Source organism: Python bivittatus, unplaced genomic scaffold, assembly GCF_059951505.1.
Source record: "Python bivittatus isolate LINGU-HERP-01145 unplaced genomic scaffold, Pbiv_v1 ctg000220_np1212, whole genome shotgun sequence".
Taxonomy (NCBI): Eukaryota; Metazoa; Chordata; class Lepidosauria; order Squamata; family Pythonidae; genus Python; species Python bivittatus.
In genome coordinates this window covers 11,155,453-11,269,858 of record NW_028277048.1, presented here as the reverse complement: position 1 = coordinate 11,269,858, position 114,406 = coordinate 11,155,453, and the positions used below count along the sequence as shown (strand labels likewise).

The 114,406-nt window shown below is 43.0% G+C and overlaps 3 protein-coding genes and 3 pseudogenes across 3 annotated transcripts in view; 2 read left to right on the top strand and 4 right to left on the bottom strand.

Annotated features, from left to right (window-relative positions):
* Window positions 1–2,036: 2,036 nt before the first annotated feature.
* On the bottom strand, window positions 2,037–65,859 carry LOC103053283 (lysozyme C, milk isozyme-like). Its single transcript, XM_088137897.1, has 6 exons — window positions 65,697–65,859; window positions 53,005–53,016; window positions 7,605–7,766; window positions 6,655–6,816; window positions 2,852–2,930; window positions 2,037–2,103 (listed from the first exon to the last, which is right to left on the bottom strand). The coding sequence occupies exons 3-6, from the start codon at window positions 7,738–7,740 to the stop codon at window positions 2,037–2,039; spliced, it is 444 nt and encodes a 147-aa protein (XP_087994023.1). The 5' UTR covers window positions 7,741–7,766; window positions 53,005–53,016; window positions 65,697–65,859.
* On the bottom strand, window positions 13,928–16,431 carry LOC148216269 (olfactory receptor 13H1-like; annotated as a pseudogene).
* Window positions 23,935–24,882, bottom strand: LOC148216268 (olfactory receptor 13H1-like; annotated as a pseudogene).
* LOC148216267 (olfactory receptor 13H1-like) lies at window positions 46,016–51,391 on the top strand (annotated as a pseudogene).
* Window positions 65,860–88,344: 22,485 nt separating the features above from the next.
* LOC148216266 (olfactory receptor 13H1-like) lies at window positions 88,345–90,950 on the top strand. The gene is made up of 2 exons (XM_088137894.1): window positions 88,345–88,356; window positions 89,997–90,950. The coding sequence occupies exon 2, from the start codon at window positions 90,003–90,005 to the stop codon at window positions 90,948–90,950; it is 948 nt and encodes a 315-aa protein (XP_087994020.1). The 5' UTR covers window positions 88,345–88,356; window positions 89,997–90,002.
* Window positions 90,951–113,355: 22,405 nt separating this feature from the next.
* The window catches only part of LOC148216265 (olfactory receptor 13H1-like), a 2,580-nt gene continuing 1,529 nt past the window's right edge, over window positions 113,356–114,406 (bottom strand). The window contains exon 2 of the mRNA XM_088137892.1: window positions 113,356–114,309. Within this exon, the coding sequence (XP_087994018.1) occupies window positions 113,356–114,303 (948 nt within the window). The 5' untranslated portion in view covers window positions 114,304–114,309. The remainder of the gene's footprint in view (window positions 114,310–114,406) is intronic.

Sequence of the window (114,406 nt, the reverse complement as noted above, 5' to 3'; positions counted from 1 at the left end):
TAGAAATCAGGGGAATGACTTTTAAATTGTCCATCTGCACAAAGGGGACAACTTGAGGCTAATTCAAAAAGAAAAGAAGGGATAGAAAAAGAAAGTCAAGACTGTAAATTTTAATGAAAGGGAAGGCAAAAAAATGGAATGAGAATGGAACTGCAGCTGTAATGAACTATATTGTCTTCTGGGTCTTCCAATGCCTATCTTTCTGGAAAGGCTGGACTCGTTGCTCTCTTCTCTCTTTATCTTCCATTCCAGGGATGTTTTCATGAGATTTAGTCTCAAATAAACCTTCACTCTCAATCTCCATCTTTTGTGGGAAATGACAGCCCAGGGAGGAGCCCAAGAATGTGCTTTGTAACCTCCCTTTTAGAAATCCAGCATTGCACACACAAATGTTCTGGACAGTTCGAGAACAGACTCGCCCTATTTTCGATTCTGAATACTGTGGAAACATAATTTCCTTCAATCTCTTCCACCCTCTCAAAGAATTAGCTGATACCATGAAATGAAATGATAATCATCATTTAACTAACAATAATCCCCAAGTATTATGATAAGAAAAAAAATCAGTGCATTCTTTGTAACATAACAAAGCCCAGCAAATGAAAGCTAAGGCTGATGCCTTAAGAGAGGGGCCTCAGGTTCAGTAACAACACTGTGCCCTGCAACAAATTGGACTTGCTTATGATTTATCTGGCGTGCCACTCCTTTTCTTAGCTCTTTCAGACCCAAAGAAGAGAGCATGGCATACTGGAGACCAGCATCAGTCCCACTTTGCATTGTGCATTATCTGAGTGTTACTGTGTTGCTTCTCATGAGTTGACTCAGGATGTTTTGGTTCTGTTTCAGTAACTGGCAGAGGAAGGTTTCTCCTGGCCCAGTAGGGGCGGGAATGGACCTGCGGCCTCCAGATTGCTGCTTTCATTATGTTTGGAAAGAGATTTCTCCAGCTTCAATCTGGGATTGAATTTGGACATCTTGCTAAAACAGAATGTAGCTTATTTAGTTTTGGCTTAGCATTTTATGCAATCACTGCAGTTTGCAAACAAATGTATTCCTCAATGCAGTGTGTGAATCCACCAATGTGGGAATCCAGCCAATGTATTCAAGAAGTCATGGTTACAACAAATTCTGTCTTAGCATGATGTGCAAAGCAGTCTTCAGAGGGATGTGACCGTCCTTTTTCTGTGTAACTTTGGCAATATAAACATTTACGGTGAAAGCATTGCATCTCTCCCTAATGTAGTCAGTATTCATACTATCCATTCTTGCCTGCAGGAGGGAATGGGAGAGAACATGATAGGAACTTCAAATGAGTCACTGGTGACCGAGTTCATCTTAATTGGATTCTCAGAATATCCCAGAGCTCAGATTATTCTGTTTTGCTTCCTCTTGGTTGGGTATCTCATTAGCTTTCTTGGCAATGGACTCATCATCATACTGAGCATTGCGGACCCACAGCTTCATACCCCCATGTATTTCTTCATTTGTGTCCTTTCCGCCATAGACTTCATTCTTACCAACAATGCACTTCCTGAGATCTTGATCAACTGCTTCATCTACATAACATCCCTTATCCTGAAAGGGATAACCATGTATTTTTAAGAAACCAAATAAATTATAGCTAAGCCAGTGGTTGTAAAAAGACAATAAAGAGGCAAAAGAGGCCTAATTGTATTGCAGTTCTGCTCTTGCCCCAAACAGGCAACAAACTGGATATCAGTCACAAAGCTGTTCAATTATGTGGGAATAATGAAGGATGAAATGAAATAAATAAAGCATGAAACAGAGAAGGACAACATGCACAAGAATCATTTTATTGAAATATTTCAAGCACTTTTTGAAGACGTTTCAAACCAAAACTCTTTCCTTCTTTTCTATCCAGAACTCTTTATAAAAGCATCATTTGTATGCAGAGAAACCCATTCTTCCCAACACATGACGTACAAGTATAGAATCGAGTTATTAAATGTTGATTATACAAGGAACAGTATCATTTTCATCACAGGAAGATGAAGAGAAATGCAGGATCATGAATCTCAGAGCTTGCAACCATGAGTCCATTTTGACAGATCTTTTCCTTTGCAGTTCTTTCTCCAGGCAACCCTAAAGGTAAGAATAAGAATATTGCATGTCTTCAGATGTTTCTTGTCGGTCTACTTCAAGAGATTCAGGAAGTTCTCAGGTGAGCTAGTGACAACGATAATTCATCTTTCCTGTTCGTTCATTGACTGATAAAGTTCCTGTGCTACTTTTCCAATGAATTCCAGGTTAAAATCAAAGGAAAAATAATTGTTTTAGCTAAAATAGCCCTGACTTTCTATTTCTCACAATGAAGCCTACATGCAACTGAAGCCCAATAGATACTTTGGACTCCCAAATAACCTTGCCAGAGTCCATGCTGGCCGGAGCTAAAGGGTAACTCTTTTAGTGCGAAGTATTTGGTGAGCACCAGAGGGAGCACAAAATCCTACTCAAAATCTTAGAATGCATCAGAAGGGCACACAGCAGAGTAACTTGTTGACCACATAAGGTCTGTATTGTTTGCTTTTAGATTCTCATTGCCAATTTAAGGGTTTCCCATCTAATGATCTGCTAGTGCAGCACCCCCCTCTCCCCCCCCCACCAATAAGCTGTGTGTCAATCTACTGGGTTTAAAAGACCATTAAAGCAGCCAGAATGCAAGTGTAGCAATAAAAAGACTACTTGCCATATTCAGAAAGTGCATTTTACCATCAACGCTAGAAGTTGTAAAATAGTCTGAAGAAAATTGATTAACTTGCATGACCACATAATAAGTTTACTTGCTACTGAATGTTACAAGTGGAAAGATGTTAATGGGAGATTGACTCACCAGGCACCCATCCCATTGGGATCCTGCACAATTCTCTTAGCACAAGCAATATCATCTGTGATGTCGTCATTGGTGAAAGCTGCCAAAAGAGGCAAATTAGAATATGTCCAACCCCAGATGTTTCAAATGTATTTCCAAAGAATTGAATAATATTATTGTTTCAGATTCTGACCCAATAGGAATTAGAGTCATAGGACTTCATTAGTTTTGTATGCAATACATTCACATCTTTGACAGCATAACCTACTTCTTGTATAGCTGGTGCACACCATGAAATGCCTTTTCTCTTGCTCTAACCATGGAGAGTGACAGGTCTGAAAAATGTAGAGCTCTAGGAATTGGTTTCCCATTTGGAGCTGAGTACGCTGGATATGCACGACTTCCCTACAGACCTATCGCAATCTTGGGAAGGAGAGAGAGGCAGAATTGTCTCACCTGAGTCCAAGAACCAGATTTCTCTGACAAAGGGCAGAAAGTACTGGATCAAGTAAGTAAGTATGTAAATAAGCATACTGTTGTAACCACAGGTCATAAAATAGGAATACAATAAAATACAATAAAACAACAGTAAAACAATACAATAGTAAAATTATAAAATAGAGTAATCGTATTTTATATATAGTACTGTTATATAAGTATTAGAAGTAAAAAGCTTACAACAGAATAAAGCAAAACTACAACTAGGAACTTAAATATTTCTTTCTAAGTTTAAATGACAGCAGAGCAAAAGCAGCAACTTAGTTGCTAACAGTTAGAAACATATCTACAAGAAGATCATTCAATTTTGCAAGGCCAGAGCCCTTGAATTTGGCCCTGATCTCATTTTAAATGGGGCACTGGAAAATATATGACAAACATCCTCCATTTGACCACCACTGCAAGGACAGGGGCGTTGTTCAATAGCAAGCTTACAAAATGTCCCTTCGAGATATGGGGAGGGCATGGTCTGTAGGCGAAGGGATGTTGGGGCCCTTCTCACTGAAGCACTGTTTATATTAACCAGGTACAGGGAGAGGCTTCTATGTTTTTTATAATGGTGATACCAAGATGAAAATTTAGAAGACTGTACCACAGTGGCGTCTTTAATAGCATGCCTTTCGAAAAGTCAATCTCTAATATTTTCCAAGATTTACGTTCTCTCTAAGGTGGTAGGGAATACATTTGTAGAATGGGTGACATTTTAGTCCATTAATTCCCAGCTGTGTTAATGGAGAAAACAGAGTTTGGCAAGATGGGATTCTTGAAGGCTTTCTCGTTTCTTATAGTGCCCCAACAATGCAAGATGTATTCTAACAGCCCTAGAAGGATACCCTACCTCATCCTTATGAACCCAAATCCTTCCTTATGAAGTTGTTTTGGACTACTTCCAATTAGGCAAAGACCTTCTTATGCCACCCCCACATCTCAGCCCCATACAGTATCTGGGCTATCACCTTGTCTTGGAATAGTTGAAGTGCAGGGGCTACCAATTGCCCTCTTTTAGAATAAAAGAAATTCAGAATAGCACCTACTGTATGCTGGGCAGTTGCCAAGGCAATAGATAGGTGTGCTTTCCATAAAAGGGACTTATAAAAGGTGATTTCCAGGTATTTAAAAGAGAGATGTTGCTCTATTTGTTGGGCATTAATTGTCCATCTGTATTTAATTTTTTTTTTTTTTAATCTGCGCTCAGTCGTTACCGATTCTGCAGTGACTGCTTGGACGAGTCCTTTTGCAGTTTTCAAGGCAAGGTGTTTCGGAAGTGGTTTGCCAGAGCCTCCTTCCTAAAGCAGAGCCCAACTGGCGAGCACAGGAGGCGGGGTTTCCATTGCTTTGCGCCCTTTTTGGGTGCGCACGGTTTTTCGCGCGTACTGGCAACTGCTCCCAACTCCTTTTTTGCAAGGTGCCGCCAGCATTTTTCCTCCCACCGGAGTGAGAGTACCCATTTATCTACTCACGTGAGTTTTCGAACTGTTGGGTTTACAGGAACTGGGGAGGAAACAGGAGCTCACCCTGCTAACGCGAAGGCTGGACTCGAACCGCTGAAGCGTCGACCATTTCTGGCCGGCAACTTTCAGCGTCATTAAGCCGCTGCGCCACCGCATCCCCCATATTTAATATTACTTTTGCCAAAAACTAGTACCTTTGTTTTATTATAATTTACCTTCAGTTTTCCCCTTTCACAATAAGCAGTTACTCTGGCCAGTAATCTTCTAAGGCCAGTCTCAGTACAGGAAATAAGAACCATGTCATCAACGTACATTCCCTTTGAAATTTTCTGTCCATTAAGTGAGGGGGAGAAAAAATGTTGTGACTTCCTGGCTACTGCAATATCATTAATATAGAATGTAAATGAGAAGGGAGCAGGTAAACAGCCCTGTTTAACTCTTTCTCCAATAAGATAGGGTCTGAGAAGGACCCTTGTGGGCCCATTCTTACTCTAGCTACCATGTCTGTATGTAGTCCAATAATTAGTTTAAGAAGGTGCTTACTGATATCTGTGCTAGCTAGTTTCTCCCATAGTCGAGACCTGTCAATGGAATCAAAAGCAGAGGTAAGGTCAGTAAAAGCGACACAGAGTTGTTTTGTATGCTCATTAGTATATTTCTGAATAAGGGCCTTCAAAGTAGCACAGTGACGAAGTGTGCTATGTCCTTTTTGAAACCCTGCCTGTTCTGGATGAAAGAGTTTTGTTTCTTCCTCCCAACCTTCTAATCTATTCAGAAGATGTCTGGCATAGAGCTTAGAAGAAATATCTAGCAGACTCATTGGGCGATAATTGGCAGGTTCCTGCCAGTTGCCCTTTTTAAAGATTGGGTATATTATACTTTGTTTCCAGTGGGGAGGTACAACACATGTTTTATCTATTTCTGAGAAGAGTCAAGTCCGGATGGGGACCCACCAGGAATCACTCGTCTTATATACCTCTGGAGGAATCATATCTTCTCCAGGAGCTTTTCCAAGAGCCAAGGTTGAAATAAGCTGCTTGCATTCAGATTTTGAGACAGCTGGCACTCTATGCTTAGTTCAGTAGAGACTGTTGTTGGCTCAGTATATGGGCAGTTATAAATGAAGGAAAAATATCAGATCCAACTTTGTGCTGAAATACATGCATGGGGCATAGTGCTGTGTGTGTAAGTATCATTCGTCACCAATTCCCAAAATTTGGGAATGCGGGAGCAATCTATGACACTGGCTCCAAATGAGCTTCAAAAACTATAATGCCCCTTAGAACTGACAAAACTGAAGCCATGGAGACTATGCAGCCTGTACTTAAAGGCCAGATTCAATAAGGAAACTCCTTGCTTGCTTAGTAATTTGTCCTTGGAAGACCAGAGCAAAGAGTTGGGACAAGTTGGGAAATTCTGACAGACAGTGCTAGTGAATTGATGTCCATCAAGTCATGAAGAGTTGGATGCAAGTGAGCAATCACAGAGAGCAATAAAGGAGAAGGACTAGAACCTCCTTTCAGAAGTATCATCTGACTTATTTGGGGCATTTCACTTTTTTCTTTTCTTTTCTAATGAAATAGATGTCAGCCCTTGGAAGTAGGACAGGTCAGGAAACAGACACTCCAAGGATTACCAGAATGCTACTTCACTGTCGTAGAACATAATAATAACAGAAGAACTTGGAAAGCTTGTCAAAGCTTCTCTCTCCCACCTTTTATACCAAACAGGATCAAGGTGGGCTTACAGTATTTTCAGTCTCTTTCTGATGCCTCCTTCTTTCCCAGGATTGAGTTGTCATGACTTTCTCATCAATTTTATCTTAGCAGTTCTCCCAACAACTCTTGATTCCTTTATCTACACTACGTGGCTTACCGCTGCAAAGCTTCTTGCAGCCATTAGCTGTACGGCCCTGTTTATTGTTGCACCACCAGCGGCTGTTTATCTGGAAAATCCCGTAGTCACGACTGCCATCCGGGTTTGGCCGCCCCACAGCTTTGGTGTTGTACCTGCTCTCATGATAAGCCATACAGACCCCTGGAAGAAAGCAAACAAGGAAAGGACTGGAAAAGGCCTCTGCTGTAAATGAAAGTGCTACCCTGAGTTTTTTAATACCAACATTTGGAACAGAACATTTAACCATCTTCTCATTCTCTCCCCAACCAAGGACGGACCAAGAAGTCCCATACAGTTTGGAAATTTCAGGAGAATTTGGAATAAGTCTGATTCTTGTCTCAAAGATATTCCTGGGGTTCTTAGTGGCAGATGACGCCACCTCTCCTTTCTTCTCCTTCTGTAATCCTGGCGTTCCAGGGAGGAGGTACTTTTCCATGGTGGGTCTTTTGCACTGCTGCACATGTGGAAAATCTTCTGGGATGGTCCCTTCAACCCTGTTCCAAACTGACACGATTTGGGGGAATTCGAAGGAACTTTCCTCTCAGAAGATGCTTATCCTGGCAGGGATAACCCCCTTTTCTTAAAAAAACCCAAATAAACTATTAGCTAAGCCAGTGGTTGTAAAAAGACAATAAAGAGGCAAAAGAGGCCTAATTGTACTGCAGTTCTCCTCTTGCCCCAAACAGGCAACAAAGTGGATATTGATCACCCTCATTAAAATAAGAGTGCTAGTGCAAGGGGAATCATGAGGTCTCCTCAGTCCTTTGGGATGGGAAGAAAGCACATCTTCTCATTCTAAGAAAACTGAAAAGAGCTTTTTATTCATTGGCCAGGTGGGCTGAACTCTTCCTTGAAAAGAAGGGCCCCATTTTGCATCCCCCTTGCAAACCTGGACATTGCTCAGGTGGAGAGAAAGAGAGTGAACTCACAGTTGCCCAATTTGTAGCCATGAAATCCATCCAGTCCATGCCGTTTCAGAAATGAAGCCAGTCCACATCTGGTAAATTCTATGGCCTCGCTGGCTGCAAGGAAGAGGAAGAGGAGGGTGAGCACTAATGCCTTCATCGCTGCAGCTCCTTGGAGGATGATGGCTTCTCTGCGATGGCTGGTGGATTTTATAGTCACAGCTTGTGAAACTGGCTCCTCTGGTGAGATGGTAAACAAAGTATGTAGCAATAATTCCCCAACTTGAGGTAATTATGGATTGAGCAAGGAGGAAGTACTGATGGGAGTTGGGAGAACAAAAGTACCATGTTAGGCCAGTCATAGTTTTCCTATGAATAATATTGATTGATTGAATATGTGCCATCAAGTCTTTGTTAACTCTTAGCAACCACATAGATTTTATTCATGACGATCTGTCCCTAACCTGGTCTTTCAAGTTTTCCAATGCTGCACTTATTGCTGTTGGAACTGAGTCTATCCACCTGGCTGCTGGTCATAGTCTTCCTCTCTTTCCTTCCACCTTTCCCAGCATTAGAGCCTTCTCCAGAGACCTTCCCATCTTGTACCTGAAGTAGGATAATCTGTTCCTTCGTACTTTGAGGGAGACCACTGGGTTGGTTTGTTTGAGGATCCATGTGCCTGTTTCCTTGGCTTTCTGGTTTCAAACTGGAACAGCTAAGCCTAACCTGAAATGAGCTGAAGATGGGGGATGTGAGCAAGGGCCTTCTAATAGCAAAGGAAAAGCAAGAATTCATCCTGAGACGCTGGAGAGCTATTGCCAAAGGAGACAATACTAGCCTGGACTTTGCAGCGAAAGAACAGAGAAAGAGTATGCTGTAAGACGGTTTTTTTTAAAAGGTGGTTCCACAAAGCGCCTGTGTAGGAATTGCACAGCACAGCAGCAAGGAAGGTCAGAGAAGCATAAAGCACAGATAACAAGACCTGGAAGACCAGACGTTTCTGTGGTGAAAACAGTTCCTGGACTAGGAGGAATTGGGAAACGTGGCTTCTTGACAGTGGAGCATGCAGGCATCTTGCAAACAGAGAGGAATGTTTTGTTCCCTTCGCCCAGCAGCTCGGAAGCATGTCAGTCTTGCTGATGGAAAGAAATCACCAGTACAAGGGGAAGGGCAAGTATTTGTGCCCAGTTTAAACAGGACAATTGAAGGGGTGTTGTTTGTACCATCTCTTGAATATAATTTGTCAAGTGTAGCTTGTTTAGCACAAGAGGGAAAACAACTCTGTGTTGTTTTCATAAAATAGATGTACTATTAGAAAGAATGGGGCCGTATGTGCACAAGGAATATTGAAGGATAGCACATATTCTGTTACCCTATGATAAATATCAGGTTAACGTACAGACCACTGTATGCAACAAGCCAACACATGATAATTGCATACATTTGTTGCATAGAAGATCAGGGCATGCAAGTTTTAAAGTCATAGCAAAAATGCGTGAAATAAGCAAAGGGATAAAATTACAGCAGTGCTATAAGTATTTAGACCGCGCTGTGTGTTGGATGTCTAAGTCTAAGACATACCCAGTACAAAAATACAGCACAAGAATTACAAACAGGAGAAACAGCACCTAAATTAATTGAAAAGATAGAAGAATATGGAAAAGTAGCAGGATTAAAAATAAAGATAAAGATATTAACAAAGAATATGCTAGCAAGGCAAAAGAAAGAATTGGAAGAAGTCTTGGAAATACAGGTCACAAACAGGGTTAAATACCTAGGGATATATATTACACCAAGATGTAGTACATTGAAGGAGGTACTTATAAGTGTAGTACATTGAAGGAGGTACTTTAAGTTTAATTATGTTAAACTTAAACGACAGATTGCAATAGATCTGACAAAATGGGAGAATCTACAATTATCAATGATTGGGAGAATATCCACTATTAAGATGAATATATTGCCTAGGATGTTATATCTATTCCAGACAATTCCAATTCGTTTAGGGAAAGAGTTTTTTGATGATTTAAATAAAATTGTATTGAAATACATCTGGCAGGGTAAAAAGGCAAGAATAAAGTTTAAATTACTACAAGATGCAAGAGTAAGAGGTGGGTTTGCCTTGCCTAACTGGGAATTATACTACCAGGCGACAAATCTGATGTGGGTAAAGGATGGATAATTTTAAGAAATAATAGACTATTGACCTTAGAGGGACATGACCTGTTGTTGGGCTGGCATGCTTTCTTATGGTATAAGGGAACGAAAACACAGGGCTACTTTAGAAGGCACTATATTCGAGAGGCATTGTTTTTAAACTGGGAGAAGACAAGAAGACAATATTATTTAAAAGTTCCACGATGGATATCCACTATTAAAGCCTTTTCTTATTCAATAACATATAAAAAGGAACAAACAGTTAGATATACTGAGATATTGAATGAAAAGGGTGAACTTAAAACTATGCAAGCGTTGGAAGAACAAGGTATAAAAATGAACTGGTTCTCATATTTGCAAATACAATCTAGATTCGATAAAGATTTTAAAGCAGAAGGTATTTATGATGAGCTGACTGTTTTAGACAAAATTTTGATGGGTACTGATGAAAAGGTGATTAAAAAACTTTATGGACATTTACTAGAATTTAAGATGGAGGAAGAACAGGTTAAAGATACAATGATCGCATGGGGGAAAAATTTTGGATACGGAATTGATTTAGAGAAGTGGCAGAAATTATGGTCTCAAAACTATAAAATGACAATGTCAACTGCATATAAAGAAAACTTGTATAAGATGTTTTACAGGTGGCATTTACCTCCAGCAAGGATTGCGAGAATGTACAAGAACAAGTCTGATAAATGTTGGAAGTGTCATCAGAAGCCCGGTACATACTACCATATGTGGTGGACATGCCCAGAAGCTAAAAGATATTGGATTAAAATCCACACATGGTTGGAAAAAATGATAAAACAACATATAGACTTTAAACCAGAGACATTCCTATTAGGAATTATACCTGAAACATATAGTAAAGAACTGAAATATTTGATTGTAAATGTTCTGACAGCGGCTAGAATTGTATTTGCTAAAAATTGGAAAAATGAAAAAGTACCTATGCAGGAGGAAGTCATTAAGAAAATTATGGAATGTGCAGAGATGAGTAAATTAACATTTGAAATTAGAGAGCAAGAAGATAAACAATTCTATATAATATGGGATTTGTTTTATCAATGGTTGGATGAAAAGATATAGTAATGTAATAGATCAGCAAATTATATAATAGAAACTTGACAAACTGATATAAATTATTATATATATATATATATATATAATCAATGGATAAAAATGATATAAATCCTATTATGAAAGCTGGTGTTATAGACTAGTAACAAATGAATAATAATTGATAATTGATAAATATATAAATATGTGTTGGATAGATGACATGAGATTCTATATAAATGATGAGTGAAGATTATGAAAGGATGGCACAAATGATTGGTAACTGGCTGACACACGGTTTAAAATGGAAGATGGTTTTTTTTTATGCCTTTTATGTTATTGTTTGTTTGTGTTTGTTGTAAAAAATAAAAATTAAAAAAAAAAAAGAATTACAAACAGGAGATTTGAACTTGTGCATGCTGATCTTATAGGGCCTCTGCAACAAACCCTAGGAGGGGCGAAGTCTGTGCTTGTAATAGTTGATGACTACACTAGATTCGGCTTCTGTCATTTACTGAAAGCCAAGAGCGAAACGTTTAAAACATTTGCTAACTGGGTAGCTTATGTAGAAAGAAGATTTGACTGTAACGTAGGGCAATTACAGTCAGATGGGGGGGTGAATTTGTGCAGGTTACTTCCAAAGCTGGTTAAAGAAAAGGGGTATTAAACACTGTAAATCATCCCCATATTCACCACATGAGAACGGTGTAGCTGAAAGGAGAAATGGAGTTCTGCAAACTATGAAAGATTCCTTGTTGCAGGATTCTGGGATGCCAAATTGTTACTGGGGTGAAGCAAACTGCAAATTATCTCCTGAACAGGCTGTGGAGTACAGTAATAGGTACCACACCCTACAATCTGATGTATAACAAACCACCTTAAATGTGTTATCGCATTTAAGAACATTTGGTTGTTTTGCCTGGGTGCATATTCCCAGAAATCAAAGAAAGAAGGGACAGCCCAAGACAATGAAACTTAGAGTCTTAGCCAGGGTCTAAGGCATATAGGTTTGTTACGTTGTTGTGCCTCAGACGTGCACAGCTCTTTGCTCCTATATTTAACTGTGTCCCCATGGGTGTGTATAAATGGGAGACATGAACTCATTCTTATTAAATTGATTTCTCATTAAGTGAGAAAGAATGTAAACAATTTACAGGAGAAAGACTGCATGTCAGAAGTTTTGTTTTTCTCTATCCCTCTTGCCAACACAATGACATCAGCAGCAGCATGAGAACATGACAAGGATGCTGAAAGCAGCAGCAGGCTTTGGGACAGGTCTCTACCAGCTACATGGGGGCTGAGGGCTGCTCGTTGCCCATATGGACTCCTCACTGCCTTTCAAACATTCAGTTGCTTCCTAAAAAGCATGCTTCCAAGAAATTGCTAATTTTACTGATTGATTGATTGATTGATTGATTGATTGATTGATTGATTATGTGCCATCAAGCTCCTTTTGACTCCTAAGGACCACATAGGTAGATTTTCTCCATGACGCTCTATCCTTACCCTGGCCTTTCAGGTCTTCCAATGGTGCACTCATCGCCACGGCAACCGAGTCCATCCACCTTGTCCTCTTTGTCTTTTCCCTTCCACCTTTCCCCGTATTAGAGCCTTCTCCAGAGGGCTAGGTCTTCAGATAATGTGTTCAGAGTAGGACAATCTGAGCCTGGTCATTTGTGTCTCGAGTGAAAACTCTGAGTTGATTTGTTTGAGGATCTCTTGTTTGTTTTCTTGGCTAATATTATTAGTAATATTAAAACTATGAGTCACCTTACCGGGAATCATAGTAGTTGCACTCACCTCCTTACAAGAAAAAAATTGTTTTCATGTTGCATCCTGTGCAGTTTTTAATGTTTAAATCTTTGCCCATCCCATACAGCTTTTGTTATTTCACATCTTGTTAACATCTGCCATGCACACTGATGCCATGGGGTCTTTCTCTCTCTCTTTTCTTTCCTTTCCTGAGAAGTATTCTGCTTTCCTTAAAGGTTGTTCACATAATTTTTTTATAATAGGTCATCCACAAGAGACTCAGGGGGAAAAAAAAAATCATAATCCAAATCCCAGCGATCTTGGTCACGATCAAAGTAAACCACCTTTTGAGTGTTTGGGAGGCAAATTGAGTATGTGTGAGGAGACGGTGAGAAGTATGCAGATGGGTGGGTTAGAGTGCGGTGACCCCCTCCAGCTTCGTAGGGGGCCCTCTTGTTTTAAGGGTGCTCTGACTATTTCCATGTGCTTTCCAACTCATACTTTCTCTTTTGACCAATGGTCCAGTAGTTACCAGGAACCTATTTTCTCCCCCTTTCCACAAGAGGGCTGTAACCCAGAGGAGTGCAAAAGGACCCTCACACCCCTACAGGAGAAGTAATAACTGCCCTCTTTTTCCATGGAAGTTGCATGTGAGATTTCCTTTGACTTTCTAATAACGTCTGCAAATGCAATGCGATGTGCAAATATTGTTAGAAGATGCTATCAAATAATGCATATAATACATATTAGGAAGAGGCACCCCACAGGATCCTCCTGCAGGGAGGTAAATGAGTCCTGATGGATTAACTCCCTTTGGGAAATAATTTTGGATTCAAGTTAGGAAGATTCTGTCTTGGTTTAGAGACCACAACAAGTAACATTGCGAAGGAATGACCTGATCTAATCAAATAAATGTATCATCTAATTATACCTTTATTTCTCCTCCTAGCTTTAACATTGTTGCCTCCCTGAAAGTTACAGGTCAGCATCTGGTGCCCTTAAGGGCTAGTATTGTGGTTATAAAAATCCAGGAAGTATCTTGGAGGTAATTTGATATAGGGAGACCATATCAAAATAATACCACCAGTTAATGCCACCTAAAACCTGTAAAACAACTTTAATGGGTACATGTGTGTAAAGAAGCATCAACAAAACCTCTTGACAAAATGAGTCTGAGCTATTCCTTGACATCTATGAGAATTTCCAGGTCAAGATTGTTTATTCCCTGACTGAGCTCATACTCTGCATCTATTGTAAGAATTAACATAATGTTAATATAACTAATAATAATAACAACAACAATAAAAATGTTAACATACCTTTTGCAGAAGCTACAATGGACCTACATGGCACATGGTGAGTACATCTGTACATTACATTGACATTTTTCTTTGAAACAGCTTCCAAAAAGCCCCCTTGACATCCTTGTTCCTCAGGCTGTAGATCAGAGGATTGAGCATGGGGGTCAGAACTCCATATGTTAAGGAGATGACCTTGTCCTGTTCAGAAACGGATTTCCCTTCTGGTCTCAAGTACATGATCATGATTGTTCCATAAAAGACACTGACCACAGCAAGGTGAGAACTACAGGTAGAGAAGGCTTTTCTGCGCCCAAGAGTAGAGCTTATACGCAGTATAGCCAGGCCTATGCGACCATATGTCACAACTATGAAGCCAAAGGGAGGGATTAGCAGAAAGAGGCTGGAAACATGCATAAAGAGCTCACTGATGACTGTGTTGGAGCAAGCCAGTTTGAGTAAAGATTGCAGCTCACATGTAAAATGGTTGATGACGCAATGGCCACAGAAGTCAGTGGGTTGCAAGAGCACATTGATCAGGGTCATCATCAAGGCAAGGGCCGCTGATGTGGCTACCAGATAAATGCATAATCTCCAACTCATGATCTACATGTAGTATAAAGGCTGGCATATAGCTGCCAAGCGATCATATGCCATGATAGCCAAGACAACGCACTCTGTTACGAGAAATACACCAAGGTACATTTGGGTCAAACATCTGGAGAAAGAAATTGTGGGCCTGTAGATGAAGCAGTTGACCAAAAACTCAGGAAGTAGATTGTTGGTAAGAATAAAGTCTAAGGCGGAAAAGACAAATGAAGAAATACATGGGGGTATGAAGCTGTGGGTCCGCAATGCTCAACACGATGAGTCCATTCCCAAGAAAGCTAATGAGATACACCACCAAGAGGAAGCAAAAGAGAATAATCCAAGCTCTGGGATATTCTGAGAATCCAATTAAGATGAACTCGATCACCAGTGATTCATTGGAAGTTCGTATCATGTTCTCTCCCATTCCCTCCTGCAGGAAAGAAAGAATAGTATGATTACTGATTACTTTAGTGAGAGATGCAACGTTTTCACCTTAAATGTTTATATTGCCAAAGTTACACAGAAAAAGGAAAATCACATCTGTATGAGGACTGCTTTGCACATTATGCTAAGAGAGAATTTGTTTTACCCATGACTTATTGAATTCCCCGATTGAAGCTGGAGAAGTCTCTTTCCAAAAATAATGAAAGCAGCAAGCTGGAGGGTGTAGGTCCATTCCCACCCCCACTAGGTCAGGAGAACCCCTCATCTGCCAGTTACTAAAATGGAACCAAAACGTCCTGAGTTAATTCATGAGAAACAATGCAGTAACATTCAGTTAATGCACAATGCAAAGTGGGACCGATCCTGGTCTCCAGGACACCATCCTTTCCTCTTTGGGTCTGAAAGAGCAAAGAAAAGGGGTGGCACGCAGAATAAATCATAAGCAAGTCCAATTTGTTGCAGGGCACAGTGTTATTACTGAACTTGAGGCCCCTCTCTTAAGGCATCAGCCTTAGCCTTCATTTACTGTGCTTTGTCATGTTACAAACAGTGCATTGATTTTTTTATTTTCTTATAATACTACTTTGAGAAAATTGTTAGTTAAACGATGATCATCATTTCACTTCATGCTACCGGTTAATTCTTTGGGAGGGTAGAACAGATTGCAGGAAATTATGTTTCCACAGTATTCAGAATAGAAAACAGGGCAATGCTTTTACTGGAAAAGCCACACATACTAGGCAGTCTGTTCTTGAACTGTCCAGAACATTTGTGCAATACTAGATTTCCAAAAGGTAGGTTATAAAGCACATTCTTGGTCTCCTTCCTGGGTTGTCCTTTCCCTCATCTCCAAGATGGAGATGGAGAGTGGAGGTTTATTCAGGACTAAATGTCATGAAAAGAAAACCATCCTTGGAACAGAAGATAAAGAGAGAAGTGATTCTAGCAAGGAGTCCAGCTTTTTCAGAAAGACAGGCATTGGAAGACGCAGGAGACAATACAGTTCATTACAGCTGCAGTTCCATTCTCATTCCATTTTTTGCCTTCCCTTTAATTAAAATTTGCATCTCAACATCCTTTTTCTATCCCTTTTCTTTTCTTTTCTTTTCTTTTCTTTTCTTTTCTTTTCTTTCCTTTTTTTAATTAGCCTCCAAGTAGTCTCCTTAGTTCAGATGGATAATTTAAAACTCATTCCCCCTATTTCTGTCTCAGGTTCTTTATTCTCATTTAGTGGCAGAAAAGAAGCAAATTCCCATAATTTCAAATGATACAGTCCTCCTGTGCTGGTAGATATGCACACACACACACAGAGCATATATGATAGAGTTTGCCATCTACAAGTTGAGCTCACTTCACAGCAACTGCATATGATTGTCACCAGGCACAGCTGCATCTAAAAACATGGCTTCAAAATCTTGTCTCTAGATCCAGGTCTCAGTCAACTATCGTTTTTTATAGATACAAACAGAGAATTGCCTACCCACTTGAATTACCCTCTATGTATCTCTTTTTATCTGTAACGTTTTGCGTACCCAGTACTCTTCAAGTGATGAATTGTCGGCAGATTTTAAAAAAAAAATGTATTCCAAATTAATTGTGAAGACCAAAAGCAAAGTGGGGAAAGATGGTGCTAGGACATATTTGCCCTCAAAGAAACTGGAAATTTGATGAAATTCAGTCCTAGCATCCTAAAAACCTCATCCACTCTTTCGGGAATCTCCGTATCATGTACTTTTGCTAGGGTCGGTGTTTCTCACTGCGGCTATTGTCACCTCTGAGTAACAGCTTGAGAAGAAAAACCATCAGTCAAAGGGAAAAAAGCAGGAGAAGGATAGTATGTTAGATCTGTTCTTTGCACTGGCATAGAAAATAGCACTGCAGGTTCCTTGAGGTTTTTTCATTCTCTTCTGTTCCCCAGTGGTTGATCAATTGCATTACCACTGAAGGAAGGCCACGGTAAAATTCTGGGGAGAGGCCTGTAAGTGAATTTCAAGAGAATTTCCTACCCATGAACAGTTGAAACTCCAAAAGATAAATTATATCATTATTTAACTTGAAGGGTGCCATCTTTTTCCAGAAAGGCAGCTGTACAGCAGAACCAGCTAAGTGTTTCAGCTGCTCAGAGACTAACAACATTGATAGCATAAAATGGCTGTGGAAGCCAATATTCTGATGTCCTTCACAACTAAAAGAGAATCCAAGGGTAGGGGAATAGTTTAGGGAAACTGGGAGTCACAAATTTGCTGACATAGAACCCTTCATTTCAGACCCTCTCCCCTATGCACATCAATGTACCCTACGTTGCCTGTATGCAGAGTCTGGAGGTGGGACAAGACAGAAAACATCATTTCCAGAAGAGAACACTTAAAGAGAGCTTCCAGTGAGAATTATGGTGAACTAGACATCCCCGAACGAGCAGGGATGACAATGCAGTGGAGATTGGTGGCCAGATCAGCAGAGATTGGCCAGCGCAAGTCTTTCTGGACAAAGGAGAAATTGTGAGATCCCCCATTTGCAATGTGGACAGCTGCTCCTCATGAGTAGACTATAGGAACTGAGGGGTTTGCCATCAGGTCATTAGTTGAGCAGCTGGGAGTCAAACGATCTCCATCTAAGCTCACACTCTATTATATGAACACAAAGTTCAGCCACCTCATTTCTTATTCACTTTTGGATGTAAGTAATTTATAGTTACAGAGAGATTTTCTAAGGGGCAGGATAAGATTCCACTTGGTGAGCTATAAATCTTTTGAGTGGGGGGGATTACAAAGGAATAAAGAAAGAAAAGGGTTTTAGGGACTTAAATAGTCTTGGCAAAAAGCTTAACAAGGAGCTGATCTAAGAAAGTTTAAAATGGATAATGGAGACAGTTATTTTGAAAGATTATTTTTTGGTGAAAGTGCTTTTGAATAAATTGGAATTAAGTTAGAGAAATGAACCAGACCTTCATGGGAATGTTTTCTGTTTACCATTAAAGAGTGCAGAAAATTGGCAGATTTTGCAAAAGAAAAGGTAAAGGTAATATGACCCAGACTGTGATGCTGACTATAGCTATGGAGATGTGGCTATGGAGATGTGGATTGTGATGTTGATTGGAAGTATGAAGTGTCATTAGAGACAAAAGCATTAAAGTCAAGGAAGACAAACCAACACACACACACACACACAAACACGCATAAAAGGTGGGGGGAAGTTTGTCTTTTCTTGTTTGAGACACTTTCCTTTTTGGATTACAAAATTATAATGATGACAAGAAAAGTGGCAAAAATAGAGGGGAGGAGAAGATCGTTAGACCAACCTGCAGAGAAAGGAATTACACTGGATTTGCTTCAGAAAATGTTTCAGGAATCGGGTAATAAATTGGCAGAATCACTTGATTCTAAACCAAGTCACTTGATGTCAGACTGACAGCTTTTGAAAAAGGAATGGATGCAAGACTTGTAAAGCTGAAATAGGAGATGAAAGAAGAAGGTAAGGAGATGGAAAGCTCTGTAAAACAAGCGTCTGGATGAAAATCAAATTAATGACAAAGTGGAAATTTTAAAGAATAAGACAAAAGTTATAGATAGAACGTTGGAAAGCGAATAGATAATCTAGCTCTGTTGGAATTGAGAGTGATGGAATTTTGTTTTGGATTTAGAGCAATCCCATAGGACTCTGATGAAGATATTAGAGAAAAGATTATTAAATCCCTGGCAAACTTTTTGGATTGGAAAGAAGAGGACTGAGGCAGAAACTGATAAAGTATAGAATATACTTCAGATTTGCAAGAACAATATATGGAAGTTACAGCTCAGCATCTGGTGCACTTAAGGGCTAGTATTGTAGTTATAAAAATCCAGGAAGTATCTTGGAGGTAGTTTGATATAGGGAGACTATTGTGAGACTAGGCTGAAGCTGCCATAACCTAAAGATGAAGCAGGCACATAAGCAGAGAGGACAAAAGCCAGGAATCTTATCTATGAGATCCCTTCAGGGAGGTAGATAAGAAGGAAGCAAGTCGTTAAGGAAAAAACAAAGGACCTGAACCAGAAAGAGGAAGTTGGGCCTGAGCACATGGAAGCCCTCACCCCAATCCCATCAACTTGCTCTTTTGGGGATAAAAGGGGTCCCAAAGCCCGCCCACTCTGAGTCATCTGGGTCGTCTGAGTCGTCTTGGTCATCTGAGTCATCCAGACTTGGCGGCTTCCATCCCTCTAGCTAGTGCCTGGCAGCCTAGTTGGGAAGGATGTGGGTAAGTGTGGATGAGCGCGCGTGTGTGTGATGAGAAAGAGCAAATGTACCTTGCAACCAGTAAAGTTTTGCTGTTACTTTGAATTCACTGGGTCTCCATGTATTACAAAGAACCTCTTGTGCCTCAGTGTTCGGTTGGAAGTGATTTGTGTGTATCCCCACTTATTTCCCCGCTGTTGACCAGGGCTGTGTGTCTGTCTGCTCCAGCCGCACCTCTCTGGAAAACCCAGGTAGAAAGCAAGGGGGGCTGACAAGATCCGCGTGCCTCAACAGGCTGTGAGTGTGTGAGTTAGTGACCATAAGCCGAACCTGGGAGCAGCATGTGTAACATTCTTATTGGTGTCAGAAATGGGATACACGGTTTGGACCCTTTGAATTTATTATTTGAGTGATTAGTTATGCCTTTGTGGAAATTTGGAGATGCTCAACAAAAGGGTGCTTTGTCACTGCCTGCCTCCCAGGCGACAGCTCCACTGGAGAATCCTGAGGAGGGGGAAATGGGTTTGGTATATTGTGAAGTGATGTAGAAACTTGTTAAGAAGTTGGGATTGCCTCTTGGTGACTTGTGGGAGGAAATGAAGTCAGTGTATTCAGGGAGGGATGTTAGGATAGAATTTGGAAAGCTGTACAAATTAAGAGGAGGGAAGAAACAGAAAGATTTACCTGGAGTGTTGGTAGTAATATTGGGAGTTGGGTTGTCCCAGATGGATCAGCTCCTCACACAATTGCGGTCAGAAAACTGCTCTTTAAAAGGAGACTTGGAACAACTCAAAAATACCCACCATGTTTTGCAGGCTGATTACCAGCTGCAAAAGAGCCAAATGGTGGAACTAAGAGAGACCTTGGCTCAACTGAAGGATAGTATAGAAAGGGAAGAGGAATGGCAACAAAAGCATGCTGCGCAAGAACTAAAAATTGAAGCTTTAAAGGACCTTGTACAGACCTCTGCTAAGAATAAGGGCACAGCATGTGGAGAATGTAGTAAGGTAGAGGAACTACGCAGACAAATAAGGCAGCAATCTTACCAAATTGCCTGCTTAACAGGTTCAGACCTAGATGAAACCCCAGACTTTCCCTTTGATGGGAAGGAGCCTTTTGAGGAATTAAGCCACAACCTCCCTGAGGCTTCAATAGCAGTAGTGGAAACCCGAGCACAAACAAGGTGCAGAAATCCCCAAAACCAGCAATGGGAAGAGTGGGAACAAGTAGTCACTCATACCCCTTTATCGGGAGGAGAGCTGAAACAGATTGTTATAGATCTGGGGGCCTTGAGCCCTGACCCCCTCAAATGGACCTGGAGGCTGCATCAACTCAGCCTCCAGTACAATTTCTCTGACCAAGAGATTGAGCGGGTCATATTAACATACCCTGAGGTTCGCACGAAGTGGCACACATACCGGCGACATCCTAATCCCCCCAATCCCGGTGACCGCCTTAGTGTCTTACAGGGGCTCCAAAACATGGTGCAGGACTTAATGACTGGTACCCAATTACGGCTTAAAGCCATTGGGGATCGGCAGGGGAAAGAGGACCCTTTAGAATTTTGCCATCGCTATTTATGGTATCAATTCATAGCCAGAACAGAGCCACCTAATAACAGGGATGAAGGGCGGACAATGGGTGACATCATGCAGTGCCCTTGGAGCAATCAGTCTTTAAAAGGAGTGCTGGGTGGGCTGCAGTGCCCTGAGCGAGCTTGGATCGGGCAAGTGGATGCAGCTTACCCATTAGACTTAGCCACGTTGGAAACAGATCTGTGAGAAGCAAGGAAAGCTGTTGGAAATGTTGGAGAGGAAAGTAAAGTAAAGACTGTGGGGGAGGTGCGAATAATAAAAGATAGGTGGGAAAGAAGTGGGGGAGACAGCAGGAATAGGAATTTGTGGAGTAATAGGGACAGAGAGTAGGGAATGGAGAGGAGCGTGTGCAAGTGTGGCGAAAGCTGAAAGACTTAGGAGAAAACATGGAGAGATGGGATGGGGCTCCTACTAGAAGCTTGAAGGAGAGGGTGGAACAGTTACAGAGAAATCAGGGAGGAAAGCATGGAGCAGAAGGGGAAAATGAAGGGAAAGTGAAGGAGTAAGAGCAGCCTTTTTTGCTGCTCCAGCAGGAACTGAAACAATTAACAGAAGCTTTAAGAAAAGTTTCAGTCCTAGCTGGAAGGGGAAGATATGTGAATTGGAATCCCGAATGGCTTAAAAACCTAGCAGAACTAAGAACAGACATGGCTAAAGCCTTGGAACAAGCTGATGCTGCTTCCAGAGAATCCAAAATTACATTAAACCAGGGGATCAAGTTATGGTGAAAAAAAGAAAAACCAGGAGGAGCCCTGGGACCACGATGGAAGGGACCACATATAGTCCTTGATGTAATTTCACCCCATCTAGTGTACCTGGACACAAACAGATGGTGGCACCGCTCCCAAGTAAAGCCTGTGTAACCTGTGTAAATAGGCTAGGTTACTTTTGTCTTCCACTCCCTCTTTTGTCCTCCCCCCCCCTTCTTTGTTTTCCTTTTTTTTTTTTTTTTGTCCCCCCATTCTTTTGATTTTATCCACAGGATCCGAGCATGAAGATCTACATCCAAATTCTCCTGCTGGGACAATGCCTAGAAGCTCTGCAGCACAGTTCTAACAACAATTTTTTTGTAGAACTGGCACAAACTGCTATGAACAGCTCAGCTTTTTGCGTAGAGCGACTTTTGACAGTAAAAGGGGTCACATCCACCTGTTTCTTTGGAATACCCTCCAGCCTAGAGACATTAAGAGATGTTACTGCTTTAAAGAATTTCACTAATGACTTGTGGGAGGGAGTGTTCTTTCACTTTGGATCTTCTCCAGAACCTGAACCATGGACGAACCAGAGGAGAATGACCCTGAATCTTTTAGATGTAACCAATGCAACTCAATGTGTATATTTCACTAACCTTGGGAATCATAAACACCCACTGCCCTCCAATTCTCCTGTTTTTACTTGTGAAAAGGTCTACAATATCTCCTATGCCTCCACCCCTTTATTTTTACCTAAAGGTTTCTTTTTGTTATGTGGGCATGAGGCCTATACTCATGTCCCAGCCTACAGTTCAGGGGGGCCTTGTGCCATTGGGTGCTTGATCTCTCTATATGCCCTGCCTCCCATGCAAGTAAACCCATCAGCCCGACTTAAAAGGGAACTATCATCTGATTGTGAGAGTGATGTGACACTCTTATCCAAAACAGAAGTCATGGCTCTGGCCCTCTCCTTAGTGGGGGTCCCTGCATTAAGCAAAAGAACCTATATGGACCTAAGAAAAGTGGCCTGTATCCTAGCTAAAAGTGTCAACCTCACATCCTCCCTTATTGCAGCTCTAACTGAAGAAGTGACTGATATCAGGGCTGCAGTCCTCCAAAACCATGTAGCTATTGACTATCTACTATTAAGGGCAGGACAGGGGTGCGAATCCTTTCAAGGTCTTTGTTGTTTTAACCAAACCAACAATGAGAACTACATTGAGGCAAAACTAGCCAAGCTTAAAATTCTAGCCTCTCACATCTCCCAAGATCCAGAGGGATGGAACTGGTCATGGCTCACATCTTGGTTACCAGACTTTGGATCCTGGGGAAGGAAAATTGTTCAAATCTTGCTGTTTGTATTATTTGCCTTTATATTAATTTCCTTAATCTTTCAATGTGTTAAATCTGTTTTCCAGAAATGTTGTATCTTCATGTCAACTGGACAGCAAACCTATTGGCAAGAATACCTAAAAAACCTGTAATGCTCTGAGTGGGTGATGAGTGAGCCCCATTTTGTGGCATCTCCTGTTTAACTCAATGCCAAGGGGAGGAATATGTGAGACTAGGCTGAAGCTGCCATAACCTAAAGATGAAGCAGGCACGTAAGCAGAGAGGACAAAAGCCAGGAATCTTATCTATGAGATCCCTTCAGGGAGGTAGATAAGAAGGAAGCAAGTCGTTAAGGAAAAAACAAAGGACCTGAACCAGAAAGAGGAAGTTGGGCCTGAGCACATGGAAGCCCTCACCCCAATCCCATCAACTTGCTCTTTTGGGGATAAAAGGGGTCCCAAAGCCCGCCCACTCTGAGTCATCTGGGTCGTCTGAGTCGTCTTGGTCATCTGAGTCATCCAGACCTGGCGGCTTCCATCCCTCTAGCTAGTGCCTGGCAGCCTAGTTGGGAAGGATGTGGGTAAGTGTGGATAAGCACACGTGTGTGTGATGAGAAAGAGCAAATGTACCTTGCAACCAGTAAAGTTTTGCTGTTACTTTAAATTCACTGGGTCTCCGTGTATTACAAAGAACCTCTTGTGCCTCAGTGTTCGGTTGGAAGTGATTTGTGTGTATCCCCAATTATTTCCCCGCTGTTGACCAGGGCTGTGTGTCTGTCTGCTCCAGCCACACCTCTCTGGAAAACCCAGGTAGAAAGCAAGGGGGGCTGACAAGATCCGCGTGCCTCAACAGGCTGTGAGTGTGTGTGTGAGTGAGTGACCATAAGCCGAACCTGGGAGCAGCGTGTGTAACACTATATCAAAATAATACCACTAGTTAATGCCACCTAAAACGTGTAAAACAACTTTAATGAGTGCATCTGTGTAATGGAAGCATCAAAATAACCTCTTGACAAAATTAGTCTGAGCTCTTCCTTGACGTCTATAAGAATTTGGAGGTCAAGATTGTTTATTCCCTGATTGAGCTCATAATCTGCATCTACCGTAAGAATCAACATGTTAATATATAATACAAATAATAATAATAACAACAATAATGTTAACATTTACAGTAGCTACAATGGACCTACATGATATATGGTGAGCACATCTGTGTATTACATTAACATTTTTCTTTGGAACAACTTCCAAAAAGCCCCCTTGACATCCTTGTTTCTCAGGCTGTAGATCAGAGGATTGAGCATAGGGGTCAGAGCCCCATATGTTCAGGAGATGACCTTGTCCTTTTCAGAAACGGATTTCCCTTCCGGTCTCAAGTACATGATCATGATTGTTCCATAAAAGACACTGACCACAGCAAGGTGAGAACTACAGGTGGAGAAGGCTTTTCTGCGCCCATGAGTAGAGCTAATATGCAGTATAGCCAGGCCTATGCGACCATATGTCACAACTATGAAGCCAAAGGGAGGGATTAGCAGAAGGAGGCTGACAACATGCATAAAGAGCTCACTGATGACTGTGTTGGAGCAAGCCAGTTTGAGTACAGATTTCAGCTCACATGCAAAATGGTTGATGACGCGATGGCCACAGAAGTCAGTGGGTTGCAAGAGCACGTTGATCAGGGTCGTCATCAAGGCAAAGGCCACTAATGTGGCTACCAGATAAATGCATAATCTCCAACTCATGATCTGCGTGTAGTATAAAGGCTGGCATATAGCTGCCAAGCGATCATATGCCATGATAGCCAAGACAAGGCACTCTGCTATAATCAGAAATATACCAAGGTACATTTGGGTCAAACATCTGGAGAAAGAAATTGTGGGCCTGTAGATGAAGCAGTTGACCAAGATCTCAGGAAGTGCATTGTTGGTAAGAATAAAGTCTATGGTGGAAAGGACACAAATGAAGAAATACATGGGGGTATGAAGCTGTGGGTCCACAACGCTCATCAGGATGATGAGTCCATTCCCAAGAAAGCTAATGAGATACACCACCAAGAGGAAGCAAAAGAGAATAATCCGAGCTCTGGGATATTCTGAGAATCCAATTAAGATGAACTCGATCACCAGTGATTCATTGGAAGTTCCTATCATTTTCTCTCCCATTCCCTCCTGCAGGAAAGAATGAATAGTATGATTACCGACTACATTAGGGAGAGATGCAATGCTTTCAATGTAAATGTTTATATTGCTAAAGTTACACCAAAAAAGGAAAATCACATCTGTATGAAGACTGCTTTGCACATCATGCTAGGACAGAATTTGTTTACCCATGACTTGTTGAATATATTGGCAGGATTCCCACATGGGTGGATCTGCACGCTACATTGAGGAATAAATGTGTTTGCAAACTGCAGTGATTGCATAAATGCTAAGCCAAAACTGAATAAGTTACCTTCTGACTTAGCTAGGTGTCCAAATTGAATCCCGGATTGAAGATGGAAACATCCCTTTCCAAAAATAATGAAAGCAGGAAGCTGGAGGCCGTAGGTCCGTTCCCGCCTGTACTTGGTCAGGAGAAACCTTCGTCTGCCAGTTACTGAAATGGAACCAAAACGTCCTGAGTTAACTCATGAGAAGAAATGCAGTAACACTCAGATAATAGGTCGTAGTCTTCCTCTCTTTCCTTCCACCTTTCCCAGCATTAGAGCCTTCTCCAGAAACCTTCCCATCTTGTACTTGAAGTAGGATAATCTGAGTCTGTTCATTTGTGCCTTGAGGGAGACCACTGGGTTGGTTGGTTTGAGGATCCATGTGCTTATTTCCTTGGCTTTCCACTTTCAAACTGGAATAGCTAAGCCTGACCTGAAATGAGCTGATGGGGGGGGGGCATGAGCAAGGGCCTTCTAATAGCAAAGGAAAAGCAAGAATTCATCCTGAGACGCTGGAGAGCTATTGCCAAAGGAGACAATACTGGCCTAGATGAATGAAGAGTCTAACACTGTCCTAAGTGGTCTTGTAGGAATCCTTTCTTTACATATCCCTGGGGATAAAACAGAAGGCCAGGGAAATTGTAATATCCTTAAATTGCTCCCATTTCTCACTGTAAGATGTTGGCAGACAAAAAAAAACATGGATGAATGTTGACATGCAAGTTCATGCATGCTTCCTCTAATGGAAACATTTTGCAAGTCTTTCTACTCATCTTCCCCTGCTGATTTCCCCCTGAGGGGGGGGGGGGAGGTTGTCTTTGCAGCCTCGCTAGAAAGAGACCATTAGCTCAAAGCAGGAGGGACACGTAAACAGGATACCTTGAGGGTATTCAGGGAAGGATCTACAGTTAAACTCGTTCAACCTGCCTTGTGTACCTTGAGGGTCTCCAGGAAAAGGCCTACAGCTAAACCGGTTCAAACTGCTGTTCAAACTGCTTTGTCCCTGTAAACTATAAAAACTCAGCTTGCATTTCCGGTGGTGTGGCAAAACCCTGGCATAGTTGCTGCCTATGCGTTGGGCTATTGACCACCCAGCTTCCTTTACTCGGCTGAATAAAAAGCTGTTTCTTTTTCAGAGCCTCCTCCTGAATTCTTGGCATTGGATTTCTCTGGGATTCAGGGTTGCAGACCTTACATTTTCTGGTGCCCAACATGGGGCACGAAGGCGCTGTTTCCTTTGCTGTGGCTCACTCCGGGCTCCCCACAAGCGAGCCCCATTGTGGCTCGGCGACCTTCAGCGCCGCTTCCAGAAGAAACCGACGCGGACCGGCGATGAGGTCAAAGAGCACTCCTGGATACAGTGGTACCTCGGGTTACGAACTTAATCCGTTCCGTGACTCTGGTCGCAACTCGAGTTGGTCACAACCCAAGGCAAATTTCCCCATAAGGTTCAATGTAAATACAGTTAATCCGTTCTGAAACATATGCATTTTATAGCACAGTATGAAGAGGGAGAATGGGGTGGGGAGGCAGTTATTGTTGGAGGGAGAGTCCCCCTCCAAAAGGACATCGGGGAGATCTCCTTCAGGGGTTTCCTCTCTTCTTTGCCTCTTAGCTGCAGGCTCAGTTCTGGGGAAAAACCTGTCTAAACTCAGTTGTTTTTTCCTGCGCTGCATAACCTTCCGGAAATGAAATTCCCATGCTGACAAGCACACCAAAAACCTTCCAAAACGCCACGAAACACACCACAAGCCTCACCGAACGTCTCCTTGCTACTGCGATCTCGCCCACAGGAAGCCGCGACTGCGTGGCAGCAGGGAAAATGACCGCGGATCCGGTTCGTAACCTGAGGCGAGTTCGCAACCCGAGGTAAATTTTTGTGGCTGGAGCTGGTCGTAACCCAAAAAGTTCGTTAACAGAGGCGTTCGTAACCCGAGGTACCACTGTATTTTTTTCCAGTGACCTCGCACTGATCTGCGCCTGGCAGACCCTGCTGTAAGCCGGACCCGAACATCCATTTCGGAGGCTCTCTTCTAATACCAGGGACTAATCAAGTCGGGAAAAACGTAAGTAGGAAAATCGGGGTTCCAGAAAAGGCAGTTTGGGGCGTGCCGTGTGCGAGTTTGTGTGTGTGTGAGACGCGGAAAGTTCTCATTAAGAATTTGTCCGCAAAGCGAGTGAGACGACCGAAGCAAAAGAGAATGAGTGGTAGGAGGCACGGGAAACCGGTAGGTTCTTCCAAGAAAAGGAGAGGGTGCCGGCCAGACCCCAAACCGAAGGAGAGGTCCGAGAAATCTCCTAGGAAGACAGACCTGTGGATTCCGGTGTCCTGCCCCCCCCCGAACGATCCCTTAAACGGCCAGCGTTGGCTGGTGGGAGGCGAGGGTTAATCCCACTACCTTTAAATTCTCTGAGGCCAGAGATTGCTGGGAGGTGGCACAGGGAGGGACAGAGGGGCCATTGAGACTGGAAATCCAGGGTCAATAAGGAAAAGGTACCACAAGGAAAGGTTTAAGGAAAAGGTACCACAAGGAAAGGTTTAAGGAAAAGGTACCACAAGGAAAGATATAAAAAGGAAAAAAAGGGGGGGAACCGAAAAAGTAGTTTGCCCCTGGCAAATGAAAAACCAGATGGGAAGGCAGCTGATCTAAAAAAAAAAAAGGGGGGGGGGAAGAAAAAAAAAAAAAGCAACTACACCAGAAAAGCTACCAAGAATTGGCCCACCAAGAAATGAAGGAGTGCATGTTCTTCTGTTTTCTTTTTTTTTTTTCCTGGTGCAGGAAAAACATTTGGCCAGAAGTAAAGGTAGGAGTAAAAGTCTGAAGGCTCAAATGCTACTGTAATGGCTAACATCTTTGCAACATGCTCCAGTATTTTGTAGTCAGAGAAGGGGGAGGGAGGTACATTTTTTTTTGCCCTATTGCTTAATTGCTGTGCTGCACCTGAGAGTACTTTGCATTTCAACTTTTACCAGCAATCTCATTCTCTGCTTTGCAACAAGAATCCAGCATTGGCCCTAACAGGGGTCTTCCTGTGTTTTACTTTTAAACAAAATGGGTTATGAGGAGAGGTTTACTAGGTTTCATCTTTGTCCCTCAATATGGATATTATGAACAAAAGGAAAACAATGTTTAGGACAATATTTGGTAGAGCTTCCACGAACTGGTATGGTCTATCTGAAAAAAAATATTTTTTTTTAACAACTTTTGGCTCTGGAAGCAATCAAGGCACTCTATAAATTCCTTGTCAGTGTAGATTCCTTCTTTCCATCTTTCCAAGTTCTCCTAGGAAATTGTTAAGAATGAAGAGGTGTTACAGTCCTCAGCAGTTGAAGTATATAATGATGTCTTCATTTAAGTAGAAATGTGATAAACAGTCCAAGTTTTGTCTCAGGGTTGCTTGCATTCACCCATACCCTTTCACAGTATGAAGGCCTACTATCTGAGTATGCATTTCTACAATTATGCTAACCTCTCATGATTTGTCTTCCCTATGGTAGTAAGAATCAGCCTAGCAGCTTCATCCTACACTGCATGATCAGGTAATTAATCCTACAAGGCTCAAGGATCCCTATAGAGGTGATCAGCTGGATCTGGAACTCAGCCACTCTCTGCACTGTGAGGCAAAGCCAGTCTTTTGGAGATCTCTTGGGATATTGGCACTAGGTTTTCACAGGTAAGGCCTCCCAAAGCAGCAATTCCACGTCCTGTCTGGCCACAAATCATTGAAAGGGTGGAGACCACTATTGGATAAAGCCATCCTGCAGCTCGATCAATGATTTGTTGACCTCCACCTAGTCTATGCCTACCCCAGGAGAGAAGGTTTGCACGCTCCATGTGTGGAAGTTAAAATCTGATGGTTTCCTGCTGGTGGCTGCAACTGAGGAAGCTGCAGGAGCAGACTCGAGAGTGCCCAGTGACATCAATGTAAATAAAAAAAATAACTGACTTGGCACTACTGGGCATAGATGCATGGGGGAGGATGTAATAGACCTTGGCTGCCAAGGAATGCTTCTCCACCTAGACCTAGACCTAGACCTAGACCTAGACCTAGACCTGAAAGGAGCCTCACAGCAAGAGAGAGAGTGGTGCAACTGATCCTGCACAAAATCACCTTCCCTCTGTGACAAAAGGGAAACCCCTGTACAGAGTATATCACCAGAGACAGGCTGGTAGTCAGTGTCCACGGGCTGCTCTGACTCTAAGCTCCTACTAGTGTTGGTCGCACGCAATGATGGATGATCAACAGCAAGTGGGATGTCTTCTTGCTGGATAAAGTCAATATTAGAGTCCATATTATGGTGCACTTGCAGGAATGTTTCTACAGCTTGCCTAGGGTGCCTCTCGGGGGGCAACGGTTTTAAATCACCCCCTAAGGGTCCATTCCCAGAATAGTTATTTAGGTGCTGTATTACATTGACCGGTTGGTTAGACTTTTCTGTTTTACAACCCTGCCCCGAGCTGTTACGACTTCTTTTGGTTTTTTCGTTGTTGGAAATTTTATACTCTCGGGGCTAGGCCTTAACAGCTTTTCTACAGAGGTGCAGGTAGTGGGGAATAAGGAGCCTAGGGTCTCAGTTGCCTCTGTGGCCAATAAGAGCATTGTTTAACTATTTCCAGTTTCTTCAAAATCGATTGCTGTTCCTCAGAGGTGACGGTGGCAAACAATTGGATCATCTCTTCCTCATCTTTCATTAAATTATCCAGCACCTGAAGTTTTGAGGTCGATTCTTCCCTTTGTGTGTCATGTTCTGGCCTTGGTGGAGGAGTTTTTTTTTTCTCTCTCTCTCTCTGCAAATAAGGGCTTGCTATCATTAGTGACTCCAAGGCTTATGCTTGCCTCCCTCTCATACTTGGTTCTTCTCCCAGTGTTTAACAGAGGCTGAATACAGTTATTATGGAACACGCGTACCAGGAAGATATGATATTGCCAAAGCTGCTGCTTGAGCTTCAAGAGCATTGCTGGTAAAGTGGGTTGCACGAAAGTTAGAAGCATTCTTTTTACTCTATATCTACTAGGCAGCCAAGAAATTTCCATAAGCTCATTTGAATATACCCTGCAACAGATTAATTGAGCAAGCGACTTTAATATTGCTCCTCTGTTGTGCCACCTATCTCTGTTCAGAAGCGTGTCAGTAACCTGCAGCAAGATGTTATGCCTCTGCAGAACCAACCTGTTCTTTGCCTCATCTTCACCAGAGTTTCTCTGCTCCATCTGCAGCTGCCTAGACTGCATGTGAGGGATAATCTTTAAGTATTCATGTTGTTATCCAATTCCTTAACCGGTTTGGAGATAAGATTTTCCAGTAAACTTTTTAGTTCGTCTATTTTTTGTTAGCATCTAGGAGGTGGTCAAATATTGCAATTACTGTTTGTGCTGTTAGGAGGCAGTTCTTAGCAGCCAAATCAAAATCATCTTTAAAGTTTGTTCTAGTATGGACAATATCCTCCCCTCTGTCACTTTTGACTGCCTCATTTTTGGAATTAGAGCGCTCTTCCACATCCCAGTCTAATGAAGAGTAGAGGTTGTTATCAGAGGATACAGGAGTCAAAGGTGAAGGAAAATAGGACTTACATTTAGCATCCTTAGGCTGTAATAAATCACTTATCTTTAGCTGTCTGGTGGTCATCTCTGCTTTGCCTTGCTTGTGATGTTTTCTTAGATGAGTGTCTCGTGAGTACCATGTTTTGATTTTTCTTTTTCTCAAGGTCCTCTTCATTTCTAATTTATGTTTCCGCATCCTTGTTTATCATTAAAATTATGCTGATACCCCCGAGAAGTAGAATAAACTGTGAGAGAGCTGTTCACAGCAGCTGCTACTCTAACGCCATCTTGGACCGCCCTCTCCCCTGTACAGAGTAAGAAAAGGGGGAAAGAATTTGGGGCCACAAGAGCAAGTGTGGGTGAAGAGGGGGGGCACTGAGTAATTGAAAGCAGGCAAAGTATTCTGTCCGGGGGGGGGACATGCTTCACATCTCCAAATAGAAGAAGACTCCCCTATAAGAGTGGTTAACGATTGTCTTTTTGTTCAGTAGACTTCAGTAGGAACTCACGAGTATGGCAGTCACCTCAGGAGGAGTTTTCCAAGCTCTTGAGTTGGCATGAATCTATTTAAATCATGGATGCCTGCACTTACTGAAAATGCTTGCCTCTTCCTCTCACTGACCGCTGCATATACTGACATTTCAACTACCAGATTGACATCGCTGGACAGCAGTATAACCATTGGGTCTACACATCTATGCCACATCACTGGCAAGGAAGATTCCCTGTCTACACAAAGCCACTGGATGACTCTTGTGACTCTTGTGACTATTCTGACTTTGTGAGAGAGTGGGCATACAATCAGCACTCTCTAATTCTCATCTAAAACTCTAAATGTACTTTTTATTGTTGATATACCATGTGTCTACAGTACGCACAATGGGCAAGCAAAACCCCTCAAGTGAAACTCAGGGCACCCTGCAGAAGACTGGGCGTGCAGATTGTAAGAGAGAGCTTGCAGGGGTGGATTGCCCTGTATTCAACCGCCTAAGCCATCTTTCTCCATCCTGAAGGCATGGGATCTTTCTAATACCTTCCTTGAGCTGAACTCTGCAAGTTAAGGACCAATTCTAAGCCTCTCCCAAATTGAATTGAATTGCTTGTCAGAACTATGTCAAATATTTCTCATATGCAACTGGGGGGGGGGTTGGGGATTGGATTTCAGCACAAGAAACTGTTCAGGCTCTCCTGTCTACATTTTGGGCTCTCTTGCATTCACAGATATTGGGGCAATATCTGACCCATGCAACCCCAACTTCACATACCCCCTTATTTTTTCTCTTCTTCCCTGCCCTCAGCACACTTAATCAGAATGGTTTGCACAATATTTCAGTTCCTACAACAACTGGATCTAGAGGGCGAGGGTATATTTATAGCAGCTGGAAAGTAATTTTTCTAGGTAACAGAAAGCATTCTGTTACAAAACTAAAGGAAGGAATGAAGGGGGGGGTTGTCTTTGCAGCCTCGCTAGAAAGAGACCATTAGCTGAAAGCGGGAGGGACACGTACGCAGGATACCTTGAGGGTATTCAGGGAAGGATCTACAGTTAAACTGGTTCAACCTGCCTTGTGTACCTTGAGGGTCTCCAGGAAAAGGCCTACAGCTAAACCGGTTCAAACTGCTATTCAAACTGCTATTCAAACTGCTGTTCAAACTGCTTTATCCCTGTAAACTATAAAAACTCAGCTTGCATTTCCGGTGGTGTGGCAAAACCCTGGCATAGTTGCTGCCTATGCGTTGGGCTATTGACCACCCAGCTTCCTTTACTCGGCTGAATAAAAAGCTGTTTCTTTTTCAGAGCCTCCTCCTGAATTCTTGGCATTGGATTTCTCTGGGATTCAGGGTTGCAGACCTTACACCCCCTTATTCTAACTACAGCAGCCTCAGGCATGCCAAATCACTTAAGATTTCTCACCCATTAGCTTGGAGGTGTGAGAAGGCAGGGAGAAGTGAGGGCCTCAAACGAACCATGTTTGCTAAGGGAGAGCGCTGTGCACCATGGGGCAGCCTTGGGGGGACGGCAGGAGGGAGGATGGGCAGAAGGCACACTCGCACCAGAGTGAAGAGGGACGGCAGGAGGGCGGCTGTCGGGTCAAGTGGGGATTGGAATGTGTATTGCGCTGATTGGATTCGGAAAGTGGAATGTCTGCGGTTTTGCGGTTAATTAGCGGCGCTCCGGGGCGGTAAAAAAGGTGAGATTGTGAGCCAAGCCCTCGTAGGAGGGGGAGGACAGATAGGGGGTATAAAAACCTGTCAGACCTTGCTTCGGGGTTCCTCCATTGCTGCGGGAGGGACCCACCTTTGCAAACGTGCCCAATAAAAACTTCTGTCTACTGGATAACCGAACCCGTGTCTGTCGTTTTCTGACAAAATTGGCGAGCCAGCCAGGAGTCCTCGACGTGGACCGGACTGTGGGGAACCGGTGAGTAATCGGCCGTAACACCCCGTTGAGGTGTCTCCCGTTTTCCCCGAAGTCGGGTCCAGGACGGGACTCCAATCGCCAGTCAGACAGAAGTAAAGAGGAAGTCGGCCGACGAGGGGACCTCCGGGAGGTCTGGTGAGTACAGCCTACCCATAATCTCGGGGAGATTAGCGTGGTTACGAGGCGTTGGACGCCGCAAGGGGACAGAAGAGTCCGGGACCTTCTGTAAGGTGGGAAACGTAGTCAGGAAGGATGGGTAAGGCGCAGAGTAAGAGTGTAAGGCCAGGGGCCAGTGGGAAAAACGCAGTAGGGGGAATCCCCATGGATTCTCCATTAGGACAATTGTTGCAACAATGGGAGACACCCTGGTTGTGTCCATTCACCAGGGGTCTGGAAAAACCAACCATGATAACTTTGTGCACTAAAGAATGGCCAAAATATCCACTAGTGGACCCCGAATTCCCCTACCATTGGGATACTCTTGGAATCCCCAGTAATTACTGGGTGACCCAACTAAAAAACTACATTGTGGAGCATAAAATGTTAACACAGGAACCCTATGTGGAAGTCTGGTTCCATGTTCATTGGGAGGGGCCTCGACCCAAGTTAGCCAAAATTTTTGTCCAAAAAGAACAGGAGGATGAGGAGGAGGACCTCTGGCTGACTAGACCTCAATGGGGGCCGCCACCTCCTCCTCCTCCTCCTCTTCCTACCGCTCCCCCTCCGGCGTCCCCACCCTATCCCGGGCTGCGGAAAGAGCTGGACCAGCTGAACCAAGACATTCAGAACTTGCCCTTTAGTCTAAGGTCGGCCAGTGCCTTCCCCGTCCGGGAAGTCCCGAACGGAACGAACGCACAGGGGGTGACCGTCACCAGTTACGTAACAGTTCCCATCAAACCCAGTGAGTTGAGGGAATTAAAAAGACCCTCCCTCGTATGCAAGAGAATGCCCATACCGCCGCCGAACAATTGGAACTTTTTCTCGGCCCGGTGGAATACTCCTGGGGGAACTGAATTACATTTTAGCCCACCTCTATACGCCAGAAGAGAGGGGCCAGATTCGGCGAGCTGCGCTCGGGGCTTGGGAGCGAAGGAATGCAAATGTCCCAAATGCCCCGGCCGCAGATACTAAATTCCCTCTGGCAGACCCAAATTGGGATCCCAATAATGCCGCACACCGGCAGAACATGAGAGACATGAAAGAGATGATTTTGGAGGGCATCCGAACAGCAGTGCCCCAGGGGAAGAATTTGACCAAGGCTTTTGAGGTAACCCAGGGGAAGGATGAATCGCCCGGAGATTTTTGTGAGAGGATCCGAGTTGGCCTGACCAAATTCTCGGGCGTGACTCCGGACACCCCAGCCTTTGAGACCTTGTTAAAAATGCAGTTCGTCACCAAAGCATGGCCAGACATTCAGAAGAAGATACAAAAACGGGAGGGTTGGACTGAACAGGGGATAGGGGAACTCCTAAGGATTGCTCAACAGACCTATGTGGGGAGGGAGGAGGCGAAGACCAGGCAGAAAACTCAAATGATGATGGCAGCCGTTCAGGCGGCGGCCAAGAATGAGACGAAGGGGGAGGGACTGAGGGAGGCGCGACCTTCTCCCCATCTGGTCCGGGGACCTTGGCCCCGGAGAGGTGGCGTCGACCCCAGAAGGGAGAGGTGGACTGGGGATAGGCAAGGTTGTTTCCGCTGCGGGCGAGTAGGACACTTTGCTCGGGACTGCCAGGTGGATCGCCCCACGGGTGAGAGGAGTTTCCCCCTGTACAACTAGGGGGTCATGGTTCCCCAACCGGGACCCACGGGGAACCCTTGGTAAACATCACGGTGGGTCCCACCGGCGAGGAACGGCAGTTCCTCGTGGATACCGGAGCCTCTCGAACATCGTTGTGCCAACCGATCCCAGGGATTGCGAAATCCCGGGGCGCGTCGGTATCGGTGATGGGGGTGGGAGGTTCTCCGGTCAAGGCAGACGTACTGGAGGGAGTGAGACTGGAGTGGAATGGGAAGGAGGTAACTGCAGATGTGTTACTGATCCCACAGGCAGGGGTGAACTTGCTGGGAAGGGATCTAATGGGTAGTCTAGGAGTGGAGTTGTGGAATGTGGAACAGGCAGAAAGGATGTGTTTGTTGCGGGAGGCGGACGTGGAGGTTGTGAACCCTGAGGTATGGGCAGGAGAAGGGGGGGCGGGTCGGTTCCGCATTGCCCCAATTAGCATCCCCTTGAAACCGGGCGTGACTGGTTTGCGGCAAGCCCAATACCCGCTGTCCCGGGATGGGAGGCGTGGGCTGAAGCCCATCATAGATGGGCTGAGGCGGCAAGGGCTGTTGGAACCGGCTATGTCCCCCTTCAACTCCCCTATCTTAGCTGTGAAGAAGAAGGACAATAGTTACAGGCTGGTGCAGGATCTGAGGAGGGTCAACGATTTGGTCTTGGCCCGGACCCCGGTAGTGCCTGACCCCTACACTTTGATGGGGAAGATCCCTCCCGGGGATCGGTGGTTCACGGTGATAGACTTGAAGGATGCTTTTTGGTCATGCCCTCTGGCAGAAGAAAGTAGGGATCTGTTCGCTTTTGAGTGGGAAGATCCGGAGACTGGGAGGAAGCAACAACTGAGATGGACGGTGCTGCCCCAGGGGTACACCGAGAGCCCCTCTTGTTTGGACAGGCATTGGAAGAGAAACTCCAGGGGTTCCGGGCCCCTGGGGGTTCTCGGGTGCTGCAGTATGTGGATGATTTGTTGGTGTCTGGAGAGAAGGAAGTAAAGGTGAGAGAAGACTCAGTGGCTTTATTGAACTGGTTGGCTGAAGAAGGATTGAAGGTGTCAAAAGGGAAGGTCCAATTTGTGGAAAGGGAGGTCAAGTATTTAGGACATGTACTCCGGAAGGGCGAGAAGTTGATTGATCCTTCTCGGATACAGGGGATAATGCAGTTGAAGCCCCCTCATACTAAAACGGAGGTGCGGCGGTTTCTGGGTCTAGTAGGATATTGCAGGCTATGGATAGATGAGTACATGAGCAAGGCTCAGTTTCTGTATGAGAAGTTGAAAGGATCATCTGACAGGGTAGAATGGACAGACAGGGACACAGAGAAGTGGGGGGAATTACGAAGGAGCCTGGTGACGGCCCCGGCTCTGGCTCTACCGAACTTGGCCCTCCCCTTTCACCTATACGTTACAGCCCATGGGGGAACTGCCATTGGAGTACTGACTCAGAGACGGGCTGGGAAATATCAACCAGTGGCCTTCCTGAGCAAAGCCCTAGAACCAGTGGTGAGGGGATGGCCGACTTGTGTGCAGGCAGTGGCTGCCGCTGCTGTGCTAGTGACAGAAGGGAAAAAACTCACTTTTGGGAGCCCCGTGATTGTCCATTCACCCCATCAGATCTTAAGTGTGCTTAGTCAGCAGGCGGCTGCTTGGATGACAGAAGGGAGGATGTTGAAATATGAGACAGTTCTCCGGATAAGTCCTGATGTGGTGGTAGGAACAGACAGGAATTTGAACCCAGCGGAGTTTCTTGCGGGGGAGCGGAAAGAATGGGAGCCGGCGGAGCACGAGTGCTCCACCCTGTTGCAGCTGCAAACAAAGACCCGGGAGGACCTGCAGGAGGTCCCGCTGGAAGAGGGTGAGGTCTGGTTCGTGGATGGGTCTAGCCGAGTAGAGCAGGGACAAAGGAAGTCAGGGTACGCGATAGTGACTGCGGAGGGAGAGACAATAGAGAAGGGGGCACTACCAGCGGACTGGTCGGCTCAGCTGTGTGAAGTGCACGCTTTGAAACGGGCACTAGAGTTGGGAAAGGGAGTGTCCCTCACCGTCTACACAGACTCGCGATACGCCTGGGGAGTAGTGCACACTTTCGGGAAAATTTGGCTGGAACGGGGTTTACTCACAACTGCTGGGAAGGAGGTGAAAGCTCGGCAACTGATAGAGGGGATGATGGAAGCTCTTCAAGAACCCAACAGGATTGCAGTGGTGCATATAATGGGACATCAGAAGGGGGACTCGATGGAGGCAAGAGGGAACCGACTTGCTGATCGAGTAGCAAAGGAGGCAGCGGAGGGTGTCCCCATTGCCATCATGATTGCAATCCCCCAGATAGAAGAACCTCCGGCTTGGACGCCGGGGAAGTTGGACGAGGTGCTGCTGGAAAGGGAAGGTTGCAGGGAGGAAGCAGGTCGTTGGGTTACAATTGAGGGGACCCCAGTAGTGAGCCGTGCTGACATGAGGGGGATGTTGGAGAAACTGCACGAAGGGTCTCACTGGGGGGTGCAGGCTTTGATAGACACTGTAAAGCCGTGGTACTGGAGCCTGGGGATGTGGACAGAGGCGCAGGCTGTGTGCTGGAAATGCCTGATTTGTCAGAAAACCAATCGCAAAGCCATGAGGAGAAGGGAGAGGGGAGGAAGGCCCTTGGCAATATGGCCCTTTCAGCGAGTCCAGGTGGACTTTACGGAACTCCCTCCTGTGGCTGGGTTGAAGTACCTGTTGGTACTCAAAGATCACCTCACTGGCTGGGTGGAAGCGGTGCCCAGCCGGAGGGCGACTGCACAGGTAGTAGCAAAAGTTCTCCTGGAACAGATCGTCCCCCGGTATGGGATAGTAGAGAGTCTGGATTCTGACAGGGGGACCCACTTCACCCACAAGGTGCTGCAGGAGGTCATGCAAAGCCTGGGGGTTCGATGGGAACTCCACACCCCTTGGCATCCTGAATCCAGTGGGAAAGTGGAAAGAGCTAACGGGGTATTGAAGCAACATCTCACCAAACTGGGATTGGAAACAGGGCTACCTTGGACAAAGACACTTCCGGTTGCCCTGCTTCGAATGCGGACAGCCCCTCGCAAGGATGTGGGGGTCTCCCCATTCGAGCTGATGATGGGAAGACCTTTCCTGGCTCCAATGGGAGAGCCTATCCCCGAGCTAAAGGATGCCTTCCTGAGAAAGTATCTCCTGGTACTGTCACAATCTCTCTTATCTTTAAGAAAACAGGGACTCCTCGCTCAGCGGCCCCCTTGCTGGAAGACCAACACCCCCACAAGCCAGGGGATTGGGTCCTGATAAAGACGTGGAAGGATGAGAAACTGAAGCCGTCTTGGGAGGGACCATACCAAGTTCTCCTGACAACTGAATCGGCGGTTCGAACCCGACAGGGGGTTGGACCCACTACCATCGGGTTAAGCGAGCTCCCGACCCCCGACCGTGGACTGCCCAACCAGGAGACGGACTCAAAGTAAAACTTAAAAGGAACTGAACTAAGGCAGGGGAGGAGATGAACAACATGAAGGCTTGCATCCAGGTTATTCTATTATGTCACTGCTTAGATGCTCTACAGCACAGCTCTAACAACAATTTTTTTGTAGAATTGGCACAGACAGCTTTGAACAGCACAACTTTTTGTGTGGGGCAACTCTTGACTGTGAAGGGTGTCACCTCCACCTGTTTCTTTGGAATGCCCATCAGCTTGGAAGCATTGAAGAATGTTACTCAGATAGCGAATATTGATATCACTGGGGATGATCCCCCGTGGGGGGGGATGTTCTATCATTTTGGGTCTTCTCCCACTCCAAGACCCTGGACTAATCAAAGGCAAATAGCTCTAAATCTCTTGGGGATAACCAATGCAACTCAATGTGTATATTTCAACAATACCCAGAACCGTACCCACCCACTGCCCTCAAAAGGTCCTGCTTTCACTTGTGGAGGGATCTATAATATCCCTTACGCCTCAACCCCTCTATACCTACCTAAAGGTTTCTTTTTGTTATGTGGACATGAAGCTTACACCTATGTTCCAGCCTATAGTTCAGGGGGCCCTTGTGCCATAGGGCGCCTGACCTCTCTATATGCCCTGCCTCCAATACAAGCGCACCCATCAAAAGAAAAAAGAAAAAGGGAGCTGCCATCTGATTGTGAGAGTGATGTGACACTCTTGTCTGAAACAGAAGCCATGGCTCTGGCCCTCTCCTTAGTAGGGGTTCCTGCACTAAGTGGAAGGGCTTACCTGGACCTAAGGAAGGTGGCCTGCCTCCTGGCTAAAAGTGTCAACCTTACATCCTCTCTCATTGCAGCCCTCACTGAAGAAGTCACTGAGATCAGGAGGGCGGTCATTCAAAATCGGATAGCTATAGACTACAGTGGTACCTCGGGATACGAACTTAATCCGTTCCGTGACTCTGGGCGTATCCCGAGTTGGTCGTAACCCGAAGGAAATTTCCCCATAGGGTTCAATGTAAATCCGGTTAATCCGTTCCGCCCTCTGAATTTGGTCGCACCCCGAGGCAAATTTCCCCATAGGGTTCAATGTAAATCCGGTTAATCCGTTCCGCCCTCCGCCCGAATTTGGTCGCAACCCGAGGCAATTTCCCATAAGGTTCAATGTAATTACCGTTAATCCGTTCTGGCGTCCACGGACCACACGGAAAGCGGCCGGGCGCGGCGTGGTGCGGCGCGAAAATGGCCGGGTGCAGCGCGGCGCGGCGTGAAAACGGCCCGGCGCGGCGCGAAAACGGCCCGGCGCAGCGCGGCGCGGCGCGAAAACGGCCCGGCGCGGCGCGAAAACGGCCGCGGACCACGCAGCAGGGCCGGAAAAACAGCCGCGGACCACGTGGCACGGGCGAAAAAATGGCCGCGGACCACGTGGCACGGGCAGAAAATGGCCGCGGACCACGTGGCACGGGCGGAAAATGGCTCGTACCCCGAGGCGGAGTTCGCAAACCGAGGTAAAATTTTGGGGCCAGAGCTGGTCGTAACCCGAAAAATTCGCAAGCAGAGGCGTTCGTATCCCGAGGTATCACTGTATCTCCTATTAAGGGCAGGACAAGGCTGTGAATCTTTTCAAGGTCTTTGTTGCTTTAACCTAACCAACAATAAGAATTATATTGAAGCAAAACTAGCCAAGTTGAAGACCTTAGCCTCTCGCATATCCGAGGATCCAGAGGGATGGAATTGGTCGTGGCTCACTAGTTGGTTACCTAACTTTGCTTGGTTAAAACAACTTTTTGTACTAGCCATTGGTTTCATTGCCTTACTGGTCCTAGTATGTTGCTTAATGCAATGTCTCCCTGCTTGTGGGAATTACCTGTCCCAGTGTGTGAAGCCCCGGGTCCGGGACGAGGGAGCAATCCTGTTAGCCAGGTTTGAGGCCCAACAGAGGCGTGAAAAGAAAAAGGGGGGATTGTGAGAAGGCAGGGAGAAGTGAGGGCCTCAAACGAACCATGTTTGCTAAGGGAGAGCGCTGTGCACCATGGGGCAGCCTTGGGGGGACGGCAGGAGGGAGGATGGGCAGAAGGCACACTCGCACCAGAGTGAAGAGGGACGGCAGGAGGGAGGAAAGACTGCAGGCAAGAGGCACGTTCGCACCAGAGTGAAGAGAAATGGCAGGGGGCGGCTGTCGGGTCAAGTGGGAATTGGAATGTGTATTGCGCTGATTGGATTCGGAAAGTGGAATGTCTGCGGTTTTGCGGTTAATTAGCGGCGCTCCGGGGCGGTAAAAAAGGTGAGATTGTGAGCCAAGCCCTCGTAGGAGGGGGAGGACAGATAGGGGGTATAAAAACCTGTCAGACCTTGCTTCGGGGTTCCTCCATTGCTGCGGGAGGGACCCACCTTTGCAAACGTGCCCAATAAAAACTTCTGTCTACTGGATAACCGAACCCGTGTCTGTCGTTTTCTGACAGAGGGAAATCCGGAACTAATACTGCCTGGAAACAGAAGCAGGAGGGGTGGGGGTGGGGGGCTTCTTAAGTGGTAAAGGGAGTAAACAGAGACATTCAGGGGGAATGAGTACAATGAGTACCCAATAAAATGAACTTTGCAGTGTCGGGAGCCAAGTTTCACCTCTTTTGTACTTGCACTCTGATGGTGCAGAAAAGCATATAGGAGGCGGGGCCTGCATCATGACATCACAATGTTCATTCTGACAAAACTGCTGAATTCTGTAACTGGATTCTGTAACTTATTCATGGGATGGGTCACTGCAGAAAACTCTACATAGAGCTCCCCTTGAGGACTACTCAGAAGCCCCAGCTAGTCCAAAAGGGGGCAGAAGAAGCAGGGATGGGCATATGCCAGCTACGCTACACGTGGCATTAGTTGCTGCTTGGCTCCTGGGGGAATTCCAGGTGCAGGTTTTATTCTACAAAAGCCCTACATGGTCAGAGGCCTAGACACTTGCAGGACTACCTCATGTCCAGTTTTGTCTGTCTCTCTCGTCAGATCTAAGAGGATTGGCACGTTTCGGCTGCCATCTACTCAACAGTAGCATCTTGTGGCACCCAGGAAGCGGGCGTCATTCCCCCGAGATCCATACAGTCCCGGCCCTGCTGTCTTGTACAAGAGCCTTGGTAAGCTGGCTGTTTCCTCAGTCACTGGGCCAGGATGTCATCCCACTCCACTTCTGAATTTGAATCATTGTTATGAATGTTTGTGTGTCTCGCACCCCTTCCATGGAAACATCTATGTGGTTTTAAATTGCTACTGTTTTGTTTTCACCTTTGTAAGTTGTGTTCATAGGAACAGAATTTATAAATAAATAAACAAATCCCACATCAAATATTGAGACTTCAACTCAGTTTCCTCCTCCTCCTCCTACCCCCTTCTTTTTTTTTTTTTATAAAAGACTTTGTTCTAGATATTTTTTACACTGTTGAAATATGGGCAGGGAATCCCATAGACATTCCTCCCTGGGAGACCTAAAGTTTATTTGAGTCTGAAAATACCTTTACTGGCCTCAGCGTAGGAAGCATTTTGTAGAAAAGAAACAGCAGGCAAAGAGAAATGGTTAATTTATCAAGCTCTAGTAATACAGATGATGGAGAACTTAAGATGAAGTCAAGAGAACAATTGACTGCAGAGGGGTTTAGTGTTCAATGGTTTCATATGCACAATTAAGAGAAAGATTTTATGTAGATAAAAAGTTAGTGGAAATGGAACAACGTAAGACAGGATTGGAACATGCACTATGTACAAATGATGAACATGTGATTGCAAAAAAATATATTAACCTTTGTTGAGATTTGAAATGGAAGAGGAACAAGTTAAGGATTGCATGATAAAATGGTCTAAAAATTTGGTTATAATATACAGATGGATCAATGGGAGAGGATGTGGTTAAGTGGAGTGAAATTCACATTGTGTTTTAATTTAAAAGAGAATTTTTATACAATGGTGTATCGTTGGTATATGACACCAGAGAAATTATCTAAAATGTATAAAGGTATTTCTAGTCAATGTTGGACATGTGACAAACATGAAGGGATGCATGGTGTACTTGCGAAAAAGGGGAAAAAATGGATACAAATACATATGATACAAAGCATTTTAAAGATTAATATTAAGAAGAAATCAGCACTCTTTTTATGGGGACTTAAGGATAGCCAATTAGAAAAGACTCATGGAAGACTGATTTTATATATGGTAACTGCAGCAAGATGATTATACGTACGATGATGGAGAAATACTAAAACACCCCCAATGGAGGAATGGATGGTCAAAATGGCAGAACTGGCAAAACAGTCCTGTTTGGTCAGGGACAAAACAATAAGTACTTTTATAAAAGACTGGAAACCTTTTATGGACTTTTTGCTGAAAATGGAAAAAAGAACATTATGATTTCTGGATTTGACAATTGAAAAAGGATTGAAAAAGGGGCTGAAAGTGTTTTTGTAAGAGGGAGGAAGTGCAATGAGTTTGTTTAGAACTGTTGAAAAGAAGGTATGAAGTCGCTTATTTTTTCTGCTTCTTGTTTCCTTAATTATCTCTCTTTCTTTCACTGTTATGCTTTCTGCACTTTTTTCTTTCTTTTTCTCTCTTTCTTTTCTTTATATATTTTTATATTTGTCCTTTACTGAAGTAAGAACTCTTAATAGATTACATTTAAAAAAAAAAGAAAGGCCCTTCATCTACTCCATTTTTCTTTTCAGAAATGTGGATAAGAATTTGAGTTTTTCGGTACCAAATTTCCACTTCTACGTGGTACCCACAAATGCCGAGTGGGACAGAGAACAGAGACATGACACAGGCGCGTGTCATAGAAGCCATGAGCCAAAGAGTTCATCTCCCTGATTGTTGGAAGCCCTGCACAAGCAAGGTGGGAGAACAACCTTGGATCCAAACTCTGGGATTTATTCCCATTTGCTTGATGGCCTGGCTGAATGTACACAATCTGAATCAACATAAACACTGAACACACTTTTCCTAAATAACTGCACTTACTGCCCAGAGTGTCTTCTTAGTACAGTTAGTAAAATCCATGCCAGATGTATTTGCTGGAAACTTTGGCTAGATCCTTCTAGCCAATGAACAGGTAGTATTGAGACCCTGCTGTGTGCTAGGCCAGCACCTGTTACCCTCCCCCCGATTGAAAAATATACTCAGCCGTCTAAGATCCCTTTATTCACTTTCACCATAGACTTTAAGCAGACCTGTGATTCAATGTCCAGGGAACCCTTGAGCAGTGCTGGCTCCCCCAGGCCACATTGAGTGACGGCGCCACTTCTTGCCGATACAAAGAGTTGCGTCTTTCGAATAGCCTTTGTTTTTGGAAAGAGGAGCGGCGTTGGCGCCCCCTAAGCTTGGGCATCCGAGTCCAGTGCCTACTTGGCCTTAGCCTACAGCTGGCCCTTCCCTTTAGCACAAACTTAAATCTTCAGCAATTGACTGATGGCTTCTCACCCTCTTATATGCACTTCATACCAACCCTAGACTGAGGGTAAGATGCAATATAGCAGGGCATTTCTCAGATGTAGTGCAATCTGAAGCAACAGTACGTCCTGACATTATTCACTTATTCTGCCAGCGCAATAGTGGGGTGTTTAATAAAAAGAATGTAATCCCTTTGAAATTGGCAAACAGTATGATATGATAGACCATGAGACTGTAGGACTAAGAAGGACCATGAGAGCACTCTCCTACTTCTGTAAGGATCACTTATTGCAAATTAATCATAAGAAAGCTAAGATCGTGCACCTAGGATGGTAGTAAAAAAAAAAAAACAATTCCTGCAGCCTGGATGGGCAACTGATCGATCAGGCACACAAAGGGAAGCGAAATGGCCATCCTGCCTGGATTTCACTGAAGGCCCAGAGAAACTCAACAGCGATTCTTGATTCTTTTTCTCCAGAAGGGCACAATATATTCCACTTGCCTTGTGATTATCTGAGGCCAAATTGTTGGCCCAACTCTGTTAAATGCTGCCATTGACTATACTAACCAGGAAGAGTGCAAACTAATTTCTTAAAAAAAAAAAAAACAGTTCGACAGTGAAGCACAGGAAGGCCTGGCACGATATGGTTCATGGGGTCACAAAGAGTCAGACAGGACTTAATGACTGAACAACAACAACAACAAAAAACCCTCCCACCGTAAACTAGCACACATTACATCTAAAAATTAGAAGCTGAAAGAACTCAATCACTCCACTCTCCCACCCCCTGCACACATATTGTCAGAATCCCTGCAGTCAATTAGCCGACTTCCTAGCTAGCTTGCTTCATTTCTGCCACTAAAGAAAGAAAAGCGGGGGAGGAGCCATGCTGGGAAGATGAGCGGTTAGAGCCGTTAGAGGCAGATGGGCTGTTATCGGATTCTCAGGAATGCTCAAGGCCGTACCAACGGGCGACTATGAGAGGACTGTGAGAGCAAGGGGTGAAGAGACAAGGGGGGTGCACTGAGAAATGGGTAAAAGAAGCTTTTTGGTCTACGCGGGCTGTTCTGAGCAATGCTTTGGACCTGTACACTACTTCTCAGTAAATGAGCTTTTCTTTGAATCCATATCAGTTTCAAGGAGATCTTCTTTCGCTGGGAATCAAAAGTGACAGATCGTTACACACATGCTCAGAGTGGCCCTACGTTAAACGTTGTACTTGAAAGGATACTCTGCATCTACTTCAAACAAAACTTACACTGATACCTTTTGGAGCTATCTGTTTCAAGGTGCTTCAGTTTGTAAGATAACTGACATTTAGAAAACTTCCTTGCCTCAACTGTAAAGATGATGAAGCAGAAAAAGGCAAGTTCCTTCATCGCCATCTGTCTCTGGAGAGTGACACACCCAAAGCTCGGGAATTTCATAACCCACAGCTCAAGGTAGTCTGCCTTTCATCCATTCTTTTTTCAAAAGCTGTCAATTTGGTATCAAGTGACTTAGTTTAGAATCAAGTGATTCTGCCAGTTTATTACCCAATTCCTGAAACATTTTCTGAAGCAAATCCAGTGTAATTCCTTTCTTTGCAGGTTGCTCTAATGGTCTTCTCCTCACCTCTGTTCTTGCCACTTTTCTGGTTGTCATTATAATACTAATCCAAAAAGGAAAGTGCAAACTTTCCCCCATCTATTGTGTATGTGTGTGTGTGTGTGTGTGTGTGTGTGTGTTGGTTTGTCTTTCTGTGACTTTAATACTTTTGTCTCTATGACACTCCATACTTCCAATCAACATCACAGTCCACATCTCCATAGCTACATCTCCATAGCTATAATCACCATCAGTCTGGGTCATATTACCTTTACCTTTTCTTTTGCAAAATCCGCCAATTTTCTGCACTCTTCAGTAGTAAACAGAAAACATCCCATGAAGGTCTGGTTCATTTTTCTAATTTAATTCCAATTTATTCAAAAGCACTTTCACCAAAAAATAATCTTTCAAAATAACTGTCTCCATTATCCATTTTAAACTTTCTTAGATCAGCTCCTTGTTAAGCTTTTTGCCAAGACTATTTAAGTCCCTAAAACCCTTTTCTTTCTTTATTCCTTTGTAATCCCCCCCCACTCAAAAGATTTATAACTCACCAAGTGGAATCTTATCCTGCCCCTTAGAATATTTCTCTCTAACTATAAATTAATTACATCCAAAAGTGATTAAGAAATGAGGTGGCTGAACTTTGTGTCCATATTACAGGCTCTGAGCTTAGATGGAAACCCCTGAATTCCCAGCCACTCACTTCATGAGCTTACTGCAAAACCCTCAGTTCCTGCAGTCTACTCATGAGGAGCGGCTGTCCAGGGTGCAAATGAGGGAAGCTCATAATTTCTCCTTTGTACAGAAAGACTTGTGCCACCCAAACTCTGCTGATCTGGCCACCAATCTCCACTGCATTGCTGTCACTGCTCCTTTGGGGACGTCTAGTTCACCACAATCCTCACCAGAAGCTCACTTTAAGCGCTCTGTTCTGGAGCTGATGTTTCCTCTCTTATCCCACCTCCAGACTCTGCATACAGGCAAAGTAGGGTACATTGATGGGCATCGGAGAGAGGGTCTGAAATGAAGGGTTCTATGTGAGGAATTTGGTACCTTCCATTGATCCTGCCATTTTCTTATGGGACCCTTTAGGGACCCTTCTACCTGAACCCTAAACTATTCTGCTGCCCTTGGATTATCTCTAGTTGTGAAGGACACCAGAACACGGGTTTCCACAGCCATTTTATGCTATCAAGGTTGTTAGTGTCTGAGAAGCTAAAACACTTAGCTGATTCTGCTGTAAAGCTGCCTTTCTGGAAAAAGATGGCACCCTTCAACTTAAATAATGAAATAATTTATTTTTTTGAGTTTCAACTGTTAATGGGTAGGAAATTCCCTTGAAATTTAATTAAAGACCTCTCCCTGGTATTTTATCTTGGCCTTCCTCCAGTGGTAATGCCATTTATCAACCACTGGGGAAAAGAAGAGAATGAAAAAACCTCTTTTACTGCAAGGAACCTGCAGTGCTATTTTTTGTGCCAGAGAAAAGAACAGGCCTAACATACTATCCTTCTCCTGCTTTTTTCCCTTCAAGTGATGGTTTTTCTTCTCAAGCTGTTACTCAGAGGTGACAAAACTCACAGTCAGAAACACGGACCTTAGCAAAAGTACATGATATGAAGATTACCAAATGAGTGGATGAGGTTTTTAGGATGCTAGAACTGAATTACATCAAATTTCCAGTTTCTTGGAGAGCAAATATGCCCTAGCACCATCTTTTCCCACTTTGCTTTTGCTGTTCACAATTACTTTGGAAAACGTATTCTTAAAAAAGATCTGTTGACAGTTCATCACTGGAAGAGCACTGGGTAAGCAAAACTTTAGAGATAAAAAGACTAATATGGAGGGTAACTTAAGTGGGTTGGCAGTTCTCTGTGACTATAAAAAATAATAGTTGACTGAGACCTTGATCCAGAGAGGCGATTTTGAAGCCATGTCTTTAGAAGCAGCTGTGCCTGGTGACAATCATATGCAGTTGCTGTGAGGTGATCTCAATCTGTGGTTGGCAAAACATCATACCTGCTCTGTGGGGGGGGGAGTGCGCGCACATCTACAGACACAGGAGGACTGTGTCATTTGAAATTATGGGAATTTGCTTCTTTTCTGCCACTAAATGAGAAAAAAGAACCTGGGAAAGAAATCAAGGAAATGACTTATCCATCTGAAGAAAGGAGACTACCTGAGGCTAATTCAAAAAGAAAAGAAGGGGACAGAAAAGGGAAGTCAAGATGTACATTTTAATTAAAGGGAAGGCAAAGAAATGGAATGAGAATGGAACTGCAGCTGTAATGAACTGTATTGTCTCCTGGGTCTTCCAATGCCTGTCTTTCTGACAAGGCTGGAATCCTTGCTAGAATCACTTCTCTCTTTATCTTCCATTCCAAGGATGGTTTTCTTTTCATGACATTTAGTCTTGAATAAACCTCCACTCTCAATCTCCATCTTTTCTGGGAAATGACAGCCCAGGGAGGAGCCCAAGAATTTGCCTTATAACCTCCCTCTTGGAAATCTAGTATTGCACAAACAAATGTTCTGGACAGTTCGAGAACAGACTGCTAATATTTGTGGCTTTTCCAATAAAAGCATTGCCCTATTTTCTATTCTGAATACTGTAGAAAGATAATTTCCTGCCATCTCTTCTACCCTTCCAAAGAATTAACTGATACCATGAAGTGAAATGATGATCATTGTGTAACTAACAATTTTCCTGAAGTAGTATTATAAGAAAATAAAAAAATCAATGCAGTGTTTGTAACATGACAATGCCCAGCAAATGAAGGCTAAGGCTGAGGCCTTAAGAGAGGGGCCTCATGTTCAGTAACAACACTGTGCCCTGCAACAAACCTATGATTTACCTTGCGTGCCACCCCTTTTCTTTCCTCTTTCAGACCCAAAGAGGAAAGGATGGGGTCCTGGAGACCAGCAACGGCCCCACTTTGCATTGAGAATTATCTGAGTGTTACGGCATTGCTTCTCATGAGTTGACTCAGGACGTTTTGGTTCTGTTTCAGTAACTGGCAGACGAGGGTTTCTCCTGACCTAGTGGGGGTGGGAATGGACCTACGGCCTCCAGCTTGCTGCTTTCATTATTTTTGGAAAGAGACTTCTCCAGCTTCAATCGGGGATTGAATTTGGAGATCTGGCTAACACAGAATGTAGCTTATTTAGTTTTGTTTTAGGATTTTATGCAATCACTGCAGTTTGCAAAGAAAATTATTCCTCAATGCAGTGTGTGAATCCACCCATGCAGGAATCTAGCCAATGTATTCAATAAGTCATGCATAAAACAAATTCTGTCTTAGCATGATGTGCAAAGCAGTCTTCATAGGGATGTGACAGTCCTTTTTCTGTGTAACTTTGGCAATATAAACATTTACGGTGAAAGCATTACATCTCTCCCTAGTATGTAGTCAGTATTCATACTATTCATTCTTGCCTGCAGGAGGGAATGGGAGAGAACATGATAGGAACTTCAAATGAGTCACTGATGACCGAGTTCATCTTAACTGGACTATCAGAATATCCCAGAGCTCAGATTATTCTGTTTTGCTTCCTCTCGGTGGTGTATCTCGGTTGCTTTCTTGGCAATGGACTGATCATCATTTTGAGCATTGTGGACCCACAGCTTCATACCCCCATGTATTTCTTCATTTGTGTCCTTTCCGCCATAGACTTTATTCTTACCAACAATGCACTTCCTGAGATCTTGGTCAACTGCTTCATCTACAGACCCACAATTCCTTACTCCAGATGTTTGGCCCAAATGTACCTTGCTCTATTTCTGGCTGTAGCAGAGTGCCTTGTCTTGGCTATCATGGCATATGATCGCTTGGCAGCTATATGCCAGCCTTTATACTACACACAGATCATGAGTTGGAGATTATGCATTTATCTGATACCCACATCAGCGGCCCTTGCCCTGATGATGACCCTGAACAATGTGCTCTTGCAACCCACTGACTTCTGTGGCTATCGCATCATCAACCATTTTGGATGTGAGCTGCAATCTTTACTCAAACTGGCTTGCTCCAACAGTTGGTGAGCTCTTCATGCATATTTCCAGCCTCTTTGTGCTAGTCCCCCCCTTTGGCTTCATAGCTGTGACATACGGTCGGATAGGCCTGGCTATACTGCGTATAAGCTCTACCTGTGGGCGCAGAAAAGCCTTCTCCACCTGTAGTTCTCAGCTTGCTGTGGCCAGTGTCTTTTATGGAACACTCATGATCATGTACTTGAGACCGGAAGGGAAATCCATTTCTGAAAAGGACAAGGTCATATCCTTAACATATGGGGCTCTGACCCCCACGCTCAATCCTCTGATCTACATTGTGGCTGGTGTGGGTCTTCCAGGCTGTGTGGCCGTGTTCTGGAAGTTTTGTTTCCTAACGTTTCGCCAGCACCTGTGACCAGCATCTTCAGAGTGCAGGAGCACAGACAGGAGCAGTTCTCTCTGTGCCCAGGGTGATGTGGCCCTTTTGTGGGTATTTATAGAGATCTGAGGGGGGGGAAGGGGGGACTGGAGGGGGGCTTGGGTTACTGAGTGGCTGCTTGTTTTGGTGTCAGAATCTGTGTGTATCTTCCTGGGGATTAGGCAGGGTTTTTTCTTCTATTGAATTGCTAACAAGGGGCTGCTGGGGGTGATTAGCAAGTTCATTGTGTGAACTGTTCACACGTCCTGGTGGTTGAGCTGAGTTCGTTGTCCTTTTGCAGGCTGTATTTTTCAGGATTGGTAGCCAGGTTTTGTTGATTCTTAGACTCTCCTCTTTTTTATTGAAACTGTGCTGGTGTTTGTGAATCTCAATGGCTTCCCGGTATAACCTGGTATAGTGGCTGTTGGTGTTGTCCAGTATCTCTGTGTTTTCAAAAACGATTTTGTGTGCAGTGTGCTTGAGAGCATGTTCAGCTACTGCAGATTTTTCTGGCTGCTGTAGTCTGCAGTGTCTTTCGTGTTCTTTTATCCTGGTATGGATGCTGCGTTTTGTGGTCCCGATGTATACTTGCCCGCAACTGCATGGTATGCGGTATACTCCTGCGGCGGTGAGGGGATCCCTTTTGTCTTTTGCTGATTTTAGCACTTCTTGTACTTTTCTGGTGGGTCTGAAGATTGTTTGGAAATTGTGTTTTTCTATCAGTTTTCCCATGCGGTCTGTGACCCCTTTGATGTAGGGCAGAAACACTTTGTTGGTGGGTGGCTGTTTTTCTTCTTCAGTCGCATGTTGTTTTCTTGGTTTGAAGAAAACATGGCTCTTTTTATTTCATTCTTGGAGTAGCCATTCGCTTGTAGGACCCAATTTAGGTAGTTAAGTTCAAAGTTTAAGAATTGGGTTTCGCAGATCCGATTGGCACGATCCATGAGGGTTTTGATAATGTCTCTTTTCTGACATGGGTGGTGGTTGGAGTTTTTGTGTAGGTACCGGTCTGTGTGGGTGGGTTTTCTGTAGACTTTGTGTCCTAATTTGAGGTCTGGTTTGCGTATGACCAATGTGTCTAGAAATGGAAGTTGGCCATCCACTTCTTTTTCCATGGTGAATTGTATATTGGGGTGGACGCTGTTTAGGTGGTTCAGGAACTTCTCTAGGTCTTCTTCATCCTGACTCCAAATTGCGAAGGTGTCATCCACAAATCGGAACCAGACTGTTGGGGTAACGGGTGTGGTTTCTAAAGCCCATTTTTCGAAATGTTCCATGTAGAAATTTGCTACGACTGGGCTCAGGGGGCTTCCCATGGTGACACCGTCCATCTGTTCGTAGTACTCATTGTCCCATAGGAAGTAACTGGTTGTTAGGCACTGTTGAAATAAAGCTGTGATGTCTTCTGGGAAGATCTGTTTGATGAGTGCCAGGGTGTCCCTCACTGGTACCTTGGTGAACAGGGAGACCCACGTTAGGAAACAAAACTTCCAGAACACGGCCACACAGCCCAGAAGACCCACACCAGCCATCGCATGCCGGCCGTGAAGGCCTTCAACAATACTCTGAACTACAGCCTGAGGAACACGGATCTCAAGGGGGCTTTTTGGAAGCTCTTTGAAAGAAAAATGTTAATGTAACATATAGATGTGCTCACCATATACCATGTACGTTCTTATTGCTGAAAATCACTGGTAAGACCCTCAAATGGAACTGCTTGCACATTACAGGGTAGCTTCAGCTCCTGCTGCATTTAACAGAACACATCAAGCCTACTGCCTGGGTTCACATAATATGCAAAGGACAAACCCAAGTTAACAAAACACAATAGCTCGGTTCACATAGTATACTATGCCAAAGAAATAACCCTAATATGGCTTGTAGTAATGTCCTGGTCAAAGTAACATTCTACAACAATGGTTGGGTTTTCCAAAACATGCTGAAGCATGAGGTACATTACCCTAATTCAGCTTAGTACAAGATGTTGTATGAACCAGCCACACTCTCATTGCTGAGAATACACTTCTTTGCCACACCCTACATTCACCCTGTGAGACTTATATCCAGATTTGCAAATGTGCCTGTTGGAATTTGGATACTTTAGAGAAGATAGAGAAGCAGATTTCCAACTGATTAACATTACAGATTAATTCATATTATTTATTTGGATGATAAAATTGATGGAGTTTGTAGAAATCGCGAAGCTGACCGGTTTGGTCAGGGAAAGAACAATAAAAAAGAACAACATTTTTGAAAGACTGGAAACCTTATATGTAGTTTTTGTTGAAAGAAGAAAAGAACGAATTGTGATTTATGAATTTGGAGACCAGAAAGAGTTAAAGGGGAAGGGGAAGGGAATTACAAGCAAGAAAAAAAAGAGGGAGGGGCAAGAATAAGATGGTAACTACTCAATAGAAAGAAGGGCAGAAGTCATAATTCTGTATTTTCCTCCTCCTCCTCCTCTTCCTCCTCCTCCTTTCCTTTCACTCTTTATATTTTTATTGTATTTAAAAATTTAAAAATTGTATAAATAAATAAATAAATAAATAAATAAATAAATAAATAAATTTCAATGGACCTTGCCAAAAATGGGATCTCCTGGTAATGGTGGCATGATCTCTAGAATTGTAGTCTTTTTAAACAGAATTGTCTTCTTTTTATCAGATTCTAATGTGATCCATAGAATTTGGTATGGCATTGACTCGCAAAAGGAAAGGAAGAGAAAATGGGAATCTTGATTCATGTTGAACTTTAATTCTTTGTCCTGTGCCTACAACATTGCTACCTGTGGGTGCAGGATAAAGAGTGGCAACTTTACTATAGTTCAGGAAGGTGAGAAACAGCAAGTAAGCCTGGAGAGTAAAGGGATTCCCCGTGTGGTATCATTCAGGGATTCCCTGTGATATTTTTAATTTTTATCCCATTCAAGGGAATGAGGATTTCTCCTTTTTCTTCTTCATCATTATCCTGGCTCCCCTCATCAACTGAAGAAACACACTGATCAAGATCCTGGGTTTGGTAGAAGCCACTGAGGTCTAGTGTATTGCCCACAATGGTCTGGGTGTGGCACACGCATGTGCAAAGTGAAGCCTCTTACCACAGCACTGCCAGCCCCACCCTTTTCAGTGAGATCTTCTTCTTTCTTCTCTCTCACAAAATAACCCCCCCGACCTGGTTTTCTAGAACTGGAGAAGGAAATGAGCATGTCTTCAAAATCATGGTGACGAGCTTCCTCAGAGACATCACATAGCACAGGATTCCTCTACTCTTCTTAATCCTTTGAAATGCCCTCCCTAATTTAGCCAAAGGCAAACTTTTTTGATTGCCCAAAAGAATGCTAGATGCTTTTGAATATTGGACAGATCATCAAAATAGTTTTACATGGGTGGGCAAGCCATTCTTTGTTTGGCAGCTCCTGGGGGTCTCCTTCAACCCGGATTACCAAGTTTGATGGAGTTGTTTGGAAGTTAAAAACACATCAGATACTCTTGGAAGTCCTCAAATAGGCTGAGCACACTTAGCAAAACCAAAGTGCCTCCAAACTCCTCCCGAAATCCAGGAAAAAACCCTGAAAAATCCTCATCCCACCCATGTACATAATGCAGCACTGCCCACGTCCCATTCTTGTGCCACCCACTGGAGGCTGAGCCTGCCACCAGCTGCACCATGCAGATGCCACAAATCATGTCATTTGCAGTGACCAGTGTCTATTAAGTGGAGACATTGCTACAGCAGTGAAGTGATGCATTTCTTTCTTATACCAGCAGACCATTACATCTGCAATTATTCCTGGCAGTTTGTTAAGATAATAGTTGTTGATAATATGATTCAAAGGCAGATAGATCTATCTGGTCTACGTAGCATGACTGGGGCTGGGTGCACAAAAGAATGTTCCTCTTTTAAGGACCAAGCTAGTGAGCTTGGTCCACGGCTTCTTTTCTCCCATCGACTTTTCTGGAAGAAAGCTCTACAAAAAAAGGTTCTTACGTCAACGTGGTTAATATTCTCGGCCACTCATTTATAAAAGCTGATCTCGCTCACCAATAATTCATCCCATGCTCCACAGCAGCTTTCTTTAGGCAGCTGAAATGATCAGTAGTGTCATCATGCAGTAAATGTATGAAAGGCACTGAAACAACTGCTTGCTACATTTCTGTGGCCCTGGGGACTACAGCTTAGCTTGCAGCACTGGGAGAAAAGGACCACAGGCAGGCTGTGTTCAAATGTTGATGTTGCCCTCCTGTTTGGATGCTCTGTTATGTGCCAGCTAAATGGATGGGAGTAAGATGGTCACCAAATTCTAAATTCTGGCATCAGTTTTTCTTATAGTGTAGAGGAAAAGCCAGGTCTTAATATAACTGGAAGTTAACTTAGAAATTGTCTGGCCTTGGAGGCCAGCTTAGAGTTTTCATGTATCAATTTCAAGGTAGTTCACTAAAATTGTATTAAGAGTTGCATCAGGATCTTTGTTAAGTGAAGGTGGGCTTTGAACCAACTACACAATTGGTTGCACAGGTCTCCTCTGCCACAGGAATGATCGGTTCAGTTATGTGGGAATAATGAAGGATGAAATGAAATAAATACAGCATGAAACAGAGAAGGACAACATGCACAAGACTCATTTTATTGAAAAATTTCAAGTACTTTTTGAAGACGTTTCAAACCAAAATGCTTTCCTTCTTTTCTATCCAGAACTCTTTATATCATCATTTGTATATATATATATTGTATGTATGTATGTGTGTGTGTGTGTGTATGTATATATGTATGTATGTATGTATGTATGTATGTATGTATGTATGTATGTATATGTATACATTTGTATGCAGAGAAACCCAATCTTCCCAACACATGGGGTACAAGCATAGAATCAAGTTATTAAATGCTGATTATACAAGGAATAATATCATTTTCATCACAGGAAGATGGAGAGAAATGCAGGATCATGAATCTCAGAGCTTGCAGCCATGAGTCCATTTTGACAGATCTCTTCCTTTGCAGTTCTTTCTCCAGGCAACCCTAAAAATACATATAAGAATATTGCATGTCTTCAGATGTTTCTTGTCGGTTTACTTCAAGACATTCAGGAAGTTCTCAGGTGAGCTAGTGACAACGATCATTCATCTTTCCTGTTCATCTTCATCATCATATTTATTAGTCACAGACCAGAACCACAAACAAAAGCACATTGAAAAATTTATTAAAATGCATTAAACTACATTAAAAATAAAATAAAACATGATAATATATTTACAGATTGGTGGGATCATCAATGGGCAGTCAAAGTCTGCCTAATTTTACAAACAGTATAACAAAATTTAGCTATGTTCAAGGAAACTAAATAATTCTGATCAGATAGCAACAACTGCGCATAGATCAGAATTTCCAGGATATTTTACCACATGAAGAGTTATTAAATGGGTCCATGAGTCCTTATAAAAAATACAATATAACAAGACATCTGCTATAGTTTCAATGGCCCCTTGTCCACAGAGGCACAATCTCAGCTTGTATGGGACTTTTTTGTATCGGCCCTCCAAAACTGCTGTAGGAAGAGCATTACAGTGTGCTAGAGTTAGTGCCCTCTGGAATTTGGAGACAGTGATGTAATTTAAGTATCTTGCTGGCTTATAAGAAAAGGCTTGACTGCTCAAAAAACATTCTTAGGTAGACCAGACTGGTCCTGCTGAACCTCCGGGTCTTTGATACGCTGTTCAAATTCACTGAATGCATGCTCATAACCCATCATTAGGAACGCTTCCCTAGAAAAGGCAAGATGTTGGAGTTTGTGTAAAATAGTCCTGGACCATACTGATTGATAATTGTCCTTACTAAGGAAAGAACTCAAACCTGTAGGAAAAAACAGTAGTTTCTGCCAAGGTGCTATAATACAAATCCAGTCACTTGTTTCAACTTTGGACAGGGCTACCTGAAATATGGCCCTTAGGAATTTAGATTGAACCTTTTCCAGAGGAGTAAAGGAAGGAGAAGGTCCTAGCTGAGCACCAGAGAGTAATTGTATGCGAGCCTTAGCTGAGTATAGCTTCCGTGCTGCTGGGATAAGCTGTGCTTGTCTGGTAAAATGAAAAGATTAGATTGCAGCCACTGGTTTTTGAGCATTTTGTGTAACATAGTTTTGGTGTGCACTGCGTTTAGTGGAGCTATGAAAAATCATGCCCAAGTATTTAAAAGATTTAACTTATTCAATATTCTGGCCATTTATCCTCCAGGTGTGCAATTTAGGTCTCTTTGCAAAGGTCAAAATCTTAGTCTTGTTCTAGGTGATTTCAAATGCTTTCTCAGAGTAATAACTGGCCAGAGCACTCATGGCTCGTTTAAGTCCAATTTGCATTTGTGATAGGAGTACTATGTCATCTGCATACAACAAAGTTGCAATATGCCTGTATGCCAATTTTGGAGGGTGATGTTCTAATTGATTTATTTTGGCCACAAGTGGATTTATATACAGATTAAACAGCAGAGGAGCTAAAATACAACCCTGCCTCACTCCTCTGTGAGTTGGAATCTCACTTGTGTGATGGCCTTCCATACTGCACCGAACTTTGTTTCTAGAGTTCTTATAGAGATTATGCATGAGCAATAGTAACCATTTATCAATGGTAGTGTAGAGGAGCTTAGACCAAAGTCTTGCTCTGGGAACCAGATCAAATGCAGACCTAAAATCAATAAAAGCAGTGTATCCTGTCAAATCTTTTTTAGATGTGTATTTTTCGGCCAGATGTTGAAGTATAAAGGCATGTCCATAGATAGAATGTCCAGACCTGAAGCCTGCTTGCTCATCTGCCAATATATGCTCTGAATCAATCCAGTCAACTACTTTATTGTATAAGTGTCTGGCATAGAGCTTACTTATTATACTTAACAAACTAATGGGCCTATAATTAGCAGGCAGGTCTCGGGTGCCCTTTTTATAGATAGGCACAATAATAGCTAGGCCCCAATCCTCTGGAATTTGTGCAGTGCGATCGATAGAGGTAAACAGGGAAGCAAGAACAGGGGTCCACCGTTCCAAATTGTTGTGTAGTATTTCGAGCGTAATAAAGTCATTGCCTGGAGCTTTACCAGGCTTTAGCTGATTTATGAGCCTCTTTATTTCAGCATTTGTGACAGAAGCCCAATTAGGAAGCAGGTTAACATTAAGATCTAAGTCAACTGTATGGCCTCTTCTAGTGAATATAATGCTCTAAAATGATCCTCCCACACAGATGCAGGTAGAAGGTGAGGACGTGAGAGGGTCCTGCCAATTGAATGGAAAGCTAAGAGGTGCCAGAACAGAGTGGAATTTCTGGCTTGAGATGCTGTTATCAATTGCTGCCAGGAAGCCTTAGTGAATTCTCTTTTTTTGTTTTGTAAAAGTTGTTTATATTGTTTCTTCAGGAGCATAAAGTCTTGAATGGAATGCTCAGCTGGGTTCTCTTTATATAACTTAAATTCCCTGATCAGTTTACTTTTGGCCTCAGAACATTCTGCATCAAACCAGGGCTGAGAGGAAGAAGTCCTACCCCCTGGATTTTCTCTTTTCCTTGATATCTGGGTGGAGATCACTGGCTGGAGTAACTGAATCAGTTGTGCAAATGTCTGCAGAGGAGAATCCCCAGACCTCTCTCTAACTATGGTGAGGTGCAATTGCAGTGCTGCTTCAGATGGAAGCAGCTGAGAAATTTGCTCACTAAGTTGCTGAGTCCATTTGACATGGACCAGCCTCAGCTCTGAATCTGAATCCCAAAGTGGGGTGGGTTCTGTTTCCAAACAGCAACTGTCAAATGCTTTTATAACTGTAATACTTGGAAGATGATCACTATCAGGTACATCTTCTAAATAAAATGTTTGTACAGAAGTAATCAAGTTCCATGAAATTAGAATATAATCAATCAGGGAAGGTCTTGAGCCAACCCAGTGGGAGAATTCACCAGGGAAATCACTACTGATAGATCCATTCAATAGATATAAATTTAGTTTGTTAATAGTTTGCAATAGACACAGCGCCTTATAGTCCCCTTCTGAGTCTTTAGATTGCCGGATTAACAAAGGGGGAATTGTGACTGGTTCTGGAGGGTGCTGGTGGAACTGAGTAAAAAGGGCCTTATTGTTCACCCCCACCCTAGCATTTAGGTCACCAGAAACTATTACATAAGATGAGGGATTATTTAGCATAAGAGTACTTATGTATGCTTCAGATTTAGTCCATAAATTGTTAAATTAGGACCTGTTTTGAAGAAGTGGAAGATAAACATTAACCAATAATAACAGAGCATTGTTAAATTTTAGCAGCACAGACATTGCATAGCGCTCCATTGGGTCTAGCTGTATAATATTTGAACGTAGTTTAGTTGAAATTTGTATACTTAATCCACCACACAATCTGCCTCGTCCTGCTCCAGGAGCTGCAGGTAGTGAAAAAGATTTATACCCACGTATATACAAGCTGTTATCAAGCCAGGTTTCTTGGAGTAGGAGTAGGTCGAATTCAGCGATGTAATTTATGAAAGCAGAGTCTTTGGATTTAGCATTCCAACCTGCAATATTCCAGGAGAGAATAGATAGGGACTTAAGAGCATCCAAATGTCAGTCTGAATTCCCAGTAGTGACTGTTGTTAAAGGCAAATCCTGAAGGATGGTGGAAACACAAGATACTTCGTGTTGATTGTTGTTAGACTCAGCTATCGGAGAGATAGGTGTATATTGGATATCAGAGAAGGCTACATCGATATCAGAGTAGGTAGTCCCAGAGATGGCATAAGGCCCAGAGCCAGGCCTCTGTCTCTGAGAAGCTGCCAATTGCTGGGACAAGAGCTCTTCACCTTTGTTGGTTTGGTCTTCAGCATCCCCATTTAGCCCCCACGAGGATTTGTAGGCATTTTCTGGGGGATACAGTTGGGGAGCCACGTGTAGGAGGTTGTTAGAGGTGCATCTGGATCTGTGGAAGACAAGAGGTGACCTTTTTCCTCAGGATCTGCGTGCTTTGGATTCTCGAACTGATGTAACAATTTGTCAGGCTGCAGATTGTCAGAGACTGGGTTAGACACTAAGGATTCTCCACTGGTATTCTGTGTGGCTGGGCTTTTTATTACTGAAACAGTATCAGCAATTTGTTGATTAAGTGTACTGCCACAGTCCTGAGTACAGGGTAGAGCCAGATTAATTAATGGCTTTGCTGTAGAGCGTGTTATCACCAAAGTCTCTCTTAGTTCATCCAGTCTCTGTAGAAGGTCTGCTTGCTCTACATCTGGCAATGCACCAGACAAATCAATCAGCTTTTCTTCCAATGAGTCCTCAGCAGACTCCCTAGCTGTAGATACGTCAGGCCTAGCCCAAGGAACTCCTGGAGACTGTGTAGGTTCAATCAGCAAGGTTTATTAGCTAGCGCTTATTTACAGAATCTTTTCAGACTGACCAGTAGTTCCCAGGCACAACTCTCTACTATCTTCTGGAATGTTTAGGGATGCACCAGCTTTCTCCGCTTATCTCCAGAGCGTTGCTCTGGAGACGAGAGCACCGTTTTCACCCCTTCCTCCATTCCAGTCCATCACAAGATAACAGTTTGTTGATTAGCACTCCTCTTTCTCCATGTCATTGCTGATAAAACATCCTCAGAGTTGTCTGAGTTCAAGTTGCTGTATTTAGATTTTAAAGTGGTAATACCCTCTTGGGAAAACTGATCCAAAAGTGGGCTACCTTTCTCTGAGCAGAAGACACGTACTGGGAATATGGAAAAAGTGCTCAGGAAGGGCTTCTTCTTAAAGAGCACGCTAGGAACTGTAGGCTGCTTAAATGTTAGCAGAATTCGCATGCAGCCCTTCTAGATGGCAGCCATTCAGCATGGAATAAATCATTCAAAGAGCGCTTGTAGCAAAGCAGCTGGCTCAGGGACAGAATAACTACCTTTCTATAGCCCCATCGTCCTCTATTCACTCTATTGTTGGAAATCTACAGGGTGATCCGACTGATCTGTAAGGAATAATTACACTTGTCTCATCTCTGCCCCTTTTCCGCTTGAGAGTTATACCCTCCACAGTTATTCCTTTCTCTCCTAGTAGATTCAAAAGGGGGGTCACCTCAAGATTCCCTGTTAGCCGCTCACTGTTTATCGGCGTGAGCGACAAGTGTCTTTATAGCTTCTGTTTTATCTGGGTGACTCTCGGTGTATTTAACAAAGGATTCCTTTAGTGAGTCAATCTTATTTTTAACTGAAGTTAAAAGTTCAAAGATTGAGATCACTGTTTGTGCTGTAAGCAGGCATTGCCTAGTTATGAAGTTGGTGACATTCTCCCTTTTTAAGTTTGTATCATCCCCGTCCTGCATAAGCAAAGCGGCAGAAGTCCGGGGAGGGGAGGCATCTTCTAACAGGGAGGAAGGAAGTTCTATAAGCTCTTGGCTTTCAATTTCTGTCTGTAAATCCCATTCCAAAGAATTATGAGTGTTACATCTATCTGGAGAGGATGTAGGGTCAGGATTACTTACTGGAGTTGTCTGTTGGTTTATAGTATATTTGTCCATTTTCTGCTGCTTCAGAGGTCTAGATGAAATCCATGTTGCAGAGTGTGCACGCTGTCTCTTCTTCCTTTTTCCCATTCTTGAATCTTGGTTTATATTTTATCAAGTTATAGCTGGAGCAGACAGATGACCCCTCAGGCGATATAGTTTAAAATAAATTAAAATATGAAAAATAAAATAAAATACGATGTTGCAGGATAGAATAAAATGAAATAAAAACAGAGAGCATAGACTCAAAGCTGCTCACCCATCACCGTCTTGAAGTAACATTCATCTTTCCTGTTCACTGACTGATAAAGTTCCTGTGCTAGTTTTCCAAAGAATTCCAGATTAAAATCAAAGGAAAAATAATTGTTTTAGCTAACATAGCCCTGACTTTCTATTTCTCACAATGAAGCCCACATGCAACTGAGGCCCAATAGATACTTTGGACTCCCACATAACCTTGCCAGAGTCCGTGGTAGCCAGGGCTAAAGGGAGTTAAAGTGCAAAGTATTTGGTGAGCACCAGAGGGCGCATGAAATCCTACAAAAATCTTAGAATGCATCAGAAGGGCACACAGCAAAGAAACTTTTAAATCATTCTGAGTGTTGACCACATAAGGTCTGTACTGTTTGCTTTTCGGTACTCATTGCCAGCTTAAGGGTTTCCCATCTAATGATCTGCTGCTGCAGCCTCCTTTCCTCTTCATCCCAGGATTGGAGGCTTCACAAGTCGTCTCTCCCAGCTTCTCTCACCACCTTGTTCTTTCCCTACCAGATCTCTGATCCTGTGGAGCTCATCATCATCACAAATGAAAGGCAAGGATTCTCCAGCTACAGTCAGCATCACCCCCCACCCTCCATAAGGTGTGTGTCAGTCTACTTTTAAACCTGGGTTTAAAGGACTGTTAAACCCTATTCTAAAGCAACCAGAATGCAAGTGTAGCAATAAAAAGACAACTTGCCATATTCAGAAAGGGTATTTTCCCACTAATCCTAAAATTTGTACAATAGTCTAAAGAAACTTAATTAACCTAGATGACCACAACAATAATTTCAGTTGCTACTGAATGTTGCAAGTGGAAAGACGTTAAGGAGAGATTGACTAACCAGGCATCCATCTGATTGGGATCGCGCACAATTCCCTTAGCACAATCAACATCATCTGTGATGTCATCATTGGTGAAAGCTGCCAAAAGAGGCAAATTAGAATATGTCCGATGCTTCAAATGTATTTCCAAAGATTTGCATAATATTATTATTTCAAATAGATTCCTACCCAGTAGGAATTAAATTCATAGGACTTCATCAGTTTTGTATAAAATACATTCACATTTTTAACAGCATAACTGACTTCTTGTACAGCTGATGCACACCATGAAATGCCTTTTCTCTTGCTCTAACCATGTAGTGACAGGCCTGATAAATGCAGAACACTAGGAGTTTGTTTCCCATTTGGAGCTGAGTATGCTGGATATCCATGACATCCCCACAGTCTTATTGCAATCTTGGGAAGGAGAGAGAGGCAGAATTGTCTCACCTGAGTCCAAGAACCAGATTTCTGTGACACAAGGCAGAAACTACTGGATCAGGTTCCTTAGCTAGGTGGATTTCTGGCACTGAATTTGGTGCCCCTAACTTGTGCCTCTGGCAAGATATTGACTAATTTCACTGAAGATAGGACCAGGTGGGTCTGCCAAGCAAACTACAGATTGCAGGTGCTACAGATAGGTATGGGACTTCAAGATGGCGCCGCGAATGGCAGCCTCGGTGAAACGCTCCTTGGTGGGTTTGGTGTTTTTCTCTGTATTCTGCAGCTCTTTGCAGATTACATATTCTAGAAATGAACTTTTAAATATCAGACAGCATTCTGTTTATACAACTCCTCCTGTTTTTCGTGGCTGTGGGAATGCTATTGTGGACTTTCTGACTGCGGGGGCGGCGGCTTCCCTCGGCTTCGGCAGCAGCTTTGGCAGCAGCAGCTTCTGCAGCAGCAGCCTGGGAGCTAAGCGTAGATATGTGAGATACCGACGAAGGGGAAAGCAAGCTGGAATCTTGGTAAGACTGAGAAAGCAACGAACCAGAACTCCTCTTCCTTCAATATATTTAACAAACATACGTTCATTAGTCAACAAAATGGACGAACTATTCATCTTAAATCGGAATAATTCTGACTTCTTAAATGCTGCAGCCCTTTGTTTCACTGAAACATGGCTTAATCATCTGGTGGAGGATAGATCCTTACAACTTTCAGGCTTTCATCTCTATAGGGGAGATCGAGTTACAGCGTCATCGGGCAAACAAAAAGGAGGTGGAATCTGCTTTTATGTTAATACCCGTTGGTGTAGAGATGTTAGAATCTTACATAAATCTTGCGGAATGCACTTAGAGACTTTGGTTATTAACTGCAAACCGTACTATGCTCCACGGGAATTTTCTTCATTCATCTTGGTCAGAGTTTATATACCTCCTGCTTCTCTAAATAGTGCGATACAGACTTTAACAGATCAGATAGTCGGTATAGAACAGAAATATCCAGACTCTTTACTCATTGTTTTAGGAGACTTTAATGGTGCTGATCTTACTACCGAGTTGCCTAGATACATACAGCATGTTAGTTGTCCTACTAGGGGCAAGAATATATTGGATTATTGCTACACCACACTAAAAGGAGCCTACCGTTCTATATCGCGAGCAGCAATTGGCTCATCTGATCATTGTATGATTCATCTTATTCCCACCTATAGACAGAGACTTAAAACTGCAAAGCCTGTGATCAGAGCAGTGAAGTTATGGTCTGATGATGCTAAGTTAAACCTACAGGCCTGCTTGGAGTGTACAGATTGGAATGTTTTTGAAGCTGCCTCTGCAGATCTGGATGAGTATACTGATGCTGTGACTTCATACATTAGCTTTTGTGAGGGCATGTGTGTGCCCACTAAAAACATACTTATTTATAACAACAACAAACCGTGGTTCACAGCAAAGCTCAAACAGCTGCGTTGGGACAAGGAGGAGGCCCATAGGAGTGGGGACAGGATTAGGTATAATCGGACTAGAAATGTACTCACGAGGGAGATTAAGGCGGCAAAGAGGAACTATTCAGCAAAGCTGAAAAGTCAGTTCTCAGCAAATGATCCTGCGACTGTGTGCAAGAGCCTGAAGAACATCATCGGCTACAACCACCCACCTCTCCTGATTGAAGAGAGTCATCAACTGGCAGACGATCTCAACAGGTTTTATTGCAGGTTTGAGAATGATCAATTGATATCTGCGGCTGCCAATTGTATCTCGGATACATCATCAGTACTCGATTTTTCTTTACCTCTCCCCAATCCCCTGGGTCCCTTACCTCTGGTGATCCTGGAAAAAGAAGTGCGAGGTTGGCTTCAAAAGCAAAAGATTGGAAAAGCTCCAGGTCCAGACGGTGTGACTACCTCGTGTCTGAAAGTCTGTGCAGAACAACTGGCCCCCGTTTTCACGCATATTTTTAACAAATCACTGAAGACGGGCTATGTTCCTTCTTGTTTTAAGAGTTCTACAATCATCCCAGTTCCTAAGAAATCCCCCATTAGTGAGCTGAATGACTACAGACCGGTTGCATTGACATCTGTGGTCATGAAGACCTTTGAGAGGCTCATGTTGGCTCACTTGAAAGCCATCACGGATCCCCTGTTAGATCCACTGCAGTTTGCCTATCGGGGGAACAGGTCAGTGGATGATGCTGTTAATATGGCCCTTCACTATATTCTGCAACATCTTGAACTTTCGGGGTCTTATGCACGAGTTCTTTTTGTGGACTTCAGTTCAGCATTTAACACTATTGTACCAGAAATTCTGTACAACAAACTGATCCAGCTTACTGTGCCTGTGCATACTTGTAGGTGGATTATTAGTTTTCTAACAGGCAGAAAACAACATGTGAGGTTAGGCAAAATTATTTCCAGTACTCGGTTAATCAGTACTGGTGCCCCTCAGGGATGTGTGCTTTCTCCACTGCTTTTTTCCCTTTATACCAATGACTGCATTTCAAAGGACTCTTCTGTTAAAATTTTGAAATATGCAGATGATACAACTGTCATTGGTTTAATTCAAAATGGAAATGAGTCAGCATATAGACGGGAGGTTCAACAGCTGGTCTTGTGGTGTGGTAGTAATAACCTGAAACTGAATACACTTAAGACCGTGGAGATGATTGTGGACTTTAGGAAGAATCCTTCTCCTATTCCTCCCCTTACTATACTTAACAGTCTAGTATCAGTGGTAGAGTCCTTCAGGTTCCTGGGCTCTATACTTTCCCAAGACCTGAAATGGACGTATAACATTACAGCTATTATTAAAAAGGCACAGCAAAGGATGTTTTTCCTGCGGCAACTTAGGAAGTTTAAATTATCCCAGGAGCTCTTGGTGCAGTTTTACAGAGGAATCATTGAGTCTGTTATCTGCTCCTCTATAACTGTCTGGTTTGGTTCTGCAACCAAACAGGACAGACTCAGACTCCAACGAATAGTTAAGTCTGCAGAAAGGATCATTGCAATCCATCTGCCTTCTGTAGAAGAACTATATACTGTGAGGGTCAAAAGGAGGGCACAGAGGATATCTGCAGACTCTTCTCATCCTGGGTACAATCTGTTCCAACTTCTTCCGTCAGGACGGCGCCATAGAGCTCCTTATGTTAAAACATCCAGACATCAGAATAGTTTTTTCCCTCGTGCCATTGCTTTGGTGAATACCATGTGATCTTTTTTTTGCTCTTATCCAAACGCACCGTTGATTTTGCTGTTATCACCGAAGATAAATTCCTTGTGTATGTTTTATACTTGGCCATTAAAGTATTGGTATTGGTATTGGTATTGGGAGATTGTGAGGCTGTTGATGTGGGTGAGAGAGGGAGACTTCTCCAAATGTGGCCCTGCCTGGTGCTCATTAGAACAGAGACAGTACGGTGGTGGGTGGTGTGGGGGCACAAGGTGAGATATTTCTATGTGGAGGAAGTCAGAGGAGTTGTGACAAGTTGGGAAATGGGGCACTAAATGGGGGAACAGATTGCGGAAGGATAAGAGGCCAGCAGAAAACATGGTGGCCAGATACTGACACTGATCAGACAAGCAGGAACTCAGAAGAACTGAAAGAAACAATTCTGACAGACAGTGCTGGTGAATCGATGTTCATCAAGTCATGAAGAGTTAGGTGCAATTGAACGTCTCTTCAAAAGTATCATCTGACTTATTTGGGAAATTCCACTTTTTTCTTTTCTTTTCTAATGAAATAGATGTCAGTCCCCGGAAGTAGGTCAGGTCAGGTCAGGAAACAGACACTGCAAGGATTACAGGAATGCTACTTCACTGTCATAGAATATTCACAAAGAACTTGGAAAGCTTGTCAAAACTTCTCTCCCCACCTCTTATACCAAACAGAATCATGAACTCGATTCCTTTATCTACACTACGTGGCTTACCGCTGCAAAGCTTCTTGCAGCCATTAGCTGTACGGCCCTGTTTATTGTTGCACCACCAGCGGCTGTTTATCTGAAAAATCCCATAGTCGCGACTGCCATCTGAGTTTGGCTACCCCACAGATTTGGGGTTGTACCTGCTCTCATGGTAAGCCATACAGAGCCCTGGAAGAAAGCAAACAGGGAAAGGACTGGAAAAGGCCTCTGCTGTAAATGAAAGTGCTACCCTGAGTTTTTTAATACCAACATTTGAAACAGGACATTTAACCATCTTCTCATTCATCCCCCAACCAAGGACGGACCAAGAAGTCCCATACAGTTTGGAAACTTCAGGAGAATTTGGAATAAGTCTGATTCTTGTCTCAAAGATATTCCTGGGGTTCTTAGTGGCAGATGACGCCACCTCTCCTTTCTTCTCCTTCCGTAATCCTGGCGTTCCAGGGAGGAGGTACTTTTCCATGGTGGGTCTTTCGCACTGCCGCACATGTGGAAAATCTTCTGGGATGGCCCCTTCAACCCTGTTCCAAACTGACACGATTTGGGGGAATTCGAAGGAATTTCCCTTTCAGAGGATGCTTATCCTGAAAGGGATAACCATGTATTTTTAAGAAACCAAATAAACTATTGGCTAAGCCAGTGGTTGTAAAAAGACAATAAAGAGGCAAAAGAGGCCTAATTGTACTGCAGTTCTGCTCTTGCCCCAAACAGGCAACAAACTGGATATCAGTCACAAAGCTGTTCAATTATGTGGGAATAATGAAGGATGAAATGAAATAAATAAAGCATGAAACAGAGAAGGACAACATGCACAAGAATCATTTTATTGAAATATTTCAAGCACTTTTTGAAGACGTTTCAAACCAAAACGCTTTCCTTCTTTTCTATCCAGAACTCTTTATAAAAGCATCATTTGTATGCAGAGAAACCCATTCTTCCCAACACATGACGTACAAGTATAGAATCGAGTTATTAAATGTTGATTATACAAGGAACAGTATCATTTTCATCACAGGAAGATGAAGAGAAATGCAGGATCATGAATCTTACAGCTTGCAGCCACGAGTCCATTGTGACAGATCTCTTCCTCTGCATTTGTTTTCCAGGCAACCCTAAAAGTAAGAATAAGAATATTGCATGTCTTCAGATGTTTCATGTAGATCTACTTCAAGACATTCAGGAAGTTCTCAGGTGAGCTAGTGACAATGATCATTCATCTTTCCTGTTCATTGACTGATAAAGTTCCTGTGCTAGTTTTCCAATGAATTCCAGGTTAAAATCAAAGGAAAAATAATTGTTTTAGCTAACATAGCCCTGACTTTCTATTTCTCACAATGAAGCCTACATGCAACTGAGGCCCAATAGATACTTTGGACTCCCAAATAACCTTGCCAGAGTCCATGCTATCCAGGGCTGAAGGGAGTTAAAGTGCAAAGTATTTGGTGAGCACCAGAGGGCGCATGAAATCCTACAAAAATCTTAGAATGCATCAGAAGGGCACACAGCAAAGAAACTTTTAAATCATTCTGATTGTTGACCACATAAGATCTGTATTGTTTGCTTTTAGATTCTCATTGCCAGTTTAAGGGTTTCCCATCTAATGATCTGTTGCTGCAGCTCCCCCCCAATAAGCTGTGTGTCAGTCTACTGGGTTTAAAAGACTATTAAAGCAGCCAGAATGCAAGTGTAGGAATAAAAAGACTACTTGCCATATTCAGAAAGTGCATTTTACCCCAAACGCTAAAAATTGTAAAATAGTCTGAAGAAAATTGATTAACTTGCATGACCACATAATAAGTTTGGCTGGTGTGGGTCTTCCAGGCTGTGTGGCCATGTTCTGGAAGTTTTGTTTCCTAATGTTTCGCCAGCATCTGTGACCGGCATCTTCAGAGTGCAGGAGCACAGACAGGAGCAGTTCTTTCTGTGTTCAGGATGATGTGACCCTTTTTGTGGGTATTTATAGAGATCTGAAGGGGGGGGGGGTTGGGGGACGGTTAGGGGGGGCTAGGGGGGGGTTGTTTTAACGAGTGGCTGCTTGTTTTGGTGTCAGAATATGTGTGTGCCTTCCTGGGGGTTAGGCAGGGTTTTTTCTTCTATTGAGTTGTTGATGAGTGGCTGCTGAGGGTGATTAGCATGTTCATTGTGTGAACTGTTCACACGTCCTGGTGGTTGAGCTGAGTTTACTTGCTACTGAATGTTACAAGTGGAAAGATGTTAATGGGAGATTGACTCACCAGGCACCCATCCTATTGGGATCCTGCACAATTCTCTTAGCACAAGCAATATCATCTGTGATGTCATCATTGGTGAAAGCTGCTGTCAGAAAACGACAGACACGGGTTCGGTTGTCCAGTAGACAGAAGTTTTTATTGGGCACGTTTGCAAAGGTGGGTCCCTCCCGCAGCAATGGAGGAACCCCGAAGCAAGGTCTGACAGGTTTTTATACCCCCTATCTGTCCTCCCCCTCCTACGAGGGCTTGGCTCACAATCTCACCTTTTTTACCGCCCCGGAGCGCCGCTAATTAACCGCAAAACCGCAGACATTCCACTTTCCGAATCCAATCAGCGCAATACACATTCCAATCCCCACTTGACCCGACAGCCGCCCCTGCCGTTTCTCTTCACTCTGGAGCGAACGTGCCTCTTGCCTGCAGTCTTTCCTCCCTCCTGCCGTCCTTCTCCACTCTGATGCGAGTGTGCCTTCTGCCCATCCTCCCTCCTGCCGTCCCCCCAAGGCTGCCCCATGGTGCACAGCGCTCTCCCTTAGCAAACATGGTTCGTTTGAGGCCCTCACTTCTCCCTGCCTTCTCACAATCCCCCCTTTTTCTTTTCACGCCTCTGTTGGGCCTCAAACCTGGCTAACAGGATTGCTCCCTCGTCCCGGACCCGGGGCTTCACACACTGGGACAGGTAATTCCCACAAGCAGGGAGACATTGCATTAAGCAACATACTAGGACCAGTAAGGCAATGAAACCAATGGCTAGTACAAAAAGTTGTTTTAACCAAGCAAAGTTAGGTAACCAACTAGTGAGCCACGACCAATTCCATCCCTCTGGATCCTCGGATATGCGAGAGGCTAAGGTCTTCAACTTGGCTAGTTTTGCTTCAACATAATTCTTATTGTTGGTTAGGTTAAAGCAACAAAGACCTTGAAAAGATTCACAGCCTTGTCCTGCCCTTAATAGGAGATAGTCTATAGCTATCCGATTTTGAATGACCACCCTCCTGATCTCAGTGACTTCTTCAGTGAGGGCTGCAATGAGAGAGGATGTAAGGTTGACACTTTTAGCCAGGAGGCAGGCCACCTTCCTTAGGTCCAGGTAAGCTCTTCCGCTTAGTGCAGGAACCCCTACTAAGGAGAGGGCCAGAGCCATGGCTTCTGTTTTGGACAAGAGTGTCACATCACTCTCACAATCAGATGGCAGCTCCCTTTTTCTTTTTTTTTTCTTTTGATGGGTGCGCTTGCATTGGAGGCAGGGCATATAAAGAGGTCAGGCGCCCTATGGCACAAGGGCCCCCTGAACTATAGGCTGGAACATAGGTGTAAGCTTCATGTCCACATAACAAAAAGAAACCTTTAGGTAGGTATAGAGGGGTTGAGGCGTAAGGGATATTATAGACCCCTCCACAAGTGAAAGCAGGACCTTTTGAGGGCAATGGGGGGGTACGGTTCTGGGTATTGTTGAAATATACACATTGAGTTGCATTGGTTATCCCCAAGAGATTTAGAGCCATTTGCCTTTGATTAGTCCAGGGTCTTGGTATGGGAGAAGACCCAAAATGATAGAACATCCCCCCCCCACGGGGATCATCCCCAGTGATCAAAGCTGTCTGTGCCAATTCTACGCCTTTATGTTGGTCATCTCCTCCCCTGCCTTAGTTCAGTTCCTTTTAAGTTTTACTTTGAGTCCGTCTCCCGGTTGGGCAGTCCATGGTCGGGCCCCTGTCAGGTCCGAACCGCTGATTCAGTTGTCAGGAGAACTTGGTATGGTCCCTCCCAAGACGGCTTCAGCTTCTCATCCTTCCACGTCTTTATCAGGACCCAATCCTCTGGCTTGTGGGGGTGTTGGTCTTTCAGCAAGGGGGCCGTTGAGCGAGGAGTCCCTGTTTTCTTAGAGACAAGAGAGATTGTGACAGTACCAAGAGATACTTTCTCAGGAAGGCATCCTTTAGCTCGGGGATAGGCTCTCCCATTGGAGCCAGGAAAGGTCTTCCCATCATCAGCTCGAATGGGGAGACCCCCACATCCTTGCGAGGGGCTGTCCGCATTCGAAGCAGGGCAACTGGAAGTGTCTTTGTCCAAGGTAGCCCTGTTTCCAGCCCCAGTTTGGTGAGATGTTGCTTCAACACCCCGTTGGCCCTTCCCACAGCTTTACAGTGTCTACCAAAGCCTGCACCCCCCGTGAGACCCTTCGTGCAGTTTCTCCACCATCCCCCTCATGTCAGCACGGCTCACTACTGGGGTCCCCTCAATTATAACCCAATGACCTGCTTCCTCCCTGCAACCTTCCCTTTCCAGCAGCTGTGAGTAAACCCCGTTCCAGCCAAATTTTCCCGAAAGTGTGCACTACTCCCCAGGCATATCGCGAGTCTGTGTAGACGGTGAGGGACACTCCCTTTCCCAACTCTAGTGCCCGTTTCAAAGCGTGCACTTCACACAGCTGAGCCGACCAGTCCGCTGGTAGTGCCCCCTTCTCTATTGTCTCTCCCTCCGCCGTCACTATTGCATATCCTGACTTCCTTTGTCCCTGCTCTACTCGGCTAGACCCATCCACAAACCAGACCTCACCCTCCTCCAGCGGGACCGCCTGCAGGTCCTCCCGGGTCTTTGTTTGCAGCTGCAACAGGGTGGAGCACTCGTGCTCCACCGGCTCCCATTCTTTCCGCTCCCCCGCAAGAAACTCCGCTGGGTTCAAATTCCTGTCTGTTCCTACCACCACATCAGGACTTATCCGGAGAACTGTCTCATATTTCAACATCCTTCCTTCTGTCATCCAAGCAGCCGCCTGCTGACTAAGCACACTTAAGATCTGATGGGGTGAATGGACAATCACGGGGCTCCCAAAAGTGAGTTTGTTCCCTTCTGTCACTAGCACAGCAGCGGCAGCCACTGCCTGCACACAAGTCGGCCATCCCCTCACCACTGGTTCTAGGGCTTTGCTCAGGAAGGCCACTGGTTGATATTTCCCAGCCCGTCTCTGAGTCAGCACTCCAATGGCAGTTCCCCCATGGGCTGTAACGTATAGGTGAAAGGGGGGCCAAGTTCGGTAGAGCCAGAGCCGGGGCCGTCACCAGGCTCCTTCGTAATTCCCCCACTTCTCTGTGTCCCCGTCTGTCCATTCTACCCTGTCAGATGATCCTTTCAACTTCTCATACAGAAACTGAGCCTTGCTCATGTACTCATCTATCCATAGCCGGCAATATCCTACTAGACCCAGAAACCGCCGCACCTCCGTTTTAGTATGAGGGGGCTTCAACTGCATTATCCCCTGTATCCGAGAAGGATCAATCAACTTCTCGCCCTTCCGGAGTACATGTCCTAAATACTTGACCTCCCTTTCCACAAATTGGACCTTCCCTTGTGACACCTTCAATCCTTCCTCAGCCAACCAGTTCAATAAAGCCACTGAGTCTTCTCTCACCTTTACTTCCTTCTCTCCAGACACCAACAAATCATCCACATACTGCAGCACCCGAGAACCCCCAGGGGCCCGGAACCCCTGGAGTTTCTCTTCCAATGCCTGTCCAAACAAGATGGGGCTCTCGGTGTACCCCTGGGGCAGCACCGTCCATCTCAGTTGTTGCTTCAGCCCACGCCTCCCATCCCGGGACAGCGGGTATTGGGCTTGCCGCAAACCCGTCACCCCTGGTTTCAAGGGGATGCTAATTGGGGCTATGCGAAACCGCCCCGCCCCCCCTCCCCTCCCTCAGGGTTCACAACCTCCACGTCCGCCTCTCGCAACAAACACATCCTTTCTGCCTGTTCCACATTCCACAGCTCTACTACTAGACTACCCATTAGATCCCTTCCCAGCAAGTTCACTCTCGCCTGTGGGATCAGTAATACATCTGCAGTTACCTCCTTCCCATTCCACTCCAGTCTCACTCCCTCCAGTACGTCTGCCTTGACCGGAGAGCCTCCCACCCCCATCACCGATACCGACGTGCCCCGGGATTTCGCAATCCCTGGGATCGGTTGGCACAGCGATGTTCGAGAGGCTCCGGTGTCCACGAGGAACTGCTGTTCCTCGCCGGTGGGACCCACCGTGATGTTTACCAAGGGTTCCCCGTGGGTCCCGGTTGGGGAACCATGACCCCCTAGTCGTACAGGGGGAAACTCCTCTCATGTTCTCCCGATGTTCAGCATTATTGGGATCCCAATTTGGGTCTGCCAGAGGGAATTTAGTATCTGCGGCCAGGGCATTTGGGACATTTGCATTCCTTTGCTCCCAAGCCCGAGCGCAGCTCGCCGAATCTGGCCCCTCTCTTCTGGCGTATAGAGGTGGGCTAAAATGTAATTCAGTTCCCCCAGGAGTATTCCACCGGGCCGAGAAAAAGTTCCAATTGTTCGGCGGCGGTATGGGCGTTCTCTTGCATACGAGGGAGGGTCCTTTTAATTCCCTCAACTCACTGGGTTTGATGGGAACCGTTACGTAACTGGTGACGGCCACCCCCTGTGCGTTCGTTCCGTTCGGGACTTCCCGGACGGGGAAGGCACTGGCCAACCTTAGACTAAAGGGCACGTTCTGAATGTCTTGGTTCAGCTGGTCCAGCTCTTTCCGCAGCCCGGGATAGGGTGGGGGCGCCGGAGGGGGAGCGATAGGAAGAGGAGGAGGAGGAGGAGGTGGCGGCCCCCATTGAGGTCTAGTCAGCCAGAGGTCCTCCTCATCCTCCTGTTCTTTTTGGACAAAAATTTTGGCTAACTTGGGTCGAGGCCCCTCCCAATGAACATGGAACCAGACTTCCACATAGGGTTCCTGTGTTAACATTTTATGCTCCACAATGTAGTTTTTTAGTTGGGTCACCCAGTAATTACTGGGGATTCCAATGGTAGGGGAATTCGGGGTCCACTAGTGGATATTTTCGCCATTCTTTAGTGCACAAAGTTATCATGGTCGGTTTTTCCAGACCCCTGGTGAATGGACACAACCAGGGTGTCTCCCACTGTTGCAACAATTGTCCTAATGGAGAATCCGTGGGGATTCCCCCTACTGCGTTTTTCCCATTGGCCCCTGGCCTTACACTCTTACTCTGCGCCTTACCCATCCTTCCTGACTACGTTTCCCACCTTACAGAAGGTCCCGGACTCTTCTGTCCCCTTGCGGCGTCCAACGCCTCGTAACCACGCTAATCTCCCCGAGATTATGGGTAGGCTGTACTCACCAGACCTCCCGGAGGTCTCCTCGTCGGCCGACTTCCTCTTTACTTCTGTCTGACTGGCGATTGGAGTCCCGTCCTGGACCCGACTCCGGGGAAAACGGGAGACACCTCAACGGGGTGTTACGGCCGATTACTCACCGGTTCCCCACAGTCCAGTCCACGTCGAGGACTCCTGGCTGGCTCGCCAATTTTGTCAGAAAACGACAGACACGGGTTCGGTTCTCCAGTAGACAGAAGTTTTTATTGGGCACGTTTGCAAAGGTGGGTCCCTCCCGCAGCAATGGAGGAACCCCGAAGCAAGGTCTGACAGGTTTTTATACCCCCTATCTGTCCTCCCCCTCCTACGAGGGCTTGGCTCACAATCTCACCTTTTTTACCGCCCCGGAGCGCCGCTAATTAACCGCAAAACCGCAGACATTCCACTCAATCAGCGCAATACACATTCCAATCCCCACTTGACCCGACAGCCGCCCCCTGCCGTTTCTCTTCACTCTGGAGCGAACGTGCCTCTTGCCTGCAGTCTTTCCTCCCTCCTGCCGTCCTTCTCCACTCTGATGCGAGTGTGCCTTCTGCCCATCCTCCCTCCTGCCGTCCCCCCAAGGCTGCCCCATGGTGCACAGCGCTCTCCCTTAGCAAACATGGTTCGTTTGAGGCCCTCACTTCTCCCTGCCTTCTCACACTGCCAAAAGAGGCAAATTAGAATATATTCTTTTTTTTTTTAATATTTTTTATTTTTACAACAAACACAAAACATACATGAACAAACAAAACCATAAAAAGGCATAAAAAAAAAGCATCTTCCATTTTATAGCGTGTGTCAACCAGTTACCAACTCGTTGGTGCCCCTTTCATAATCTTAAATTCTCATATCATCTATTCAAAATATACTTGTATACTTATCAATTAACAATTATTAATCATTCATAGCTAATCTATAAAATCATTTATTACAAGAAATTTTAACTTTCAATAGGATTAGTAATACATTTTCATCTATCGATTATATGTGTATATATATAATAATTAATATCAAATTTCTATTATAAAGTTTTCTAATCCATTACATTACTATATTTTCTCATCCAATCATTAATAAAAACAAGTTACTTATCTTCTTACTCTAATTTCAAATCTCAATTTAACTCATCTCTGCACATTTCATAATTTTCAATAACTTCCTCCTGCATAAGTAATTTTTAATTTTTCCAATTCTTAAAAGTTACAGTTCTAACCAGTATCAGTTACAATATCAGTTACAGTTCTAACCAGGTTACAGTTCTAACCAGATTCTTCACTACATGTTTCAACAAAAATATCTCTAGTTTAAAATCTATATGTTACTATATTCAACCATGTATAAATGTCTAATCTCTTAAAACATTTAGAATCAAATACAATTTGTAACTATATATCTCAGATTTATACTTTATTCCAGCGCTTGCATAATTTTGAGTTCACCCTTTTCATTCAATATCCCAAAATATCTAGCTGTTTATTCCTTTTCTATATTATTGGATAAGAGAAAGCAATAATAAATGTCCTTTCAAACATTCTGCTTTTGAAGCTTCTGTCAGTTCCAAGATTGTTGTATTCCCTCGTTTTTCTTTAAACATCTGAAGTAGTTTCTTTCAATATTGTTTTACTTCTTCTTTTTGTGCATTCTCTTAGTACGATTTTCCATTATAATCTTGTATAATCTTTTTCTCACCCTCAGTGCCAAGAACAAGTCTGTCCCTCTTCATTTATCAGTTGATTAACCCTTTTAATTCTCAGTTTATAAGCCTCACAATAATTCTGTTTAATGTTTCTGATTTCTTGTACTATTTCTTCCTTTTCCATTGATCCCGTTTTATGTTTAATTAAGTCCATTTTAGCTTCAATATCTTTTTTTTTTTTTTTTGCGGGAATTTCTGCAGCTCTTCTTCCAGTTTTTTATAGTCATCCTCAATAGTTTAAAGATCTTTTTCTACATTGTGTTTCTCGTATAGTTTATTATATTGATAAACCTTCATTGAGTCAAAGGATTCTTTATCTTTGTTCTTGCCAAAAATAAGAAAAAAAGAAAAAAGGAGAGGAAGGGAAAGACTAAGTCTCTTTAAAAAAATCCAACTGAGGGGGGAATGGAGAGCAAAGCAGAGCTTCTAGCAGAAAGAAGAGCTACTGCCACTAATCAGGGCTCTTGTGACTAGCTCAAACTTTCCATCTTGATATTTTCAAAATCGCTTTCAACTCCACTTTCTTGTTTATAGTTACGGATGGCACCTGTATAAACATGCACATCCCACTATCTTTTTAGAAAGCACAGGGTCCTTGAGCATGCGTCACAATAGAAGAAAAAGAGCACTATATCGAGCCTCTAGATGGCAGTGTAACTTTCTTTCGTTTACTTTCTCTTAACTCCACTTTCCCCGTTTCAAAATCAAAAAGTATAAATTTCTTACAACAATAAAGAAATCTTAGTCAAAAAAAAGGCTTAAGATAAAGAGTTATTGAATATTAAAAAGAAAAAGCCAATCCAGTTAAAGATTTTTTTTTTTTTAAGAGAAAAACATCTTGCCAATTCCACTAAAAAGGGAAAGTTGAAAAGAAAAAAATTTTTCCCCCCTTTTTTTATAAGGCTCGATCTCGCCACTTAATCCACTTTTCTTCACTTTTAAAAATCTCTTTAAGTTACTTAAGGTGTTCTCTAAGAATAGTTGAATAGTAGAAGTCCATCTCACCCAGTTGACACCCTTCTCTTCCTTCTTCCTTTGGAGCTGTCCTGGCTTTCGCAGCCATTTTGGCTGCCTCTCCTCCGCCGGCTTCAAGAGCTTCTCCCGGGATCAATCTGGGACTTGCGGCGTCCCTGAGATCCGTGGGATGTGCCCTTTGCGATCGCCATCTCTACGGGACGGCTTAGGTCCATCGGGACCGTCCGGGGGAGGGGATATCGGCTGCCATCCTGGGAGCCCAGGATCACCCGCCGTATCGCCGCGACGCCAGCTCCGCCCTCCCGCAAATTAGAATATATTCAACGGCACATGTTTCAATTATATTTCCAGAGGTTTGCATAATATTATTGTTTCAGATTCCTACCCAATAGGAATTAGAGTCATAGGACTTCATTAGTTTTGTATGCAATACATTCACATCTTGGACAGCATAACCTCCTTCTTGTATAGCTGGTGCACACCATGAAATGCCTTTTCTCTTGCTCTAACCATGGAGAGTGACAGGTCTGAAAAATGTAGAGCTCTAGGAATTGGTTTCCCATTTGGAGCTGAGTACGCTGGATATGCATGACTTCCCTACAGACCTATCGCAATCTTGGGAAGGAGAGAGAGGCAGAATTGTCTCACCTGAGTCCAAGAACCAGATTTCTCTGACAAAGGGCAGAAAGTACTGGATCAAGTAAGTAAGTATGTAAATAAGCGTACTGTTGTAACCACAGGTCATAAAATAGGAATACAATAAAATACAATAAAACAACAGTAAAACAATACAATAGTAAAATTATAAAATAGAGTAATCGTATTTTATATATAGTACTGTTATATAAGTATTAGATGTAAAAAGCTTACAACAGAATAAAGCAAAACTACAACTAGGAACTTAAATATTTCTTTCTAAGTTTAAATGACAGCAGAGCAAAAGCAGCAACTTAGTTGCTAACAGTTAGAAACACATCTTGTAGATCATTCAATTTTGCAAGGTCAGAGCCCTTGAATTTGGCCCTGATCTCATTTTAAATGGGGCACTGGAAAATATATGACAAACATCCTCCATTTGACCACCACTGCAAAGACAGGGGCATTGTTCAATAGCAAGCTTACAAAATGTCCCTTCGAGATATTGGGAGGGCATGGTCTGTAGGCGAAGGGATGTTGGGGCCCTTCTCACTGAAGCACTGGTTATATTAACCAGGTACGGGGAGAGGCTTCTATGTTTTTTATAATGGTGATACCAAGATGAAAATTTAGTTGACTGTACCACAGTGGCGTCTTTAATAGCATACCTTTCAAAAAGCCAATCTCTAATATTTTCCAAGATCTACATTCTCCCAAAGGTGGTAGGGAATACATTTGTAGAATGGGTGACATTTTAGTCCATTAATTCCCAGCTGTGTTAATGGAGAAAACAGAGTTTGGCAAGATGGGATTTTTGAAGGCTTTCTCGTTTCTTATAGTGCCCCAACAATGCAAGATGTATTCTAACAGCCCTAGAAGGGCACCCTACCTCATCCTTATGAACCCAAATCCTTCCTTATGAAGTTGTTTTGGACTACTTCCAATTAGGCAAAGACCTTCTTATGCCACCCCCACATCTCAGCCCCATACAGTATCTGGGCTATCACCTTGTCTTGGAATAGTTGAAGTGCAGGGGCTACCAATTGCCCTCTTTTAGAATAAAAGAAATTCAGAACAACACCTACTATATGCTGGGCAGTTGCCAAGGCAATAGATAAGTGTGCTTTCCATAAAAGGGACTTATAAAAGGTGATTCCCAGGTATTTAAAAGAGGGACGTTGCTCTATTTGTTGGGCATTAATTGTCCATCTGTATTTAATATTACTTTTGCCAAACACTAGTACCTTTGTTTTATTATAATTTATCTTCGGTTTTCCTCTTTCACAATAAGCAGTTACTTTAGCCAGTAATCTTCTAAGGCCAATCTCGGTACAGGAAATAAGAACCATGTCATCAACGTACATTCCCTTTGAAATTTTCTGTCCATTAAGTGAGGGGGAGAAAAAATGTTGTGACTTCCTGGCTACTGCAATATCATTAATATAGAAGTTAAATGAGAAGGGAGCAAGTAAACAGCCCTGTTTAACTCCTTCTCCAATAAGGTAGGGTCTGAGAAGGACCCATTCTTACTCTAGCTACCATGTCTGTATGTAGTCCAATAATTAGTTTAAGAAGGTGCTTACTGATATCTGTGCTAGCTAGTTTCTCCCATAGTCGAGACCTGTCAATGGAATCAAAAGCAGAGGTAAGGTCAGTAAAAGCGACACAGAGTTGTTTTGTATGCCCGTTAGCATATTTCTGAATAAGGGCCTTCAAAGTAGCACAGTGACGAAGTGTGCTATGTCCTTTTTGAAACCCTGCCTGTTCTGGATGAAAGAGTTTTGTTTCTTCCTCCCAACCTTCTAATCTATTCAGAAGATGTCTGGCATAGAGCTTAGAAGAAATATCTAGCAGACTCATTGGGAGATAATTGGCAGGTTCCTGCCGGTTGCCCTTTTTAAAGATTGGGTATATTATACTTTGTTTCCAGTGGGGAGGTACAACACATGTTTTATCTATTTCTGAGAAGAGTCAAGTCCGGATGGGGACCCACCAGGAATCACTCATCTTATATACCTCTGGAGGAATCATATCTTCTCCAGGAGCTTTTCCAAGAGCCAAGGTTGAAATAAGCTGCTTGCATTCAGATTTTGAGACAGCTGGCACTCTATGCTTAGTTCAGTAGAGACTGTTGTTGGCTCAGTATATGGGCAGTTATAAATGGAGGAAAAATATCAGATCCAACTTTGTGCTGAAATACATGCATGGGGCATAGTGCTGTGTGTGTAAGTATCATTCGTCACCAATTCCCAAAATTTGGGAATGCGGGAGCAATCTATGACACTGGCTCCAAATGAGCTTCGAAAACTATAATGCCCCTTAGAACTGACAAAACTGAAGCCATGGAGACTATGCAGCCTGTACTTAAAGGCCAGATTCAATAAGGAAACTCCTTGCTTGCTTAGTAATTTGTCCTTGGAGGACCAGGGCAAAGAGTTGGGACAAGTTGGGAAATTCTGACAGAGAGTGCTGGTGAATCAATGTCCATCAAGTCATGAAGAGTTGGATGCAAGTGAGCAATCACAGAGAGCAATAAAGGAGAAAAAGGACTAGAACCTCCCTTCAGAAGTATCATCTGACTTATTTGGGGCATTTCACTTTTTTCTTTTCTTTTCTAATGAAATAGATGTCAGCCCTTGGAAGTAGGTCAGGTCAGGAAACAGACACTGCAAGGATTACCAGAATGCTACTTCACTGTCATAGAACATAATAATAACAGAAGAACTTGGAAAGCTTGTCAAAGCTTCTCTCTCCCACCTTTTATACCAAACAGAATCAAGGTGGGCTTACAGTATTTTCAGTCTCTTTCTGATGCCTCCTTCTTTCCCAGGACTGAGTTGTCATGATTTCTCATCAATTTTATCTTAGCAGTTCTCCCAACAACTCTCGATTCCTTTATCTACACTACGTGGCTTACCGCTGCAAAGCTTCTTGCAGCCATTAGCTGTACGGCCCTGTTTATTGTTGCACCACCAGCGGCTGTTTATCTGGAAAATCCCGTAGTCGCGACTGCCATCCGAGTTTGGCCGCCCCACAAGTCAGCTGTTGTACCCGCTCTCGTGATAAGCCATACAGACCCCTGGAAGAAAGCAAACAGGGAAAGGACTGGAAAAGACCTCTGCTGTAAATGAAAGTGCTACCCTGAGTTTTTAATACCAACATTTGGAACAGAACATTTAACCATCTTCTCATTCATCACCCAACCAAGGACGGACCAAGAAGTCCCATACAGTTTGGAAACTTCAGGGGAATTTGGAATAAGTCTGATTCTTGTCTCAAAGGTATTCCTGGGGTTCTTAGTGGCAGATGACGCCACCTCTCCTTTCTTCTCCTTCTGTAATCCTGGCGTTCCAGGGAGGAGGTACTTTTCCATGGTGGGTCTTTCGCACTGCCGCACATGTGGAAAATCTTCTGGGATGGCCCCTTCAACGCTGTTCCAAACTGACACGATTTGTGGGAATTCAAAGGAACTTCCCTCTCAGAGGATGCTTATCCTGGCAGGGATATTCCTATTCTTAAGAAACCAAATAAACTATTGGCTGAGCCAGTGGTTGTAAAAAGACAATAAAGAGGCAAAAGAGGCCTAATTGTACTGCAGTTCTGCTCTTGCCCCAAACAGACAACAACGTGGATATTGATCGCCCTCATTAAAGTAAGAGTGCTAGTGCAAGGGGAATCATGAGGTCTCCTCAGTCCTTTGGGATGGGAAGAAAGCACATCTTCTCATTCTAAGAAAACTGAAAAGAGCTTTTTATTCATTGGGCGGGCTGGCTGAACTCTTCCTTGAAAAGAAGGGCCCCATTTTGCATCCCCCTTGCAAACCTGGACATTGTTCAGGTGGAGAGAAAGAGAGTGAACTCACAGTTGCCCAATTTGTAGCCATAATATCCATCCAGTCCATGCCGTTTCAGAAATGAAGCCAGTTCACATCTGGTAAATACTTTGGCCTCGCTGGCTGCAACAAAGAGGAAGAGGAGGGTGAGCACTAATGCCTTCATCGCTGCAGCTCCTTGGAGGATTATGGCTTCTCTATGATGGCTAGTGGATTTTATAGTCACAGCTTGTGAACCTGGCTCCTCTGGTGAGAAGGTAAACAAAGTATGTAGCAATAATTCCCCAACTTGAGGTAATTATGGATTGAGCAAGGAGGGAGTACTGATGGGAGTTGGAAAAGCAAAAGTACCATGTTAGGCCAGTCATAGTTTTCCTATGAATAATATTGATTGATTGAATATGTGCCATCAAGTCTTTGTTAACTCTTAGCAACCACATAGATAGATTTTATCCATGATGATCTGTCCCTAACCTGGTCTTTCAAGTTTTCCAATGCTGCACTTATTGCTGTTGGAACTGAGTCTATCCACCTGGCTGCTGGTCATAGTCTTCCTCTCGTTCCTTCCACCTTTCCCAGCATTACAGCCTTCTCCAGAGACCTTCCCATCTTGTGCTTGAAGTAGGATAATTTGAGTCTGTTCATTTGTGCCTTGAGGGAGACCACTGGGTTGGTTGGTTTGAGGATCCATGTGCTTATTTCCTTGGCTTTCCACTTTCAAACTGGAATAGCTAAGCCTGACCTGAAATGAGCTGATGGGGGGGGGGGGGCATGAGCAAGGGCCTTCTAATAGCAAAGGAAAAGCAAGAATTCATCCTGAGACGCTGGAGAGCTATTGCCAAAGGAGACAATACTGGCCTAGATGAATGAAGAGTCTAACACTGTCTTAGGTAGTCTTGTAGGAATCCTTTCTTTACATATCCCTGGGGATAAAACAGAAGGCCAGGGAAATTGTAATATCCTTAAACTGCTCCCATTTCTCACTGTAAGATGTTGGCAGACAAAAAAGCACGGATGAATGTTGACATGCAAGTTCATGCACGCTTCCTCTAATGGAAACATTTTGCAAGTCTTTCTACTCATCTTCCCCTGCTGATTTCCCCCTTTATTCTAACTACAGCAGCCTCAGGCATGCCAAATCACTTAAGATTTCTCACCCATTAGCTTGGAGGAAATCCGGAACTAATACTGCCTGGAAACAAAAGTAGGAGGGGTGGGGGTGGGGGGCTTCTTAAGTGGTAAAGGGAGTAAACAGAGACATTCAGGGGGAATGAGTACAATGAGTACCCAATAAAATGAACTTTGCAGTGTCGGGAGCCAAGCTTCACCTCTTTTGTACTTGCACTCTGATGGTGCAGAAAAGCATATAGGAGGCGGGGCCTGCATCATGACATCACAATGTTCATTCTGACAAAACTGCTGAATTCTGTAACTGGATTCTGTAACTTATTCATGGGATGGGTCACTGCAGTGAACTCTACATAGAGCTGCCCTTGAAGACTACTCAGAAGCCCCAGCTAGTCCAAAAGGGGGCAGAAGAAGCAGGGATGGGCATATGCCAGCTACGCTACACGTGGCATTAGTTGCTGCTTGGCTCCTGGGGGAATTCCAGGTGCAGGTTTTTATCTACAAAAGCCCTACATGGTCAGAGGCCTAGACACTTGCAGGACTACCTCATGTCCAGTTTTGTCTGTCTCTCTCGTCAGATCTAAGAGGATTGGCACGTTTCAGCTGCCATCTACTCAACAGTAGCATCTTGTGGCACCCAGGAAGCGGGCGTCATTCCCCCGAGATCCATACAGTCCCGGCCCTGCTGTCTTGTACAAGAGCCTTGGTAAGCTGGCTGTTTCCTCAGTCACTGGGCCAGGATGTCATCCCACTCTACTTCTGAATTTGAATCATTGTTATGAATGTTTGTGTGTCTCGCACCCCTTCCATGGAAACTTCTATGTGGTTTTAAATTGCTACTGTTTTGTTTTCACCTTTGTAAGTTGTGTTCATAGGAACAGAATTTATAAATAAATAAACAAATCCCACATCAAATACTGAGACTTCAACTCAGTTTCCTCCTCCTCCTCCTACCCCCTTCTTTTTTTTTTTTTATAAAAGACTTTGTTCTAGATATTTTTTACACTGTTGAAATATGGGCAGGGGATCCCATAGACATTCCTCCCTGGGAGACCTAAAGTTTATTTGAGTCTGAAAATACCTTTACTGGCCTCAGCATAGGAAGCATTTTGTAGAAAAGAAACAGCAGGCAAAGAGAAATGGTTAATTTATCAAGCTCTAGTAATACAGATGATGGAGAACTTAAGATGAAGTCAAGAGAACAATTGACTGCAGAGGGGTTTAGTGTTCAATGGTTTCATATGCACAATTAAGAGAAAGATTTTATGTAGATAAAAAGTTAATGGAAATGGAACAACGTAAGACAGAATTTGAACATGCACTATGTACAAATGATGAACATGTGATTGCAAAAAAATATATTAACCTTTGTTGAGATTTGAAATGGAAGAGGAACAAGTTAAGGATTGCATGATAAAATGGTCTAAAAATTTGGTTATAATATACAGATTGATCAATGGGAGAGGATGTGGTTAAGTGGGGTGAAATTCACATTGTGTTTTAATTTAAAAGAGAATTTTTATACAATGATGTATCGTTGGTATATGACACCAGAGAAATTATCTAAAATGTATAAAGGTATTTCTAGTCAATGTTGGACATGTGACAAACATGAAGGGATGCATGGTGCACTTGCGAAAAAGGGAAAAAAATGGATACAAATACATATGATACAAAGCATTTTAAAGATTAATATTAAGAAGAAATCAGCACTCTTTTTATGGGGACTTAAGGATAGCCAATTAGAAAAGACTCATGGAAGATTGATTTTATATATGGTAACTGCAGCAAGATGATTATACGTACGATGATGGAGAAATACTAAAACACCCCCAATGGAGGAATGGATGGTCAAAATGGCAGAACTGACAAAACAGTCCTGTTTGGTCAGGGACAAAACAATAAGTACTTTTATAAAAGACTGGAAACCTTTTATGGACTTTTTGCTGAAAATGGAAAAAAGAACATTATGATTTCTGGATTTGACAATTGAAAAAGGATTGAAAAAGGGGCTGAAAGTGTTTTTGTAAGAGGGAGGAAGTGCAATGAGTTTGTTTAGAACTGTTGAAAAGAAGGTATGAAGTCGCTTATTTTTTCTGCTTCTTGTTTCCTTAATTATCTCTCTTTCTTTCACTGTTATGCTTTCTGCACTTTTTTCTTTCTTTTTCTCTCTTTCTTTTCTTTATATATTTTTATATTTGTCCTTTACTGAAGTAAGAACTCTTAATAGATTACATTTAAAAAAAGAAAGGCCCTTCATCTACTCCATTTTTCTTTTCAGAAATGTGGATAAGAATTTGAGTTTTTCGGTACCAAATTTCCACTTCTACGTGGTACCCACAAATGCCGAGTGGGACAGAGAACAGAGACATGACACAGGCGCGTGTCATAGAAGCCATGAGCCAAAGAGTTCATCTCCCTGATTGTTGGAAGCCCTGCACAAGCAAGGTGGGAGAACAACCTTGGATCCAAACTCTGGGATTTATTCCCATTTGCTTGATGGCCTGGCTGAATGTACACAATCTGAATCAACATAAACACTGAACACACTTTTCCTAAATAACTGCACTTACTGCCCAGAGTGTCTTCTTAGTACAGTTAGTAAAATCCATGCCAGATGTATTTGCTGGAAACTTTGGCTAGATCCTTCTAGCCAATGAACAGGTAGTATTGAGACCCTGCTGTGTGCTAGGCCAGCACCTGTTACCCTCCCCCCGATTGAAAAATATACTCAGCCGTCTAAGATCCCTTTATTCACTTTCACCATAGACTTTAAGCAGACCTGTGATTCAATGTCCAGGGAACCCTTGAGCAGTGCTGGCTCCCCAGGCCACATTGAGTGACGGCGCCACTTCTTGCCGATACAAAGAGTTGCGTCTTTCGAATAGCCTTTGTTTTTGGAAAGAGGAGCGGCGTTGGCGCCCCCTAAGCTTGGGCATCCGAGTCCAGTGCCTACTTGGCCTTAGCCTACAGCTGGCCCTTCCCTTTAGCACAAACTTAAATCTTCAGCAATTGACTGATGGCTTCTCACCCTCTTATATGCACTTCATACCAACCCTAGACTGAGGGTAAGATGCAATATAGCAGGGCATTTCTCAGATGTAGTGCAATCTGAAGCAACAGTACGTCCTGACATTATTCACTTATTCTGCCAGCGCAATAGTGGGGTGTTTAATAAAAAGAATGTAATCCCTTTGAAATTGGCAAACAGTATGATATGATAGACCATGAGACTGTAGGACTAAGAAGGACCATGAGAGCACTCTCCTACTTCTGTAAGGATCACTTATTGCAAATTAATCATAAGAAAGCTAAGATCGTGCACCTAGGATGGTAGTAAAAAAAAAAAACAATTCCTGCAGCCTGGATGGGCAACTGATCGATCAGGCACACAAAGGGAAGCGAAATGGCCATCCTGCCTGGATTTCACTGAAGGCCCAGAGAAACTCAACAGCGATTCTTGATTCTTTTTCTCCAGAAGGGCACAATATATTCCACTTGCCTTGTGATTATCTGAGGCCAAATTGTTGGCCCAACTCTGTTAAATGCTGCCATTGACTATACTAACCAGGAAGAGTGCAAACTAATTTCTTTTAAAAAAAAAAACAGTTCAAGTAGGAAGATACATTCCTGATGCAGCCCTGGGGCAGGAGACAGGGCTGCTGACGGCTGAAACAAGAGCATGGCTTAGTGTTCATAAAGACTAAGTAATGGTTAATCTTCAGCCCCAAGTCTTGACTCCTCTTATCTTGCTAGACAAATATCGTTCTCCTTGGGAACATACTGGAACGATAAAATGAAAGTCCAAGTATTGAAATTACACATTTGATTAAGGATCAATATAAAAAAGCCCAATAGACGAATGCACTTGAAGCCAATTCAAACAATTTAAATAGATAATCTTTATTTCTTGGCTGCCAGCAGTGGAAAGCTGGAAGGGCTCTGAACCAGACAAACAGTTCTTAAGACACACCCAAATACACAAAATCCACCCATTTTTGGGAATGAGGAAATTGCTCATTGGAAGGATTGATATTGAAGCTCAAGCTCAGATACTTTGGCCACCTAAAGCGAAGAGAGGACTCTTTGGAAAAGACCCTGATGCTGGGAAAGATGGAAGGCAAAGGGAGAAGGGGACAGCAGAGGATGAGATGGTTAGATAGCATCACTGAAGCAATGAGCATGAAACTGAACAAAGTCCAGGAGACAGTGGAGCACAGGAAGGCCTGGCACGATATGGTTCATGGGGTCACAAAGAGTCAGACAGGACTTAATGACTGAACAACAACAACAACAAAAAACCCTCCCACCGTAAACTAGCACATATTACATCTAAAAATTAGAAGCTGAAAGAACTCAATCACTCCACTCTCCCACCCCCTGCACACATATTGTCAGAATCCCCGCAGTCAATTAGCCGACTTCCTAGCTAGCTTGCTTCATTTCTGCCATTAAAGAAAGAAAAGCGGGGGAGGAGCCATGCTGGGAAGATGAGCGGTTAGAGCCGTTAGAGGCAGATGGGCTGTTATCGGATTCTCAGGAATGCTCAAGGCCGTACCAACGGGTGACTATGAGAGGACTGTGAGAGCAAGGGGTGAAGAGACAAGGGGGGTGCACTGAGAAATGGGTAAAAGAAGCTTTTTGGTCTACGCGGGCTTGTTCTGAGCAATGCTTTGGACCTGTACACTACTTCTCAGTAAATGAGCTTTTCTTTGAATCCATATCAGTTTCAAGGAGATCTTCTTTCGCTGGGAATCAAAAGTGACAGATCGTTACACACATGCTCAGAGTGGCCCTACGTTAAACGTTGTACTTGAAAGGATACTCTGCATCTACTTCAAACAAAACTTACACTGATACCTTTTGGAGCTATCTGTTTCAAGGTGCTTCAGTTTGTAAGATAACTGACATTTAGAAAACTTCCTTGCCTCAACTGTAAAGATGATGAAGCAGAAAAAGGCAAGTTCCTTCATCGCCATCTGTCTCTGGAGAGTGACACACCCAAAGCTCGGGAATTTCATAACCCACAGCTCAAGGTAGTCTGCCTTTCATCCATTCTTTTTTCAAAAGCTGTCAATTTGGTATCAAGTGACTTAGTTTAGAATCAAGTGATTCTGCCAGTTTATTACCCAATTCCTGAAACATTTTCTGAAGCAAATCCAGTGTAATTCCTTTCTTTGCAGGTTGCTCTAATGGTCTTCTCCTCACCTCTGTTCTTGCCACTTTTCTGGTTGTCATTATAATACTGTAATCCAAAAAGGAAAGTGCAAACTTTCCCCCATCTATTGTGTATGTATGTGTGTGTGTGTGTGTGTGTGTGTGTGTGTGTTGGTTTGTCTTTCTGTGACTTTAATACTTTTGTCTCTATGACACTCCATACTTCCAATCAACATCACAGTCCACATCTCCATAGCTACATCTCCATAGCTATAATCACCATCAGTCTGGGTCATATTACCTTTACCTTTTCTTTTGCAAAATCCGCCAATTTTCTGCACTCTTCAGTAGTAAACAGAAAACATCCCATGAAGGTCTGGTTCATTTTTCTAATTTAATTCCAATTTATTCAAAAGCACTTTCACCAAAAAATAATCTTTCAAAATAATTGTCTCCATTATCCATTTTAAACTTTCTTAGATCAGCTCCTTGTTAAGCTTTTTGCCAAAACTATATAAGTCCCTAAAACCCTTTTCTTTCTTTATTCCTTTGTAATCCCAAAAGATTTATAACTCACGAAGTGGAGTCTTATCCCACCACTTAGAATATTTCTCTCTAACTATAAATTAATTACATCCAAAAGTGATTAAGAAATGAGGTGGCTGAACTTTGTGTCCATATTACAGGCTCTGAGCTTAGATGGAAACCCCTGAATTCCCAGCCACTCACTTCATGAGCTTACTGCAAAACCCTCAGTTCCTGCAGTCTACTCATGAGGAGCGGCTGTCCAGGGTGCAAATGAGGGAAGCTCATAATTTCTCCTTTGTACAGAAAGACTTGTGCCACCCAAACTCTGCTGATCTGGCCACCAATCTCCACTGCATTGCTGTCACTGCTCCTTTGGGGACGTCTAGTTCACCACAATCCTCACCAGAAGCTCACTTTAAGCGCTCTGTTCTGGAGCTGATGTTTCCTCTCTTATCCCACCTCCAGACTCTGCATACAGGCAAAGTAGGGTACATTGATGGGCATCGGAGAGAGGGTCTGAAATGAAGGGTTCTATGTGAGGAATTTGGTACCTTCCATTGATCCTACCAGTTTCTTATGGGACCCTTTAGGGACCCTTCTACCTGAACCCTAAACTATTCTCCTGCCCTTGGATTATCTCTAGTTGTGAAGGACACCAGAACACGGGTTTCCACAGCCATTTTATGCTATCAAGGTTGTTAGTGTCTGAGAAGCTAAAACACTTAGCTGGTTCTGCTGTAAAGCTGCCTTTCTGGAAAAAGATGGCACCCTTCAACTTAAATAATGAAATAATTTTTTTTTTGAGTTTCAACTGTTAATGGGTAGGAAATTCCCTTGAAATTTAATTAAAGACCTCTCCCTGGTATTTTATCTTGGCCTTCCTCCAGTGGTAATGCCATTTATCAACCACTGGGGAAAAGAAGAGAATGAAAAAACCTCTTTTACTGCAAGGAACCTGCAGTGCTATTTTTTGTGCCAGAGAAAAGAACAGGCCTAACATACTATCCTTCTCCTGCTTTTTTCCCTTCAAGTGATGGTTTTTCTTCTCAAGCTGTTACTCAGAGGTGACAAAACCCACAGTCAGAAACACGGACCTTAGCAAAAGTACATGTTATGAAGATTACCAAATGAGTGGATGAGGTTTTTAGAATACTAGAACTGAATTACATCAAATTTCCAGTTTCTTGGAGAGCAAATATGCCCTAGCACCATCTTTTCCCACTTTGCTTTTGCTGTTCACAATTACTTTGGAAAACGTATTCTTAAAAAAGATCTGTTGACAGTTCATCACTGGAAGAGCACTGGGTAAGCAAAACTTTAGAGATAAAAAGACTAATATGGAGGGTAACTTAAGTGGGTTGGCAGTTCTCTGTGACTATAAAAAATAATAGTTGACTGAGACCTTGATCCAGAGAGGCGATTTTGAAGCCATGTCTTTAGAAGCAGCTGTGCCTGGTGACAATCATATGCAGTTGCTGTGAGGTGATCTCAATCTGTGGTTGGCAAAACATCATACCTGCTCTGTGGGGGGGGGGGAGTGCGCGCACATCTACAGACACAGGAGGACTGTGTCATTTGAAATTATGGGAATTTGCTTCTTTTCTGCCACTAAATGAGAAAAAAGAACCTGGGAAAGAAATCAAGGAAATGACTTTTAACTTATCCATCTGAAGAAAGGAGACTACTTGAGGCTAATTCAAAAAGAAAAGAAGGGGACAGAAAAGGGAAGTCAAGATGTACATTTTAATTAAAGCGGAGGCAAAAAAATGGAATGAGAATGGAACTGCAGCTGTAATGAACTGTATTGTCTCCTGTGTCTTCCAATGCCTATCTTTCTGACAAGGCTGGAATCCTTGCTAGAATCGCTTCTCTCTTTATCTTCCGTTCCAAGGATGGTTTTCTTTTCATGACATTTAGTCTTGAATAAACCTCCACTCTCAAACTCCATCTTTTCTGGGAAATGACAGCCCAGGGAGGAGCCCAAGAATTTGCTTTATAACCTCCCTCTTGGAAATCTAGTATTGCACAAACAAATGTTCTGGACAGTTCGAGAACAGACTGCTAATATTTGTGGCTTTTCCAATAAAAGCATTGCCCTATTTTCTATTCTGAATACTGTAGAAAGATAATTTCCTGCCATCTCTTCTACCCTTCCAAAGAATTAACTGATACCATGAAGTGAAATGATGATCATTGTGTAACTAACAATTTTTCTGAAGTAGTATTATAAGAAAATAAAAAAATCAATGCAGTGTTTGTAACATGACAATGCCCAGCAAATGAAGGCTAAGGCTGAGGCCTTAAGAGAGGGGCCTCATGTTCAGTAACAACACTGTGCCCTGCAACAAACCTATGATTTACCTTGCGTGCCACCCCTTTTCTTTCCTCTTTCAGACCCAAAGAGGAAAGGATGGGGTCCTGGAGACCAGCAACGGCCCCACTTTGCATTGAGAATTATCTGAGTGTTACAGCATTGCTTCTCATGAGTTGACTCAGGACGTTTTGGTTCCATTTTAGTAACTGGCAGATGAGGGTTTCTCCTGACCTAGTGGGGGTGGGTATGGACCTACGGCCTCCAGTTTGCTGCTTTCATTATTTTTGGAAAGAGACTTCTCCAGCTTCAATCGGGGATGGAATTTGGACACCTAGCGAAGACAGAATGTAGCTTAGTTAGTTTTGGCTTAGCATTTATGCAATCACTGCAGTTTGCAAACATATTTATTATTTAATGCAGTGTGTGAATCCACCCATGTGGGAATCCAGCCAATGTATTCAACAAGTCATGGGTAAAACAAATTCTCTCTTAGCATAATGTGCAAAGCAGTCTTCATAGAGATGTGATTTTCCTTTTCCTGTGTAACTTTGGCAATATAAACATTTAAGGTGAAAGCATTGCATCTCTCCCTAATGTAGTCAGTATTCATACTATTCTTCCTTTCCTGCAGGAGGGAATGGGAGAGAACATGATAGGAACTTCAAATGAATCACTGGTGACCGAGTTCATCTTAATTGGATTATCAGAATATCCTAGAGCTCGGATTATTCTCTTTTGCTTCCTCTTGGTGGTGTATCTCATTAGCTTTCTTGGGAATGGACTCATCATTGTGCTGAGCATTGCAGACCCACAGCTTCATACCCCCATGTATTTCTTCATTTGTGTCCTTTCCGCCATAGACTTTATTCTTACCAACAATCTACTTCCTGAGTTCTTGGTCAACTGCTTCATCTACAGGCCCACAATTTCTTTCTCCAGATGTTTGGCCCAAATGTACCTTGGTTTATTTCTGGTTGTAACAGAGTGCATTGTCTTGGCTATCATGGCATATGATCGCTTGGCAGCTATATGCCAGCCTTTATACTACACACAAATCATGAGTTGGAGATTATGCATTTATCTGGTAGCCACATCAGTGGCCCTTGCCTTGATGACGACCCTGATCAATGTGCTCTTGCAACCCACTGACTTCTGTGGCCATCGCATCATCAACCATTTTGGATGTGAGCTGCAATCTTTACTCAAACTGGCTTGCTCCAACACAGTCATCAGTGAGCTCTTTATGCATGTTTCCAGCCTCTTTCTGCTAATCCCTCCCTTTGGCTTCATAGTTGTGACATATGGTCGCATAGGCCTGGCTATACTGCGTATAAGCTCTACTCTTGGGCGCAGAAAAGCCTTCTCCACCTGTAGTTCTCATCTTGCTGTGGTCAGTGTCTTTTATGGAACAATCATGATCATGTACTTGAGACCAGAAGGGAAATCCGTTTCTGAAAAGGACAAGGTCATCTCCTTAACATATGGGGTTCTGACCCCCATGCTCAATCCTCTGATCTACAGCCTGAGGAACAAGGATGTCAAGGGGGCTTTTTGGAAGCTGTTTCAAAGAAAAATGTTAATGTAATATATAGATGTGCTCACCATGTAGGTCCATTGTAGCTTCTGTAAAAGTTATGTTAATATTTTTATTGTTCTTGTTGTTATTATTTATATTAACATTATATTTATGCTTACAATAGATGCAGAGTATGACCTCAATCAGGGAATAAGCAATCTTGACCTCGAAATTCTTATAGATGTCAAGGAATAGCTCAGACTCATTTTGTCATGAGGTTTTGTTGATGCTTCCTTTACACACATGTACCCATTAAAGTTGTTTTACAGGTTTTAGGTGGCATTAACTGGTGGTATTATTTTGATATAGTCTCCCTATATCAAGCTACCTCCAAGGTACTTCCTGGATTTTTATAACCACAATACTAGCCCTGAAGTGCACCAGACGCTGAGCTGTAACTTCCAAGGAGGCAACAATGTTAAAGCTAGGAGGAGAAATAAAGGTATAATTAGATGATACATTTATTTGATTAGATCAGGTCATTCCTTGGCAATCTTACTTGTTGTAGTCTCCAAACCAAGACAGAATCTTCCTAATTTGAATCCGAAATTATTTCCCAAAGGGAGTTAATCCATCAGGACTCATTTACCTCCCTGCAGGAGGATCCTGTGGGGTGCCTCTTCCTGATATGTATTATATGCATTATTTGATAGGATCTCCTAACAATATTTGCACATTGCATTGCATTTGCAGACTTTATTAGAAAGTCAAAGGAAATTTCACATGGAACTTGCATGGAAAAAGAGGGCAGTTATTACTTCTCCAGTAGGGGTGTGAGGGTCCTTTTGCACTCCTCTGGGTTATAGCCCTCTTGTGGAAAGGGGGAGAAAATAGATTCCTGGTAACCACCACTCAAAAGAGAAAGTATAATTGATTATGCCTTCTTCCCTACTATGCAGAACATCCTTAATTGAATATATTAAACTAGAACAGCCCTTATATAGTTCTACGTATCTGGATAGCAGAGGCCCAAGAAGGCTATTGGAGCCACAAAAGTCACCGGCAGAGTCTCTTTCAGAAGGAGACGTTCCAGATTGCCCCGTTGTATGGTATAGCTCCAGTGGTAGAGTTCAACACTATATTGCTACCTGATTGTCTTTGCCTGAAAACCACCTAAACTCTATAATCTGATCTCTACTGTAAAAAGAGACCCTCATATATCTTATGCTTTTGCTGTCTGCCTTATCTTATTATGCAGGGAAGTGAGCATCAATAGCAATAAACACCAGTCCTAATAAGACTCTGGAGTTCCTACTGGTGGGGTTGTCCCAACAACCCCGGACCCAGGCTGTCTTCTTTTATTTCCTGCTAATTGTCTATGTAGTGACAGTGACCGGGAATGGTCTCATCATCATACTGGTCATGGCAGACCCTCTTCTACAAAGTCCCATGAACTTTTTTCTTTGCAACCTCTCTTTCCTTGACATTTGCTATTCCTCTTGCAGCATCCCACAGATGATGGCCATCTGGCTGGCCCAAAGGCCAGTTATTTCTTTTACCAGATGTTTGCTTCAGATGTACATCAGCTTTTTCCTTGGGATGGCAGAATTCCTGCTCTTGGCTGTGATGGCATACAATAGTTTGTGGCCATATGCAGCCCCCTGCATTACACACTTATCATAAATGGGAATGTATGCATTCAGCTGGCTGCCATGTGTTAGGCTAGTGCCCTCCTGCTGACCCTCTTGCCATTCCTGGTGCGACCCAAGGACTTCTGTGGCCATTATGTGATGAACCAAATCACCTTGGGGCTGCAGGGGTTCATCAAACCTGCCAGCTCAGATTCATACCTCAGCAAAGTAATGAGGCTTGTCACCAGCTTTCTAGCCCTGGCAGTGCCCTTTGCTTTCATCCTGGTGATGTATGGACACATTAGCTCAGCTATCTTGCACGTTTGCTCTACAGAAGGTCAAGGCAAAGTTATACCTTCCTGCAGGTCTCATTTGGTTGTGGTTGGGATCTTCTGTGGCACCACCATGGCCATGTATTTGAGGCCTCAGGCAAAGGCCTGCTCTGATCGTGACAAGCTGATTGCTGAGTTCTGTGAGGTTATAATTCCTATGCTGAACCTGAGGGACAGAGATTTAAAGGGAGCTCTGAGGGGGTTATAGGTTGAAAAGGCAAGGAATAAACTGTTACAGGACACCATTGTTAAAATACATCTGAACAGGATGAAAGTTGAATGTCATCTAACTACCCTTTCCATTCACAAGATGTGAAATAACAAAAGCTGTACGGGATGGGCAAAGATTTAAACATTAAAAACTGCACAGGATGCAACATGAAAACAATTTTTTTCTTGTAAGGAGGTGAGTGTAACTACTATGATTCCCGGTAAGGTGACTCATAGTTTTAATATTACTAATAATATTAGCCAAGAAAACAAACAAGAGATCCTCAAACAAATCAACTCAGAGTTTTCACTCGAGACACAAATGACCAGGCTCAGATTGTCCTACTCTGAACACATTATCTGAAGACCTAGCCCTCTGGAGAAGGCTCTAATACGGGGAAAGGTGGAAGGGAAAAGACAAAGAAGACAAGGTGGAGGGACTCGGTTGCCGTGGCGATGAGTGCACCATTGGAAGACCTGAAAGGCCAGGTTAAGGATAGAGCGTCATGGAGAAAATCTACCTATGTGGTCCCTAGGAGTCGAAAGCAACTTGATGGCACAGAATCAATCAATGAATCAATCAGTAAAATTAGCAATTTCTTGGAAGCATGCTTTTTAGGAAGCAACTGAATGTTTGAAAGGCAGTGAGGAGTCCATATGGGCAACGAGCAGCCCTCAGCCCCCATGCAGCTGATAGAGACCTGTCCCAAAGCCTGCTGCTGCTTTCAGTGTCCTTGTTGTGTTCTCATGCTGCTGGTGGTGTCATTGTGTTGGCAAGAGGGATAGAGAAAGACAAAACTTCCGACATGCAGTCTTTCTCCTGTAAATTTTTTACATTCTTTCTCACTTAATGAGAAATCAATTTAATAAGAATGAGTTCATGTCTCCCATTTATACACACCCATGGGGACACAGTTAAATATAGGAGCAAAGAGTTGTGCACATCTGAGGCATATGTCTACCAACTGTATTATGCATGTACAAATGAAGGTGTGTATGTGTGTTGCCCCTGAACCCATTGCCCATCACCGTACGCCAGCTTTCCTGCTCTGAATCTATAAGATTTGGACTCAGGAGCAAATCTGTCAGGAGACTCTGCAACAATCAGAGCTCAGCAATGGAAAAGAATTGGTACCAAGTCTTAGAAACTCAAATCCAGTAAAAAGCGAGTGAGGGATTTAGGCACAGATGTCTACCAGGGAGGCAACTCTACTCTAGGCCAACATTGATGAAGCCGCTAAGAACAAATACAAAGTCAATCATTAAAGAATTCAATGACTTAAGAATGGCTTCCATATATATTACATATTATACAACTGGGTGAATGCAAATATTTAGTGTATGGTTTTTTAAGTTTACGCCTACAGAAATTGCATGTAGGTTAAAGAACAAAGAAGGGGGAAGTCAGAAGTTAAATATTTACCTATATTATTTTTAGGACTGTTTTTTTTTTTTCTGTTTTTAAAAAATTTATAAACAGTAATATAGTGGAGATTTTGGCATTAAACTCAAACATTTACACTTCTTTTTGATACCATAAAAAGAACTTAATATACGCTGCTTGGAACCTTTACTAATGATATATTGAATAATAATTGCACAACCTCAGTAATTATCTGTTTATTCATACTGTAGATCACACCTTTTTTGGAAATATAACTTTGCTTTAAATAAAACAAAAGGAATATAAGAAAACTAAATGATAATACTAAGACAAGCCCAGAGTACCATTGATGCACTTCTTAAAAGAGGGAAATGAATATATATCTCTATCTATATTTCTATATCTGTATAAATTGTATCATTGTTAAATACAGGTTTTTTTAAAATGGAAAAAAATAATTCAACGACCAGCGTAGACAAATACTAAGTACACCCATAACTGTTCAAGAAACAAAAAAGGCAGTAAAAGAAATCAAATTAGGAAAAGCACCAGGCCTAGATGGGCTAATAGCTCAATATTACAAAGAACTTGAGGAGGAACTGCTAGAACCATTGCCAGACACAACTGATGAAATTAAAGAAAGAACGGCATAGGAAGAGGCAGACATGGGAAAAGGCAAACATAACCCTGATTCACAAAGAAGGGAATGACCTGGAGAGACCACAGTCATATAAATCAATCTCCATGCTGAAGGTAGATTATAAAATTTTTACAACAATACTAGCTGATCAACTAAAGAAATGTGTCCCAGACATTATACATATCGACCAAACAAGCTACATGCCAAAGAGAAACATTATGGAGAATAGCAGGTTTATAATCAATATAGTGGAACCTATCAAGAAAAAAAGAAAGAAAGCTGAATTATTATTGTTGTTGCTATTGCTATGGATATGGAAAAAGCCTTTGACAATTTGCCGTGGCCATTTCTTCTGGCAATACTGAACAAAATAGACCCTGGAGAAGAGCTTGGATCAAAGGTGTAGATATCAATGGCAAAGAGCAAACAGTGGTGGCCGATGGCGCATCCTCCATAGATGTTCAAAAAGGAAAGGCACAAGGGAAGGATGTCCACTTTCTCCACTGTTATTTAATATGGCTTTAGAAACACTGACAGAAAAGGTCCAAGGTAACAGACAAATATCAGATAGTAGGTGTAAGAATCTGCCAAACTCAATTCTCAATTAAAGTAAATCTCATTGAAACCATAAATAGATTCAAAGAAGTTCTTTATTGAGAAGCAGTCTACAGTTCTGGGTTATTGCCAAGACTAAAAGCCCGTGTGTGCCAAAACCCCTTTTTCTTCCCAATCTCTTGCACCCCCCTTTCCAGTCCAACATCCATCTCACACATGATCTCAGTCCTTCCCGGGTCTCAACCTGGTACGACCTTGGGCATTCTTGGGAACCAGATCACGGTTCGCCTGCGCCTAACAGCCCTTCCTTCCCCTCTTTCCCATAATGGCAGAAAGGAAGCAAGCAGATTAATTATTTAATTGATTGCGAGGCTTCTGACAGTAGGCATGTAAAAAAAAAAAACCTCAAAAATATTGGAAAAGACCTACATAGTACCATCCAGAGAATTTTAGAAATTAAATTTGAAATGAAACCACATTATTTTACAAACTATAATCCCAGAATACATCAATTAAAAAAAGATACCATAATTTACTGAGATACATGTTTACAACTGTGAGAATAAACTTTGCGCAACATTGGAAGACAGATACAATACCGGTGATATCTGACTGGGAATTAAAACTTGGAGAATACACAGCGATGGCAAAACTAACAGCATCTGTCCGCAACAGAAACTTAACTAAATTTAAGCACAAATGGCTTCCGTATGTACAGCACGTGATGCAGCAAGACAAATACAAAGACTTATAGTATGGTTTTTGGGGGTGTTTAAATGTTTGTAAACACTGCATATCAGCCGGAGTACAGAAAAGGGGGAAGTTATAGATTAAATACCTATTTACCTTTTCCAAGCAGCTCTCTTTTTTTTCTTTTCTTTTCTTTTCCTTTTTTTTTAGCATTCATAAATCACAATAAATAATAATACAGTGGAGATTCAGTATTAAGTTCGAAAATACAAACTTTTTCATGTTACCAAATAATTCAGTGCACATATTAAGCATTAGCTGTACAAAATAAGCAACTCTATGTCAAATTACATTTAACATTGACATAAATTTTCTACTTTGAGAGGTTTAATTTACTTTAATCATCATAGCGTTAACAGCTTCCACTTTCTATTCCACTGTTGTACTTAGATTGTACTTGTCTTCTGCAATGTATTATTGGTAATCCATAATAAAACAATGGATTTGGAACAAAAATATAGGCACAACTTGGTTTTCCTTTTTAATTTTTTTAAAAATGTTACTAATTACTGAGAAACACAATCAAGAAAATAAAACAGAAAGTTAAGTAGGAAAAGCAAAAACAGGGAAGAGATTTAGAAGTATTATAAAAACTGAATAAAAATTCAAGGTAACCTTAGTGTAGTTCTACATAATAATATATTGTCAATTGAAACTTCAGATCATTATTAAAAGTCAGATGATACGCATTACGAGGGGTTGGTGTTGTAATCTTCCTGGCTCTGCCACTCCAGTATTACTACTCCAGCAGATCCCAGGAACAAACTCAGAGCTCTCTGTCCAGAAGACTGCAGTGTTAGGAACATCTCAGACACTGTGAGAACCCTCAAACTCCCAGGCCTCTGGCAGAGGACCCGAGACTGAGGAAGACACAGACCACCCATAGGGGGGAGAGGGGATTTCTATATATATAAGGTCCTCCAGGCTCTGTCCATTCCCTCCTCAAGGAGATGGTTTCTCATCTCTAGACTGTTCTTTTGTAGAGGAGCAGATAAAGTCGCCATTGCTCAGTACTCTCAGAATAAAGTGAAAAAAATGTTGAGCAGGATATGTAGCCCATTGTGCCTATTTTAGGACTTATACTCCATCATTTTACATTTTTAATGTCATTTGGTTAATTACCAACCCTTTATAAACATTCTCTGAGACGTCCAATAAATAAGTAAGAAATATTTGGATGAATTCATCTCATGTTAGCATCGTGAGAAATGTACATAAGACGCTTACTATTATGGTATATTCCAATTCAGTATCCCCACATATTTAAGAGTCTAAACCAGTGATTCTCAACCTTTTTGAAGCTGCCGCCCCCCTAAGGAGTGGAAAATTTTTCAACGCCACCCTTTGGGGAGGAAGGGGGGAGTTACTGAATTATAAAAGGCAAAAATTTTAAGTAATTTTTTTCAGTAGACTTACACACCAAATTTGTTCGATTTAACTCAGTACTTTTGCCCTGGAAGGTAATTGCATTCCTTTTATTAAAATTAAAATGACTAATGCAAAAAAAATGAAGCGAACGAAAAGCAACTCAAGAAACACGGGTCAAATCAAACATTCATATTGAAAGGACGCTCAACGCACCCGCTGCGATTAATCGCGCGGGAAAACAGCTGACGCATGCGCTGTGCTGGTTGGGATCGGAGAAGAATCGTAGTGTCGAGTTCTTCAAGGTCATCCTACCTAGAATACAAATTCGTCTCACCATTCTTAGAAGTGCGTGAGGGCAGCCGTCGCGTAAGTTCGTTTTATTGCTGGTACAAATGGTGTAAACTGGATAATCGATTTAATAAATTTTTTTGGGAGTTTTAAAATTTAAGTTCGAATGCCAAAACATGCTCATCGCCCCTCTACCACCCAAAACATGCCCACCGCCCCCCACCGCCCAAAACAAGTTCACCGCCTCTCAGCATCCTCCCACCGCCCCCCAGGGACGGTACCGCCCCCGTTGAGAACCAATGGTCTAAACAAACCCCTCTCCTACTGCCAATTCTAGACTATCCCATCCAAGATAGCTAACCTACAACCTGTAGGCAATCTTCTTAATTGCATAGCAATAATAATGAAAAGTGTAGCTGGTCCTGAATTTAGAAGTGGAGCGATATTAATAAAAGATGAACTGATGAGGCATCCATGCCAGCATCAGCCACAAGTTGCACTGCCTACTCAATATTATTTTCAAATGTTACCATGTAGGAAGCTGCCAAAAGATTGAATGGTTGAGTGTTTCCAAATTCTAGATGTGCTTCCCTTGATCCTGATAATACTAGAAATGTGCATGAAACAGAAACTGTGATTTTGTCCATGCACATGGTGGTAGAGGGTTCAGTCGAACCCGTTCCAGGCAGTTGTTGTCTGGCCAAAGGGAAGCTCAGAACAGAAGAGAAGCTCAGTAGCCAGCAGTGTTTTGCAGGTTGATTGAGTAGGAGGCTACTCCAGATCTGCCCCAGATAGGTGACCCCCTTTGTGAGCCTTTGTGGCTCCATGGAATGCCATCCGCACTGCTGTTTAGACTCACTGCAGTGGTCCAAGGAGGGGCATCCCCAGTGCGGTTCGCATAGGCACGATTTTAATAGATCTGTATTCATTAGAAGCCTCCTGGTGTCTTTCCTAGTGTTCGCTTTTTCTGATATCCAACCCGCAACTGTGCTAGCTGCAGCAGTTGCTCCGGAGGGCGATGGTGCAAGAGAAAATGTGTTCAAATTAAATGCAATGTTTCGAAAGGAAATAACTCTAAGACGTTTTTAGTGTTTACCTGAGCAGGCAGGAAAAGCTATTTAGGGAAAGCCAACATATTCTGGAATTACCATTTTATTCTTTAAGAGCTGAATAAGAATTCTTCTAACCTTAAAGGCTTTCTTAGGTTTTCCTGTAGGGTATTTCATCCTTGCCACTTGCTTCATGTTTTCAGTGTTTCATAGAGTCAACATTACTTCTTGTGAAACTTCCCCATTCTCACCATCTGTGTAGGAAATTTCTCCAATCTGGGAGTGTCATTTCATCCATTCTCTGAACTGGGGAAAATTTGGAATGTTTTGGACAGATGCTTAGAATGACAGCAGCAACTTCCTTTCTTAAAATACATTAAAACAAGACCAAAGGCACTTCTATACAAAGCAATAAAGTCAATCCTCCGGAACAGAACTGCACAGCCGCATTAGCGTCCTCCCCGTGGCCATCCCTGGAGCAGAGAAAATTCTTTCTGACAAAATTCTTTCTGACATGGCCAGCTTGTTCCCACTGATCAAGGCAGGAGCTATTTCTTGAAAAGAAATCCTCCTTTTCAGCACAGCACAGGACATATGGGACTCCTAGAAGAACAACGTCACATTGCCCAGGTTGTAATCACAAAATCCATCCAAGCTGTTCCATTTCACTGCAGCAAGTACACAGGAGTGCAGTTGGTCGATGTGATGGGTCTGCCATGACCCATCCTGGATGCTTCGGAGGAGCTGCAAAAGAGAGGAAAAGTTGCCAGAAGGCACTTACAGTTAGGTGAGGCAAGATGACAATGATTGTTTTTTTCATAGGATAAATGAGAAAGCTTGTAAGGTTCTGTTACTATAGCTAATTTCAATAAATATAGTTTTATCCTTCTTGTGGAGTTGATTTCCTGGTCTGGTCTCCTTAATGGGGCCGACACTCCCGTTTCACCAGTGCCCTCACAGAAGAGATTAATTTTCCTAGCCAACTCCTTCACTTTTTTCATAGGCTTGATAAGAATAAATTTTACAGGAGCCAGAAGAAATTCTGCTTAGCAAGTCACTAGGGAATTCAGCTTTTAAAAAAAAATGTTTTATTACAGGTAGTCCTTGCTTAACGACCGTTAGTTTAACCATGGTTCAAAGTTACAGTGGCCCCAGAAAAAGTGCTTTACAACCTGTGCTCACTCTTACGATTGTCATGAACCATTACAATCCCCCCATGGTCACATGATTGCGATTTACGACTATTTTTATGATGGTCATTAAGCAAATCATCATGTCGTTAAGCAAATTATGTGGTTGTTAAGCAAATTCTGGCAAAAAACTTCCATTGGGGAAACTGGATTTGCTTAATGACCATGGTGGTTCACTTAATGACCATCGTAAAAATAGTCGTAAATGGGATGGGACCTAAGTGACTACCCATAGGAGTTAACTAGGTGCCAGAACCAAGCAGGTTTCTTAAGCTTAGCTGCTGCAATTAATCTCCCCCAATCCTCAGTCAACACTGGTTCTTTCTTAGTTTTTATAAGTGCTTTCTAAAACTTCTTACGCTCTCTGAGTGATTGAGAGGAACCTCATGAGTTCCTCAGATTGAAAAGTAGATACTGCAGTAAGAAGGGCTTTTTTTGCTTTATAAGTATCTGTGTCAAACAAAAGTTTGGATCTCATATGAAGGGGGCTAGGAGCCTGGAGAGTGTGGATAATAGACTGGTATTGTGATATTATCTGTTCATAGGAGTCAGCTAAACAAATTTGGGAGTGGAGTTGAAGGAGCGGTTCTGAATTTAACAGAGTGGATGAGTTTTTTGCCACTCTGGAAGGCCATTTATTCCAAATGGGTCTTTTTGTTATAGCCCGAGGGGGACAATAAGCTACAGCTAGGAACTTAATAGTTATTTTAGGAATCAGACAGCAGATTAATGGGAAATGGTCACTATCTGGATGGTTCCCTATGTAGAAATATGTTATTGGATGAGTGAAAATACATGGAACCATCAAATAATCAACCACACTTTGGAACTCCAGAAGGTTAGATCCCCATTTAAGTCTCCTCTAGCGGAGCCTTTTAGTATGACCAAGTCCAGACTATCTATAAGCTGGGCCAGTCGGAAGCCTGCCCTATTACTGTGTTCACCTTTAGATTGTCGAGCCTGTAAAGGGCAGACTACTTCATTTGATGGGAGAGACCAGTTAAAAAGAGCTTGTAAAACAGCATCTGACCCTCCAGTGTCAGCGCTGAATTCACCAGCAATGATTACTGATGCATCCGGGTACTGACAAAGCAGACTAGAGAGATAGTTGCAGAATTCACTTCATTCAGTCTGCATAATAGGGGAAGATATATATTGATGACTGACCTGATGGACCATGCAGTTTAGGTCCCCCAAACAGCACCTAAAATGGAATAATTATTCATAAAGTGGATAGAATCTTCCCCACATATGTCAAAATCTCACAAGTTATCTATCACGCATGAATGCTGAAATGTTGTGTGAGATCTCATGAGATTGCAGCATGTTTGCATGAGACCTCAGTTCAGGGTCACTAAAATCATGTTCTTGAGGCATCGTATGCAGTTGTGCGGGGCTGCCTGGGGTTTAGAAAGGTTGGGAACTCTGCCCTTTTCCAGTGTATCTCACTGTGGCTATGTCAGAAGTGGAGAATCAGAAGAGAGATTTCAGAAAGAAGAAAAGGTCCCAGGCAAGAAGCTTGCTTTGCTGAAACAGTGGTGCTCTTGATTCATCTGACTTTTTGTTCAATATTTATATATACACTATGGTGTATATCAATCATAATCAACAAACAAAAGTTGGAAATTTCCTCATTCCTGAAAATGAGTGGATTTTGTGTATCTGGGTGTGTTTTGAGAAAGCCTTTCCAGCTTTCTGTTGCTGGCAGCCAAGAAATAAAAGTTACCTATTTAAATTGTTTGAATTGGCTTCAAGTACATTCGTCTTTTCAACTTTTTTATATTGATCCTTAATTAATTGCATAACATTTGGACTTTCATATTTAACTTTCCAGTCTGTTTAGACACTGTTACTCCCATAAATGCCCCCGAGACCAATGAGACTACACTTATGTTAACTAACACATTCATTTCCTGACTTTCTTTAATTCTTTAGTTTTAGAACACTGACCAACTGCTAAGCATCTCCTTTAAACTTCTTCACAACCAACCCAAACGATGTGGTATTCTCTGAGCTGAAACCCTTTGAGTTCAATTAGACTTACAGTATTTAAAACATCTACAGGATTGCAACCTAATTTAAAGAAAGAAAATAAAACTCAGGTTGCCGCAGCATGACCGTAGACCACTGTTTCTTCACTTGCCTAGAGCCCTTTCTCTGAAAATGTGGAAGCCAGTTTAGGTGGTGACAAACAACAGAACACAGATTAAACTGTAAATGGAGCTCTAGCCTTGAGATCGAGGTTCTTCAGCTTGTCCCAAAGCCTGGCTTGGCCAGTGGATGTCTATAGCCTTGGCTTTATTGACCGTTAATTGTAGAATGAAGAATAGCAAGCATGCTAGCACAGAAAAGTGAATGGGGCCACGAGCAAAACTAATGTTCATTGGTTTCCATTAATTTCCATTAATTTAATTTATATTTAATTGAATCCAATTAATAACATTTTTCCTCTTGCATACTTGTCTCTTGCTGCATGAGATCCCTTTGCAGGAACCTGCATCAACCAACAATTGTTAATTTACAAAGCATAGCAGTCAATGGGAGTTTGATTGATTTGCTTCTGCCAATTGTGACTAGAGAGGGGGGCTAGTAGTTAAGGGTTGTAATTGGAGTAGTACTGGGAGATGGTGAGGAGCTTAACCTTATATGGGCAATGAGGCTGGACCTGATTGCAGGCAAGACCAGTGGGGGCCTGATGGCCAGGAAGGAGCTATGTATCTGTGAGAGGAAGGAAAGAGGTCACCACCAGGTGAAAAGGAATTAAGGTGCCAGGGCAACAAGGGGAGGGGGGATAAATAGAGGGAAGTTTACCCAGGTTTTAGTTTTAGCAATGTTTTGTTTCAAGCTGCATGTACCACACAATAAAGGAGCATTTATCTGAACCAGGCCTGGTTTCATGAGAATTCTTCTGAATTGGGGTTTGGACTTTGTAGACTTGACACCCTTTAAGTGGCCACCTGTAACTCAGGAGAACGGGCACCTTTCCCTCCTTGAGTAGAAACTAGGGTGCCCACTTTCCAATTATAGAGTATATTAGGTCACCTTGTGCCAGAGCACCTCTGGCACAAGTCCCAATTTTGGCAGTTTATCTCTAATGTGATGTTTCCAAAGGGAACAACATTTGTCTAGCAAGATAAGAGGAGTTGGGGTTGAAAATTAATCATTACTTAGCCTTTAAGAATACTAAGATACGCTCTTGTTTCAGCCATCAGCAGCCCTGTCTCCTGCCCCAGGGCTGCATCAGGAATGCATCTTCCTACTTGAACCGTTTTTTTAAAGAAATTAGTTCGCACTCTTCCTGGTTAGTATAGTCAGTGGCAGGATTTAACTGAGCCCCATACAGAGCTGGGCAAACAATTTGGCCTCAGATAATCACAAGGGAAGTCGAATATATTGTGCGCTTCTGGAGAAAAAGAATCAAGAATTGCTGTTGAGTTTCTCTGAGCCTTCAGTGAAATCCAGGCAGGATGGCCATTTCACTTCCCTTTGTGTGCCTGATCGATCAGCTGCCCATCCAGGCTGCAGGAATTTTTTTTTTTTTTTTACTACCATCCTAGGTGCACAATCTTAGTTTTCCTATGATTAATTTGCAATGTGATCCTTACAGAAGCAGGAGAGTGCTCTCATGGTCCTTCTTAGTCCTACAGTCTCATGGTCTATCATACTGTTTGCCACTTTCGAAGGGATGATGTTCGTTTTATTAAACACCCCACTATTGCACTGGCAGAATAAGTGAATAATGGAGCAGTCAGGACATACCATTGCTTCAGGCTATTGCCAGATTGCATTACATCTGAGAAATGCCCTGCTATAAGTGCATATAAGAGGGTGAGAAACCATCAGTCAATTGGAGAAGATTTAGCAAAAAAGGGAAGGGCCAGCTGTAGGCTAAGGCCAAGTAGGCACTGGACTCGGACGCCCAAGCTTAGGGGGCGCCAATGCCGCTCCTCTTTCCAAAAACAAAGGCTATTCTAAAGACGCAACTCTTTGCATCAGCAAGAAGTGGCGCCATCACTCAATGTGGCCTGGGGGAGCCAGCACTGCTCAAGGGTTACCTGGACATTGAATCACAGGTCTGCTTAAAGTCTATGGTGAAAGTGAATAAAGGGATCTTAGACGGCTGAGTATATTTTTCAATCGGGGGGAGGGTATCAGGTGCTGGCCTAGCACACAGCAGGGTCTCAATCCTGCCTGTTCATTGGCTAGAAGGATCTAGCCAAAGTTTCCAGCAAATACAACTGGCATGGATTTTACTAACTGTAAAAAGAAGACTCTCTGGGCAGTCAGTGCAGTTATTTAGGAGAAGTGTGTTCAGTGTTTATATTGATTCAGATTGTGTAAATTCAGGCAGGCCATCATGCAAACGGGAAGAAATCCCAGAGTTTGGTTGCAAGGTTGTTCTCCCACCTTGCTTGTGCAGGGCTTCCAACAATCAGGGAGATGAACTCTTTGGCTCATGGCTTCTATGACATGCGCCTGTGTCATGTCTCTGTTCTCTGTCCCACTCAGCATTTGTGGGTACCACGTAGAAGTGGAAATTTGGTACCGAAAAACTGAAATTCTTCCCCACATTTCTGAAAAGAAAAACGGAGTAGATGAAGGGCCTTTCTTTTTTTTTTTAAATGTAATCTATTAAGAGTTCTTACTTCAGTAAAGAACAAATATAAAAATATATAAAGAAAAGAGAGAAAAAGAAAGAAAAAGTGCAGAAAGCATAACAGTGAAAGAAAGAGAGATAATTAAAGAAACAAGAACCAGAAAAAATAAGCGACTTCAGACCTTCTTTTCAACAGTTCTAAACAAACTCATCACACTTCCTCCCTCTTACAAAAATCCTTTCAGCCCCTTGTTCAATCCTTTTTCAATTGTCAGATCCAGAAATCATATTTTTCTTTTTTCCATTTTCAACAAAAAGTCCATAAAAGGTTTCCAGTCTTTTATGGAAGTACCCTGAGGCTGCTGTTGTTAGAATAAGGGGGGAAATCAGCAGGGGAAGATGAGTAGAAAGACTTGCAAAATGTTTCCATTAGAGGAAACGTGCATGAAAATCTATGTGAACATTCATCCGTGTTTTTTTGTCTGCCAACATCTTACAGTGAGAAATGGGAGCAGTTTAAAGATATTACAATTTCCCTGGCCTTCTGTTTTATCCCCAGGGATATGTAAAGAAAGAATTCCTACAAGACCACTTAGGACAGTGTTAGACTCTTCATTCATCTAGGCCAGTATTGTCTCCTTTGGCAATAGCTCTCCAGCATCTCAGGATGAATTCTTGCTTTTCCTTTGCTATTAGAAGGCCCTTGCTCACACACCCCATCTTCACCTCATTACAGGTCAGGCTTAGCTGATCCAGTTTGAAAGCAGAAAGCCCAGGAAACAAGCACATGGATCCTCAAACAAACCAACCCAGTGGTCTCCCTCGAGGCACAAATGAACAGACTCAGATTATCCTACTTCAAGCACAAGATGGGAAGGTCTCTGGAGAAGGCTCTAATACTGGGAAAGGTGGAAGGAAAGAGAGGAAGACTATGACCAGCAGCCAGGTGGATAGACTCAGTTTCAGCAGCAATAAGTGCACCATTGGAAAACTTGAAAGACCAGGTTAGGGACAGGTCATCATGGAGAAAATCTATCTATGTGGTTGCTAAGACTTGACAAAGCCTTGATGGCACATAATCAATCAATCAATCAATATTATTCATAGGTAAACTATGACTGTTCTAACATGGTACTTTTGCTCTCCCAACTCCCATCAGTAGTCCCTGCTTGGTCAATCCATAATTACCTCAAATTTGGGAATTATTCCTACATACTTTGTTTACCTTGTTAGCCAGAGGCCAAAGTATTTACCAGATGTGAACTGGCTTCAGTTCTGAAACGGCATGGACTGGATGGATATCAGCTTGGGCAACTGTGAGTTCACTTTCTCTTTCTCACCCCCTGAGCAATGTCCAGGTTTGCAAAGGGGATGCAAAATAGGGCACTTCTTTTCAAGGAAGAGTTCAGCCAGCCCACCGAATGAATAAAAAGCTCTTTTCAGTTCTCTTAGACCTGGGAGACCTCACGATTCCCCTTGCACTAACACTCTTATTTTAAAGACGGCGATCAATATCCAGTTTGTTGCCTTTTTGGGGCAAGAGCAGAACTGCAGTACGCTTAGGCTCCTTTTGCCTCCATATTGTCTTCTTACAATCACTGGCTTAGCCAATAGTTTGTTTGGTTTTTTTAAGAATAGGTGGTTACTCCTACAAGGATAAGCATCCTCTGAGATAACCGTGATAAACGAATCAAGAGTTCTTCAGAGAAGTGTTAAGATAATGTTGATGAGAAAGTCATGACAACTTTCACCAATGACGACATCACACATGATGTTGATTGTGCTAAGAGAATTGTGCATGATCCCAATAAGAGAGGTGCCTGGTGAGTCAGTCTCTCATTAACATCTTTCCACTTGCAACTTTCACTAGCAACTGAACGTATTGCTGTGGTCATCTAAGTTAATTAAGTTTCTTTAGACTATTGTACAACTTTTAGCATTGTTGGTAAAATACGCTTTCTGAATATGGCAAGTTGTCTTTTTATTGCTACACTTGCATTCTGCTTGCTTTAGAATAGGGTTAAACAGTCCTTTAAACCCAGGTTTAAAAGTAGACTGACACACACTTATGGAGGGTGGGGGGTGATGCTCATTGTAGCTGGATAATTCTTTGCCTTTCATTTCAAATCCATTATCTACTTCTGTGCTTGTCAGCTGTTTTTAGATCTTTTTGGACACAGGTTCAGCATTGGGGTTTAGCACAGAGTTGGGACAGGTAGCAGAAGAATTTGGCAGATGGCTTTTTAAACAGCAGGACTCTGATCCCGTGGATGAGCTCCACAGGATCAGAGATCTGGTAGGGAAAGAACATGGTGGTGAGAGAGGCCGGGAGAGACAACTCTCAAGCCTCCAATCCTGGGATGAAGAGGAAAGGGGGCTGCAGCAGCAGATCATTAGATGGAAAACCCTTAAGCTGGCAATGAGTATCTAAAAGCAAACAATAGAGATCTTATGTGGTCAACACTCAGAATGATTTAAAACTTCCTCTGCTGTGTGCCCTTCTGATGCATTCTAAGATTTTGTGAAGGATTTTGTGTGCCCTCTGGGGCGCTTTGCACTTTAACTCCCTTTAGCTCCAGCCAGCATGGACTCTGGCAAGGTTATTTGGGAGTCCAAAGTATCTGCTGGGCCTCAACTGCATGTAGGCTTCATTGTGAGAAATAGGAAGTCAGGACTTTGTAAATTGTTTTAACTAAAACAATTATGTTTCCTTTGATTTTATTCTTGTATTCACTGGAAAACTAGCAAAGGAACTTTATCAGTCAATGAACAGGAAAGATGAATGATCGTTGTCACTAGCTCACCTGAGAACATCCTGAATCTCTTGAGGTAGACCTACAAGAAACATCTGAAGACATGCAATATTCTTATTCTTACTTTTAGGGTTGCCTGGAGAAAGAACTGCAAAGGAAAAGATCTGTCAAAATGGACTCATGGCTGCAGGCTCTGAGATTCACGATCCTGGATTTCTCTTCATCTTCCTGTGATGAAAATGATACTATTCCTTGTATAATCAACATTTAATAAATTGATTCTATGCTTGTACCCCATGTGTTGGGAAGAATGGTTTCTCTGCATACAAATGATGCTTTTATAAAGAGTTCTGGATAGAAAAGAAAGGGTTTTGGTTTGAAACGTCTTCAAAAAGTGCTTGAAATTTTTCAATAAAATGAGTCTTGTGCATTTTGTCTTTCTCTGTTTCATGCTTTATTTATTTCATTTCATCCTTCTTTATTCCCACACAACTGAACTGGCCACCGATCATTCCTATGCCAGAGGAGACCTGTGCAACCAATTGTATAGTTGGTTCAAAGCCCACCTTCACTTAATGAAGATCCTGATGCAATTCAATACAGTTTTAATGAACTACCTTGAAATTGATACATGAAAACTCTAGCTTGGCCTCCAAGGCCAGACAATTTCTAAGTTAACCTCCAGCTTTATTAAGACCTGGCTTTTGCTCTACACTATAAGAAAAACTGATGCCAGAATTTAGAATTTGATGGCCATTTTACTCCCATCCATTTAGCTGGCAAATAACAGAGCATCCAAACAAGAGGGCAACATCAGCAATTGAACACAGTGGTCCTTTTCTCCCAGTGCTGCACGGTAAGCTGTAGTCCCCAGGGCCACAGACATGTGGCAGGCAGCCCGAAACAGCATCTCCTATTGCATTCAAAGTCTGTGGAACTGCTCCCAGCCTTTGGAGGGGAGGCAAAGCTATCCCCCCAACTCCCTCTCTGACGGCATGAGAATCACACTGTCAGAGGAAGGAGGCAGCTGACTGCCCTGAGCTGTGGGCTATGAAATTCCTGAGCTCTGGGTGTGTCCCTCTCCAGAGACAGACGACGATGAAGAAACTTACCTTATTCTGCTTCGTCATCTTTGCAGTTGAGGCAAGGAAGCTTTCTAAATGTGAGTTGTCTGACCAATTGAAGCACCTTGAAACAGGCAGCTCCAAACGGAATCAGTGTAAGTTTTGTTTGAGGTGGATGCAGAGTATCCTTTCTATTCCGACATTTCATTTAGGGCCACTCTGAGCATGTGTGTGCAGGGGGTGGGAGAGTGGAGCGACTGAGTTCTTTCAGGTTCCCACTTTTGGATGTAAGGAGTGCTAGTTGACAGTGGGAGGGTTTCCTTTTGCTAAGTTGGATTCCTGATGTTCGGAAGTAACTTTTTTCAAAGAAAGTGAGAAATTCTGGAAACAGAGACGAATGCCCCAAAGACCAACAACAAGTAGAAAGTTCAAAAGATGAGAGGGGAAGCCTGAGAGATGGAGGAATGGCATTCCTTTCTATGGAAGATTCTGGCTGAGTGGCTTGGAGTGGTGCAAAACTGGGAGGTCTCCTTTAGAGAAAAATTGCATCAACAGCTGTAACGGTGAGTGCGTTTGTCTTCCTGCCATGGCTTTTGGTAAGCAGTGCTTCAATTCTAAAATGAAAGGTGTTTTTAGAAAAAGAAGCAGGCAAGCAGGCCTGTGAGTAAATAAATTAATCCGGTCCCATGTTCCGGTCAGCCTAACTTGAATGTTTGAAACAGACACACAAGTTCTCAAATGTGTTCTGCTGTTTCAATTGTTTATAAAACACCTGACTATAAGCCATTCCACATGAGCTTAAAATGTCCTCTTCCTCAAGTTTTTCAGTCCCTCTCAGCAAATGAGACCACAGAATAAAAGAATGAGACATAACGATAGAAGGCAACACTTGGTAAAAACAAAATGTTTTCCTCATGACTTTTCTAAATATTTTGTCAAGGTCACATGACATTACTTGTTCAATATAGGCATCGATTAATAACTCCTTCTGATGGAGATTACTGTAAGGGTAATGAACTCCGTGAGTTAAGCACAGATAAGCCAATCAGGGATTGTCCCTGAGCGAATGCCAGAGCTCACTTTGACATGCCCACGATCTGGAATAGCAGCGATGCCATGATGTTTCTGTGAACTTCAGTCACCCTCTAAAGCTGGACCTGGATTCTTTTCGATTCAGTTGTTTCAGTGCCTTTCATACATTTACTGGATGATGACATTACTGGTGATTCCAGCTGCCTCAAGGAAGCTGCTGCAGAGCATGGGATGAATTATTGGTGAGCGAGATCAGCTTTTATAAATGAGTGGCTGAGAATATTAACCACGTTGACATAAGAACCTTTTTTGTAGAACTTTCTTTGAGAAAGGTCGATGGGAAAAAAGGAGCCGTGGACCAAGCTCACTGGCTTGGTCCTTAAAAGAGGAACACTCTTTGGTGCATCCAGCCCCAGTCATGCTACGTAGACCTGCTAAGGGCACTGGATGCTGTACTGGTCCTGATGAATGCATCATACTTATTTCAGTGGAGATGTTCCAAATAAAACTGAGCCTGGATCCAACTTCAAAATGTCTTCTCCGAGAGGGATGAAAAAACATGGTGAAGAAGAGTAGAGAATCCACCTACATTTCTTTTTCAAAAAATGTTTGAGGCCTCCAACCGTTACACCCCTGGACATGGTTTTTAATCAAGTTTCTGAATACTAGTTTCTGAATGGTAGAAAATTGCTGCCACCAAATTAAATGGTCTAAACCTCAGAAACCTGAAAGCCTGGCTAATGTAGCATAGGGTTGGGACTGGGGCACCTTTACAAGATGGACAACATTAGAATAAGGGAAGTAAGAAAATGGCTTACAGATAAGAATAAAGCATCGCATTCCACATCACAAATTAAGATTACTTAAATGGGCCCAGATGAAAAAGACTCTGTCAGCATTCTTAAGATGAGGAGTTAATAAGCCCTCAGTGGCTCTTCCCTTCGCCTGGAGGTCCCTCAATAACACTCCAGCCAGTTCCACACAATCAGAACAGTACAGTAGGGACAGGAAATGTGGTGCCTATATTTCTAGATAGATCTATCTGCCTTTGAATCATATTATCAACAACTATTATCTTAACAAACTGCCAGGAATAATTGCAGATGTAATGGTCTGCAGGTATAAGAAAGAAATGCATCACTTCACTGCTGTAGCAATGTCTCCACTTAATAGACACTGGTCACTGCAAATGACATGATTTGTGGCATCTGCATGGTGCAGCTGGTGGCAGGCTCAGCGTCCAGTGGGTGGCACAAGAGTGGGAAGCGGGCAGTGCTGAATTATGTACATGCCCAGGATGAGGATTTTTCAGGGTTTTTTCCTGGATTTTGGGAGGAGTTTGGAGGCACTTTGGTTTTGCTAAGCGTGCTCAGCCTATTTGAGGACTTCCAAAAGTATCTGATGTGTTTCTAACTTCCAAACAACTCCATCAAACTTGGTAATCAGGGTTGAAGGAGACCCCCCAGGAGCTGGCAAACAAAGAATGGCTTGCCCACCCATGTAAAACTATTTTGATGATCTGTCCAATATTCAAAAGCATCTAGCATTCTTTTGGGCAATCAGTTTGCCTTTGGCTAAATTAGGGAGGGCATTTCAAAGGATTAAGAAGAGTAGAGAAATCCTGTGATATGTCATGTCTCTGAGGAAGCTCATCACCATGATTTTGAAGACGTGTTCATTTCCTTCCGCAGTTCTAGAAAACCAGGTCGGGGGGTTATTTTGCGAGAGAGAAGAAAGAAGAAGATCTCACTGAGAAGGGCAGGGCTGGCAGTGCTGTGGTAAGAGGCTTCCCTTCACACATGCGTGTGCCACACCCAGACCATTGTGGCCAATACACTAGACCTCAGTGGCTTCTGCCAAACCCAGGATCTTGATCAATGTGTTTCTTCAGTTGATGAAGGGAGTCAGGATAATGATGAAGAAGAAAAAGGAGAAATCCTCATTCCCTTGAATGGGATAAAAATTACAAATGTCACAGGGAATCCCTGAATGATACCACACGGGGAATCCCTTTACTCTCCAGGCTTACTTGCTGTTTCTCACCTTCCTGAACTATAGTAAAGTTGCCACTCTTTATCCTGCACCCACAGGTAGCAATGTTGTAGGCACAGGACAAAGAATTAAAGTTCAACATGGATCAAGATTCCCATTTTCTCTTCCTTTCCTTTTGCAAGTCGATGCCAAATTCTATGGATCACATTAGAATCTGATAAAAAGAAGACAATTCTGTTAAAAAAGACTACAATTCTAGAGATCATGCCACCTTTACCAGCAGATCCCATTTTTGGCAAGGTCCACTGAAATTTATTTATTTATTTATTTATTTATTTATTTATTTATTGTTACCATTTTTTAATTTTTAAATACAATAAAATATAAAGAGTGAAAGGAAAGGAGGAGGAGGAGGAGGAGGAGGAGGAGGAGGAGGAGGAGGAAAATACAGAATTATGACTTCTGTACTTCTTTCTATTGAGTAGTTACCATCTTTTTCTTTCCCCTCCCTGTTTTTTTTCTTACTTGTAATTCCCTTCCCCTTCCCCTTCCCTTCCCCTTCCCCTTCCCTTCCCCTTCCCCTTCCCCTTCCCCTTCCCCTTCAACTCTTTCTGGTCTCCAAATTCATAAATCACAATTTGTTGTTTTCTTGTTTCAACAAAAACTACAAATAAGGTTTCCAGTCTTTCAAAAACGTTGTTCTTTTTTTATTGTTTTTTCCCTGACCAAACTGGTCAGCTTCACGATTTCTACAAGCTCCATCAATTTTATTATCCAAATAAATAACATGAATTAATCTGTAATCTTAATCAGTTGGAAATCTGCTTCTCTCTTTTGTCCAAACTATCCAAATTCCAACGAGCACATTTGCAAATCTGGATATAATTCTCACTGGGTGAATGTAGGGTGTGGCAAAGAAGTATATTCTCAGCAATGAGAGAGTGGCTGGTTCATACAACATCTTCTACTAAGCTGAATTAGGTTAATATACCTCATGCTTCAGCATGTTTTGGAAAATCCAACCATTGTCTTAGAATGTTACTTTGACCAGGACATTACTTCAAGCCATACTAGGGTTATTTCTCTGGCACAGTATATCACGTGAACCGAGCTATTGTGTTTTGTTAACTTGGGTTGGCCTTTGCATATTATGTGAACCCAGGCAGTTGGCTTGATGTGTTCTGTTAACTGCAGCAGGAGCTGAAACTCTCCAGTAATTATGAAAGGAGTTCCATTTGAGGCTCTGCATTCCCTTCAATGTTTTAGAAAGAAAAAGAAAGAAAGAAAGAAAGAAAGAAAGAAAGAAAGAAAGAAAGAAAGAAAGAAAGAAAGAAAGGAAGGAAGGAAGGAAGGAAGGAAGGAAGGAAGGAAGGAAGGAAGGAAGGAAGGAAGGAAGGAAGGAAGGAAGGAAGGAAGGAAGGAAGAGGAATCATTTACAGTGCACTTTCAACCTCCTTCAAAGGTGTTGGGAGTTCTGGTTGTTGAGTCCTGACACATTCTTCCTTAAAATTCAGTATTGCTTATTCCCTCTTGTGTTTAATAGGAATAGTAATGCTTGCTATTAAATTCTTTTTAAAAAGCTTACCAGTAATTGTCAGCAATAAGAACCTACATGGTACTTGGTGAGCACATCTGTATATTACATTAATATTTTTCTTTCAAAGAGCTTCCAAAAAGCCCCCTTGACATCCTTGTTCCTCAGGCTGTAGATCAGAGGATTGAGCATGGGGGTCAGAACCCCATATGTTAAGGAGATGAGCTTGTCCTGTTCAGAAATGGATTTCCCTTCTGGTCTCAGGTACATGATCATGAGTGTTCCATAAAAGACACTGACCACAGCAAGGTGAGAACTACAGGTGGAGAAGGCTTTTCTGCGCCCAAGAGTAGAGCTTATATGCAGTATAGCCAGGCCTATGCGACCATATGTCACAACTATGAAGCCAAAGGGAGGGATTAGCAGAAAGAGGCTGGAAACATGCATAAAGAGCTCGCTGATTACTGTGTTGGAGCAAGCCAGTTTGAGTAAAGATTGCAGCTCACATGCAAAATGGTTGATGATGCGATGGCCACAGAAGTCAGTGGGTTGCAAGAGCACACTGATCAGGGTCGTCATCAAGGCAAGGGCCGCTGATGTGGCTACCAGATAAATGCATAATCTCCAGCTCATGATCTGCGTGTAGTATAAAGGCTGGCATATAGCTGCCAAGCGATCATATGCCATGATAGCCAAGACAATGCACTCTGTTATAACCAGAAATAAACCAAGGTACATCTGGGCCAAACATCTGGAGAAAGAAATTGTGGGCCTGTAGATGAAGCAGTTGATCAAGATCTCAGGAAGTGCATTGTTGGTAAGAATAAAGTCTATGGAGGAAAGGACACAAATGAAGAAATACATGGGGGTATGAAGTTGTGGGTTCGCAATGCTCAATATGATGATGAGTCCATTGCCAAGAAAGCTAACGAGATACACCACCGAGAGGAAGCAAAACAGAATAATCTGAACTCTGGGATATTCCGATAATCCAATTAAGATGAACTCGGTCACCAGTGATTCATTTGAAGCTCCTATCATGTTCTCTCCCATTCCCTCCTGCAGGAAAGAAAGAATAGCATGATTACTGACTACATTAGGGAGAGATGCAATGCTTTCAACGTAAATGTTTATATTGCCAAGGTTACACAGAAAA

What these genes read in the sequence shown, in the direction of transcription:
- LOC103053283 (XM_088137897.1), bottom strand. Translation starts at nt 7,740, where the DNA reads ATGAAGGCATTAGTGCTCACCCTCCTCTTCCTCTTCCTTGCAGCCAGC. An exon ending in TGGCTACAAATTGGGCAACT is followed by an intron (nt 6,817 to 7,604) that starts GTGAGTTCACTC and finishes GCTTTCTTCCAG; the next exon opens with GGGTCTGTATGGCTTATCAT. An exon ending in CTGCAAGAAGCTTTGCAGCG is followed by an intron (nt 2,931 to 6,654) that starts GTAAGCCACGTA and finishes CTCTTTTGGCAG; the next exon opens with CTTTCACCAATGACGACATC.
- LOC148216266 (XM_088137894.1), top strand. Translation starts at nt 90,003, where the DNA reads ATGGGAGAGAACATGATAGGAACTTCAAATGAATCACTGGTGACCGAG.